The following is a 140,973-nucleotide window of genomic DNA, read 5'->3' as shown; positions in this document are numbered from 1 at the left end:
GAGTTTTATTTATGAACAAATACTGATCCAAAGAATTTGTGCCCATTCCGAATAATGATTCACTTCCTCCCTAATTGAGCATACAAATGAAAAGAAAACAAACCCTAGAAGCTAATTAATTCTAAGATGCTTCCACGCCTACCATACATGCACCATATAACTCTTCGTATTATGCACATAATGTAATACTTCCTTCCCATGAATCTCTGGGAATTACTCACTAGCAAACAGCGATTCCTTCGCCTCACCTCTTCAGTAGAAAAGGAGGGACAAATATACAAACCATCCTGGAAAGAAATGAACAGTGCATGTGAGTATGTTGCCTAAAAACAGTGGTCGAAGCAGAAATACTCACAATCAAGTTAATCGCGTGGAGGAAGACCATAAGTTTTACTAGTTTGATGCGTGGCTAAAATCTCTGCGGTTTGTGTGTGATTTGGGAGGCAACCACAGGTAGGGATAACTGCTCCGAGCTAGGCGAAGGATTTGTTGGGTGATCGCTCCCGGAATTGTTTGCGAGCTGTTTATTCGTGGCTTTAGAACCTCCAGCATCTCCTTCCGACTGATATGTTTCTGCTGACTCTTGTATCTGATGAAATTTTGCAGAGGGTCGTATCGGATTCTAGAAATAAACCAAAAACTACACAATAATAATTACCGCGATCAGTCGCCTCTTGTGGATATCCGACGGTAACTACAATTGAAAAGGAATAATATCAGACACATCAAAGGGAGCTGAAGAAAATTAAACGACCATATATCAGCAAATACATTGCCGGCAAGAAGACTTAAAAACTGAAACAGCAAATACAAGGGGGAGAGCATCGACCATAAAGAGAAGGGTGTTTATGTTGATTTTGAAGCAGGTTTATGATGATTCTCTATATCCTACTGAATTTTATTTTTGATCATAATTAGAAAAAGAAAAAAGAAACATCAACAACTGGCAACAATAGCCATTCTATCTGAATCCAATATCATGCACCAATCTATGTGGCATCCTTTAACTTTGTTTGCTAAAAAAGGTTAAGCTCTAGCAACTAACAGTAAAAAATGAGCTTTCAAGTATTATCAAACTACTCGGCATCTTATGATTTATGACTTTCAACTAACAGTCTACTCCTGTCAAAGTTCTAAAAGCATTTGGTTTGCAAAATCACCTGTGACCAACATGAGGAAACGCTGAAAGAAACATTAGGATGTGAATGAGGTAATAGACATGCTAAACAAAATAGTAGAACGACCAACCAGCCATATAACTTGCAAAACTATGCCCTAAGCTTTTGGCTACGTGACCAAGTGGCAAATCTATAAACAGATACAGATGAAGAAACTAAATCTATACTGCAATAAAATAAAATATTACAATATGAACTCAACTACAGACCTTCTTGGTAGAATAAATCAAGCTGATTAGTATCAAAATGATTTGAATTGTTTTAAAGATCCAACATGTATTTTCTTGTATTGAGCTCTGTCACCAACTGATGTGATAAGTTATTCCACCATGTTTTACGTTTAGAGGAGAATGAGATGGTTCTATTAGAGGTGCAAACGAATCGAGTATGCTCGCGAGCTTTTTGAGCTGGCTCGAAAAATAATTGATTCGTATTCAAACTTATCAAACTCGAACCGAACTCAAACATGTTTAATAATTTTTTTGAGCCGAATTCGAACCCATAATATTTTGTTCGATTGTTTACAAGCCACTCATGAGCCAAACTCGAACTAAACTCTGTTAATTCTTAGACAATTTTTCTTACACAATTTTTGTTTAAATATGTTCAAATTAAGGTTCGAATAGCTCAAACCGAACTCAAATTTAAGTCATTTTGAACTATAGTTTGATTCTGCTTGAATCAAGGTTCGAACAATTCGAACTGAACTCGAGTTCGAATTTCATTTTGAACCAAGCTCGAGTTAAAATTATTTGTATTTTCAAATTTCGAATCGAATTTGAATATCGCATATATTTTTCTAACTAGAACTCAAATATCAATATTTTCATACTATTTTCGGTTGTACCCCTAGGTTCTATGTTCTCTAATTTATATTTTGTAGTCTGATCTAGGAGCATACCAAAGTATTTCAAGGGAGGTGTGTTAACTTGGATTTACTCTCGGCCTAGATTAACCCAAGTTAAATAGGGCCTCTATCACCTTGCTGGAACAGTCAAATATGAGACTTGTGCACCTTAAAGTTCATAGGGCAAAAAATATATTCACTAAAAGTACAGACACGAAGCCCATGAAAACTTGCACAGAAATATGAGGTACCATCACTTCCAAATGATTGAGTATTGGGGTAAGTTACTTCCTCAGAGAACTGACTTGTCATATATTTATGAAAGTTCAAAATGGAGTAACCATCAGTTCAAAAAATAGCCTTATGAAATGAAGTAATAGTTAACTTCGAGGCCTGTCAGATAAAAATGGTAGTTTTCTGATTTGGGGATTTCATTTTACTTGCATTTTATTGAATAAAAACAGGAACTATTTTCAGTAATAATATTAATTATTCATTAACTAATCGATTTAGTAGAGATCAAATACCAGAAAATGGAAGAATAAAAGAAACACTTACTGGTGTTTTCAGATATTTCCTATCCTCCCTTGAATAACCTGGAACAGTCAAGTTCCAGTTTTTCTCTGCAAAAGGCATACCATCAATCATGTCAAAGAAAGAAAACCCAAGACATTATTAAAAGGCAATGCAAGTGTTGAATGAAGACGGTAGATGCTTCTTCACCCTCACTTTGATTTGAATATTAGATTTTTTAAATATCCAAGATCTAGATTCTTTTAATTGATTATTTTATAGGTTATACTTCCTCTGTTTAGGGAAAGAGAGAGTCATTCAAGGAAAGTATTTATTCGACATTCTAGGATATCAAGGTAACTAAATGGCTTATCTTTCAATTTTGCCCTCCAATAAATAAAGATAATCTCACATGTTCCCAATGCGTCTCTTAATTGCTCTATCGTGGCTTTTATTCTCAAGACATAATGATAAAGATAGGAATGAAGGCAATTAAGAGATTCAGTTCAGATTTTTTTCTAAATAAGTAAACGTTTGAGTTTCTTAAGAAGTCTAAAAAAGTCTAACAACTCTCTTTGTGAAATGGAGGGAGTATTTGCAAAGCCTAGAAAACAGAAAAAGAATATCTCAATGACATACGTATGTGTTGTGGATAACAGTCAACTAGGAACATTCAGTAAGATAATTAAAATTGCACATAGGGTTCGTAAAACCCATTATGTAATACGAAAAGAATTTTAGCTTTGGAGGTTTCGCTAAGTTGCAAACCTAGGTGAAGCAGTACATCCTTAGTGTCCAAGGTGGAAGATTTGCGATGCTTTGCTAGACTACAAGCAAATGTGGTAACCTGCATTTCAGTAGTCATTGCATCAATGTCATAAAAAGCAAGAAACATCGCTTGATGATCAAATAAATCATTTTAATACATGATTTACAGGGGAAGAACTATATAACTTCTAGATACTAGGAAAACTCTATGACCGTCAGTATCAAATTCAGTAAGCATGCAAAATAACCAATCAAGAGAAGCAATGGTTTATGCTAAAGAAAACCAACTATGAGTAATTTGCTAGTGAAACTCATTCAGCTACATATAAACTTCAATATTTACACAGAAACAGATTCTTCTGATGATTAAAAATAGAATAAAACCAGAACTTCCTTCTATGACATTGCCAAGCAAACTTCAATATGCGTACAAGAGGATATATGGATGGATACTTCAGCATATGTAACACAGTTACTCATTAAAATTGGGTTTGCTCCATCAATCCACTCAAGCAGAATTTCATCTGACATTTGGATAATACCTCCACATTCCAGTCACGAAAGCATTCTAGTTTTAGATACTTGGTACATGTATGGCACCTATAATTAAACACAAATCTATGATGATAGGCAATTGATTAGCTATTACCACTATGCATCACATGATGCACACAAAATTCTTTATACCATTCACGTACCTATTTTTCAGGATACAAATAACATATAAACCTTATAAGGGGCGGTGTTTAAGATGCCTAGCAGGTATCAAGTTTCTTTAAATGCAAAGTATCCAGTAGGATATAGGAGTCCTCTTATTATCTTCTGATTTAGCCTCCTCACAAAAACTGGGACTTGTTTCAAACTCATCAAAATTTACACAAGCAAACTATTATTCAAAGTTTATTACACTTTTCATGTATATACCAGTACACCACAATATGCACTGAGACTTTCAACTGGTATGATTTAAGTTCTTGGTTCACATAACATTGAACAAAATAGACCAATCAACCCTTTGTTTAAAATACAAAAGCACTGTTGGAATATTTTGATTTTTGTTTTATATTTGTCAAACTTTAATGCATTTCTTACAAAAAAACAACTCTTCTTTGATGAGGTAAACTTCCTGTATTCTAGAAGCTTCTTTTAGTAAAACTAGCCAGATATGACCATTGTAAATGTAAAAAACATTACCTTACAACTGACTTAACAGATATAAATATTGGCCAGTGAAGACAGCTTGTGAATGGTAAAAAGCAAATCCACCCTTAATATACATGTGAGATAAAATGCAGTGGTGTTAATTGGAGTCCCCAACCACAAAGGTCTTAGACTTCATAAAATAACAAAAGGCGCACAAGCATCCACTAACTCATCAAATAAAAGCATCCAAAACCAATCTCACCTTTTTGCATTAGACAAGTTCAATCATAAAAGACAAGGTGCCCATACTATACCAAATTCATTGTGTCATCATACTGTTGTCTAGTCAGGAAATTTTAACAAAGCAAGGACTTTGCATGTTACCTACCGAATCAATGAAGTCATCAGCTATCTGCAAGAGAAGGTCTTCAACTTCTGGATCCAGTTTACCATGGGGATCTACCTGCAAAAGCAACAAATTTAGAACAAAGAAAGTGAAGGAGAAAAGGGTGTGGAGAGAATTTTATCATAACCAAGGAAATTAAAAAAAAGGAAGCAAAAGGAAAGGTGCAACCGTAGCACTTAGAGTGCAATTTCAAGAATAAATACAAAATGATAATTGACTATCCAATTGGAATAATTATAATTTTCTAGCTTAAATATCAAATTTTAATTTGACTATCCAATTGTTATAGTCTTATTGCTGGGAGTAAAAAAGTACAGTGGAAAAAAATTGTAGGGGTAAAACTTATCTAGATTCAGTTTGGCACACTTGAAAGTGTGTCAAAAGTTGACATGGTATGGTACAACAGAAATTTAATTCAATTGACTATTTATATAAATCGTTCCTTTTTCAAAGAGCTTGAGCATTTAGAAAAGTGGTTAACCATTCAACTCTAGCAACTTTAAACCCTGCTAACCACATTTGTAGATGCTCAGACCCATAAACATGTGACTTTAGTTAGAATGATATGTCAATTAGTTGTCTTCAAAATACAGATTTTGAAAGCATAAGATAAAATCAAAGAAAAATGCCTAGAAGCTAAAGATTAGGAAATTATGTACCTGCATAACTAAATCATGTATCTTTCGTTTCCCAAGAAGTTGATTGGTTGCTTCTGTTCCTTGACTAGAACTTCCACCTGTCACACCAGAAGCAGGTGCCTCTTCTTGGGATCCAGTCAAAGATATAGGTTTTTGGACTGCAGACCCAGTAAGTCTTGGAGATTGCAATTGCTGTTGTTGCTGTAACTGTTGAATTTGTTGAAGATGCTGCATCTGTAGCAAATGCTGTTGCTGTTGCTGTTGCTGACCACCTAGTTGTGGCTGTGGCTGCTGCTGCATCAGTTGAGAGATCTGCTGTGGCGTCAGGGCCATGGATTTCTGGTGGAGCTGTGATGAAGCTAGTTGTTGTGGCAAGAAGGATTGCTGCTGCCTTTGCTGTTGCTGAAGATGATATGAAGGAGAAACTGGTGAAGGTAACGAAGGTTGTAGATGCTTCAGCCACTGCTGTTGTTGAGAAAGAGTTGTTTGTACTGTTGTTGATTGCCCATTTTGTGTCAAACCAGAAACCTGGGAGTTCAGTGCAGCAGCTGAAGGAGTCCTAGGTAAGCTTTGACCAGGAAGCTTCTGCTAGATAATTCAAATGTTACACAGTTTGTAACCTATATTAAGTAGCAAGATAACAGAAAAATTGCCCCACTTGCCAGTACCTTGTGAAAAATAAGTTAATAAAACAATAATCATGCTACTCAACAGGTATATGAAAACAGTAACAAAAGAGGTAAAATGTATTTTATGTTTCATAGACACTAATCAGAGGTGCTGCGTTTTTTTTAATTTTGATGCTGAATTCTTCCAGAAAGTAGCATCAAAAAAGAGAATAATTAGGACAAGAAAATTGTGATAGAAACATTTTAGATGGATGAAAGAAAATACTATAATCGTGCTAACAAAATTATCAAAAAATAAGCAAAAAGAAAAAATCATCCAATATCCAGCTGCTCATAGTCGAGTAGCAAATCATATTCTAAAGCAAGCAAATAAATGTTTGTTAACAATATCATCCAGGAAAAATATTGTTTTCCCTTGTTAGCCTAATAGTAAAAAAATTAACTGAAATTGAGAGGTGGGATTGAAGTCAACAGGAATTAGCTGAATTTGGACAAACTTAATTGTTCTACTAGCCTTAGTCAAAAGGAATAGAAGTGGCAGGCAGCAAAAGGTAAAGGACAACAATATGGCAGGAACCCATAATAAGAATAAACAAGAAAAATATGTGCAACAATGTAAAAGAAAAAATGTTATTATATTAACTTTTCTATACATTTAAATCATCAGATTTATACTTGCTACCTCCACTTGTGATAATTGTTATCCAGCACGGCATGAAACAAAAAAAGGTACAGAAGATAATGGGAAGGATGAAATTATTTACCATGGCATCATCTTTACACCTAGATATGCTATACTATTATTTCATAATTAATGTATCAAAGATGAATAATATCTTATAGTCAATTCCTTTTTGAAATTTGACTAAACCGCTTCTCAACAATAGACCAAACTCTTATCATGGGCATCAACACTCAAGAATAAGAAATTCAAAAAATGCTCAATGATTTAATCAAAATATTGTGTTTATTCATGTCACTGAAGCACATTGAACCCGGTCTATATCCTTCCAGATTGATACTAAGCATTCAGGTTTGGAAGAATTTTCTAATCAGCAAGGGGACTCTAAAATAAGGCAGGATAGACATGTATCTTACATGTTTACTGAAAAGTAGTTGCAGCAGGAAAAATGCAAGAACACAGAATACTTATAGATGCAAACCTGAGGTGATGTAAGGGCCATTTGCTGTTGTAATTGTTGCTGTCTTATCTGCCCTTGCACAAGACGTTGGTTATATGCTCTTAGTTGTGGATTCATGCTAAGGTTACTGATAATACCCATATTCTGCATTCCTTGCAAGGCCTGGGCAGAAGAATTTCCCGGATTGAACTGACCAGCTTGAACTAAGCCTTTCTGCCTTGGCTGCTAATAATAAAAGAAAAAGGGAATGATGAGTTAACGCCAATAACCAGGAAGTTCAAGATCTGTTCACATACTAAATTGAACTCCCAAAGATTCTTATTTTTGCACAAACAAATTTCTACAGTTCAAAGTAAGAGTTTTCATTTCTAAGGAACAAGAAAGTCAAATTCTCATCTAAAATATGATCACACAAATTAAATTCAATTTTCTTCAGACCTAGTAAACAATGCAACCAACACAATAAGCGCTTGAATATCTAAAACTAAAAGTTTGAAAATGTTCAATAGGTGAAAAGAAGCATTTTACCTTTTCAATCAGAAAATATTTATCCAAGGTTTTAAATAACAGCTTAAGTGGCTGCATATGTGACTGTCTGGGTGGATTTGAAAGGGAACTGTATAACATATTGGATATGTGGTCCACTTTAGTTGTTAGCATGAATAAGGAATCCTTATCGGTAATTTGAGCCTGTTTAGACTTGACCAAACTCACTTAAAACCCTAATAAAATGTAAGTGTTAAGTTAAACACTTATTTTGTAAGTGATAAACACTTCACATGTTAATCATATGCATATTGCTTATATATATAACCTAGTATACATTGATAATTAACATTGATTTATATCTAATGTATTTTGCATCTTACGTTTAACATATATCTTTCTATGTAAAAATATGAATTAAATTTGTTGATTAATATGCTAAATTTTGTGTATACATGTCATTTTTACCAACCAAAATTTTCAAACTATTTTTAACACTGGCAGCATATGCCTTGCATACTGCATATCTGCTATTCACTGGCTCAATCGCATACTGTTTGCATGAAACCTTGATTTAAGAGTTACTTTGCTATTGAACACGTGTCCTATATATCAACCATGGGCAACTGAAAAGCTAATGCTTCTTAGACCTTCTAGTGGGTGTAAAACACACAATACAACGGGTAGGGAAGGATCGAGGGGTGTAAAACACAAAATACAATGGGTAGGGAAGGATTGAAGGGTGTAAAACACACAATACAATGGGTAGGGAAGGATCGATGATTTCATGGGGAATGACATGAACATTACTAGCAGGGAGGCTTATGGATCAGTATTCTTGCTATAGCTAAGTGGCAAACTTACAGAGCCACGAGATGAGAAAGTATGAAACGGTGAGTAAACTTATGATAAATTCTCAGATGGAACAAAAAAAAACTAACAAATCTTCAATCACGATTTAGTATAACCTATCGTGCTTATTCATAAATACATTGTAACTATGAATGCGTTAGGAAGTACCTGTGCTGACGATTACTTCCTCATATCAAGAGAGATAAGAACCTCCAAAAGGAAATAAAATAGAGAATGCCATTTTCCAAATCAAAAGAGATATTCATACCTTGCTTCCACCAAGGGTTGACACCAGTCTTGCTCTATAGCTACTAATATTGCCAACAAACCCAACTACTAATAGAATATCCCACAAAGTTATTAAAATTATAATATTCTAACAAAGTCTAAACTTCAAGGTTGTGTTTCCTTGGGCATGGAGAGTATAAGAGTGAGAAAGAGAGCTTTCATGGAAAGTTGGAGATTGGTCGACAACCATAAAGGCAGCAAGTGGGCTCAAAGTCAAGGCAAAGGTCGAGGAGGTAGCAAAGGCAGGCAAGGGGGCTGCAATGATATTTTCTGTTCAAGTTGGGCAGATCAATTTTGAGGAAAGGAAGATAAAGTTTTATTCTCGCTTTCTCTCCCTATCTAATTACTACCCAAAAAAAAATATTCATTTCTTCTCTCTGCTCTCCATCCTTTTTTCTCCCTCTTCTCCAATCTTTCTCATAAAAGAAACACAACCCAAACCACATAGTTATTCTTACCTAATAATACCCCAACCAAAAATAAACACTAGATCACTGTTGCTACACTAACCATACTCCAGGAACAGTAGGTGTAAAAGAATGATGAATGGATTTGTAGTCTCATTTCAAATGAATGAACATCAAAAGTTGCTTTCAACTTTATAAAAGCCCATGACAAAGAATTTTTACTAGAGATTTAACAACTTGACAAGATATTGGGTCTTAAAACTGTTATTGAACACTTCCCAAAACCTCGAGTTGTTGGGAAAGGTTCGATATATATATTCATATTCTTAAGACTGCTTCATGTGGGGAAAGCTCTAGGTTCAGTGGGGATCCAACTAATTCCACCCCTAATATATGATATTATAATAACACCAACAGATTCAAATAAATGAACCCCAACTTTGATGCAATGTTAATGCTGATGATTGACCACGTTTTGGAGCAGGATAGAATCTGAGCCATAAGTTTGGGAGTAGGAAGATGCTTGGTCAACATGTAAAGAAGGAGATAAATGGGTAAGGTATTACAAGACTTTAAAGCTGTTATGGCTAATGTTTTCTTTGGAGAAATCAGAGTAAAGCTAAATGCAAGAGCAACTGTGCGTTGGCAAAAGTTAATGTGTAACATGACTTCAATGACAAGGAGTTTGGTGTGACAGAGCTATAAGCTGAAGAGAAGTGTTTCTAAACAGACAATAAATACAACAACAACAATCAAGCCTTTATCCGACTAAATGTGGTTGGCTATATGGATCCTCCTACGCCATTAGCAAATGATAAATAAGAGTTCAAATTCTAACGTAACAGCCAATCGACTATATTATGATGCCTCTAGGAATCAACAAAGATAAATGCTGGTTTCGGCTTTAGTATAAAAAAAGTTAATGATATGATACTAGATACAGCATGATGCTGGAAGGTTCCTTCTTCTTTATGAAGCAATTAAAGAACAAGTAGGAGCAATTAATCAAGGAGTTAAACACTTCAATGTGAGTTCTAATAGTCACCCAAAATAAACAGTTTCCTTTAGATTTTTCTAAAGATAATTGCATAACAGCCAAGATCTTAGAAGCAATACACTGGTTCCTCCTAACATTAGGAGGGAAGATGATAAAGAAGTTATATTTTGGTAAACTTGCTATCTCTAACGTGTGAGGAATTAGGGGTTCTTTTCCTTGAGAAACTGAAAAATCATTGTTTACCGAGAAAACAGGACTATCGGAAGAAAGAAGAGTTGTTGCATAACCTGAGCAAGCATCTGAGACTGCAGATTGAAATGCTGACTAGTCTGCGTAGGTAGCATCGGAAGCTGGGCTGCTTGTGTAATAATCCCTGATCGACCCATCCCTCCAGCAGCAGCGGCAGCAGCCAGCTGCTGTTGCTGGATCTGAGCGCCCCCAAAATTCACCTGCCCGCCGTACATCCCCGCATGCTGCCGCATCGTGCCAGCAGCCGCGGAAGCGCCAAGCTGCTGCTGGAGCTGGCTCAGTCGCGGCATCGACCCGGATCGCTGGAGGCTCTGCTGCATCTGGTAGCTCGACGGCGACATCATATTTTGCTGCTGCTGCGCCTGCTGCTTCTGCTGTTGCTGCTGGCCCTGCATCTGCTGCTGAGATTGTAGTTGCTGCGGCGGCGGCGAGGGCTGTTGCTGCTGGGATTGGACGCTCTGCTGCTTCGAGGCGTAGTCGAGCGCAGCGGCAGGGCTGAGAGCATGGGATTGTGACAATTGAGGGGAGCTGATCTGGGAAAGGTCACCGACGGCCATGGACGGAGAAGGGGGGATTTGCGGGGACGGCAGGTTAGGGTTGGAGTTGGCCGGGGCTATTGCGCCATCTCCGCCGCCAGCTGGGACCTTGTTGGGGGAGGCGGACGCGGGGTTCTCCGCCATGCCGATCGCTTTCGCTCTCTCCCTCTTTCTCTGCCTCTCTCTCCAGCGGCGTCGGATCGATCGGGGGAGCGACGAGAGGAAGGAGATCAATTATTTATTTTATTTTTTGATTGAAAAATATTAATTACGCTTGATTGGCTTCGGTACTTAGGAAATCATATTCAATTTTGAAAATATTTTTAATATATTATATAATTTATTTTTTTTTAAAAAAAATCAAGATTGTTTATGAACAATGTTAGAAAATTCAATAAAGATTTAATCTAATTTTCTTGTGATTAATTGGCCTCAACCATCTTTTCTTAATTTTTAAAATCAGAAGGTAGGGTCATAAACGAGTAAGTTAAACTTTAACTTGAGTTGTTCAAAAATTAAGTAAAATGTCTAAAATAAATTAAATGATTGAAATTGTTATTAAGTTTAATTTAATTTTTTTTATGAGCATGAGTTAACTTAGTTTGAGTTTGATTAATCTATATATTATCAAAATTTTCAACGACATAAATATAATATAATGGCCACTTCAAGCATGTTGAATAACTTAAGGTAAGTCGATTTTTTTTAACAAAACTGATGTATTAATGAAAGTTTAAAATAAATTTTATCTTTTCACAAAGAAATGTGTCACTTCAGAGGTGATTTATATACTTAAGACATAAATAATCGACATAAAACAAAATTATGAGAATTAAGGAAAGAAGTCATTGTAAAGCAAGAGATATCAAAAGAAAATTAAAGAGAAGTTAGAAGTCATTAGAAACATGAAGAAAAAGGGCATCTACTATGTATGCAAGATCATGAATCTAACAAATTCAAAGGATCTTTTCTAAATGACTTCATAAATACTACCACAGTCGATACTCGAAGAACAATAAAACAGTAGTCAAGAGAAGAGAACCACACAGTCTGGGACCTTCCTCCATGTTGTCTCATCATCACTCAGCTAGTGAGCAAGGCATGCTCAAAAAGCACTTTCTCACTTTGCAGGAGCTCCACAAATTGCGAGACTAAGGAACAACAAGCATGCCATCGTGGGAACCAGTTACAAGGCACTTTCAATCCTTCCCCATGCATTATATCAGTGTTCAGTCGTTAAGAGTGGAGATAACAGAAGCAACCACTGATTGATTTGTTCGATCATAAGATAATCAAGCATTGCTTGTCGAGAAGAAGCAGGATCGATGAAGCAAGCATTTCTTCTTCTTCTTGCCTTCTTCCTCTTCTCCTCGAGTGTCTCAGCTTTCAATTTTAGCAGTCGAGGTGGGTTTGGTTTCTGGTTCAATGGAGAAGAAGGCGGCGCCGCCGCCGTCCCAGCAACGAGCCAAGAATACAGAGCTCTGCAGGCTTGGAAGCAGGCGATCATGGAGGATCCATCGGCAATCTTGAGCTCTTGGGTCGGCCCCGACGTTTGCTCCTATGGAGGTGTGGTTTGCTCCCAGGACCCTGAGGGCATCTCCCCCTTCCCTGTGGTCGCAGGCATAGACCTCAACCATGGCGGCCTCCGGGGCGCCCTGGTCGAGGATCTCTCCCTCCTCTCCCACCTCTCTTTCCTCCATCTGAACAGCAACAGGTTTTCAGGCACCGTCCCTGATTCCTTCAGAGAGCTCCTGTACCTCGTAGAGCTGGACCTCAGTAACAATCAGTTCTCCGGCGGCTTCCCCACTCCCACCCTCCTCATCCCTGGCCTCCTCTACCTTGACCTCAGGTTCAACAGCTTCTCCGGTGAAGTCCCGGGCGAGCTGTTTGTCAAGGAACTGGATGCCATTTTCCTCAACAACAACCGGTTCGGAGGGCAGATCCCCATGAACCTCTGGGCCTCGCCTGCTTCCGTGATCACGCTGGCCAACAACAACTTCTCCGGCTCCATCCCTGCCAGCTTCGGCTACATGGGCTCCGGGCTCAGGGAGGTTCTGCTACTTAACAACAAGCTCACAGGTTGCGTTCCTGAAGGGCTTGGCTTCCTAGATGACATCGAAGTCATGGACGTGAGCTTCAACTCGCTCGCAGGCCGCCTTCCCAGCTCGCTGTCATGCCTGTCCGAGCTCGAGGTGCTTAACGTGGCGCATAATCTGCTCTCGGGGGAGCTGCCAGAGCTGGTCTGCGACCTAAAGAGCCTCCTGAACCTGACTGTCTCCTACAACTTCTTCTCTGGGTTCAGCCGGGACTGCTATGGGCTGTTCTTCAGGAACGTGGGGTTTGATTTCTCCGGCAACTGCATACCAGAGAGGAACATGCAGAGGCCTCCGATCGAGTGCATGGGGATTCCAAGGGGAGGGCTCAGCTGCCTTAGGATACCGTCGGCGAAGGCGACAGCTTGCTCTGGGGCGGCGAACGTGGGGCAGAGCGGTCGCTGGATGCCTGGCATGCCCTTCACTTCGCCCACTCCGTTTCCTCCTCGGCCATGAGCTTTGCCTGGATTGCTCTGCTTCACACAGGCTAACAATTTGCATAAATAATAATAAATATTTATATTATATTATATGAAAAATTGGTGGGAAAAAAACAAAAATTAGCAACCTTTGATTTGAGTTTAAAATTACTAAAACGCCCTTTAAATTATTTAAATTCCTTCTGTAAATACCTCACCTCTTCTTTAATCAATCTTCGTGAATCTCAAAGCAACGAACTGGATGGTTTTCGACCGTTGATCAGTCGTCCGCCCTGAATCCTGTCCGCATTTTATGACCATGGGCAACGATCTCTCCAGCAAGCCCACGAACTCATACCCGATGAGGCGGCGGCTCCTCCTCCTCACTTCCACCCGCTCCTTCTCCACTCGCTACAGCGGCCGAATCATCCGAGCCGACTCCTCCGGCGGCGCCCTCGCCGTCGAGGTAGACCCGCCGGACTTTCCCCGCGACGTCCGTGGCTACCCCCTCCCACGTAGAGACCTCGTCTGCCGAGCCGTCCGCATCCTCCGTTCGGCCTCTCCCGTCGCCGACCCCCTCCTCGACCTCACCGACTACTTCCAAACCCTAAATCTCATCCCCACCCCATCGGAGGTAAGCGAGATCCTCAAGTCCGTGCGGGGCCCCGACCGTGCGCTCGAGTTTTTCCGCTTTGTCGCCTCCCTCCCCGGTTTTCGCCACGATTGCTTCACCTACAATCGAATCATCTCGATCCTCGGCAGGGCGGGCGAAAAATATGATCAGTCTATCAGTGAGATCCTGGACGAGATGGACCGTGATGGGGTCAGGGGGAGCATCTCGACCGTTAACATCTTGATCAGCATCGTCGGTGGCGGAGAAATCAACCGGTGCTTGGAGCTCGCTAAAAAATGGAATTTGACGTTTACTGGATACACCTACAAGTGCTTGATGCAGGCCTATGTAAGGTTTCGAGATGTGGAGGGAGCGTTTCGGATTTATGAAGAGTTGAGAAGGAAGGGGCATAAATTGGATATTTTTGCTTTCAATATGCTTGTGGATTCCCTCTCTAAAGCAGAAAAGGTGCGTATTATTATTATTGTTATGTTTCTTTTGTTGCATTATATCTTGCTCTAAAGCCTCTAACTTGTAGTTTTATTATTCTTGTTGAAGTTGCATTTCTAAAATAAATTTGATTTACTGATTGTTTGACAAGTAATGTGATCTACCATTAGTTTATGAAGTAAATACTCTGGTTACACAAAAAATGACAAATTGTAATAGTTTTGTAAGATGAATTCCACCGGATCTATCTCTCAGACTATTTGCTAGCTGTTTGGTAGTGATATTTAGTTTGATTGGTAAGGAAGTAACCGGGATTTATTTGTGACTATGATGTAAATCATTAAGTAATTATTTTCGACTCATAATTAAGTCACTTTTGTTGTGCTATAAAATATAGTGACAAGAAATGTATAGGTGAGAAGTTCTCTTTAACGTATTGACAATGTAAGATTAATTGAGATATAATTCATGAGAAGTGGTGATAAAGGGAAATTCAGCAGATTAACTTTTAGTTGGTTATCATGCTAATCTCAAGCACTAGAGGCACAAGTACAAAGCCTATTTCAGTCATATTTTCTTTTCCCTCTCAGAAAAAGGATAGAGCAGGACCTGAGAAAGCTGTTGAAAAATATTGAGAATATACATATACATATTTATTTATTTATTGTTTCGTTTGATCACTAGCCATGTCGGGAATAAGTCTAGCTACCTAGTTGGATTCATTTAGCTTGCATTATTCTCGCGACCTTTTGGTATAGGCATTATGACTTACCAGTTGTGATGCTTGAAATATAAAGTAGTTTATTTATTGCATGTTTAGCTTTTGAGAAGTCTTTATGATGTCAAGGGATTCAACTTGGTTATGTTGCATTTTCTACTTCTAAAAAAATCTCTGCAATTCACTTGAATTAAAGTCACAGATTTTTTATTAGCGTGACAACAACATTCGCTTAAAGTTCATAGACTCTGTAATTCCATTTTTCAAGCTTATGTTTGTTGAACTTTATGCATGTATGCTGATCATGATTAAATTGAATTGCAATTGATTTATACTTTGAGCCTGAGTCTTGAGTTGGTAATTTTATGTGATTTAGAAAGACGACACTATTAGTTCACATGGTCAAACAAAAAAAAGCTTCCTTTGAGAGGAGCAGGGTGGCAATTTAGGCTGAAGACCTTCATTCACCAAACTCATTGGTTATCAATAATCATTTTGAAGATTGGTTTGTTGGGTCTCTTTTCCTTTATGGTCCATCACTTCTATAAGATGAAAAATAAGAAATTTAGTAAATTTTGCTTCAAACAAACTTCCTAAATTGATATGCCAATTTGCTTATTTTCTATATAAAGACAATATGTTTACGTCATTTACCTCTATTTTTTTTCTCTTTAATTTGATGTATGTCACTTTAACAGGTTAAACAAGCTTACAAAGTTTTTGCAGATATGAAATGTTGTCACTGTGAGCCAGATGCATATACTTACACAATTTTGATAAGAATGCTAGGAAGGTTAGGGAAAACAGATGAGTTCATCTCCTTATTCGAGGAGATGATAGTAAAAGGCTGCACTCTCAACATAATTGCTTTTAATACTATGCTCGAGGCACTTGCTAAGAATCATATGGTTGACAAAGCTATATTTGTATTTTCCAAAATGATTGAGAATGGTTGTCAACCCAATGAGTTCACATATAGTATATTTGTGTTTATGTTAGCAGCGGAAGGGCAACTAGATAGACTTGATCAGATTGTGGATGCTGCCAATAAGTACCTGAATAAGTCAATCTATGCTTATTTGGTAAAGACGCTGAGTAAGCTAGGACATGTTAGTGAGGCTCATCGTATGTTTTGCAGAATGTGGAGCTTCCATGACAGTGGTGACCGGGCTGCTTGTTTGTCCATGCTTGAGTCTCTTTGTAGTGCAGGTAAGGCATCAGAGGCTATGGAACTGCTGACCAAAATAAATGAAAAGGGGATAAATGCTGATACTCTCATGTATAATATGGTATTCTCAGCTCTCGGTAAGCTAAAGCAAGTATCATGCATTTATACCCTTTATGAGCAGATGAAGGCTTCAGGCCTTTTGCCTGACATATTTACTTATAACATTCTAATCTCAAGCTTTGGTAGAGTTGGTTTGATTGATAAAGCTTCTGAAGTGTTTGAAGAAATGGAAAGAAATGACTGTATACCTGATATAGTCACCTACAATTCTTTGATAAATTGTCTTGGGAAAAATGGAGAGCTAGATGAAGCTCACATGCGTTTCATGGAGATGCAGGAGAAAGGATTGAATCCTGATGTTGTGACTTATAGTACGCTCATCGAATGTTTTGGCAAATCCAACAAAGTTGAGATGGCTTGGAGGTTGTTCGATGAGATGCTTGCTGAAGGATGCACTCCGAACATCGTAACATACAACATTTTGCTTGATTGTCTCGAGAGGTATGGGAAGACAGCTGAAGCATATAAGCTGCATGCATCTTTAAAACAACACGGGCTGACTCCGGACTCGATAACTTATTCAATACTTGAACGATTAGAGAGTCGGTCTCCTAATGTTGTACGAGTTCGCAAACAAAGCCGAATTACTGGATGGGTTGTTAGCCCCCTGAGGTAGCAAAGAAGCTTAATTGCAGATGTATATATTTGTTCACACCATATCAGGCATTCCTATGCTGATTGAATAACAACGTCTTAAGTTCCATTAGTGTAGATGAAAATTTTATTTCTTCATTATGCAAAATCACCTGATTGCATTGAAGATATCCATTTTGATATGGTTGCTGTACAATCCGATGGAAAGATGTCAAATAGTCATGTAATCATCATTTTGTATTCAAAGAGTAGTAATTTTATTTTTGTTTATTAAACTTTGAGATTCTTGCAAAGTTCGATTATTAGAATTTGTTTTCTTTTGGAGATATTGTCTTTATTAGCAAGTGGTATCTTGAGTGTTTTTTTTTGGGTCTCAAGGGCCATTACTGAAGTTCCAAATTCAGAATTTTTTCTTGATCAATATGACAATTATCATTCATAGAATTGGAACAACCTCCCCCGTGGTATAATGTAAGTGAAAAGATATGAGTGACATAAATAGGAGCATCGAAGATCAATTTTCAATAAGGGTATTTGTCAATGAAATTGATTTTTAAAAAGTCTGATTGCAAGTATTTTTTATGGGGTTGAGTTTATCATCTTCATGATTAGTCTGTTTGAAGAGTTAGATATTTAAATTATTAAAAAAAAATTGGAACAACTATCAATGGGGTTTAGGCATTTTATAAGGCTAAGTTGATAGATTCTCCTTGATCTAACGATATAAAAGTTTTAAAATTCCAAGATCATGAAGATCCAATCGAAAAGCTCATGGATGGACCCAACCAAAAATAGAACATTTCCTCGAAACAATTCAATTAAGCCACAAAATAAAGCAAACCTGATTTTGTTTTGGTTCAATGCTTGCACAATCATAAGTTTATGATCCTAGAGTTGACTAATAATTGTTAAGTCGATGGGACTAGATTAAGTTGGTTGGACATGCATCGACTCGAATACAGACAACAACTAGCAAATAAGACATTAATTGTAAGCAAAAGGTGGAACCGCCACCTTAGCGGCCCCCTAGTCCCGGCCCCACAAGTGTCTAGAGGGAGTAAATCACGGACGGCCATTTTGGCCTCTTTCTCATCATGGCTAGCGCAGGGGAGGGATCGAACCCATCGCCTCATTGTAAGCAAAGCAAATAAGACATTAATGATCCATGTTTTAGTTGACTATCAAGGATTTAAATCAACTAAAATAAAATAAAATAACTATGATAAAATTTTATACTCCAATTATTTTTCTTTTTCTAAAATTTCAACAATTCACCCTCTTTTTAGCCACTTCTTCGATCCTATACTATCCTTCTTCTTCCCCCTTCTCCTCGACAATCTTTAAGCAAATTGGTTTTTATAATAGATTTTATCTCTTCCCTAAATCAATCAATTGAATTAGATTATTCATCACACATCACAAAACAATCAACTTGATGTTAGAACTTGATTCAAACATGACATCAAGGACCAAAGCTCGACCTCAACAAATTAAGAGCATACAAATTCTTGTTTTGCCATGGCCCATACAAACAATTTCTCGAACAACAAACGACACAATGGAATATATATATCGATCTTGTGCTTGAGATCAAATGCATGGATTTGGTTTCACATTGCCATTTGATTTTCCATGAACGTTGGCACAGGTTGATGTTGTAGTCATGTTCCCTGTTGCATCGCCGATGAACTTCAAGTCGATATCATTTAGTATCACACCTTGACATGGAAACGAGCTACTACAAATGAACTTGATGGCTTCTGCCGAGGAAGAAGTTCCCTTGACATTTGTGAACTTGATATCGTAGATTTGAACACGAGATGGATCCTATAGCAAGCAAAATCATAAAGGGATGATCTTATCGTCAATACCCGGTATAGTAGGATCTTATATGGACAAAGTGTTAAAGAGTTACCTTTTCAGCACATGAAACGTAGGGGCAATACTCTTGGTCTATTATGATGGGGTTATAGACATTGTTCATGATGATGTCCTCGTAGGTAAAGTGGACAGCCTTCAATGGAGTCGGAGAAGATTGCCACGTCTTGATCCGCAACCCGTTGGTTGTGCCATTCAAGGTGCAATTCCTAACGGTCAAGCCGACGACATCGGTTTCACCCGAGTTCTTACCGAGGCTCCCGACACTAATGCCATGGCCAGGGCCACAATGCACGTTAGAGATGTTTAGGTTGGAGGTTCCTGGTCCAACGGAGATGCAATCATCCCCAGTGCCAATGGTGGCATTTGTAATGGTGACATTGGTAGAAACAGCAACATGAATGCCATCAGTGTTTGGGCTGTCTCCAGGGGCACTGATGGTCACTGACTCGATATCGAAATTCTCCGATGAAAAAATATGCATGTGGAACAGTTTGCTATCGACTGAGGAAATGCTTTTGATCTTTGCATTCTTCACAAAACTGAACACCAATGACTGCCAATTGCAAAATCAAAAAGATTAGATCAGTTGTAAACGAGTTAGTTAAACCGAATCAATAAGCTTAGATCAATAAGATTTGTGTGATTCAAATTTGTTTGATAAGTTAACCGAGCCAAGCTAAACTGAGTCTAAAATGAATCAAACCGTTTAAATTATATTTGTAAATATAATATTGGCCGATAATAAGAAACAAACTAAATAACAAAAAAAGAAGCTTATATATACCATTGGGAGAATCTTGCAACTCCATTTCTTGGGGCATTCATTGTAAGGCCATGCCAAAGATCCTTGCCCGTTAAATGTTCCACCTCCCGATATCGCAAGTCCATTTATGTATTGGAACTCAATCCAATTTTTTGTGTAAGCATTGAGGTTAGTCGATGCAAGCAATTGCCCTCTCAAATCGATCGCCATAACACCCTTGCAAGGCCCTTTGAAGAGTAAAGGACCAACCAAATATGATCCCTCGGGGATTAGTATCGTTGGATTCCCTTCGATGGCACAAGATGCATCCCATGCCGCTTGAAAAACCTAATTAAGATCGTACGAAGACAATTCAGCATACTTATGAATATATAGTCTGAAAGGAAATCAAAGTCACCTTTGTGTCATCATTTTGGCCATTTCCTACTGCTCCGTGATCCTTCACATTATAAACATTGCTCGATTGGGCAACACACGTAGCACACCATATCGACAACAACAAGCTAATTGCGAGGATCGTGTTGTTTGAATCCATTTGTTATGGGCCTTTGTAGCTAATATCTACTCCTATTGTTGATGGTCACTAGCTATGATGGTGTGTTCTATACATGCAACTTTTGATGCAAGTATAGAACACAAAGAAAAGAAGCTTTGATAGCTTTAATTCCCCAACTTCTTTTCATTTTATAGGCAAATCTAGTCAAAACTTTCTTTTATGTTTGTGGTTAATAGAATCTTACTTCTATATTTAGTTTCTAGTTGCATTGTTGGCAAGGTCTATTTTTAGAAAAGAAATGTTATGCACAAAATATATAATATGAGACCATTATGAAATTCTTATCTCTTAGTTATCGTATGGTTAGATTTTTTTTATGTTAATAATCATGTATCGGTCATTATCGCAAAAATATAGCTAATTGGTCTCTCTTTTTAAGCAAAAGGTTGTGTCATTGGCCTTCAATTCGTTTTAATCTTCTCATTTTTCTCTTTTCTCCGATAGTAAATTAGAATTTTTCTTCTTTCTAAATCCCCGGGCTACAGCCCGGGTAATATAAACAAAGACCTCATAAATAGAGCATCTTTGCATATTTGCTTATTGGTTGATGGTGATTAGAGATCATCATGGGCTTCATAAATCAGGTTTCTATATATAGTTGAGCCGAGTTGGACCAAGTTGGACGAGGAGTCAAGCTCATTTGGCAAAGTTTAAGGGTTGAAATTGAAGTTTTAATATAACTTACTACGAAAATTGCATTGTGTCACCACTTAAATTTATCGCCAAATTAGAGAAATGGGGAACCTAAGTGGTGTTGTTTGTGTAAGCTTTAACAAGCTTTAGGGCAACTATGGGGATTGTTGTTGTATGTAGGGTTGAATATTCAGTTAAAATTGAATTGAACCAAACTGAATTAATCAAAATTGAATAAATCAAATTTTTTTCAAACGAATCGAATTGACTAAATTTTCAAATAAAAATCAAACAAATCGAACTGATAAAATATTGATTAATTCAATCAAAAATTAAATTAACTAAAATTTTTAAGTATTATGGAAGATTTACTGATTAATTAGGAACTTATATATTCATTACTTAGAAATTTATTAATTATTTTTTTTATTTTATTCAATTTATTCGGTTTAATCGAATAATATAATTTAAAATCGAAATCGAACCAAATTAACTGATATAATTGATTTTTTTAAAAAAATTAAAATTCTGAAATAACTAAATCAAATTTTTAAATTCGATCAATTTGATTTTTGTTCGATTTAACTGAACTTTTGCTCATCGTAATTGTATGTTTAAGGATTTTATATCGTCCATTTTTACACTAGAGATAAATCATTGTTATTAGAATCAAATTAATAGAAATTTATGAAAGTTTATCAAAAATTAAACTTTGCCTCATTAAAATAGACTTTATGTGTTAAATTAAGTTGAATTATCAAAGAAATACACTTGGAGTAAATAAATTTCCCATATATATACTCCACTTGTTTTGGATTTCTTCTCCCCTATATATCCTCTCACTCATTCAATCAAAAGAGCTATCGAAGAATTCAACCCACTAAATCGGATCGAGGTAATCGATACTCACTTCATCTCACTCTCCTATATCATCCTTTTACAAATCATATTGTATCTTTCTTTTATTTCTTCACCTCATTGTTTGATTGATTGGTCATTAATTTGCATCTACTAAATTCTTATCGTTGGGGCATCAATGATCCTCCTCAATAATGAGTTTTTCAAACTATCCTTCTAATTAAGATTTGTTTACATCGAAGGTGAAAAAAGGCAACTACTTAGGCAAGAGCCAGCACCAAAGATGACTTCGGAGACAAAGACGATGATGCGGCCAAAATCAGTCATCGGTGAGGCTGGCTATGTAATGGAAGACGTACCTCATCTCGGTGATTATTTACTTGATCTCCCGGTGAGTAATTCGATCATCATATATAGGCAGTTTCGAATTTAAAAATTAAGTTGATGAATATTTTTTTTCTTGGTAATCACAAATTTATAAAATTGATCCGGGTGAGTGGTTGGATCATCCTAAACTTTGGTAATCACAAATTTGCAAAATTTGTGAATTGTTTTAAAATTTTCATTTTAGAAATTAAAGATATGAAAAGTGAAAATGATTTTCACTCCTCAACTACTTACAATTTAAACTTTGTTTTGCATACCAAAATAAAATTTGTAATAAGTTAAGAAAATGGAAGCACACTAAAATAGATTAGAAATATTATGAGCAAATGTTAATAAAATATAGGTTGATATTCAACATTATAAGTCTTTGGGAAATTAGCAATATAAAAATACTTAATTATTTTTTAAAATACTTCACAGTTTAATATGCCTTTTCAAAAAATGATCGTCCAGAATTTATTAATGTCAAAATATCATTCTAATACATATATTAATAATAGAAGATATATAAGAAGATCATAAAAAATAGTTTAGTAATAGTAAAATAAAAAATTAAAATTTATTTAAATATATATATGATGATATAGTCGGATGGAATCTAGTAGTATAGGAGGTGAGAGGATTCTTTAGTTAATTCTATTTAGAGTTTAATTATTATTGTTATTATATTATTAGTAAAATATTAATAGTTTTTTTTTCTAATATTATTTTTTCACAGACCTATTCAAATCCACTTCAAGACAATCCGGCATACTCCGTTGTCAAGTAATCACTCAATTCTCTCTACATTTTATTTCTTTTAATTTCTTTATTTTTTCAATAATAAAGTTATTATACCATATGTAAGCTTATGATCACGAATTTAAATAGCAAAAATAATCTATTACAATGTAAGATAAATATATTCTCTTCACTAAGCATTACATTATATTGTGTTTTCCTTTGTTCATTAATTCAGACAGTATTTCGTGAATGACGACGATACGGTGGCACAAAAGGTCAGATATTTATTACTAACATATATATACATGCATGTTCATGTTGTTGTTTAGTGAAATTAAGTTAGCAACTGAGTTGAGTATTAAGTATTGTATTGTATTTTAGGTTGTGGTTCATAAGAATGATCCAAGAGGGATGCACTTCCGGCGAGCCGGGCCTCGGCAAAAGGTAGGAGGAGCTAGCTAGATTTCAGTGAATGAATGAATGCCCTGCATGTCCCGATCGAATATATATCATCGATTGATCGATCGGTTTCAAATTAGATCGTTTAATTACATTTGACAAATTAAATAATTATAATTTTACTGATGTGATCTGATCTGATCTCTCGATCGAATGCATGCATGCTTGTAATTAATTCAGGTGTTCTTCGAGTCGGACGAGGTGCATGCTTGCATTGTGACTTGTGGAGGTTTGTGTCCCGGACTCAACACGGTGATACGAGAAGTAGTGTGTGGACTATACGACATGTATGGTGTTCGTAAAGTTCTTGGAATTGAGGTGAGTAGCTAGCTACCTACTGTTAAAATGTATGGGTTTGGGTTTAATTTGTTAATTTAGTGACGACTTTAAATGACTAAGCTAGGATCATCATCATTATCATCATCATCATCGGTCATATATATGTTTTCGTAAATTGGTAGGGTGGATATAAAGGCTTCTACTCGAGCAACACCATTAACTTGACACCGAAGAATGTGAATGACATCCACAAAAGAGGAGGTACTATCCTTGGCACATCGAGAGGTGGTCATGACACATCAAAGATAGTAAACAGTATCGAGGATCGCGGTATCAATCAGGTAATTATATTAATCATATATATATAAATTCTTAGATTATATATATATATATGTTAGTTAAGATTTTCAATTTGTTGTTATTATTTAAGGTTTACATAATAGGAGGCGATGGAACTCAAAGAGGAGCAGCACTCATTTATGAGGTAAATTAATTCATTCATTATATTTGGAGTATAATAATTAGATTAGATTATCATCAAGTTTCTTATTTCTTATGCTACATTTTTTGCAGGAAATTCAAAAACGTGGCCTGAAAGTTGCCGTAGCCGGTATCCCCAAGACTATCGACAATGACATTGCGGTATATATATATATATATATATTATATATATATACTTTGGATTTCCATTTCCTTAAAATTAATGCATGCTCTTGCTCTTGCTCTTGCTGTATGTATTTCCATAATTAACAATATTTCTACTACCACATACCACATAATCTATATGTATATGAGTAGGTTATCGACAAGTCGTTTGGTTTTGACACTGCTGTTGAAGAGGCTCAGCGGGCGATAAATGCTGCTCATGTCGAAGCTGAAAGCGTCGAAAATGGTATCGGCCTTGTCAAGCTTATGGGTCGCTATAGCGGTTAGTTAGTTAATTAGTTCTCTCTCTCACACACACAGACTAGCAGTTCACAATTCGATACTGACTTGCAGGGTTCATCGCTATGTATGCTACACTTGCAAGTAGAGATGTGGTATATGTCTCAAGTCATTTTCCCTATCATTTCATTCCGATCTTGAGCTTAAAAAAAAAAAATCAAACACTCACAATTCTGTAACACATACAATCATCAGGATTGTTGCTTGATTCCGGAATCACCATTCCATATGGAAGGTAAGGGTGAGCTACTGGAGTTCATCGAGAAACGGCTCAAAGAGAACGGGCACATGGTCATCGTCGTCGCAGAGGGTGCAGGACAAGAACTGATCGCAGAGAGCATGCGCTCCATCAGCCACAAAGACGCGTCTGGAAATAAGCTACTGCTCGACATTGGACTCTGGCTGTCACACAAGATAAAGGTAGGTAACCGAAATGCAATGCTGTGGTACCTTCTAAACAAGAATATAACTTCCACATTCTTCTTCTTCTTCTTCTTTGCAGGCTCACTTTAAGAAAACCAAGGTGTCTATAAACCTCAAATACATAGGTTTGTTGCAGATGTGAAAATTTTCAGTTTGAAAAGAGGCTTTGAGTGTTGATTTGAAACATGTTCGGGTGCAGATCCAACTTACATGATTCGAGCGGTACCGAGCAATGCATCGGACAATGTTTACTGCACTTTGCTGGCTCATAGTGCTGTTCATGGAGCCATGGCAGGCTACACTGGATTCACCACTGGACCTGTCAATGGAAGACATGCTTATATACCTTTCCATGTAAGTGCCTGCCCTCTTTCTTCTTCGCTTTAGTTCTTTTGGAAGAGAGCAGTTTTATTTTTTACCCTTTTCGGCAAACAGAGGATTACAGAGATGCCGAACAAGGTGGTGATAACAGATCGTATTTGGGCGAGGTTGTTGTCTTCCACAAATCAACCCAGTTTTCTTAGCTCCACTGATGTTGAGGAGGCGAAGAGGGACGAGGATGAACCACCAAAGGAGCTGCTGAATAACGGCAAGGGTTGCTGCTCAACACCACCACCTCCTAATGCCACACCCTGAATTCATTGTCACACCCACATCTTGTTCATCTTTGGTCGGAAGCTAAACATAAACATGGACCTCTGTGTTGAATAATGCCACGCAATACATTTTTGTCGGAGACTTGTTTTTCGTTTATCATGTTCGAAACTTCTAAACAGAGGGATAGTATTCAAAAATTATGCATTTCGATTTGAGTAAACATAGATGGTTACCTATGGGCTTTGTATCGAATGATGGTGCATGTGAGGAGGGCATAGGTAGCTGGAATTAGGACTCTGATCGAAACACAAAGTTGATGACTTCTTTCAAATTTCTGCAGCAGACTACTTCAATTTCCAGATTCAGCGCCTTGAGCAATTTATTGGCTGTCTCTGGTATGATGCACCTCTTGTAACCCAGTTGAGAAACAGCCATTAATCGCTTGTCCATTCTTGGGACCTTCAGGGAAAGCAAATTGCGAACAGAAATCATCGCACACACTCGAAGAGGGTGATAAACTCGTAGAGATCAAGAAAAAATTTAAAGTAAATACAACTTACAGAGCGAAGCTCGCCGCCTAGCCCAACCTCTCCGATGAAAACAACATTGTTCGGGATTGGAAACTCCAAGAAGCTGAACAACAAAAATCCTTCAGTTGCCTTTCAACATAAAGTCAATCAAAGAAATGGAAGCTCCATTTAAGTTGTGGAACAAATATTTCTCAACAAGTCGTGTGAGTTTCAACTCTACGAATGGTTATACAAATACTAATAAAATGTTTAGTAATTAACTAGTAATCTTTAGTCATACTCTAGCTTACTCCTAACTCTAAATTCAACTCGTCAACTATAAATTTATTGCTCCCTTTGAACATGTCAATTATTGGAGCTCTGCACCCAATCCCTGCCGATAATAGTATCTTATTTCACTTTTCTAGTAACTCCACACATTCATATTAACACTCTCTTCTCTACTAAACTAACTTTTTGAACGTTTCCAACCTGCCCAACAGTCTCATTGGTTATGAAGCTAGACTGTTGCATCTTAGTATTATAAAATTTTACTTCCAACCAAAGGGAAAGGCAAAACTCGAGACCTATAAATAGCCATTAAATAACTCATGAAAAAGTTCATGGGTTAGGTGTCGTTTTTCTTTCACTCAAAACCACTAAATGACATTCACCATTCCAGAAGTTGTGCTTCACTGTTTCCGATTTGTTAACTTGGGACCGACCAAACGCTGATGACCCATTTGCAAAGCAAGTGAAAGAAGCTTAACCGGAAAGTATGCAATGGGCTAAGTGATATGTGGTAGCTGGAGGTTAAGATCGGTCCGTCTCTGCTGACATCTTATTATAGATGTCACTGTCAGATATATAAATGATGACATGGTTTGTTTGTGGAACTCCTGACATCTTATTATAGATGTCAATGTATCAAAATCACCTACGTATCCAAAATAATTTGATATGTTCGTCCATCTAAATCATTTAAGGTACCAACCAAAGAAATCTAAGCTCATTATAGTTAATTTTAAATTCTTAACAAGCATAAAGCGAAATGCACATTGAATGGATGTTTCCATACCTGCTGGAAATTGCGATTGCTATCGCCAGATCTCCTGCAGTCTCTGACAACTTAAATCCACCAACAACATTGAGGAAAATGAACTGTAAAATATTATAAAATCTAGTTACAGGCTTTTTCAATTACCATGCCATCAAAAATAGCTTTTAGGCGATGGGTTTCTTCTCTAAGAATAATATCAAAGAATAGATAAACTCTTCAAGTATAATTTGATATCCTTCTGGTTTTAGTGAGATTAGTAAAAGTTCAAATTACATAATAGATCACCCACTTGGGATGCTAAACATCCAAAAAGTGTGTTGGATCAAGACACAATCTAGTGTTCTTTAAGCATAAGTGACCACGGCAGGAAAAAAAAGTTGATTGACAAATAGAAAACATAAAATGGTTAACATGGGCAGGAGAATTGACTAGTAGCATTTGTTCAGTCTTAATTGATCTCTGCAATTGGAAGCAATATTAATCAAATTAAGATTCATTGAGTTCCTTAAAACATTAGACTGCACAAAGAATATTAAACCAAAATTAAAAAAAAAACATAAGCAGATGTAAACTGAAAGCGAACGGGTGGGTTAGGAGATTAGTTGAAAGTGAGAAAATTGCACATTGTTCATGAGTAAATGTCGCTTATTGCAGCATATTGCAGAAGTAAAGGATACCACACTCCATTTTCATGGACCTAGACAATTTTAAGAAATAAAAAGAAACAACATAAATGTTCTTACATTGTTATCAAGCTTCAGACCAGCCTGTTTCATAAGGACCTTCAGAGAAAACGTTTTTATTAGTAGGGGATAGAACAATTAGACTGCTAGTTTAGATATCAAGTGATGTTACATCTTTACTAAAAAATAGTTGAATAGAAGAATTTAATGTCTCACAAAAGTTCAACTCTTGTTGAAAGCTGTAAATTGATTATAATTCCAAACAAAATTTGTGGCATTTGTCCACTAGAGAAGATATTGAAGGATCCTCAATCAATCAGCTACTCCATGCTCTACTATTAAAACATTTCCAGTTATATGGGATCATGAGTCATTCAGACTTCTCTAGTGCTAGAAGATGAAATAATTCAAATGCTCAAGCACGAACATTTTGTTTGGAATGGATCTAGTAAAATACTGGGCCCGATTCTATTCCTTGGTGCCTTGGGCACAGCATGTTGGTAGGCCCAGCAAGACACCATCTCATTCTAGCCGGGGACAAAACCCCAGCTCAGGATGAGGTTTCAAATCTTCCACAACAGTACTAGAAACTTTTATATCCTAGGCAATTGTCATGAAACATTCGTATAATATAATTAAATCCATTTTTCACATGTAAGAACAGGCAAGAAAGCATCTTAACTGGTAGGAATTTAGTGCTACTTACAGAAATTATCATAGAAGCTTTACCATCTTCTATCCCGTTGAAATGTCTTTTAACTGGACAATTGGATACGCATAATGCCTAGAGAAGAAAGGACACATTCTTTATGTCGAAAAAGGAGCAGCAGAGGAGAAATTTAGAGGTGAAGACAATTCTGGAGGTGGTAAAAACTACGCTTACAAGTGTGATGAAAAATCAAAGTTCCTAACAGAAAATGGACAATCCTGATTCCTGAGATGCAACTCACAAAAACATAATATAGAATTGATATACACATATCTGCAGCTAATATTTTCCTTGAATACTCAGTGAAAACTACTCCTAGCCACAAGGTAACTTGATGTAGATATCATAAATTTGGAATATTCATATAAGTCAAAAGTTTGGAACAAATAGTTTTGTCATACAACAATCATGAGTCATGCTACTGGAGATTCTGAAAACTGATATCTAGAAAAGGGTGCGTAGGTTAAGAGGTGCAACATAACATTTATAGTCACTGGTGATGGAGATGCAACATCATTATGCTAATAATTCCTTTAAAATTTAAAGCTATCATTCTGAGCATCATGCACACCGATATGGATGTTCAGGATTAACTCAAGTTATGCACCAACTTGAAAGGTAACAAAAGCTGTAAATGGTATAATAGCACAAGATTATATTGGCAAGCTACTAACCATATAGTAATAGGAAAAGTTGTAGATACAGGATAAACATGTAATAAGATACAAATAAGCTAGAACATTAAATCACAAAAGAATATTACATGCATGTATATGGAAACCATACTGTAAAAAAAACACAAAATAGCATTTTGACTCAGTGAACTAATGTGACAAAAGCTTAGCTAAATATTAAGCAACCTCAGCAAATAGAATATGAACCCAACAAGATCATGAACAATGGATATACATCATACACCATACGTGGCCCAGCTTTATGCACTAGAAACTATGATTCTATGGTTATCACAGATGAGATATAGTCATGCTGGTAAAAAGATCAAAAGCAAAATGAACATTTGATTTCTTTTCTTTTAAAAAAATAAATAGAATGTTGAATATATATGAAGAACTACCTGGATCTCATTCAGGAAAATTCGAGAACCGTCAAGGGATACTGATATTGCACGACCAACTAATACATCAGAGTCAGAAAATTTTTCACTTAGGAATATCTCACTTGGATTTGTGACAGCTTGCAAGCCAGACTCTGACATTTCAAACACTCCAAGCTGATACAAACAAAGTTATTTTATATAGATTTCAACAGTTGATTGCATTTATTGATGCTACAGTAAGCAATAACAAGTGTACGGATTTGATTAGAGTGCACAAGGACTAAAGTTATAGCCAATTACTGATTTGAATAAAATGGTCAGCCACTATTTACCAATATATCAAGACCGCCTAGTACCAAGAAAGTATATCATAAATTATTAATGCACCAAAAGTATAGCATGAGTATATGAATAGTTTTTCATTGGTGTTATCGGCTATAGCTACCTTGTGTATGTGCCTCTGCTAATAACCTTCCAAAGTTGCATAATATATCGCATCTGAACCTAAGTAGTACAACAATGAATTGGTACAGAAAAATGCAACCAGATCTATAATTCTTCAATAATCGGTCAAAACAAGGGAAAAAAATATAAAGCTTCACAGTAGAGGAATACAAGATTAGATATTGATTTTGTTCTCCAATCTAGTTCTCTTATCCATAATTGTATCCTTCTAAGGAGCATACAATAAATAAACAAATGAAATGCATAAAAATCTCATTTGATTATAGTATTATCTTGGAAATCATTCAAGGTACTTAGATACAGTATGCTCTACAAAAGAGTTAAAAATTGCCAGTCAGATTGATCTAAATAGCAGATCTTTTTCAGAAAAACATGACAAAGCAGATGAAAAGAAGAAAAATTATACAATTCCAGTCTAAGCAACTAATTCCACAGAATTATGATAAATAAAGTGAATTTTCAAACACATAATGTAACATGCCTATGGTACCTCATCAGTTGAACCAAAGCGGTTCTTCACTGAGCGCACTAGCCGATATGATGTGTGCCTATCACCCTGTATCAACAGAATCTTGATGGACACTTGAAAAGAGAAGTTTACATATAATTCTCATAACACAGAAGTCCTATTCCATTATACAGGAAGTTACGTGAAAAATATGACAAATATTTCTCCAAAAAAATACTTTTGTTTAAATTCTGCATACAAACTTGTGAAACAGAATAATATCAAACTTGTGAAACAGAATAATATAAAGAAAAAAGATAACAATTTAGAAAATAAGGATAATTAAACAAGTTTAAAAAGGATAATATAAAGAAGTAAAAAATAAATAGAAAATAGAGCTCTTGGAAAATTTTGTTTTTCTATAACTGCATAGAATGTCGACCCCACCTAGTGGGATAAGACTTAGCTGTTGGTTGGTTGTTGGTATAACTACAACAGAATGTGGTGAAACCATGTTGTATCAAGTATTCTTAACCAATTGATTCCTGATTTGTTTACCCATATTATAAGAATACAAGCAATAAAAAAGTAAGTACTGAAATCATTGATTGAAAATTAATTTATTAATACATTAATTTTGAAGTTTGTAAGTATGACAAAAGTATAGAAATTAAATCATTTTAAATTAGTTCATTGGCTCCATTAGTATGGGCTTGATCCCTAAAGGAACTCGATACACTGATTCAAATCAACAACAGTTGATTGAATTTGGATATACTTAAATTAAGGATGATGAGTCAATCACTGGTGTTTAATTGGTAGAAGTCTCAGCCTTCTTCTGAGTCTATTTGTGTAAGGATGGCAGCAGGGTGGGTTTATTCGAGTTCAGGTTCTTATTAAAATAGTATAAGAAAGATCTTGATGAAATAGTCGATACTGTCACAGGTATGAAATGAATTTGAGTTTGAATGCTAAGGTGTGGGTACCCATATGTGTTCAGAGTATACATATTTGCAAGGTGTATCCTGTATGTCTATGTATTAGTTATCAAATTTAAAATTTTCACATTTTAAGTTATTTGTTTTAAAATTGTTTTTAGGCAATGTATTTAAGCTGAAACCGAATCAAGCATTTAAGTTTTAGGTGTCAAATTGAAGTTGGTTTAGGATTGGATTGAGGCCATCAAGTAGACATGCTGAGATAAGAGTCATGTGGATTCTAACCAAGAACAATTTGGACTCAATGAACTAAATTTATATTTGAGACACTCTAGTTTATTTGCATTGGGTTGGGTTAATCCAATTTTTGAGAGTTGAGAATTATATAAACTTTCTTCCTCTTTATCTCTCCTGTATTCCCCCTCTTTCCTCTCCTCGTCCCATGGCACCATTGCCTCATGCACCCCTTCATGTGCAATCATATCCCACCCACATTATCGATCTCCCCCCATCTTCCAGCAACATCTCTCTTTCTCTCTCAGTCTCTCCTTCTTGTTCTATTGTCACGACATCACCACCTGAAGCTAAGACAAACAAATGTTGTTGTCGTTGTCGTTGTCGCTGCCACTGCACCGCTCTCCCTTTTTCTCTCTATTTTCTTCCCTTTTTCTACTTTCCCTCTCCTTTTTGTGCCTCGCCAGCAAGCCCATCTCCTGTTCACCACCATCATTGGTGCAAGACCAAAACTAAGCCACCAGCCCTCTTTCTCTCCTTTTCTCCCTTTCTTATTCCCTGTTCCCTACACTGCACATGCCTGACACTTTCACCCCAGCTTCTTGTGCCTCACCATGTGCACACCCCAACATAATCGTATGCACCCCAACGTTATTGCACAACACCAAGGCGCACTCGGTGTTGTAGTCAAATTACAGAATTTCAAGATCTTTAAATAAATAATAATAATAATCAACAACCTCTCATAGATTGTGTGATAGTTCTATATTATGTTTCATTAGTCAATCAAGTTGCAACACTTTATTTTTTGTTCTTTCGCGTTACTAAAGTTACCTCCAACATAAATCCAAAATCATGAAGTCACTAGTAGATCCCAACTAATCATATCATTGAATGCTTCAATGTTTGATTCCTACAACAACAACAACAACAACCAAACCTTATCCCACTAAGTGGGGTCGGCTATATGGATCCTTTTACGCCATTGAGCTCTATCTCCTATTATATCATCATTTATATTTAAATAAATTTTATCTTGTTTTATTGTTGCTAACCAAGTCTTTTTTGGTCTACCTCGCCCTCGTTTGATATGCGTATTTGTCATAGTTTCACACCGCCTAACTGGAGCATTTATCGGTCGTCTAAGTACATGTCCGTACCACCTTAAACGTGTCTCACGGAGTTTTTCCTCAATAGATGCAACTCCAACTTTCTCTCTAATGCTCTCATTTCTTATTCTGTCCATCTTCGTATGTCCACACATCCATCTTAACATCCTCATCTCCGCAACTCTCATCTTTTGCTCATGTGCTCGAGTCATAGCCCAACATTCAGCGTCATATAACATGGCAGGTCTAACTGCCGTTTTATAGAACTTTCCTTTAAGTTTTAGAGGCACTTTACGATCACATAAAACACCTGATGCTCTCCTCCACTTCAACCATCCTGTTTGTATTCTATGTAAGACATCTCTCTCAATCCCTCCATCGGCTTGCAAAAATGATCCTAAATATTTAAAACTCTCAGTTCCAGACAACTCATCATCTCCTATTTTAATACTTGTCTCATTACGTTCAATATTGCTAAACTTAAATTCCATATATTCTGTCTTTACTCTACTAAGCCTAAAACCTTTCTCTTCTAGTGTTTCTCGCCAAGATTCTAATTTAGCATTTACTCCCTCACGTGTCTCATCTACCAATACAATATCATCTGCAAACAACATGCACCATGGTACGGTATCTTGAATGTGTCCAGTAAGTTCATCCATGATTAGTGTAAAAAGATAAGGACTTAGAGCTGACCCTTGATGTAACCCTATCTTTATTGGAAATGCTTCAGTTAATCCGCCTGAAGTCTTCACTCTAGTCGTTACTTCCTCATACATATCCTTAATTAGGTCAATATATACTACGCTAACACCCCTCTTTTCTAGAATCCTCCATATAATTTCCCTTGGGACTCTATCATAAGCTTTTTCTAAATCAACAAATATCATATGTAGATCTTGCTTTTGCCCCCGATACTTTTCAATTAGTTGCCTGAGAAGATGTATAGCTTCTATTGTCGACCTACCAGGCATAAACCCAAATTGATTTTCGGTGACCATAGTCTCTTTCCTTAATCGTTTTTCTATTACTCTTTCCCAAAGTTTCATGGTATGACTCATTAATTTAATGCCCCTATAATTTGCACAATTTTGTACGTCCCCCTTATTCTTATATAAGGGAATTAGAGTACTTACTCTCCATTGATCTGGCATTTTCTTTGTTTTCAATATCATGTTAAATAATTTTGTAAGTCATTCAATACCTTGTTTCCCTAGGCACTTCCATACCTCTATCGGGATATCATCTGGTCCAACGGCTTTTCCATTTTTCATTCCGTTTAAAGCTTGTTCTACTTCTGAAATTTGAATTCTACGGTAAAAATTTAAATTTCTATACTCATTTGACCTGCTTAAATTACCTAAGTTAAGTTGATCACCTACACCTTCATTAAAAAGTTGATGAAAATACCTCTTCCACCGCTCTTCAATGTTTGATTCCTAGTTCTCATAAAATCATCTTTATATTATACTACATTTTTCTACAATAAAACAAAGTTATAATTTAATGCCCCCTCAATTTAGAAAGAAATTAATTTCTCTCTCCCATTCTCTCAATTTGGGAAGAAATTGATCATTATTTCCTTGTCTCTCTAACTGAAGAGAAATTAACTATTCTTCCTCCCCCAATTTGAAAGTCTTATCATCATCATCTCTTAGATTTGGAAATGTTGTCCAATTTAGAAATCTCCTCTCCATTTGAAAATCAATTTTCTCCTCCCCAATTTGGAAGGTCGTCAATTTTAGAAAGGGTTAGCAACCATTGTCTTGTTTTGAAATGGGATTTCCAACAAATAATGAAGGTGATCGATATCTCTCCTCTATATCTTCCTTCCTTCCTTTGTTTGAGCAGCCCCTTCGCTCGTGTATGGCAGCAACCATCAAGGCTCTGTGTGGCTTGGTGTTTGACACTAAGAGAACATTTCAAATTGCATCACGGCATCAACTTGGTAAGTTGGTACGGATATGAAAGTTCGTATTTTCTCCACCTTTTTCATTATAGTTTACTTTAAAACCTATATGTTTTGTTTTAGGGTGACATCTTAGAAGGTGAAAGACAAAGGTTTTGAATCAAGTATATGTCTTCATTAAGTCTCCTTTTTGAGGAAGGATTAACGAAATCAAGGCCAACATCCTAGCTTGGAATGGTGAGGGATCAATAAGATCTAATAGTAGGATCGTATGATCAAAAGATCTAATTAATTTCTAGAATTATTTATGCAAAATATAACAATTATAATTTTTCAAGAATTGATTTTGATTGACATTTTTGTTTAGCAATTTTTATATTTTTCTTCTTTTTAAAGCTATCTCTGTAGGATCCTCCCCTTTGATTAAAAGATGTTTCTGATAAGTTAGTCACCCCAACCAAAAGCCTTGGTTGATAAGGATCAATTTAGAGGACAATCTTGTATTTGGTTGGATCACGCTACCAACTTCTATACTCAAGATGGTTTGGAAGGACCATTGCCTTAGGTAGGAGGCATATATAAAATTGTGATGTGGTGCCCCCCGTGAGCAAGAGTATGGTGTAATAGAGATATGTACTATATATGCATTGAGTCACCTAGGGGAAAGCATTCCTAATATAACTGTATAAATTGGTGGCCCATGTTTGGGCACTTTGTACACGTTGTGGGGGCTAGAAAATTAAAGAGGGAGATTTAGCATAAAAAATTTGAGGAGAGAGATTGTGGATAAATACCATCTCTTGTAGGCACAGGGATGGTGCGCGTCTTAACACCATAATTTAGAGCTTACCCGAGTTTAATTTGAAGAGAATGATGAATTGAGTTGCATTATTGTGCATATAGTAATGTATATAGTATGTTCAAATGAAGAATGTAGCTATGAAAATTTATGTTTTTAGCATGGGCATTTGATAACATTCATACATGTGGTTTGATGCCCTATTCCAGTGTTGTTTGGGCATAAGTGTTAGCAGATTTCATACCAAGATCAGTTTAACCAGAGGTGCTTTCCTTGCAGCCTTGAACTTAATTAGACACTAAAACACAGATCTAACTTCATAAGCTCCTATGAGGAAAAACAGGCATACGGAAGCAGAGTAGGATGATAGATTTAGCATGGCAGATCCCCTTTTTCTCTTCTTCCAGCAAAACAGTTGCAAATTATGTATAAGTTAATTAGTATCTTATTTCTTTATTATACAGAAAAAACAGTATTTTAAATTCCAAAAAAAACAGTATTGCAAAAAAGCAACATCAAGCATTGTTGGGTGTCTTAAGTATAGGGTAAAAACCTCCATATAGAAAACAGCATCCACTATATGCTCCAAGATGCGAGGCCCAGCAATATCTCCTGATTTTGTCACATGCCCGCTCTGTTACAAATAAAATTATACGTCAACAAATATTAATAAGATTTCTCGATTATTTAAAGTTATATGGAGGCAAACAATGCACTCATGAAACTATAAATAATTCCATTGAATCCTTTATTCACACATAAATGGTCATGCATTGGTGCCCAGTGATAAAACTAATTTCACGACTATTCAACAATAAGTTTCAGATGGAGGCTAATAATTGATTAAAAAAACTAAATTTGTTAGAAAAGGCTTCAATGTGGCAATGTAGCTATCAGAAGAAACCCCTATTTGAAGATTAATTAATCTTGTCAATCAAATGCAAAGAGAAAATAGCAAAGCCAATGATGGGGTTAGTGGCAGGTTCAACAACTCATAATTACTCAATACCATGATGCTAGGGGAAAGAACACATAAATACTTGAATAGACCTACTCAAAGTGTATTGTTCCTCCATGCAGAATGAGGATCAAATTCAAATAGTACTGGTGTAAAGGGTTAGCTTACCAAGAAAACAGGGATATTTGTCTGCTTAGCAAATCGGAGTAAGGCCGATGTGCACTCCTTAATCTGTTTCACAACAAAGAATAATAGGGAAGAAAAATCAGCCATGTAGCAAGAAAAATAAGATGTTGACATTTTCCTCATCCAAGGAATAGGATACAAAGAGTGTATCTTAGGTTACAGATACAAAATTCAGGAACTCTTAAAGTTATTTTTAATTAAATAAAAGCACAGGCAAATAAAAGGAAATATTAACAATGCAACTCAAATTCTTCAAAATATACTTCCACTAGTAGAGCTCCCACTAAAATAAATTTTTAAGCTATGCCTGCAATAATAGCCCAGTATTTTTTTAAGATACACATGTGAGATGGTAAAATTTTTGAAGTTCCATGTGACAGACCTGCATGACGCTTCCAGCACTACCAGTAACTCCTTTCAAATAAACAGTCTGAATAGAATCGACAATAAGAGCTCGTGGAGACAGTTTTGTTATTTTGTCCAATATATCCTGCGATTGAATTAAAGGAAAGAGTGAAGTTTGTGTGATAGAACATCTAACAATTAATGTTACATTACCAACACAAGTTGATCTGATTAAACACAATAGAACGAATCTTATTACCAGATGAATAGTGTCTGTTAAAATCTAAGTTATAGCAACAGATCATGCTCCCAGCATACATTTAGAAAATCCAATCTCAGCTATAATCTGAAATCTCACACTGTGTCATTCCAATAAATTACTGAAATTTGATATTACTAGGCACTCATTCCTAGACACAGATAATTTGCACTATGTCATTGTGCCAATTATGTGACATGCTACAAAATTGTAAAAATGTTTGTCATTTTTTGTAGCTTTTTTTCATACTATATAATGTTAAAACTGTATCATTTCATATGGAGCATAAAGTCCAAAATGAGATATATGATTGTGTTCTCTTCTTCTATTTCATCTTCTAAGTCCTTCCTTCATCCCTTCCAATTCTCCACAAGCACCATACATCGAAACACTAGCACATACAGTACCGTTCCATTCAAAGTTCAAAACTTCAACACGGCTCAAGATTTTGAACCTTGATAAAAATACGCTAATGGTAGCTTAAATTAGTGAACCCAAATAAACTATGTAGGACTTTGAAAAAGAACAACGATGACGGCAATAAGTCATGATTCCCAAAATTTGAAATAAGCTAGACCAACCTCATTCTACCACTCAACTCTATTGTTAATATTTTAAATCATTTTTAATTATATTATTGTGCAACGCTAAAGTTATTGTCATGTGACCTTGTGGTTACGGGTTCAAGTCCCGAAATAATCTCTTGAAACATAAGGTAAGTTTTATTACAATAGATCCAATGTGATCCAATCCTTCTCCAAGACCCCCCATTGACGAGAGTTTCCTGCACCAAGCTATCCTTTATATAGTGTTTTAAAACATTTCTTTGATCCCACTCTATCTCTCATTCTTCAACTCTAATTTATTCTAACTGTATAACTATATAATTTATTAGTGTTCCCTAAACATATTGATATCATCTTAACCATTTTCTTTCATTTATTAGAGCTACACCTTATTGCTCAAATATAAGTACCTTTTATTCCCTTTTTCTTTCTAACCATCTCATTCATCCATCTTGGATGTGTTGTTTCATAACCTATAAAGTGTACCATGATCAATAAAAATTTTCTTTTACCTAAAGAACATAACCACTGTTCTTAAGCAACAAAATAATAATAATAATTTGATAGTAGCAAGCATCATATTAAGATATTTGTGGTATACATACAACTTATTCTTTTTTCAGTTCAACTTTGAATTGCAGGTTTCATCCCTAACACATTTAGCATTGATTAGAATGACATCCAAATACAAACAACTCAATCATCGGACAACTTGACAGAAATAAACTTCTTGACACTTAGAAAAGGAAGATTTAAGAGCAAGACCTCAATGTCTGTATTTGAATACAAGAAAAGTTCCTTGGTTGTGATCCTCATACGCTGTGCCCTGCTTCCTATTTGTTCAATGCTCTGCCAAGCAAGTACGTTAATTATAAAACAGCTAATCAAGTTCATAGAGAAAAGCATTCAATGATCAACTTAAAAACATCAAAGCATATGTAAAAATTGTACTTATGAGCCAGTAGTTGAGAGGATAAAAAAGGCAAAAGTGACAGGAAAAAATTCAAGCAAATCTAAAATGAAGATGTGATAGTTTTCTCAACACATGAATCCACTTTATGAAGATCAATCCTACTTCTTAATCAAGAAAATTCTCATTAATGGATATTCTTAAAAAAGAAAATGTCATTCACCAAAAGAACAGTTAAGATAAGCATTCGATCATGATATCCATGTGTTATTGCCACATGGCACTTTAGGGCACACTGTTGAGATTAAGTAGGAAATGTGTTTTTTTCCCAAAAATAGAGGGCATGATTCTCACTGAGAATTTCCTCATTGAATACTTAGAGACAGCCACAATCAAGACTAAATTAAATTTTGATGCATTGCAACCATCTCTATCGAGACTCAGTATGAGCACCTCATCAAGAGAATAAACCATTAAGCTAAAGCCAAACTATCAAGAGCAATTATCCTAGAACAACACCCTACTAATCAATAATTCCCACAGAGGACCTCAAGATCTAGTTTATGTTTAATTTAATGCACAATTGAAGAATCACAAAAATGAGAAGGAAAGAGATTCCTTGGAATGAAAAGATGTCACTAGTGCTAGAGAATGGATGAATGAAGATGTAGGAGAGGAAGTAGTTCCTATATCAAGCTTCACAGACAATATAGTTGAAGAAGCCCGAGATATAATGAGCTTTCTCAAGCGACAAGAAACTTTAGGCTAGTTGATCCCTCTACATGTGAAAAATTTTAATAAGAGATTAATTCTAGGAAGAAAGTGAGGAGGGTGATGAGGAGGAATTGAATGAGCACTTTTTTATAGGTTTTCTACTCCTAGAGAGGGCTAGACTAATTTTTTTACTAATCTTTATTCACTTATAAACTTACTTTATCGTAAAATTGAGTGTATGACACTACTTCCTAGTTCTCTTTTTCATATTTAATATTCTGGTAGGAATTTGTTATATGTTTTCTTACAATGTGGATTTATTATTAAAAATTTTATGTTTTATTATAATTTTTAGTTATTAGTTGCAATGCGAGATAAAATATATTTTTGTTGTTATTATGTGTTTAGTGATTTTTAATGTGTTCTTGTAATGTGATATATAATTAAGAATTGGTGATATTAAACTTGAGCGACTAAACAACAACTAAGCCTTTACTCCACTAAATGTGGTCGGCTACATGGATCCTCTTACATTATTGGCCTCGATCCCGTACTATATGTCTATATCCTCATCTATATTTAAATGAATATTATCCTATTTTATCATTACTAACCAAGTCTTCTTTGACTGATTAAATATATTTTAATAATATTTCAATGTTGAGTGCCTAGGCCCTCGCCTGAGCATCTACCACCTAGGCACTAAGCAGTTGACCAACTGTTTGCTACCTGGAAATGTCTTTTAATACCTTGTTGAGATGCACATTTTCTTCTATTGCTATAGTTAGCTACAAAGAATTGTTGTGGCCATACATGCATAAGTGATGGACTCCCCCAAGACAACAACAATGGCGGCAATGGTGTCTGCCTCAGTATCTCAAGCTTGGGGGTGAGGCTATTTCTGTTTATTCAACGAGGGAGGGCATGTTTGGGAAAAATTAACTTGGGGGCCTTCTTTAGGTAGAGGCCCTCCTAGGGTAATTGCTCAAGTACCAATATATTGAAGCCAATGAGATGTTTAAAATAATCATCATGAACATTACTGAGACAATGTTGGTCTTTTGCAAACACATGATTACACAACAAGATTAAGGTGGCATCTTATATTAAAAAAAAAAGGTGAGCACAAAGCAGTTTGCATACTTTGTTTTTGGTGTTGGATGGGGTGTGTGCATGCAGGACCATGTGTGTGGATGTATATTGGAGCGTGTGCATGTCCATAGGTGTTGGGCCATAGGTGTGTTGGACTGTGTGGGAGAGGTCTCAGTGTATTGGACTGTGTGTATGTGTAGGGTCATGCATGTATGTATCTATTGTTTGGTTATCTTGTTGCTAATACCACGGTAGTTCATTTGACAATACAAAACTCAAAAGAAGGTCATAAAAGATTACGACAAAGGTTGAAATAGAAAATTGGATCATGAATACCCACCCATATGTCTAAAGAATAAGTATGAACCTAGATCACAAAACAATGGAACTACTACATACCTCCTCACCAGATGCATATACAACTGGAGCAGGCCCTTTGTGATTGAATCCTCGAGCTACAATAGCAGCAATCTTCAGTCACAAACAAATTTTTTGTATCAGACCTAACAGGATAGTAGATAAAGCTACTTCAAAAATATATGCATAGTAGCAGTTCTCTTCTACATATTTGGTAAAAGATAGATAACTGAAGAAAAGCAGTTCAAACCTGCAATAGTAGTGTACTCTTGCCAACTCCAGGGTCGCCACCAATTAAAACTAAGGAGCCTGCACAAGTAAAAGCATGACCTAACTACTAATCTTGAAGATGATGGATAATAATATTTGCAGTTCAAATAAATTTGGTAATGCTATATGTTCAGTAATGCATCCATGTTAGCTTTTCACTTTTCCATTATTATTAGTCTCCTTGTGATATTTAGAAAATAATGATGTCACTAAAGATTGCATAATGAGAAAACTAATCATCCATACATTAACTCTTTACTTGCAATATACTAGGTAAGTGACTGCTTTCATCAAGCCCAATGTAGTTCTAACACATATTCAAGCAAAAATCAAATCACATGCAAGTGTAGGCCCAAAATGTTACTACAAAATGATGCTAGGAAATAATACTTAAAAAATTGTGATGTCCAAAAAAATAAACAAACAAATAATATGAACGAAGGTAACTTCTAGAAATGAAACTGCTAACGAAGCATAAAGAAAGGATATACATGTTCAAGATATAACCTATAATTCATATCAACTCTCTGTCACTAGACAACCTAAAAACAGAGAATTATCATCTAATATTGAAAAGAGAGAAGAGCAGTTAAAATTCAGATACCTGGCACGATACCACCACCAAGCACCCTACAGAACTCCAGTCCAAACTGTCCCTCTCTAGAAAGCATATGAAGATTCATTAGTGTAACAATTTTTATTTTATCTAGTTTCTTCAAGGTGATTAAAGGCTTTACAAGCATAAATGAATCTCTTGTGATAGGTTATGCAACCTTGGTATGTTGCACAACTGCATATGCAGTCTACCTGATATTTAATTAAATAGATGATCTGCATATGGATCCTATATAAGCAAGAACATGATTGCATATTCAGTTCATGTTTTTTTTTTCAAAATTGCTGGTACTTCTATTTACCTCCTACTAGTAGAAAAACATGTTCCATGAAAACTTTTTTAAGATCAGGGCCTATTACAACCTTAACTGCTTGTGATATATCATAGAAAAAGTTTACTTATGAAGCAAAGTAGTTATCAAAATGAAACTACCAGACTTATTAATCAATATCCAGCATAATATTGATTATCTAGAAACATAATAATGGCTTAGAAATATACAGTTAACAGACAAACAGTCAAGATTAGTTCCTTGAGATCTTACCATTCACAGTCCAGCATAATATTGCAGTCAGTTTACAGAATGGGTCATGCCTAGGCAGGGGGCATGGCCCGAGCCAAAGCCAACTCAGTTAGGGTCAAGCAAGTCAATCTATAGTTCCAAACAGCCCATGACAGGCACAGCTTGAGTCATTACCACCTTCAGCTTAGCATAGTCGACTATGTGGTGCTATACCCAGCATGAGTCATGCCAAGTTGACCTGTCAAGGCTGAATTTAATAATAACAAAAAATAAAAAATAATTACCTTTCAAAATATTTGAAGAAGAATAAAGTAATAATAAGAGGAAAGTAAAATCATAAAATAATTGCCTTTTAAAAATTAAGATATATCAAGTGAAAAAAAATATTTTACGGATAGACAAGGATAATATAGAATTTTTAATAAAAATATTAAAATGCCTTATGAGCCCATGTCCAACCCACTTGGGCCATGCCCAACATGACCTTGCAGGTTTGGTGACTTGCGCCGTTATGATCTCCCACCCCTTGCTAAGTAGGGAATGATAGTCATGGCCCAAGCAGCTTGGCCACACTGGATTAGATTAGTTGACGCCTAGCAGATAAAAATATCCCATCTAATTCAGCAAACAAATTCATTTCATCTAACATGATTACTATTATCCTAATCAAATGCTTAATATAATAACCCCAATGGATAATTGATCTTACTTAAACACCTCTTCATACACGGTCTTTATGCAGAATAAAAAAAAAAAGGGAACTTCAATTTGAGGTGAAAAGAAAAACGTATAAATACTGCAAAAAAGAGTCCAACAAAACCTTATTGCCGTTGAAGGCTTCCCAGTGAGAGTATATGCAAGAAAAGGGACTCACAGCGGAATTCTCCATTTTGACTGGTCTGTGCCTGTTCTCACTTTGGCCAAGCTGATAGGGGCGCTTTTTTTTAACTCCTGGGGGAGCCACGAACTAACTAGGGCTTCAGAAATCTCAGCCCCCCTTGACTTGCTCACCTCAGACTCCACGAAGCACTTAAATTTACCTACCACTTCGCAGTTTGGGCAGGTTCCCCACCACTTTGCTTGTATATCTCCACAGTTTTCACAGAACCAAGTAGTCTTCGTCTTCCCCGACTTCCTCTTTACACCAGCAAAGGATAGACGATTATGCTCATTTTCGTGAGTCTCCTGACTACTGCGCTCCTGGCTACTACTACTTACCTTTGCGGCAGACATTGTATTGATGCTCTCCTCCGCCTCTCCTCCGCTATCATCTCTCTCGTCTACAACTGGCATTGCCTTGATCTTTGCCTCCAGGGGATCAAAGTATGTCGAAGACTTATGCACCTCCTCGCCCTCTCTGGATGCAGGCGAATCCCTAGATTCTTCCTCCCATCGCCGATCGCGGGAATGAAAACTATTACTTCGGAAATGAACCGGCGGGTTCAGGAGTGACGAACTGCAAGTACCAATGGAGGAAATGAGGGATCGAGCACCCGCAAAGGTTTCGCTTCCAGAGAGAACGAGGAGCTTGTGGCGAAGGAAATGGCTGCGTAAAGATTGCATCTTTGCAACCTGTGCGAGAGAACGATGTCGCCGGCGTTTGACGCTTCAGAGTCGGGAGGGGTTTTAGAGAGGTTCTAGGGTTCTTAGCCGCCAAAAGTTTTGAGTGATTTTCGTTTTAGCCCTGACATTTTATTTCTTTTCCGAAATACCCTTTCTAGTTTGAGTATTTTCACATGCCCTTTATCTAAATTGTTTTGAAACCTTCATTATTTTGTTTTAGATGAAAAATAGAATAAATACAATTAAATTAGATCAATTAATTAGTTTAAAAATCAAGTGTATTAGCATAATCTAATTTGTTTAAATGTTGAATTACTAGTGTTCTTTTAATTTATACTATCGAATATATACTTGATTTAATTAAAGATAAAAAAATGGCAAAGCTCATTAAAGTAGTTTAATTGAATTTTTGTAATTAATTATTCTGATATTTTCAACATCTTAAATTCAAAATCTTGGTTAAGCATTAATTTGTGAATATTAATAAAGTATAAAAATAAATAAAATATTTGATGCTTAACAAGGGATATTAATGCATCAAGTGAGATTAAATTACTATATAATAGTCTAAATTATTAAATATATATTTTTGCTCTAATATTATTACAAAGAATTAATATTAATATTCAATAGTATATAAGTAATGCTTTGGTGCTTACCCTACAATACAAGGGCACTTACCACATGGGAGAGGTTATCTCCTCGAAAGAATGTTCGAATCCGTCTTTGAAGTGTTGCCATATTTTATGAAAGAATCACAACTAGAAGAGAATTCAAACTCTAGGTTTAATCATAAAAAAATTCATACTTAGATAGGAAGGCATGATAAACTCCTTACCTTGATCACTCACTTCTCTTTGCTTGAGACACCCCATTGCCCGAAGAAATAGGAGAAAACAAGGAAGAATTGCTTGGAAGGAGAGGTGAAATCTCAAAGGCATAGTTAAACAAGAAGGGGAAATCATGATTTTTCCTCTCTCTTTTGGTTGCCCAAAACACCATGAAAATGAACATTTTGAATTTCAATTAGCAACATTACTTGCTTTCTGAGTTGGAATCGAAGTTTACTTGTAGTATCTTTAAGTTGAGGGATGATTAAGGAAGAAGATTTTATCAAGTTTCCTTTGAAGATGAGACCATTTTGGCTTCTTGAAGATCCCTCTTGACAACCATAGTCCAATAGCTGGAGTGTTTTGAGTTTTAGGTTAATGGAGTTCTTAGCTGTGTTGCAAGTTTGGATGGTTTAGTTGAGGTATATGAATGCAAAAGAAGATGGTAAGGACATGATAAGTGATGACCTGTGTGGTTCATAGTTTCATCTAAATCAATGTGCCTTGATGATCTAATGGAAAGCCGGGTTTGTATGAGTCATAATTGTAGATTTAATTCTGTAACTACAAAAATCTACGATGTAAAAAGTTTTTATTGCTAACATGGCTAGTATCAGTAATATCACATCTTTCCCATCAGTTATTTAGAACTGAGCATCGCCTAGCTGAAGCAGTTATTAATAGAATCTGCTAATAAGCTGCTCGACTTAAAGAATGGAATATAGTCTCCTATTAAGATATTATATGAGAAACAATGATGTACTTGTTTGACTGAAAGTGATCCCTTCTATGTTCATCTTTCATCTGACTGTGAGCTCGAGCTGCTGATAGGATCCGCAAAATACTCAAACTGAAACAAAAGTAGAAAGAAAGAAAGAAAGAAACAAGCATATTAGTGAGTTGTTGAGCTGAACAAGCCCTTACTGTACTTTTATAAAAGTAAAATCGCAGTGTAGGAAGCAAGAGCAAGCCAAGAAAGGCTGACATTTCATGTTTTCATTACCAATATCGTCTCGGTCTGTGTCATTGAGAAAGATATCCATGTCTGATGGCAAGAATGGAGAGCCACTGTAGTCACCAATATCCCCAAGCTCTTCCATAAATCAAACAATCAGTTTATTTGGTACACAGAATGAATATATACCAGATGAAAAGAACAGGGAGGAAATCATGTGTAGTATCATTTGGTTATGTGCTACAAAGTATAAATATTACTTGGTAATCCATCATATAACCAAAGTTCAAAATATCATTTTACGAGGGTAGTTAGCATCACTGATGTCTACATGTATACCTGATACTTAGCCATTTTCCTAATTTCAGTTCTTATTGATATTTTACTTTATCGAGTATTGAAGTTAAATGTTATGATACTCCAGGAATGTAATTAGGATTACCTCCCAAGTTTGCTAAGTCTGTTGTTAGATCCGAAAGACTGAAATTCCAATTGTTTCCGAGTGAACTGAGTGTGTCTATTGAAAATTCCAGATCAACATCAGATGTGAAGGTTGTTATATCAGGAGCTGATGCGTCAGTTATTTCAGGTGGAACAAATCGAAGATGATCATTTGATGCTACTGGTTCCGGACTCTCTGACATAGATGGCATTGCCTTGCATTGAGATGCCGAAGCAACAGCTGCTTCCGATGTTTCACTGAAAATTACATTATTCCACAAAAAGCAAAATCAGTTTGCTTACACCAGAGAAATGTGTGTTAATATTAAGTAACAGATAAATAGAGCAGTGCTATCTTAGTAAAATTCTTTTAGGTCAAGTTCTTGGACTTGCACCTATCTAGATCATTGATAGATCAATGACTTCTCACCATTGTGGAACTAGAAGAAAGAAATCAGTGCCCTTAGGATTTATACAAACTAATATCAGAAGATTAAGTTGATTTATCAAACACAAGTCAGTTTGAATCTCCACCTTTACAAAAAGCTAGATCAACTGTTATTTCTATTTTCTTCGATGCAGAATTGTCTTCAGATTAAACATGCTCGTAAAGCAATCCTAAACAGATGCATTACACATGTAAGGAAATGCTACTAATGATTAGATTCAACTTTTATGTTTTCTGCCACCTAATTGCTAACCAATAGATAAAATTTTTATCGTTTTGAATTTTCCAGCTTAGTTTTTTCCACTTTTGTCCTATGAGCTACAAAAGTTCTCTTACTCATTGTTCATCAGACCAGGATGAGAAGTGCCTGGAGCTAGAGTTCCATTATTTGCTTGACAGCTCGGTAATCCAAAGATTGTAGGACCAATATGAAGCCGCAATGTATTCGGAATTGGGGGCTGAAACACTGGGTATCCTATCTGTAAGTCATCAACTGCATCGAGAAGTGGATATAATATTACCAGACAAGAATATGATAAAGAAAGCAGGGACTTATGCTTCTTCATAATTTTTCCACATACATGATCAGTACATAAAAACTTTTAGTTCTTGAAGTTGGATGATTTTGAAAAGGAAAGAATAACAGACTTGGTTTGTTAGATTCCATTAAAGTTTCAGTTCTAAGCGTAAGAAATTACCAGGCCTAGGATGAATTCCATTTCTTATCGGTGCCAGAGGAACCTTAGGAGATATAGGAAACTTCATGAGATGATATTGGTGCTGCAAGAACTGATTAAACAAGATTATTTGTTTCTTCAGCTTCAGCCTTATATAGTAAGCTCTGAAGAAATCAGAATTCTCTTCTTCAAGTTTCTGCCACACTGTAAAGTGAAAGCATTATGTAAAACCAAGGCATTGAATTCTATTTTTTCAATTGTCAACAAGCATATTTGTGAGCTTATACACTGTTAAAGAATGTCCATATGAACAATCTATCGCCGCTACTTGTAAAACTTCTTGAATGCCTTAGAATAAAGACGGAGAGAAAAAACTCCATTAATGTTTTCAATAAGCAAACTAGAAGAATGTTCAGTTTATAATCTTTACTAGACAAAGAAATGTTGGAAAGGACAAAGTGTATGAAGTTTTGAATATTACAATATGTGTAAGATACTCACCAAGTGCAATAAAATTAGGTTCTATTCTGGCTCGATTTGACAGGGTTCTAACAGCATCCCTTTTAGTCATATACAATTGCAGACAGCATTCTATTAGATGCTGGACCTGAAAGAGAATCAATAATAAGGAATAAGTATAGAAGATAATAGAAAACAGTAATGCATCATTGAATCATCTCACAATTCCCTTAAATTGAGAATTTGAGATATTCCAATGAAACAAATAGCTGGAAGTCTTACAAGTTTAATGTCTTCAAGAGAAATCTTTTTGTTATTACTTTGCACAATGAATGATGGACCAGCTGGATCTTGCCCTGGAGCCTCAAAAACTGCATGATTTTGATTCTTACTTTGTACTTCATGTGAAGCTTGAGACAATGGTTTTGCTTCAATTCTTTGAGAACCCTGCAGAAATACATTTGTAAGTAAAAAGAAAAGATATAGCTAGAACAAGAAAATATGACTTGTTTGGTGCATTTCTCACCATTACATATTGACTAGAATAAAAGCTGTGTCATTGGAAACAATTTAAGGCAGGCTTCATTCTGCATGTATCACGAGTGATAAGAATATAACCTGTGAGGTCGACATTTCAATTCATCTTCCATCAAACCATCTCATCAAGCATCATGGATGAATATTCCATAAAAGTAATATTTTTCTCTTGAAAATGCAATAAGTCAGTTGCCACATTAACTTACAGTGAAAAGGTTGGCAGTTTCAAACAGCTATTTTGCAAAAAATATTTATATACACAGTAATTAAACATGCAGAATTCATCTGGGTATCAGCAGCATGCTTCAGCTACAAGTAGAAAGTTAGAAATCTTGGTCTAATGATCTAATGAAGGTCGTGATGATCATAGACAGAGAAAATGAAAGATGCATAGACTCACGAGAACAACGCAAGACAAAATTACGCAAAAAAAGTACACTGAAATGTGCTGAGAAGTGAGAATATTCTGCATATGTGAATAATCTCAGGGTCTATTTACAGGTAACCAAAGGATGATAAAATGGAGGAACGAATAAGAATGAGTAAATGGATAAATACATGAATGAATATTGTTTGATCTATCCTTTTGCTCGTTTATTCCAAGGAATGAAAAAAATGAAGGGATGAGTATCTCTTCGTCTAGCCCTCTTAATTTGTAAGCACTTACAATTCTAAAGACACAATGAGCATTGAACACTGGAAAAGAGAAACACAAATCAAAGAATGAGAAGATTCCAGGAACTACCAAACGCCCAACAAAGAAACTTGTAACCATCATCAAAACCAGATTGAATAATCCTCCCATTCAAAAGGTGAATCTCTAGCAGAATCTACCACAAGTTTAATAAAATGGAAGCAAAACGGGAGTGGAGGAGTAACAAATACAAATCCATCCCAAACTCTAGCGAAACCACCCTTATCCTTAAATCTCGTATCTTGAAACCAAATAAAGCCTCGTACAAACGAAATCTTGCAAACAAGAACCAGCAGACTGAGCGACAGATCCACGGCGTTATAAACAAGAAATCAATGTCGAATCTACAAAAAAAGCAGATCAAAATGGCATCTTGGAGCCATGGGAAAAATAAAAGAAGGCGATAGGCGATAGGCGATAGCAAACCACTCCACTGCAAGGTTCTACACCCTCTCGCAATGCAAATGAACTGCTCACTGAACTTAGCTACCTGTGCAGTCGGAAAAGTGAACTTGCTTGAAACAGAGAATCTAGAGATTTTGAGTGCGCCGACAGAATCCAGAACAAGACATGCCTCCCGGTGCACCAAATCTGGCCAGGATTTGATAGGAAATGAAGAAGAACGTGAGCTGATGGCGTCCCAAATGGCAAATGCCAAATGGCATGGCTTCCTTTCACAACTACTGCTTTTTAATCACCTATTAAACCTTCCATGGTTAGCCATGTGCATGACTTTCATGGTTCTCGATCAGAATATATCAAATTTCATCCTCCAGCTTCAAATGCCATGCTATGCTGCCTAATTATTTTAGGAAACAAATAAATAAATAAATAAGAGATCCTGATTATTGGAATGGTTGAAAAAACACAAACTACCATAAGCAAAATCACATGGCTCTCTTAAATTTGTACTTTATAGATTTCATCTTTGAATAAATATAGTTCCTTACACCTCACTCTTGGTACAATGACCATGCTCTTTCCTTTAATTTTTTTATGAATTCAGATATTTATCTTTTCAAATTGATTAATTTTGAAGATCATCAGTTCATATAAATTTTCTACCACCTTTCAAGATAAACATCATTCCACAACAGCATCTCAAGATTATTTTTCTATTAAAAAATAATTTATAATATACCGTAACTAATAATCGATCGATAAATAAATAATTAATTAATTACAAAAAACTTATCTAGTAACTGTAGCCCGACGACATCATGTCATGCTCTTCCCTTGAGAGGAAATGGGTGGTGGAGTACTACTTCTCTTTCTCAACTTGACGAGATTATTTGTCATGGTATGAAAGTTACATTTTCCCCTTTATTTATCCTTGATTTATAAAATATTTAAAAAATCTGTAACAGTTAGATCGTCCTTATTAAGAGTTGGATAGATCCATCTTTTTTTTTTGAATTAATGATTCCTTGATTTTTTTTTTGTTTGGATAGACACAATATTTGTCTTTTCTTCAATTTTTTTTCTTGATTTTTAAATTTTATTAAAATAGAATTTTGACACTTTTATTTTAACTTTTTTTTTCATCTAAATTATAATAAAAAAGAAGTAATTTAATTAGGATATTCACGATTCAATCTTATATGCTTAGAAGTTTTCGTCAATGTGGAATCTAACAGAAGAGTTAATTTATTGTATATAGTTTTGTCTTATCTTGATTTACAAGAGATTAAATTTGAAATTCGAACTCATGGCCTCCAAATTACGTGATAATAATTCTATCCTTATGCCAAAACTCTCCTTCTGAAAATATATATCATGTTCCTTTTTATTTGTTGTGATTTAGAATGTCGAGACTAAGGAATTTAAAAGGGTGGCATCTTCGATTCATTTAGTCGAACATGGCTTTAGCAATTTTAGTTAAAACTATTTTAAATCAAATTGAATTAATTTTAATAAATTAAAACAATTTTTATTAGTATTTAAAGCAGTTTGGATTAATATTAGAGTAGTACACTTTTATTTAATATTAAATAATTTTAATCAGTATTATAATCCTTTTATATTAAAGTAATTTCAATTAAAAATAATTTAAACTAACATTAGAGTAATATTAATTAAATTATCAAACAGCTTTGAGTTAGTTTGGCATATAAGGATATATTTGGGATGAAAATTTATGGACAAAAGTTTAAAATGCATGGGGCATCCTTGGTTTAAAGGATACTTTACCATACTAACAATGTATGTACAATTATTATATTATTTTATTTATTATTTTTCATCTAAATCTTGAATATATATACAGCAGTTACAATTTTATAATTACTAAAATATATATTTAATTTATTTAAAAATATTAATAATATAATAATTATAGTTTTATAGCTGCTACAATACAAATTTAATTATGATCATCTACCATTTAAGTTATAACAATTATAAAATTATAATTACTATAACTATTGTAGTAATTATGATTTTGTAATTATTATAATATGAATTTGACATGCTTATCTAATATTTACATTGATTTAGATGGGAGATATAGAAGAGAGATAATAACAAAAATAATATATTAAAAAGTAATTGGATAATTATATATAAGCGGAGATGATTTTTATATAAAAAAAATTATAAGGGAGCGTCCCATTTAGAAAAAACAAGACGTCTTTTCAATTTTGCTCAAATTGATGATGATTAAAAATAAAAAAAATCCACATAAAATGTGGCCCCTGATCAACAATGCCCTAATCGGGCTGTCTATTCGATCACTGTCTTAGCAGAAGAAAAAAAAACAAAAACACGAAAAGTATTGTTTTATTATGAATCACATGTCACTTCAACAACAACACCAACATTTTCATTTAACTTCATGCCTTTTATTTTTTCTAAGCACGCTCAACAATTAAATTTAATTCCTATCAAAGCGATAGCTAGTTTGTCATTTTATTGAAAATAATAATAATAATAATAATAAAAAAGGGGGAAAATAAGATAAGAGAAATTAAAAGTAAAAGAGAGAGAATGAAATTGTTTCTTTAAGACAGAAAAAGGTGTTAATTTCCAATTTCCTTTGTTATTGAGCAATTTAGAGCTAGTTAATTTGGGTGAGAATTAATTAAGTAATCACATATATATATATATATATATAATAAAATAATAATAATTTAAAAGGTCTTTTCCCCCAAGAATTATTGTAAGTATTATTCGAAAATGAGAAAATTAATTTAATAATAATAACATAAAAAACAGTTTAAAATATATAATAATAATAATTATTATTATTATTATTTGTCATCATGGCAGACAACTGGAATCAAATCCATCTGCAAACTTTCAAGTTTGACAAGACCCATCCGATCACTTCACTCTTTTGTCCACCATCTTATTTTGGTCTTATTTATCTACGGCATGAACCGCGCGCAGGCAGATTTTCAGATTTCTTATTTTGGACATTTATTTTTTATAATATTAAAATAAATACACGCTATATTCTCATCATACTTTTTCTCCTTCTTCCATAAAATAATTATATAAATTACGTACGCATCTTTAAATTTTCTTTTATCCATTCAAAAATATATATATATATATATCACTCTCATTTTATATTTTGTCCCGTTATACCTTCTTCCTTTCGTGAAATAATCTCGTGATTTCGCATGTGCATCATTAAAATTTTATTATATTTATTTAAAAATTTATTATTCTCAATTTACATTCTTAAATTTAGATGTGAACAGGTAGAAACTTCTAAGAATATATTAATTATAATTTAAAATGATTGGGAGTTCTCGGAGTCCATCAGTTAATTTCATCTAATTTTGAATGAAACTTATTAATGGACCTATTATGCCATTTAAAAATTTAAAATTTTAATATTTTTTAAATTAGGAGAGTCTTATGTCCTATATTTTATAATGAATCTGTGATAAATTTTATTAAAGTCTTTATAAGTTTAAAAATTTACTATTCTTAATTTATCTTATTGAAATTAAGTATGAGGACATGAATTATTCATCAAGAAGGCTTTCAAAATTGTATTATTTTTAGTTTGAAATGATTTAGAAATCTTGAGGTATATAAGTCAATTTCAGACAAAACTAACCGATGAGCTTACATTTGAAAATTCAAAAAGTTTGATATTTTTTAAATCAAAGGAGTTAGTCTTAGAAATTTATTGACGGTATTGATTAATGAGTATCATTATCCTCTATTAGGTCTTTGCAAGTTTGAAATGCGTTGCTCTCAATTTAAGTTGTCAACTTCGGGATTGATAGACTTACAGAATTTTGAATAATTTCAAACAAAAACTAATATGCTTCTAGAATCCTCCTTAATATATTATATACTCTTAATTATATTTGAAGTCAAAAATATAAATTGAGAATAATAAATTTTTGAATAGGTAGAATAAAAATTTAAAGATGAGCATGTAAACTCATAATTATATTGTAAAAAAAGAGAGGTATAATTAATAAAAACATACTGTATGATTTTAATAATATAAAAATTAGGTATATCAAATAAGAAATTCTGAAATCTACTAGCGCGGTTAAAATGCTGTAATCAAACTTCGGCCGTTGGTGAATGATTCACCTCTCATTTTTTATTCTTTTTTAAGTTAAAAAAAAAATTAAAACAGATCCCAAAGGACCAATTTACAATAGATATATGAATATAGTAATCTGAAAAGGTTTTAAGATCAGATTAAAAATAATAAGGAGATCAGATTAACAGCCAATTATAATTATATATATATATATATTATATGCAGTTTTAATGTTCGATGTGATGCCATCTGAGTTCTTTGTTATTTAAAGACCCCCTCCTCCTCTAGGGTTGGCAAACCACAAATTAAAGCTGCTAGCGCTTCTGTGCCCTCTAGGGTTTTGAGTGTAATTGTTTAGGGTTTGTGCATGAGTGACCCATCGAAGAGAGCTCTCTTCAGTTCATTCATGGATGGAGATGCGATTTGAATAGCTGCTGACTCATTCATCCACGTATCAAGCAATGACTTGGTAGATGAGTGAATGATGCAGGAGGTAACTCAGATCTCATGCCGTCTTTGCTTGGACTGAAGGGAGCTCCCTCTTGTTTTCAATTCATCTTCGCTTGCTTTACGAATTATTCGTAATTATCGATATTTGTGTCTAGTATTTGATCCTTATTGAAGATCGAGAATTGAAAGTTCAATTCTGTTCGAAGATTCGAACAACTCAAGCCAAACTTGAGCTCGAGCCATAATCATTTTTATTTTCGAACTTTGAATATTATGTATATTTTTTAAATTTTATTCAAATATCAAAAATTTTCATACTATATATTTAGTTCAATTCGATTTGTTTGCATGATGGGAATCATAAGTTCATTGGTTAATATTCTTCTTTGTACTTCCCTTTTTGTTTCTTACAATCATTAATTCATTGGTTAATATTTTCTGATGCACTAGAACAGTTCTGTGATCATTGATGACGACCAAGTATGTTTTAATTACTCTTTTTCTGATGAATAATTAATTAGGATGATTCAGTTAATTAATTGTATATATATGATTGACTCTTTCTCAAAATTCAGTTAATTAATTGTTCCATGCATCATATTAATTACCTTTATTATTCAGTTAATTAAAGGATTAATTAATTGTTCCATGATAAATTATTTGTGTTAAGAGTTCTACACGCTTTTGTAGTGCTGCTTCTTTTGCAAAAGGATCATTATTTTAAAATACCTGTTTAGGATTTGGGTCAGCTACAGTAAAAAAGTAAAATCCATATAAAAATAAAATTTATCATTCCAGCGATTTTACATGATCAATTTTACGATCATCTATGAACAAATAAATTAAAAAATTATAATTAACCACTATATAAAAATACATTATCTCTTTTTCAAAATTCGATCTTTATTTACGACAACAAATCTGCTCCGTAATCACCAATTCTACTATATCCCCTTCCTAAACGATAGAGTTTATGACCGCAAGAAAATAATAATAATTGGGCGTGAACTGAAAAGAATGATTTTAATTGATTTCTAAATTAAAATATAATCAATAAATAAATATGACGTCATAACTGACATCTACCTGAGCGTTTACGGTGAAGGAAGTGGTTTATTAGGGCTCCGAAGTCGACACCAGGTTCCTCTTCCGAATCGATCCATGGCTGATGGCGGAGAGCGAGGTAGGATGGAAGCATGGCGACGAAGAAGGATAGAGAGCGAGATCGCCTTCGACACGTCCTTCGATTGTCAACCCGTTGCATTTAGGTTTGGTTCTTCCGGCTGAAACCGACCGCAGAGGTGCGCTGGAAGCAGAAGGATGCCGATGAACAAGGCGGTGCTCTGCTATCCAAGGGGACGAAGGCGGCGAAGAACGCGCAGGTGATTCGGATGCGGAGACCCGGCGACCCTTCATCACGCCGAAGGAGATATTCCTCGGCCAGCCTGTTCTGCTAGAGCTGGAGGCCCCGATCAAGATCTGCGGTATGCTGGCAAAAAATTGGCTTTTGTTGCGATTTTGAAATTCCGTCGCGATCCTAGATCTAATCCAAAGCTCTGTTCTTCATATTTAATCTTTGTTGCCTTCCGATCTGATCTAAAACCACCATTAGAATTGATCAAGAACTTCCAAAAGTCCTGAAGGCTGAAGTAACCTAAATTTGTGTCAAAATCTTGTTTCCGAAGCCACTAGGAAGATCTAAAGGCTGCTGTCCAGTACCAATGTACCATTCATGAATGTATCATCACCAGTACCATTGAATGATGTTTAGCTCCAACTATTTGGTATTGTCTACACAGATCTTATTCCTCTGTTAGATAAATCATATAAATTATGAGAAAGGGGTGAAGCTCCCCGTGATGTTGATATAATTACATTTTGATGGCATGACCACGCTTAGAAGTATTTCTTAATTCTCGGATTGAATGAAGATTTGTACGTTATCATGATTATGTTTGTAAATGGGAAATGAGCCATGAAAAATGATAATGCATGATTCTATGCTTTGATTGCTTATTTGTATTGATCACCATGCTCGATTGAAATATCTTATGACAAACATGTCTTTTATCTTGGTAATTTTTGATGTGTGAAAAAGGCAAAGAAATGTAGAAGTTTAAGTTGGAGTAAATGGTCACCTCAATGATAGCTCAATTCGCGAGCGGTTAACCCAGATGGAGGGGAGCTTAGCCTGAGGGGAACAAAGTACTTTTTATATTTATTAGCACTCTAATTTAAACAGATTATCATATATTAAAAGGAAATATCGTTAAGGAAACAACTTGTACCTTGTGATTCAACCTTAAACATGTTATTTTGACATGCCAATGATATGCTTAAGTTACATGTATTTTGTGTTTTGATATGTGCATCAAGTGTAGCTTAAATCAGATTGTTACGCTGGAGCTCAATGGTCTCGATAGATGTAGGTTTCGATGGAGTGTGTTACTTGGATTGGGTTTTTACAATGGAATTCGGGCAGGAGCTTAATGAAGTTGAGGGGTTAAGTTACAAGTTAACCATAAGATATAAGTTGAGGGCTATATTTAAAGCTCTCGAAATAACTTTTGAGCACTAAAAGCTCATGGTTTGCTTAATCTAATAAAGTGCCGTTCAAGAATTTAGAAGCTTCATCTTCATTAAGTTATTGATAATTTGCTCTCTCATTAGCTTACATACGATCGGGATGTATTATTGTTTATAGAAGTTGACTGCCTTATCATCTCCTTTGAAAGGACAAATAAGAGCTAGGCCTCCAAATCACAATTTTTAAAATACAATGTTATAAGGAGAGTTATTTTGTTTTTGTGGAGATGAAAAGTCGAAAATGAATGGAAAATGTCAAAGCAAAAAAGGGGAGGGGAGGGGTCGGTTCTCACCGTGTTATATCCCTTCAGCTGTCCAAACGCTGCTGCTCCTGTGGCAAGTTTCCATCCTTACAACAAGACTGCTGTGGTATCATCTTCTCTCCCTATGAGATCACAAGAGCTTGCAGTGATGAAAGAAAGATGTGCATTACCTGCTAAAACGCTCTCTCTTCCTGTTAAAACCTGAAGAATTTGAAGGTTTTTCTACCCACGCTCTTAACAATGAATGCTGGATTCTGAATGCCTCAACAGGATTCTCAATTGCTGCACAGCGAACTTCATTTCTTCTTCAATGTCTCGGCGAGGAAAGGAAGGGGTCCAGTTAAACAAGCCCCAAACAGCTCAGCTAAACAGCTTCCAAATTGGGCTTATGCAGAAAACATTAAAACCATGCTGATGTAAAGAATCAGATGAAATGCTGTTCTCAAAAGTCTGCATGACAATCATCAAGGTCTACAAAGCAAGTACATCCATCAAGAGTCTCATTAACGGCTCCACAAAAACTGACTGAGCAAGCTCGACGACTTCCCAGTATTCATGGATTCATTCCCATCAGAAAAGCAATGCTCAGTCGTACATGATTTTGCAATTAGCCGAAAGGAATATGTCCTTGAGGCTCAGTAGTTATGATCACTCCTGCCTCTGGTGATGCCTCGTCGGTCGATATGAGCCCCACGACCTGTGAAGGAATCAGAAGTTTGGCGATAACCCCTCCCACGAGCCACGTTCAGATCTTCAGCCCAACCACGACCCAAGTATGAATCATCTCGCCCTCGACTCACATAGGAATTCCTCATCGGACGGTCACCTACTGGCGAGCGGCTCCTCTCCCTTGAAAACCACCTTCTGGGAGGTGACATAGGGCGCCGATCATAACTTCTCCTGTCTGGATCAAGTTCATCTCTATTGTTGTCTCTCATCTCTGACCCATGTGTAGGCCAATCAAACTTGCGTCTTTGCCGGTACTCAATCCCGTCATAATAATCTGGTCTTTCCCTGCGCATAATATCTGCAAATTTACCTCCCCGTGCTGGGGCTAGCAGCCTAGGTTTGAAGTCCCTAGGTCTAAAGTTCCTAGAATCTTCAACATCCCAACTGCGAGGAGGTGATCTATATCTGTCCAAGTCATCACGGGTAGCACGGTCAGTAGGACCTAAAATTCTTGGTGGAGACTTACGGATGGGAGGAGACTTTAAGTAGCCCCTCCGTGGGCTACGGTTAGGTCCATGAAATTCAGGTCCATAGCGATACTTGTTGCAGTTGTTACAATGAGTTCTCCGCGCAAAGTTCAGATTCCCACATCTGCAACATAAAAGTGGGGGAAAGAAAACTAAAAGCTGATAAAACAATATTTAGTACATGATGAACACACAAGTGGATTATAAATAACATCCTCAAGTTGATTAAACTATCTATAGAGAGTGGCAGAAGAACTTACGAGGGGTTCTGACAGATCCAGTCGCCTTCTCGGGGGGACAAGTTTGGATCATTTCTGTGAACATATTCGCCTTCAGAAACTGGCCACCTAGAAGCATTGTTGCCTCCTCCTACTGACCTTTGGCCCCTTCCATGCCCGTATACAGGTGAAACCTCTCGAAACCTGCCACCAGCTCTGCCACCCCGGAAACCACGCCCAAAGTGCTGCCTCATTGGACTGTCAAAATCTGGACTATGCTGAGCTTCAAATCGTCCATGGGGAGGAGAAAGAGAACCTGCATTGAGAAAACTGTCTTGAAACAAACAATAAACTACCAATCATAAATGAAATCTACCGTAAAATGTAGTTAGTACAAAAAATGTCCTTCTTCAGAATCAATCACATCTATCAGGAGAGCAAAGCACTTTAGGTACCCCATGCAGAGAATGTGAAGATGCAACATTGGCAGTTTGTCCGCAATTACCTATCCAGTATTATGTGTGACCAAAAAACAGAATCCAATCAATTTGGCTTAGAGCAAAATCAAATCTTACATATCAACAGATATCAATGTCAAACTTCACAGTTATCAACAATTAGATAAGTTCCTCGTGTCAGGCCACATTAAAAAAATTTAGTCGGCTCCCAACAGGCTTTGGTGAAATTAAGTGCCAAAACTCTATTTCAAGCAGACTGCCGATTAGTATTGCTGATAAGCTCCCCATGCACTGAGGTTCTGAGATTGTTGCCCATTAGAATATGGGCACTGACCATGAAAATCAAACTCAACAGTCACTCTTTCTTTGCGCAAGAAAGTAACATGTTGAAGTCACAATGACATGTTATCCATCTTGAAGAAACTTTTGCAACTTAATCCACCCAGAACCATCACTGCATAAAGTATGGTCCCATTGCTAACCAGAATATTTTATACTGTGATTATTCAGTATGTATATGCTGAGAGTAATTTTAAGAGAAAAGATAAGCCCACCTACTTTACCATATGATGAAACTGTTCTAAGCCCAACGTCTTTCTCAACTTCACATACAAATGAATAATAGTATCACCCCATCTACATATTCTAGAAAAAATTCTTGTGCAACTACGGCAGATGATTTTGAAATTTGAAATACTTTACTGCAGTGCCTTTCATGGAAGCTTCTGTGCAGGTAAAGATTGAACGTATAGTGCAACTAGTGTTGGAAGGAATAGTTATTCCTGCTTCTATTTTGCAACAACCATTTCCAAGTATAGGAACTCTTCTTATCTCTTGACATTTTTTGTGGTATCTGCTTTGGAGGTGGAACAAATCACTGGCCGTGTTAGAAGTCATAACTGATCACCTAATCGACAACGGAATTGTCCATTCAGAAAACTTTAGCAAAGCCGTGATTTGCTTAACCTAGCAATTTAAGTATTTCACTTCCATCAGCTCAAAAATTCTTAAGCAGAACTTTCTTCAGAAAATCAACAACTTAACAACATTTATCATAGCACGTAATGGCCATTTCCAGAAAATGTGGGTTACCTTCATCAAAATATACCAAAAAAGATCTGTAAAACTTAACGTGACCAATTTGTTTTCCTTATCACACTAAAATCACCAACAAGTAGATTAAGTAAAGGAATCTGTGGGCAAGCCATGAAAGCTCAACTTAGAAGTAATAATTCTGAGTGGCCTGAGAAGGTTAAAAATCCAATGGACCAATTTTCATAGCAAATAGCTCGTGAAGGCCCAGCAATTAAACCATCTGCTATCTTTTCACTCAGATATCACAATCAATTACTGTAAAGAAACAAATTTCTCACTGTCTTCAACCAGCAATCCAAGTTTCTAGAAAAACAGCAATTCAATATAGCACTCTGTTCAAGAGCCTATGTAGTTTGCAAGATGCACTATTTGCAGCATGCAGTCTGTCAGAACCTTAAACATCCAATGTAAAGGGGGAAAAATGATTTTGGCTGCTTTCATAAAAAAGCCCATGGTCCAAATCCCATTTCCATAATGATTTCAAACATCTTTTTTCCAAGACATGTATAATATGAACTTGCCAACATGCCAATTATCTGCACGCCAGCAGCCAACTTCACAACTGTTACAGGACAATAGCAAGTTTCACTCTCAATTTTCCAAATCATGGAGCTAGAAGTATTTGGCCAGTAGTAAACATACAACTTAGCAAATATGTAAACAAAATTTTGGTATTTATAGTAACCTCATTTTGCACATATTTCAAATAATATTGAATAAACATAATAGTCAAATGTAGGTATGCAGTTGCAACAAACCTTCAGCTATTCACTATGTGATTTGAAGGGAAGAGTATTATTTCAAAGCACATAAATAGAACAAAATGTGAAGAAGTCATAGATAAAACACAAACATGGAATAAGAAAAATCAATCCTACTAAATTGCTCTCAAAACCATAGGAATCCTCAAGAATTTTCTTTTTCAGGGATACAACTATAAGATAAATAAATCGTTCAAGTTGGCGATCTAAAACTTTTAAATTATCTAGACTTTTATGAATAGTTCACAGGTATCAAGATCCATTAGTAAAAATCGCAGCATTTCCTGTCTGCTTATGCATACTGTAAAAGAATCACCTATCTAGCATGGGCTACTAAACAGGAACTCAGCTTGTCTGTTATTCTTACTAACACTTAATGGTTTACCATAATCCCAACAGTTTAATCTCCCGACATCAGCAACTAAAGCAAGAACCACAAGAGAATGATATGGAGACAAGCTAGGATTGAAACTAATTATCCGAAATCAACTGTTATATTACTATTTAAGTGGTCATTGGACGCTCACTCACCCCAACAGACAATCCAGCAGAAGATTCTTTATTTAACATCTCATTCAAAGTCAAGTTCTAATTGAAAGACTAAAAAAAACAATTGCCATATCAACCAACTAACCAAATACGCATTACCAAGGATTGAGTGTCAGGCTGTGTCGCACAACATTGGAAGTATGTAGATGTTAGAACCAATGTCAAGATACAATCAAACTTGATATATTAAATGCATTAAAAAAATGGCCTGAGGCACTTCCTTGTATTCATGCAAGTTCATGGTGTCTGATCCATGGTGAAGAAGGTAACATAGTCCACCTCTCAGGAGGAATGGCTATGGCACAACATCAAAGGTCTTATTCTCCTCACTCAGATTAACAAAGAGTTGATTCAATGCAAGAAAATGGAAAGAAGAATGAGCTGCAAGAATACACCGACACTGTCAATAAGAGGTAAGATATATCTAGCAGGGTTTTGGGGAAAACCAAACTCAATTTGATTTGAGCTAAATATGAATCTGAGAGTTAGGCTGATTTTGTTTCTTTTGAGGGGGCAGTGATATTTTGGGGGGGCTTTTTTCAGTTTTTTGTATGTAAAACATGAAATCCATCACAAACCCAAATATCATAATATATAAAACCAAATACACAAACCAAAACTCAAGAAAACATGATTTTTAAGGTCAGATCAGTTTAGTTTTCCAGATCAACGTAAGTTTAGTTTTTCTGTCTATTCTTAATGGTCTCAATCAGACTAGGCACTGAAATGAACTAAGATTAAGGCCCTTGTGCATATACTATATATTACCAGGAGGTAGCCAGTATTTGAATCACACCATCTTCTGATTCAACTAGGTTATTAGAGGGTGAAAAACATAAGATTCTAGAAGAGGAACATATTCACTGAATTGTCGAAAAGAAAAAATTTTGCCAACTTGATAAAATACTCAATAGGAAATAAAACACATTTTAAAGGATTCAATCATGTATATGATGGTCAGGTGAGTACATTGTAATAGGTAACCATATCCACCTAGCACAAGCATTTTAAGACCAAAATACTTGCTTTTGTTTAATGTAGGTAGATTTCTACTATCAAATATTAATACATCATCACATAAGATAACATAAATATCTTTTTCCTTGTCTGATCAAAAAAAGATTTTATTCCTCCCATTATAATTGAACCATAATTTAACTAGATCACTAGTAAACTGAATTGTTAAAGAATACAGGAAAGATATTGAAGAAAAAGCCTGCTGGATTTTTTTTTTTAAAAAAATCTGGCACGATGACACTAAAGGACATCTGGGCAGCCAAGAGGTGTACTAGAAAATATATCTGTGAGAAATAAAGTAACTACTTCGGTGAAGGAAAGAAAGCTAAAATTGGGATAGGAAAAATCTCGATAGGTGTAAATCTATATTACCTGTGCTACAATTTCAATCAACTAATCAAAATCCTAATTTACTGGTGTAACCAGAATAAAGTGCCAAGCATTAGAAATAGACAGGAAGAAAGGAAAAGAAACTATATCACTCCCAACTGCTACTTATATCGAAAGAAAATATCTTGAGCTAATCCATAGATTTATGCGTCTTTTCCCCCCAAATATTAGGGTTTTCGAAGGCAAGAAAATAGATGACAACCTGGACCGTCGCGGAACCACTGGTAGCGGGAGTTCAACCCCGGAGAGCCCCCACCACGGCGGCGTACGTCAAGATGGGAGGCCCGGCGACGGAATGACGGCGGAGAGTCGCGGCCGCGCAGACTCGGCGAGAAGCCGCGCCGGCTTTCGTCCAGCGGCGAGCCCTGGCGTTGCTCATCAGGAGAGTCGTGTCGGAGGCCAGCGGAGGCGGAGGCATGCCGTGGCTCCTCGGCGTCCTCCCCGCCGCCGTTTCTCTCCGGCGGGCGGACCACCATACTGCTGAGACCACCGCCGGGGCGGCGCAGGGGAGGCGCCGGCGAGGGTTCCCGTGACGTCGGCGCCCCTTCGTCTTCCTCTCGCTCGCGGGGCCTCATGGCCTCCTGTTGACTGGACTGGAGTCGTCGCCTACCACGGCACCACTGGCGGTGGGTCTCCTGATTCGGAAGGCGGATGTGAAGGTATCTGCGCTTTTTCCGCTCCTGTTTAAGGGTTTTGGAATCCGCCCCCTTTCTGTAATCACCCTCTCACTTATATATAATTACCTAGGAGCCATTGTTGAACAGGTCTTATTGGTGACGATAATTGTAGGATTAATTGAAGTGTTAAAAAATATAATAAAAATAAATAATAAATAAAATCATAAATTGTTACACAATATGGTTCAAAAACTTTGCTCTTATTCTATGGCTAAAGATGTGTTCCATGTAGACTCGCCCACGGGTCGGGTTCAAATTGAATCCAACCCGAACCTATAATCGAGTCAATGAATCAGTTACTTGTTGATCTGATTAAATGGATTGGAATTGGAATCAGCCCATCCGAGGCTGAGCTAGTTACGATTCCACTCTAAAAATAACCATAAACTAATGGTTTAAATTGCTGTTTTAGTCTTTTTTATCAAAAAAATATGAAGACAGGAAGGTTCAATCCTCACTAAAGGCGGAGGTAGATGTTAGCCTACTTGGGCTTTAACCGATGATCCATTTTAGGGTTTAAAGAAGAAGCTTTAGGAATTTCTTCATATATTTAATCATTTTAGTCAATTATTTATCATTAATCCTAAAATCAAATTTCGTAATCAATCAAATATATATACACACACAACTTCTATCCTCGACTGATTAGTTTAGGTAGATTATAATTTATGGCCCTGTCATTGATTCTCACATAGTTCTACGCAAGTGGTCGGGACTGCACCACCGACCCATCATGGTGGCCTCCCAAGGCCTTGCACGTCCCTCCCATCATTTATATCACTTTTCTTGTTTGTTTGATGTTTGCATTGGATGGTTGTTTGAACATGTTCTTGAGTTGAATATGTCCTTGGCTTGAATTTAAAGGTAACCAAGCATGTTTGGTTGTTTGATGTGTTTGTAATTGAACAATATGAGTTAACAATGTTCTTGTTTAGAATGTTAGTAAATGAATGTGTTTGTTGTTAGAGGTTGTTGAATTGAACATCTTGTATTGTGTACTTGAGCAATTGTTGATATATAAATCGGTTCGTGTTAATGGTTTGAAAATCAATTGATGTTGTGTTTGTTACAGTTGTTAGATAATTAGACATGTCTATTGTTTGTTTTGAAATTGATAGGAAGTGAATTGAATTGTAGCAATTGCATGCGGATTTAGTTTAGTTGAATAAACTATAATTTATGAAATTTGTTATACCATAATGAAATTGTATGAATTAGGGATGAGATTGTAAATTTGGGTGTTGTGTGAATAAATTTGTGATTAGAATGTAAGATAGGTATTAATTTATAAGATATGTATAATTAATATTTATTTGTTAAGTGTAGGATTTAATTGTTAATAAAGAGATTTTGTAAATACTTAGGAGTGAATAAGGTCAACAATAAAAATCTCATGTCATATTATCTATTGCAACTTCTTGTCATTGATTCTATGAAAGAAATGGACTACTATATTATTTGAGTGATAATTAAGAGTTGTGGTTAATTATAAATTTTAATTTTGAATAGTGTAAATGATAATAAAATAAAATAATATCAAGACCACCTTAAGAGCCCATGTAAACTATAGTTTGGTTTTATGGGCATATATTATATGAATATGATAAGTATACAAGATGTCTAGACTTCACTCGATTAATCAGTAAAATATTAATAAATGAGTTATAAATCTGAAATGCGATTACCTCAACAGTCTAAGTTTTTATACGATTTCAAATGTTAACAATTTTTTGTTTCATAATTACCCTTCAAATTTAAAACTGAGTTAATTGAAATGTACTGTGAAATTGAATTAATTAATTCAATAAATTTTAATTTAAATACTTATAAATTTAAAAGAGATAATTTATTTAAAAATAAAATTAATGAATTATATTTATTAATTTAATAAATTATTTTATTAAAATATATATAAATTTATTTTAAATTAAAAAAATAAAATTAATGAATTATATTTATTAAATTAATAAATTATTTTATTAAAAATATATAAAGTTATTTTAAATTTAAAAAAATTATATTTATTTTTTATATATTATCAATTTAGTATAATCGTTAATATTATTAATTTAATTTAATATATTTTTAAAAATTAATAAAAAATAATATAGTAAATGTCAACTGGTTATATTTGATTTTCTTTAAATAAATAAGTTAAATCAAATAATATTAGATTATATTTTATACTTTATAATTTTAGTTATGTGATTACGATAATTTGAATCAAATGTATAAAGTTTTAGATTGTTGATATTACTTATGGGATATAATTTAAATAAGTATAAGGGGGATATCTTTTAATATATCAAAATAGTAAATTTAGATATCTATTCTATAGCTGATTTCAATTTATCCATCATTTTTATCTTTAGTTGGTCTAGTATTTTGGCAATTACAATGATTGTTTATTTCATAATGCTCAAAAAAAAAAGTATCCATGATAATAAATCTTATCAAGTGATTTTAACATTGTACGAATACAATGATTGTTTATTTCATAATGCTAAAAAAAAAAGTATCCATGATAATAAATCTTATCAAGTGATTTTAACATACGAATACAATGATTGTTTATTTCATAATGCTCAAAAAATAAAGCATCGATGATAATAAATCTTATCAAGTGATTTTAACATTGTACGAATATTTATTTTGTGTAATAAGGTGTGATATATTTTTTTTTACTAAACACACAAGTGAAAAAAAATTATATGGATGTATAATATTTGTATAAATGCGTGTATAAAAGTTTTAGTAGTTTAGTGTCTGTCTAGTGCACTAAAATTAACATGCTAGACTTATTCTATCTAGTTCATATGTATTTAGATGACTAAATTTTGTTTTTAACCTAAATTTTTCGATTGGTTAGTTAAAGTTTGACTAATGATTTAGAGTCATCAATTAAATAATTTATTGGATTTAAGTTAATAATTTAAATTAAAAATTTTATTAATCTATTTAAAGACATGTTGAGATGGATCGATTTAAATAGATTACGAGTCTAAATGAGTCAATCTAATCTATGACACTTAAATTGGTTTACAAATTGAGATTTTTTTTAAAAAAAATTAAACAAAAGAAAAAAATTTAATGAGTTCGTGAATTTGAACCATCTAATACATAATTTAAATTTAAAAATTTCTAATGCTATATCGTCTTATTAGGAGTTGATCCCGTGACAATTCTATAATCACTAGATCATTTTTGTATTTTCTCAGCACACTTAAATAAATTTATTTAATTCTAAATTTAAATACATCTTTAAGCGACCGAGCATCGTTTATGGTTATTAGTGCTAGTCTAGTAGACTAGTGCCTCGCCGGCGATTACAGAACCGCCGCCCCTGTGGATGGCCGTATCGGATCTGGAGACTGACAACCGCCCTTGTCTTCTGCAACCTGCTCACTTCAACTCGCAGCGCCACCGCACCTCATTTCAGCTACCATCCGTCGACATCGTCGCCAGGTGAGCTTCCATTAGGTGCTATTTGTCTTGCGCAGCATTAACTCGGGATCCGCTTCTTCGAGAAGGATACGATGGCATCGCTTTCTCGTGCAGAGTTTGTTCGATCAAAGTTTCGGGAGAGTGGTCTCGTTATGTATAGTTGACCTGCTTCTTGCTACTGGTTTGTGAGATTCAGTCCCAATAACGGGCGATCTTGGCTCTTCGAACGACTCAGAGCTGGTTCTCTAATGCTGACTCATGAGAAGTTGAAGAAGGCTCAGATTATTGAAGCTCGAGGAAGAACATCAGCCACGATGTCAGGTGTGGTGAATGTGGCGACCGACATTGAGGATTCACAAGCAGATATTGCTATTTTTCTCAGAAAGGTAAAGCGCTCTGCTTGATACACACCTGCACATTTCTTTGTTTCTAGGTTAGCTAACAATTTGTTTCGGGAATGTTGATCCGACATTCACTACCTTGGTAATCGATGATGACTTGATGTTTAAAGGGCAAAGAGCCCATGAAGTTTGACATTTTTCTTTTGTTCTTCTGGGATTCTTTGTACGAATTGGTCAGAAGAGTTTAATAGTTATTTGCATAAGAGGCTTTTACTTTTTTACAAAAAGTTTCTTTAATGTCTGCGTGATAATTGGGCGGGGATTGGACGGGAATGCATATGTCTCGACATTCATTACCTTGGTAATCGATGATGACTTGATGTTTAAAGGGCAAAGAGCCCATGAAGTTTGACATTTTTCTTTTGTTCTTCTGGGATTCTTTGTACGAATTGGTCAGAAGAGTTTAATAGTTATTTGCATAAGAGGCTTTTACTTTTTTACACAAAGTTTCTTTAATGTCTGCGTGATAATTGGGCGGGGATTGGACGGGAATGCATATGTCTCGACATTCATTACCTTGGTAATCGATGATGACTTGATGTTTAAAGGGCAAAGAGCCCATGAAGTTTGACATTTTTCTTTTGTTCTTCTGGGATTCTTTGTACGAATTGGTCAGAAGAGTTTAATAGTTATTTGCATAAGAGGCTTTTACTTTTTTACACAAAGTTTCTTTAATGTCTGCGTGATAATTGGGCGGGGATTGGACAGGAATGCATATGTCTCGATATCGTGGTTTTACTTAAATGTCCTTTCAGGTTTTACCTTGCAATTTTTCTTTATATTAAACATGATAAACTATTGTAGAATTCATGCATGAAATAAACTTGGTGGTATCTATAGATTTGTCCTTTATCTAGCCATACAACTTGTCTCTCATACTTCTGCTTCGCTTGTATCTTGTGAAACACAAAGAACCTGCTCAGTGATAAGAATTATATCCTTATGCCGGTTCCTCTTAAAAGGTATGTGTGGTAGTATTTTTTTATCCATCTAAACATTATATAAAAGGAACAATTCCCTTTACATGTTCATCTGTTCCATAATACTTGGACTCTTCATCTACCCCTGAATGCCTGTACCATTGGTTGGATATTGGCATTCAGGCACACTGAGTGGATCTTGCTATCCCTATAGATCAAGTGTAGAAATCTTAAAAATACTTGTGTTAGACACAAGTTCCTGCCTATGTCGAAGACTCTTGCCAAGTCCTAGTAATATAGCAACTGCTTAACTAAGAAAATCTAAATGTCACATCTGAAATGCAATTTTATAGCACTGTGCAATTGCAACCTTGACAGAATAATTTCTTTTCTGTTTCATTTAAATTTCTCCATTATATAAGTATGTTCTCATTTTCTGAAAGGTACTCTACTCAACATTAGAGACTTGATTCAGGCTTCTTGGTCATTTGTGTCCTTGTTCTCCGCATGGTACTTGGCATTAGAGACTTGACTTTATTTTTGCCTGTTTTCTTATTTTATATAATAAAGGTTTTGCTTGTACCATTTTGTAGCTGATCCAGGATGTAAAATGACAGGGAAATTTATAAAAGTCTTGTCAATATATTTGGTGAGAGTGTACTCTATGCCCTTGGTTCTGGTCGACAAACTAGTGTTACATGGTTGTTGCTGGTCAGTTCATTATGATATTATCTTTCTTCGGAGCATCCTTCCATCCTATGTGTTGTTGTCATTCTCATTCCTTAATGGTCCATCAATTGCAAAGTTGATCTATAATTGGATTCTTGCATTCAGAAAACCTTGACGATGATGGTTTTTTTTTTTCACTAGACAATATTGCATTTTCATTGTTCCACCATTGTCATGTACATTTCATTCTCAAGCTCGGATGCTTTGCCTCGTATGTGCCATTGAACTCCATTTGTGACCAATCAACAGGTTTGCTAAACTCCCAAAAGACTTACAAGTTGACAAGTCAACAAAACCATACAATATTAGCTTTTCATTAGTAAGAAATATTTTGATAATGGTTATCCCGTTGAGTCATTGGGCAGGTTGTTGTTGTTGGGGCTGCATTTGGTGGATGGATTATTAGAGATACAGGCAAAAGACTAACATGCATATAATTGCACTGTATCTTGCTAGCAATCCCTTAACCCATATGGAGAAGAGGACTAAGCTTGAATTCCTAGTGCCACCTCCACCTCTAATAAGAAAGTGGTGAAGTCAATGACATTGCTATACTTTGTATGAGTACCTGATTTTTGGCCAATTTGATGCTTTAATGATATATTTAAAGCATTGTTGAGCTCAACAAAATGATTCTCCACACATGATCATTGTTGAGCTCCCATTGGAATTTTATTCAAAGCTTGGAGCTCCTCTTTCTCATACTCCCTGTCCTACCACTCCTACCATGGTGATTGAGGACTAAGTGGCGCTGACATGTAGGTTTGTAGATCTAATTTTAGTCTTCTTTTCCATTGGCATTCGCTTCCTTGTTCTTTTACTATTGCGAATTCAAGTGTCTTCTTTGGTCTTTTTTGTTTCTATTGAGCTATTATATCACTGCAAGAAAAGCTTGCTTCCTGAGTTGTTTGTCATATGATGCTATCACACCAATGCTTAATTTTACAAATTAACTATTGATGCTCATTGACTTGTGTATGGTGGATTTGGGATGCTAGTGAACCTTAGTTAGGAACTCTTATTGATGTAGCACCCTTGTGACCTTATTTACTCTTAACTTGTATGCTAGATATTTCCTTTGTTCATATGCATTATGCTAGATATAAATCATTTCTCACTTATTACTTAAATTTTGTTCGCTAATATTATCATGCTATAATCATGTGTTGCATGCTTGGCTCCCTGTTGTATTCATTACTTTTACTGCTACTGTTGCTACTCATTCACATAGACATCATATATGCTAACTAGAATTAAAAATATTGAATGTTACTTGGTTATTGGCCCCTCACTAACCCTGTCTTGGGTAATCATTTTTGGTATCTTGCACATTATCTGATATTGATGAATGCCCAATATGGTAGTTGTATCCATGGTGAGCGTACATGGAATACTTCTCCTTTGAAGAGTAGGGAAAATTCAAAAGCCACATGCTTAATCTTTCTATAAAGATATTGAACACGCATACAATTGCTTTATTATGCTACTATCCTTAAAACATCATATCAATTCTTGCTATGCTAGCTATATTATGTATGTTTACTATTATTCACTCTCTTGCTAGTATTGTCTTGCCTCTAGATCTACCTGAGGCAACCATTAGGGGTGTCAAACCAAAACATCAGGTTGCTCTGAGACAAGTTCTGCTGCTGAACTTTTTGGATCATGATATTCAGCTCATGTATTCCAAGTTGATCCTCGATTGAAACATGTTTTAATAGAAGAAGCCACATCTGATTGTTTTGAAGAACAAGAGGAGATAACACTAGGTTAAGATAGAGCTTGTTGATATGTGAATTTAGTGGACATTGTTAGTTGGTTGGTTTAGAACTTTTCTAGGAGTGACATTCAGCTGCACTTGTTCCTCAATCAGGCGCATCCTGTTTAGTCTTCAAGTGGGTAAAGAAGTGAAGAAGCAAAAAAGAATATTTGAATTTTTTTTTTCAATTGGGCAAGAAAAAAAAAGGGGGAGAAGACGTTTGATCAGAGACTAATGCTACATCAAATTGAATCCTCAAATCATACAGAAGATTGAAACAAAATTAATGAAGCAAAGAGATAAAATAACTTCACAAAGAGAATGAAAAGAGAAATATTTCATTTATCAAAGTTGAATAATATATATGGATTTGCCACTTTTATAAACTCTATTGCAAACAGATTAGGAAGAAAACAATGTCATTAAACTATTATCAAATCAAGGGACATCCAATAAACCTATACCAAATTTTTAAAAAATTGTTACCAAATTAAAAGTTACCAAATCTTCAACACCTTATTTCATCATTCCCTCCGCGAAAGAGAACTCGACAAGCATAGGAAACAATTATTACACTAATCATGTTTATCAATGTTTCTTTTTTGAACATTTTTCTAGCGTAGTGTGTGGTTGTCTTGCCAAAAACAGCCCTAACATCCTAGGTTTGTCATCCCATTGGAGGAAATCCATGCAGTGCGCCACAGTTAGGAATCGAACCATGAGTTCCTGGGTAGCTGTCGAAGTATCTGACTGCTGCACCAAAGCCCCTGGGGCCATTTCATTCTTTCTTATAAACTTTCACATATTTGCTTCCTTTTTATCACCCATTCCAATACTCAGAAAGAAATCTTAATTTATTATATGACGAGGAAGATTTTGGTTTTTTGGGTTTTTTAACTTAGTGTTTAATTGAATTTCAATAATCAATTCCTACTATAGTTGAGGATAATTTAGATAGGCTTTATTAAAATCCATAAAATTATCATATTATTTTTTTAAAATATTTAATTTTTTATCTTTAAATATTTAGATTAAATTTTTTATTTTAATTAATATATTTTATATTTTAAAAATATCGAAACTATACTGGCATGGTATAATACGGTACTGAAACTGTATTGTTCCGGTCCGGGACCGAAACCTCAGTACAGCTCGATATTTTAAACCTTGTGTCTAAGTACATATCCGTACCATCTTAAATGCGTTTTTCGAAATTTTCTCTCAATAGGTGCAACTCTGACTTTCTCTCTAATATTCTCATTTTTTATCCTATTCATCCTTATATATCTGTACATTCACCTTAACATTCTCATTTTTGCGACTCCAATCTTCTGTTCATGTGCTACTCATGTGCTTGAGTCATAGCTCAACTAAGGTAGGACATATATAAAAATCAACATGTATGGATGAAGGCACAAAATTCTCTCAATAAATTAGCATATCCTTCAATTTAAAAATTGAACTAGTGCTTAGGTAAGCTAACAAGTCAAATAAACAAGTATTAGAATTACATTTTTTTCAACCTAATAATTTAAATATGAAGGATATGAATGCAACATGAGAATTCATGGTAGCACTAGGTATTTTATATCATATGGTTGACCAGATCATTGAAAAGATAATAATGTTATTAAACTATTACCAAATCATTGAAATTGATTCATTTTTTCAATCTAGGAATTCCTGAATGTAGGGTCTTGCCTAGGATATCTTTTATATTTAGGGGCCTGATTTGTATAATTGCTCATTTTTTAAAACACTTTCCAAGTTGAAATCCACCGAGCTTCTTTTCTTGTGCAGCATGGATCAACTTTTTAGCAGCATTGATCCGTTAACCTAGAATTTCCATTGAAGTCTTCGGCTGTGCACTTTAGGTCTTTGTGGAATGCCAGGATAGTTGAATGAAATGGAGTTAACTCCATCCTCCACTTCCTGCAGTCCACTGAGCGACTTGAATTGTTCTTGTCCCGAGGTCACTATTCATCCTTTTTCTCTCTTCCCTTCTTTAGTTGGTAATGTAATTAGATTGAATCCCTGAAAATTTGATGTTGGAGTTCTTCGGAAACAAATTCTTTTAATGGCCTAGGTTTTCTTTTAGTTAGAGTGTAAAATATACATACACATTTTCCACAAGCCAATGAAGCAGCTTACAAGTTATCAAATCACTATACTGGATGCACTAAGACTTTTAACATGTTTTTATTTACTCAATTTTTATGCAAGAACAATTTAAGTGAGAGCATAAATACTGTCACAACTTATTTGTTGTGTTTTCCTGTTGCTTGTTTCTACATTAACTAAACATCCCTTAAGCTTTTTAATCTTTCATTTGATGAATCATAATGTTCTAGACGTCTTACCGAGTCTTTACTATTCCTTGCTTAATTGCCTAAATAGTCTCTGCAATGTTGTTTCTACTTTCTCAGTTTTTCTTTTCTTTTTTCATTTGTGTCAAAAGTGCTAGAGTGTCAATTGTCTTTACCCTACATGTTTCTGGAATCAATCTGCAGGTAGTGGCAAGGTGAGAAAAGGATCCAGTGTTGTTTTTTTATAAGAGAATGGTGCTGACACCCTTGTCAGAGGATCTAAGCAAGCATGCTAGTAACGGTAAATGGTGTGAGGTTATTTTTGTTTTCTATCATGAAATTAAAGCAACCTGAATCAAATTGCAATCACAAAGCTGGAGATTGGTGGTGTCATATCATCTTTTGCTTTCTTGGCACTGTTGAGTCTTTCTGTTACTGGGGTCTAAACTGTAATCAGTGCAGGCAAGTAGAAGCAACACCATCCAAGCTCACCATCACTTCCTCACTCCATTACAAGAAGGCCATGTGAGATGATGCTACTCCACCTCTTGATTCAATCACCTCTTCCTGTAGCCACCACTCAAATGACAAGATGCCTTCACTTGATGCCAAACACTTCAGATCCATGTTGGAACAGATCGTGTCAGTTATTCCCGAGCCCAACTCAACAGATGATATAAATTTCGATCGATTACTTCCCAATTGAATATGGAAGCTTGAGAAAGAAAGACAGCGGTTCAGTAGAGCACAAATGTCTTGCACAGAAAAAAACTGGGAACATGACATGCTTCCTCTACCTTCTCCATTATAGGAGGTATCCGTTCCTAGTTTATCAGCAAGTAGAAGTTGATGCCACCGCAGATGACACTACTTAAAGAGGAGATTATTGGTCCACCCTCTTCTCATCAGCCAAGCAAATATCTGTTCATGGGCCCCCAGAGGGAACCCATTCGTACAGTGGTATTTGTTCAAGACCTGTGAGAAACAGGAAGGTGAGGGTGACATCTAATCACTCTGTTCCATAAACCACCTACATTGGTCCCCTTCCACCTACAATTCTGTATCAAGTAGCTCAAATCTTTCACTGGATTCCACCGCACTCCATTAGCAATACCATCTCAATAATTGAATCATAAACTGAGAATGGAAAGGAATCCTTTATACTTGCTCTTTCATTCTGGTGCTTAAAACTAGGTTGCACCAACTAATGATTCTTTTATGAGGAAATAGTGCTGATGCATGCATCTGGAAAATGGAAAGTAACACTGCAACAAATGATGCCTATTGAGAGTTAAATGACTCGTTTAGTTTGCAGAATGAATTGCACAAAATATTCTGTACGTAGCATGTTTTCTTATAGTTATTATCGCAGCATCACTCATATTATTTTATCCTATTATGAAGGTTCATGTTATTTCAGTTTTATTTTATTCTCTTTTTTTTTTCATGATTTTGATATTGTCAAACTGTCTCTGACTTTATAAACTTGCATTGTCTTCATGATGGTAAATACTGTCTAAATATACCTTTTTGTAGATAAAATGACAAAAGAAGATTGGGCCCAATGAATGGACACGGGTAGGCCCACAAGGAGCGGCTGAGTAGCATCAAAGGGGAAGAAAAGGAAAGGTGCATGTGTTTTGTTTCTTCAGCGACAATAGTTTAAAAAATAATATTAAAAAAAGATGTTTAATCTACTAGAAAAAGCTTCTTCTTATTCTGGGAAAAAACAAAAAAAAAAGCGCACTTTGTTTGGAGTTTATCCATAAACACTAGTGCGTGAATCATGTTTTTGATATTGTTATGTAATTAAATTCATTTTTGAAGAAGATGCTTTATTTTATTTAAAAAGGAAAAAAAATCATCATTAAAATAAAATAAATAGAGCACAATGGGCTATTGATTTTTAATTCATCAATATGCAACTACTTTTTGCAGGGAATCTCCAGGATTTGCCGTTTGGCTGGCCTGTCAATATTGTTCAACTAGGTACAAGATATTTTCAATAGAATGCATTTTAGGATGATAATTAAAGTGCTGCATACATGGTCGCACAGTAGAAAAATTGCATAATGATATTTTAGATTTTTGGATAAAGTTAAGGCCTAGGAGATTTAGAAGATTCAGATGGGGATGCTCCTTGTCAACTGTAGATAACAAGTTGTTTAAATGCAAACATCTCTTGTCTGCTCGTAAATAATAAGTTTTGGATGGAAGCAACTAAAGAGTCTTGCATTATAGGAAAGGCAAGGCATCAAGGTCTTTCTCCCAAAATTGCGAAAGATTTCTTCTATTCACTCCTCCTTTCAATCAATGTGCTACACACACACCTTCTATGCACACAAACACGTCTAAGCATTTAGCATAACCTTTTGGATAAGACATCATTACTTAATTATAAATCACTCAATAACTTGGGATTTTGAAGATCTAACAATAGGCTTATTCTTTTTCGATTAGAAATTTCCTACATTCATGTGCATGGAATGGATAACTCATCAACCACCCAATATTTCTATGACATCAAGTTATTTGCTTGAATACCGTAGAGAATGCATCCACCCTTGCTATAGCCTTGGGATATGCTTTATAGTAAAGTCTCGAAATGGCTTCTTCAAACTCTCTACTACTACTATCTCTCCTAAATGGACCGCAATAGAAGCATAATTATTAGCCTAGTGTAGTTGTAAAATATATATTAAAAAAAAATAAGATTTGAATTTCAAATGGATGAATTTTTTATAAGTTAGTTTTTTTTATTAATCTAGATATTTAATTTTTCAAATCAACTAATCTTGGAGTTGATTGATTTGGTCCTATGAAAATTTTTTATCTACTACTAAGATAAATTTAGAAAAATCTAACGTCACAAATAGTTTGAGTATCATGAATATATGAGGTATCCTGTGGGGGAATCGAATCCTAATTGTATAGGAATCTATCTTATCTCTTACCATTGTACTAGGTCTCGGGGACTAGAAGTTAGTTTTATTATATTTATTTTTTATGATCCAAGTATATAGGTTTTACAATTTGACTAATTGGTGATCAATTCATTTTCACTTATTAATAGAATAAATTTGAAAAGCAATAATGTTCACTAGTAGTTCGAGCATTGCACACATCTGAAAATGCATTATATGATAATCAAATCTTCGCTGCTTGAGTTACCTACCTTTTGAATGTGCATTTGTCTTAATTTTATCTAATAAATAAATCAGAGAAAAGGACCGGGATAGGACAAATTTGAGACAGTAAGATTACTATTTTAGTGCATTATCCCATTTAAGCTTTAGGGTATTTAGGGTATTGTATGCGTTTCAACAAAATATAAATAGTGGTAATTAGTGTATTTAACACTAAAGCAAATAATTAAATATATAAAGCTTCTCTCTCTCATCCTTTTTATTTGCGTCTCCCCTTGGAATATTCCTCGTTCTTCACTCTCACAGACACAGACACTATCACACTGCCTCCTCTTCTCTCCTCTTCTCGTCTGCTCTCTTCTCTTCTCTTCTCTCAAGCTCGCCGCTTTTAATGGTAACTGGCTCTTTCTGCAGAGGTTGATGTCACCGCCTCTCGAGCATGACTACATAGGCCTATCCGAGCTCCACTCCCCGGCCGCCGTCGCCGTGGGCGCAGCCAAGGATGGGGCCCTCAACCTGAAGGAGACGGAGCTAAGGCTCGGCCTCCCGGGGTCCGAGTCGCCTGACCGGAATGACTTGGTGGGCGGCCTCAGCTTGGGCCTCCTCCCCAAGCCCTTGGTATCCGGCGCAAAGCGAGGGTTCTCCGACGCCATCGACGGGGCCGGGAAGTGGGGACTTGCTGCCGTTGGAGGTAGATCTGATGTGGATGCCGGTAAAGGTAGCGCCTTGTTCTCCCCCAAAGGGGAGAACTGCGACGGGCAGCTGCCTGCCCTCGGGAATGCGGGAAAATGCAAGGACGCGGTGGTGAAGGCGACCGAGCATGAGAGGAAGGCCGCCGGACAGGTAGGGATTGCGAATGGGAATGAGCGTGGCGTCGCGCCTGCTGCAAAGTAAGTGTCTCGGATTTTCTTTAGCGCTCTTTGATCGAGGAAATGTGTTTTTGCGATCTTTGTCTCATCTTTTCTGTCCTTTTTGATGGGTCGTTTTCTTGCCTAGAGTGTTCATTTCTTCTATGAAGATGCTCTGTTTTTGGGGTTTCATCCAGAAAAAAAATACACATGTTCTCTGTTAAACATATACTGCATTTAATTGATTGGCCAAAGAATATCTGAAAGTACTGATAAACTTAGTTATTCATAGTTCTTCAGCATAGATTTTCTTTCTGATATTTGCTTGCTATTTTTCCTTCTCATGCAGATAAGATCCATCTACTCGACCACAAATAGTTGAGATTAAGATGGTTTATTGTTGTTGTTACTGTCAAACTCGGAAAGATCGCCGTATTTGTTGCTTTTTTTTTTTCCGTGTTCAATTTCAAAATGATTTTCACTTAGTTTTCTATCAATTTTGCTGACATGCAAAAAATGATGAGCATAACCGTTACAGGGCGCAAGTAGTAGGTTGGCCACCAATTCGTAGTTATCGTAAGAACAGTATGGCTACAAATCCACCAAAGAACGAAGAAGATGCTGATGGAAAGCAAGGATCAGGGTGTCTTTATGTTAAAGTCAGCATGGATGGAGCACCATACCTTAGGAAAGTTGATCTGAAGATGTACAAAAATTATAAGGAGTTCTCATTGGCACTGGAGAAAATGTTTAGTGGCTTCACCATTGGTGAGCTCTGTTTTTTCTCCAATATTTCCATATTAACTCACAAAATATTATTGCTTGCATTACCTGTTCATTATAATTTCTTACCTTTTTATAGGCTCCATTTCTTGATGAACATAAGGTTTCTTTTGTGCTGTTTGATTTCTTTTTTCTTTTCAGTTTTGTAGATATAATATCTTGTTTTGGTTACTCTTCCATGTTGTCATAACTTGAAAGGAACAATATCTATCTTTATTAAAAGATTAGATTTTTTTTTAACATCTTTCTTTTTCTTCATTTTACTTTATAAACCATAGATGAATTTAAATTGTCAATGACAAGTTTGTAATTTTCTTCATATATATATATATATATAATATTATTATCAAATGAGGAAGGAAGAAGCCAACATTAACAACCCCCATGGGGTATCTAGTTTCTCCCTTCCTGGATCAGTCTAGCACTCTTGCCTGTAAGTATGCATTTGATTCCAACAACCCTTGCAATATTTGATAGATTGCAACTGTCTCTTCTGGAGCTTCCCTAAGAAATCTTAGGTCTCACCGATCTGAATCCCTTGGGGGCATTTCTGTCAGCTCCAGCTTATTCCATTGTGTTGGTTTTCTTATTTGAAAGAGTTCAAACACAATTCCAGACCAAACTATCTTGTACTTGTGGAAAACCATATAATGTATGGGATTCTTGTTGTTTAAGAAGAATCTTTTGTCCTTTTTGTTTTTCTTGAATAGAAAATCTTTACATACTGAGATTTCTTGGTTTCCGAAGGAGTTTACTTGTTCTGTGTAATTTGTGTTACTGTAGGCCAGTGTGATTCTCATGGAATACCAGGCTTTTGCGATGGATTAGCTGACAGCAAGTTGACTGATCTTCTGAGTGGATCGGAATATGTGCTCACTTATGAGGACAAAGATGGTGATTGGATGCTTGTCGGGGATGTGCCATGGAAGTAAGTACATAATTTCTTAATGCAATTTTATTAACTATTATTTATTCGTCGAATAGCAAAGATTATAACAATGCCACTGACTTGTTACGCGTAATCATTTTTCATTTGTCTGTATATTTTGGTGTTGACCACCAGAAATCTTGTGACTTCGATCCTTTGAACTATTGGGCAGCTGATTTAATGTCTTATTATTTTCCTAAGCTTGTTTTAGGTTGTTCTTTTTTCCTTCTTGCTTTTTCTGTTCCAGATTTTATGTCTCGCCGTAGCTTAAAATTTGACATTTAATTTCAAATTTCAGGATGTTCACAGACTCTTGCAGGAGGCTGAGGATAATGAAGGGTTCAGATGCAATAGGACTTGGTGAGTACAAATAAACATGAAGCTAACCTTAAGAGCCATTAAGCTTTCATGCACCATTAAAATTTATTCCTGTATATGAAGATTGCGGCATGACCAAACAATATACAACATAGTAGGCCTCCTTTATGCAAACAATAAACATGATTTATATATCATTGCATGTATGTATTTGTACTACTCTTTAAGTTTCACCACATACTTGGAAGCTTTTTCTCTTTCCTCTTTCAAAGGAACATACATTTTCTGCTTGATCCAGGATCCACTATTATTATCTGATCCATATATCTTGAACCGTTTAGACTCATGCCATACTCTATTATATATTCATTAGCCTTACTCTTCTTCACCTCCTAATACACTGCTAAACACATTCTCTGCTCTACCGACTGTGGTATAAAAATAATTATTGGCGCTGATGTTCCAGCAACTCAAAAGTCCTTGAACTTCAGCTTAATAATACATAGCATCATACTCTTTGCATTTCCCTACTGGCTTTGCTGTTATGACAAAAATGAAAGTGTGTGTTTTGTACTAACCAACCATGAAATATTTCTTGCAGCTCCAAGGACCATGGAGAAATGCAAGAACCATAACTAGGTTCCGATGTTGGATCCTTAACGAAAGCAAATGCGACCAGATCATGTTCAGCAAAGCTCTCCTTGATACTGAAAGGTTTAACAAGGTTCTTGGCAAATCATTACATACCTATTAAACTAGTTGGTTTGCTGCTTCTTTACATGTACTAAGACTGTTAGATGAGATTCTCTAGGGACCTAAGCTTTCTATGATGTGAATTCAGTGTTTGTAAGAGTCACAACTATTGTGTCTTTGTGTGTAAACACTTGGCTTGCTGTTTGGAACTGCTATAATCATATTTCTTGTTTGAAAATGTTGCTTACGAAGTCTTTGTTGCTGATCTGAATCATGGCTAACCATCTCCATTCTGGCTAAAAAAGATAAATACTTCATGTTACATTTCATAGAGATTCACAAGCAGCTCTCCTCTGGTCCTGTAAAAGTTATTACACTTCATAACCATTCTCATAGCTTTGACTTGCTCCCTAAATGAGTATGTGTGTATTAAATGATGCAGATATATCTGTCTCTCAGAAATGTTTTTCAGGTGGGTTTCTCAAAGTTCATAATTTCATACGAAAAGTTCCTTGCATTCATGTCATTTTTTCACTCTTCTCAGTATCAGACATGCATGGTGAACTCTGCAGCTTTTTGGAGAAGTTGTGTTGGGTTGGAACCTGCATCCATTACCTTTCTTTTAAAGAACCATGATAGATACTGTGACTGTAGTTTACAGGCTATTGGTGGCTGGTTCATTCTCGTTCGTAACTCGGAATCAAGCTTCCTTCTAACAAATGATGGTGCTACTCTCCACTTCCTTTACTCATGATGTCTCTTGTTGGTGGCCTTTAAAGTACTGTAATTTACGCAACTCCACTAGAAAATTTGCAACTTGGTATTCCTCTCACAAACATTTAATATTCTACAAGGTTCTTAAACTTTGATGCTTCCTACCACATTTATGCTTATATGAGGCTTACTGTTTGTATACTATTTCCTTTTTCCAAAGCAAATCAAGAAAATTCCATATGTTGGCAGGCTGGATGCTCTCAAAGAACATTACTTCTGGTATATTATCAATCATGCTGGCACATCATGGCAACTACTTTTTTCCTTTACATGCTTCAGATATATTTATGCTGATTCTTCCTCGAACATCACTTGTCGGATGATTTAAAATCTCACAAATGTTTTTAACTGCGTCTTCTAAAACAAGCTGCAGATACAGGTGCACACCATGGAGACCCACAATAATGCTCTTACTTTATTCCTTGTGATCAATATTCATGATCATATTGATTGATTCATCCTGAACAAGCCTGCAAGCTTCAACTTCCATACACAGCCACAAACAAATTGATCTGGAGTTGTCTTCCATTTTATTTATGTTATTTTTTGCATCTTGAGATTATGCTGATTCTTGATGCAACCTACTGTTGCTGCTGTTGCCATCTTCCATGTAATTTTGTCCTAGGACTATTTTCCGATATTGAAAAGCTAAAATCTGCAGGCTCAGTGTTTTCTTCAGATCAACTAAACAGATGAGCACGGTTCATCCATTCACTACTTCTTGCTGTTACTTTTTTCCATGTAACTTTGTTATGTTGTACCTTCAAAACTATGCTGTTTTCCTTCAACTCCACTTTTGTCACTTCAGGTAAGCATCTGCTAGCCTCAGTCATTTCTTTTCCTTTATCTGAAGCTTCTAAAGGAAAGCTGCAGATCAGCCAAAGGCCATTGGTGCTCTCAAATGCATCAGACAAGAAAAAAGAGTAAAGAAGAAGAAGAAGAAGATCCATCATCAACCATGACTGATGGTGATAAGTAAAATTGGGTGCCAATTGATGGAAGAAACCTTATGAACTGTGGATGTTGATAAGTAGGAAAGTGATGTGGAGCAGTGACATGGTGCAATGAATGATTGGCAGTGGGTGAGGGAACACCCTTCCTTTAGTTAAAAATAGTGCAGTGGAAAAGCACTCAGAGATAGACGAACTAAGACGGAAGGCCGTTTACGTTCAGATTAGTCAGTCAAGGCATAGTCCAGACAGACATAAGGTGACTGATTGAATGCCACTGCCAACATCTTTGTCTCTGAAAATAAAATTTAGCTGACCACTTGAGTAGAATTTCATTTGCTCAAACATGATGAACTTGACTTGATTGCTAGCTAGTTATATGGACTTTTGAGGTTCCTGAAACATTCAAGCATTGTATTCAATTGATTGGCATGTTATCAGCTAGCCATGATTCCAAATCTTATACAGTATGACAGATCACGACCACCAAAAGAAGGAAAATGACAAAAGAAACACAATGGCCTACCTGGAAAATTAGAAGAGTATTATTATTTTTTTGCAACTAGTTAATAAATAATGATTTAGCTTACACAAGAAACAAAGGAGCAGTAATGTTTCCTGTTTAATTAATAAAATAGATTCTTTCCTTCCATCTTTTTTCTCAATGCCAAAACTTGGAAGGATTATCTTTCTTCTTCCAACCAAACCAAACCAAGCCTTGAGAACTTGTTACAACTCTGCGACGACCTATTTCTTTCCTCGGACAAAACTAATACGAATGAGTCTTCGTCATGTTTATCTGAAGGTCCCTTTGCTCATTGAATCTTCCATTGCCGGAAGGGAGATGATTCGTTTTGAAGTCCCCCCACTCCATCGTCTCCTGCTCGTCCTCTTCGTTTGATCGTCGTCGTCGCTAAGAAACAAGGTGAAAGAAGGCTGGTCACGCAGGAGATTTCCACGTGAGGGACTTCGATGTGAAATCCCTCACATCGAAAAATTCAAATTAAATAGTTTGTAGAATTAATTTTAATAGAAAGTTAGAATAACCGCATTTCACACATCAATTAAAAAAAAGAATATTAATAGAAAAATAAAATAATCAAAAGAATTCAAAATAAATAATTTAAAATATTATAAATTAATTAATATCGAATCACATCATTAATATTATTAAATAAAAATTAAAATTAAAAAATCTAAATACTTTTTTTAATGAACCAACGCTCGAATGAAACGGACCCGAAGTCCGGTCTACAATAAACAACCCAATAAAGAAAGGATAAAATGATCTTTAAAAAAGAAGAAAAAAAAACTACTAAAAATTTGAATGCTCAAACAACAAATTATATACAAGTTACAACTATTCAAACTCCTGATGATTTATAAGAATTATATATGTATATTTTTTTTACTCAATTATTTTTTGATCGAAATCGAAACATGATCGAGTGTCAAAAATGTAAATGACAAGGAAATAATGACAATAAGTCTGGATTTGTATTGCTTTTAAAGACAATCTAGAATCTCAAATCTACACCGCAGAGTGAACTAGATGTTTTGCTTGTTTCCATGGTAGGTAGACAAAACCACTATGTACATGATGAAATCGATCGACGAAGAAGGCGTTTTACATGATTTGCGAGGTGAAAGGTTACCTCACTCAAGGATAATCATGCACCTTGTGACGTACACAATGCTCGGTGATTACTCCAGTTCTTTGGCAAAGTCTATATTGTCAACGAAGACCTGTAAATAATCTCAGTCAGAAAAACAAAATAGCAAAGTTGTAGTAGATACTCATGTTGATTAAGAAGAAACAGTAAGGAGTTGAAACATTCTCTGTATTTGGGCTGTAGCTCTCAATCATGATAACAAAACCAAGAATGTTGAAATGAAATAAATCAAGATGTTGAGCGCAGATACATACATTTTTCCATCCATCTGGATCCAAACAGACAGTAATCTTGGTATTGATACCAGGCAAAGGACCTGGCTCGCGGGTGATCCTTCCTCCATGTAGTTTTATAGCATCAGCTGTTTTATAGACATCATCTGTGCCAATTGCAATCTTTAAAATAAAACAAAAATGTCAGATCCATTGTAAATGCAACTCAGTTAGAGAATAACAAATATACAAGAGAAAAATAAAGCAACATACATCACCCAAAAAAATACCGTTGCTAAGGTACCTGTGCATAGGCATTCCCTTTCTCATATTCCTTAACCCCATAGTTGTAGGTTAGTTCGAGCACAGCATTCTTGTCTTCAGGGCCATATCCCATCATTGCTATGGTGTACTGAAAAAAAGAACATGTAGATGGGTAACAATATGCCCAAGTTTGTAATCTTGAATTTGTTTTACAGAAAATAACACCGGCATAGTTATTAGAAGTGGTTAAGCTTTCTGGATAGAGCAATTTTGATAAAAAGTTGCAAGGTATTACGCATGATCTCTAACAAGGCTGCTCTCAACACATGGACATGTAAATTGCAGACTAGACCATACAACACAACATCATACTGCAGATTCATAAAGGCAAGCCAATGGCCAAAGCTTACACTCACGGTCCCGTAAACATGAAATAAGAAAGGAAACAAGAAGTTCCAAGGCCTTGGTTGGCATCCACCAAGTTTAGGATGGACATTTACTTAACTTTGAGTTAAACTAAATACATCAAAGAAAACCAGAGAAAATAAAACCAGGAGAATATTATCAGACAATTTTCAATAGATATAAAGGGGCAATATGATTACTTTGTACTCAGGATTATCTCGTTTGCGGAGAAGCTCCATTCCAAATGCCTGAAGAAAACAAACAAAGAAATGAATGAACAGCATCCACAAAGGCACACAAAAAGGTAAAATGATGTAGAAATGGCCTCAAAATTTACAGAGAAAAACAAAACCTTCTCATAGAACTCTATTGAACGATCAAGATCTCCAACACGAAGCATTACTTGACACAGGGGCTCAGGTGTTGGGCCCCTTTCAATTAGCTCAAATTTATAACCGTCAGGATCTTCAATAAAGGCAATGACACTTTTGCCACCTTTTACAGGACCAGGTTCCCTGGTGACTTTTCCTCCTTTGGCTTTTATAAGATCCACTGTCTTAGCTACCTATCACCAGAAGAGAAGTAATATTCCTTGAAGAAACATATCTGACAAAAAATGATAAAATTCAGAAAGAAAACAATGCATCCCACCTAGATCACAGGACATTAAAAAATTAGAGAGTTGAAGAGGCAACATACTGATTCAGAGAGGGGTCAGCACTATGTTATGTTGTTAAGTGTGTACTACCTACAGCACTAGTGGTTCTAGAATAGAGTAAGACATCAAACATTTGAAATCTAAGTCAGTAAAATCAGGCAACTTAAAGAAATGAATTCACCAAGAAAATGAATGGAAGAGAAAACTCAGCTACTTATTATGTCAAATTCAGGGTGGATGTGGAAATTTATGGATGCTATTGAGCAAAACTGTAGTACCTAATGTTATGTGGGCTGTGAAATGATCTTAGGTAACTGTTGCAACAAATTAAACAGTTCATCGACAAGAAAACAACAAATCATGAGGTGTGTATTCTGAGTTCTGAGGCTATAATTTAATCATCTACAGGAATGAAGAGAATGACCCCAACTCTCAAAGCATTACTAACAGGCCATGAAGAATGCTTAGAATTCAGATGCTAAGAACATTGTTATGGTTCTAGAAGTTTCATTATTTCTTCAGGGAAAAAAAGCTCAAACACAAAGCATGCCTGACCATACAGACGTATATGCAGTACGCCCTCTCACTAAACAAAACAAGCATACACCAAACAAGTTGAGCCATCATGCTTTATGATGTGAAAAATGAACTTACATCTTCAACAGCAATACCAAAGTGCCCAAAAGCAGTACCAATATCATACTTGTCAACTCCATAATCTGCCAAATTATGTTGAAGGAAATTAAGACTAAAATACTCAGATGGACATTTTGGCATTATATAACAGGCAAAAGAAATGTTCAAAATATCATTCAATGCTAGAATTTTGATAACAACAGTATAATTTTGTCACAGTATTGTACAATCACATGGCAGGCTTAGGCATGCATCAAAGTCTTCGAGATGAATTCATATGATTTTTTACTCCTTTAACCCCTTCCACTTAGATTATTTATTTGACTATACTAAAAGAAAATCAATTGAATAAAAATTTTATGGTACTATACAATGCCAACACTGAATAGCTTTGACAAGCATACCAAGATGAATTGAGATAAACTTTATTCCTTTAATCCCCTTCCACTTACCTTTTTTTCTCTTTTAAAATTAAGTAACAATTCGAACATTCAGTTAAATTAAAATTTTCTTGTGGCATACCGTGTCAACACTAGGCATGCTTATCACGCATTGGAGTTTGGTGACATGAACTCAAATGAGTTTTAATCTTTTAATCCCATCAACTTAAACTTGTTTGTTTACTTCTAAAAATAAGATTATATCAATGAGATATTTAATTAAATTAAAATTTCAGAGAAACATGCTATAAAAATATAACAAGCATCTCGATTAATCATAAGTTCAATTCATTTGGATTCATCTTGACATGCTGACACATTGAGCATCAGCATGGTATAGTACTCCTCAATATGGCAGCAAGAAAGATTAACCAAGCTGACATTAATGAGTTTCAACAAGTTATTAGAAAAAGTCGGAAAAGAGTATAAAAAATTAAAAATTAGTGGATAAGCCCGTGCCATGTAATTGTGCAAAATCATTTAAATGAAGTTAGTGATATAAAGAAGAAATAACCCTTGAAACTTACTGTAAGTGAGCTCAACAACAAAGTGTGAATCTTCAGGACCATATCCTAAAAAGGCATTGGTGTACTTTTCCTCAGGAATGTCACGCTTCCGCAGCAACTTCATTCCCAAGCATTCTGTGTAGAATCTGCATGAAATATGTCAATAACTCAAAACCAAAGAAAAAAATACATGTCTAAAACAGACCATAAAAATATAGGTTAAACAACAAAAATTATAATGGTATAATACTTTATTGTCCTTTCCAAATCGCCAACACGGTAAACAACATGAAGCATTCTCCTGTTATCCTTTTTCACCCACTCTAAAGCCTCTTCTTTACCAATAGTGGTGATTGGTTGTGCCATGTTACCAGGAGAAGAGGCCTTTATACAAGTTTCTCTCTTTATCAATCTAGAAGTTCGGATTCCAGATAAACAATGCTGATGTATAGCTGAATAAAACAGAAAAAACAGATGAAAAGGAGACCAAGATTAGCAACTGGGGAAAATATTAATAAAAATAACACTATAGGCATAGACATGAGTAGCAAATAAGAGAGAAGAAAACCATTTCTAGAGTAATTGATACACAACATCTAGAGATAATGTTTATTCTTTACACACATTACACATACACACTACAAACAGCAAAGGCTCAATTTTGACACAAAAATGAAGTAATTTACCAAGAAATAATTGCAGTACATCAACTACAATATTAAACAAATTCCAATAAACTACAAAACCAGTAACTTCAGAAAGATCATTGATATGATTATGGTGAAGAATTGGTCTTGGCAAGCAAACAGAAACCCATCCATAAAGGAATCGATCTCAAAAATTATTAGACAAAGAGATAGAAGAACAAGTCTAAATTCATGACCGAGTTTCAATTGTGCAAGTGAATAGTTTGGATCTAGTTTGGACCAAGTTTGTGATTGAATAAATAAATAGTCAGGACCAAGTTTGCAATTACTCTATAAAAAAATTTGATGGAATTTGCACGAGGAATAATATAAGTTATTTTTCCTCTCTTTTCTTCCTCAGTTCCTATCTCTCTCTTCCTCGTCTCTCTATCCATCCTTATTTCACTATCTCCTATTATTGTGCTGCTAGTTCCTGATCATGGGTTTGTAACAATTTATCTGTGTCAGCCATGGGTGACAATTTTCAACAATACATGTTGCAGATTTTCTAAACAGATGGTGGAAGGTCTGGTCTTGGCAAATGATGGATTGAATGTGCTCAAGCACAAGTGAAATGCAAAAAAATTGTCTGCCCAGAATGCAGCACTGACTAAAAAACTGAAAGTCATCCAAGCACTACAAGAAAAATGGTATGTAGCAACATTAATTTTATGTAATTGTAGCATTTGTAGAATATTTTCCTTGTAGCTTTATCCTACATCATCACCTTCTTCCTTTTATTAAAAAATAATAATTACAATAATGTTGCTCTCTGTACCAATCATTTTCTCTTTTTTGGAAAAAAAACTGCTTCTTCCCCCCATCTTCATTATGTTATTTCTGGAAAAAAAAACAGTGTTGCTCAATCCTTTCCACCATTATTCTCTTTCAAAAAAAATGTTACTCTTATTACTTCATTTTTTTAAAAAATCTTTGAATCTCTGCTGCCTTAAAACACACACACACACACTTCCTCCACTTCTTCAATCATCCAAAAAAATTCTCATCGCTCCATCTTATCGGAAAAAACATCACCATCTACTTTCTCCAGACAAAGGAACTCATTCTACCACAAATCAAAAAATGTGAAAAACACATTTCAACCCATTCTTTACACCCTCTTTACAAAAAAAAAAAAGAAAAGCAAAAGAAAACAAATACTTAATCCTTTCCCCTAAATCATTCTTCCTACTCTCATTTGTATAAAATGAAAAGAAAAAAAAATCCCTAAGCTAACCTCTTTACTTAAACTACTCTTGGGAAAAAAAGGAAAAGAATAGAAAAAATCATCACCAAGAAATGACACTCCAACAACAGGACTGCAACCAAACAAAGGCTCATGAAAGACAAAGTCAGTGCGAGACAAGCAGTCCAACAGTGTGCTTGAAGATAATCACAGTTCTGGTGGGGTGGAAAAACATATGATCCTGGAGAATAATTGGTCTCAAGAAAACAAACAAAGATTTGGGCACTAGGAGCCTATCTCAAATAGATCTAGGAAAGGCAATAGAAGAACAAGTACAGGACTATGTTTTTCCTAGGAAAGATAATCTCCACGTTGCCTCATCTCTCCATCTCTATCTACCCCTACTAATTACTTCATGCTCTTGATTCATCTGTTTTTTTCCCCTCCTCTGTTTTTACTTTCTCTGCCATCACCCATGGTTCCTGATCCCGGGTTCGTAACAATCTCCACTTGGAATAATCTTAACCAATTAAAATAGTCCATTTACCATAAATAAAAGCCAATACCAGTCAAGTGGTCACTACCAAGCAATATCCATAGCAACATACTTCACCAAAGCGAACTTTCGAACCGAAGAATGTGGTTGACTAAAAAAAACTGAGCATAATAAAAATGTTGAAACCTGAAGAAAAAAAAAACTGGATTCATTGTGGGAGCGGATCTTTTACCAAACAATCTAAAATAACAAAAAAGAACTTCTATTCCTAAAAGAACAACACCATCACGAATCCAGCAATAAGGTATCGAAGAACCGTGACATCTAAGACATAGGGTTCGCAGAAAACACAGATTGAAGAGCTCACCGAAGCCGAGGCCGAGTAAAGGACACGGCGGTCGAGGCGAGGCGGAGCAGAGACCCAGATGAAGTTTACGGGAAAAAGCAACTGAGGAGGACGAGGCGACCACGGGGACGATCCGCGCCATCGACCTTCGGAGCAAATCCTCTCTGAGGCTTCGCCTTCGCAATCAAATCCCCTTCGGTCTCTCCTATCCGTGTTCTCCTCTGTCACGTGACCGCCTCGTGCCTAGAGCTCCGTCTTATACCCGGCTTCTGTCCGCACATCGACCGTCCATTCTCCATCTCGCAGCTGGATGACCGTCAATACTTTTTCTTTGTTTTCCTCTTTCTTTCTTGATTAATATACATATGTATTTATAAAAGATCTTATATCGTCTAAATGAAATATCTTCTCTTTAAACTGTATAAATACCTTACGGCAATCATAAATTATTAGAAAATTATTATCATTAACTTTAAAATATTTCATAAATGTATTAATCATGAATTTAAAATAATTAAATATATAACATTTTTATGTGAATCCATTCATTTGTGCATGAAGATAAAATTTTACTTTTGCCCCTCAAACATAATTAAATTGATTACAACGAAATAAAATTACTAAAGTAAGGATCAAATCTTGACGAAACCAAGATAAAACTCTCTTTTATCGTGACCAATAACTTCTCGATTTACCTCCCCATAGATAATCATGAAACTGATGGTGTGAGATAGTTAGAATGACAAATTCCATCTTTCACTAAATTAAGAAGAATAAAAACCGTAGATGAGTGAAGAAGATTCCTTGATGGGCTCAGACAAACTTAAATCTTGACGAAACCGAGATAAAACTCTCTTTTATCGTGACCAACTGTAACTTCTCGATTTACCTCCCCACAGATAATCATGAAACTGATTGTTGACAAATTCCATCTTTCACTGAAATGAAGAAGAATAAAAACAGCAGATGAGTGAAGAAGATTCCTTGGCTGGCTCAGACAAACTTAACTGAGCATAGAGTTCGTCTAAGAAGTGGAGACAGATCCAACCAATGTAACAGAACAAACAATTTGTACAATAGCTATCTATGGCCACAAGTTTCAGGTGCAGAGATGATAGGGTGGTGTCGTCGTCGACATTCCACCACCGGGGTTCTGCTGATCCTTCCATATGCGGCCGGTAACCCGGAGCTTCAACTCCTTCCGATCTCCCCCTGAGAAGAAAAGTGCCATGTTCCGCTGGATGATCAAACCATCGTGGCTATCGCGAACTTTTTGGTGGCTGTCGCGGATGCTACGAGGAATGCCTTCCCATATGAGCTTCCTGCCGTTCGAACCGACCTCAAGGCTGTATCTGAATTGCTTCGCTTCGTGTTCATTGCCCATGAAGCGGACAAACGCCATGTAAACTGGAGCAACGCCGAGCTGAAACGCCTCGAAGTGCAGGCAGAAGTACTGACCAAAACAGTGGAACACCTGCAGGGGAAATAGAAATTCTTTGGATGATGAAACATTAGCCTTCCAAAGAAACACATTCGCCTTGAAAGGAAAGAAAATCCCTTTTCTGTTTTGTTTCATTTCAGAATTGTATTATATTCAACAATGAAGTAAGAGCAACAAAAACAATGATATAGAAATCTAAGTAAATTTCTCTAGTCCACAAAAGGAAAGAATCAAGTGATGTTGAAATCAAAGATACTTACAGTCAACATCCAGGTAGCATTTTCGACCTCTCGAGCATTGGCCTTGACATATCTATGGTTGAATGTGCATCCGGTATGCATATCCACCTTGTGGTAATCCCTTAAGTGTGCAACAAGGAAAGGAATCTCCCCAACCACAGAACATTCAGAACCAGCATAAGGGCAGTTGTATGGTCTGAAGTTGCATACCGTTTCGTGTTTGAGTTTGCTGTAGTATCGGAAGACTTCTGGACATCCTGCAGAAAAATACTTGCAAGGAAGCACAAGTGATTCAGCCACCTTCTCTAAAGCTAAACACCTTATGTCCCCAAGTTCTTGTCTGCAAGTGGGGCATCGGTTATGGACCCTTGTCTTGCAGGTTGAACAAATAGTGTGTCCATTTTGACACTGCAAGGAGTCTAACAAATTAGAAGTACGCCAACTTTTGTAGGTGAAAATAACATTTAAAGTTTAGAAATTCTGTTTCACAAAATTAAAAAAGAAAGAACCTGAACCAACAAGCCATAAAGCGCAACAAATATGATCACATCTTATGTTGCATTATTCATAGGCATCACCAATGTACAACAGGCAAACTCTGTTTGACTTGTTATATCATTCACCTTTGAATGATGAGAAACAATTTATAGCTGGCGCATACCTACGATATATATTAGAAACAATGTCCACTGTCCATAAAATTTAGGGGCAACTATGCATTTTCTTTCATTGTAAATAACAACAAGATATGCCATATATTCATGAATGCTATGCTATATGTCATGCCCCATGTTTGCCCAACCGAAAAGTGTATATATACCAGTAAAAGCTAATCAATAAGGAGAGACGACAGCTATGAGTCATCTGAGTGTCAATTTTCAACTAGTTAAACTTTTCTGTTATTCAATCTTCACTCTGACCCTCTAACTTTACTATGTGCTGCCAATAACCAAGACAAAGTATTCTTCTCCTCTTTCTATCATATTATTTCTCCTCAATTTTCTTCTCACTAGATTCTATGTTAATTTCATCCATATTGCTTCCCTCTATGTCACAATACTCACATGGAGCAATCAACTGATTCTTGAGCGGTGCCTGCTTTAATATTTGATAACTTCCTTCTTGTTTTTTATGATTTTATGTTTCTATCATTATTAGTGTTGAATTGAGAAAATAATGAACTCAAGAACTAGATTAGTGAAAAGGACATTTTTAAAGAAAGATCAAAATAATTGCAGTGATTTTTAAAATTTTAAATCATTTACTTTATAATGATCTCATCTTCATATTAATTTTTACTATTTTGCAGATTGATGTGTTTTATTTACTTTTTAATGTGAACTAATAAAACTGAGTGATAGACAATGAAGAAGGATATCTTTGTAAAAAAAATGATCTTGATATTTTTAAAGTAGTTTTTCGCTTGAATTACAAGTTGTCAGCAATCACTACTTGTTTAGAGTTACAGCAGACAATCATCTCAACATTCAAGCTCAAGTAAGATCAAAAAGTACAAAACATCAGGATCCGTTTAGCACCAAAAGATTTTATTTTATGTACATAGAAAGAATGGCCATGAGAATAAACAGATATTTTCTGATCACTGTGATATACTAGCAAACCAAATTTAAGAAGCATGAATATGCATCTTTGAGTTCCATTAGTTCACACCTCTTAGTTCTTGACTAATTGAGCTGCAAAGGTAGACATTGGGGAATTATAATGACATAAAATTTACTTTTACTTATGATAACTGTTTTAGTTCCCACCCACGTTCTCTAGATATGTATCCTCTTCATCATTGACCACATACCAACTTAAATGTTTTTTCCTAGCAAAAATTTCTTCTGAGAGAAAATTTAGGTTCCTCCTCAAGAGCTTTAGGTCCTCTTCATCATTGACCATATACCAACTTAAATATTGTTTTCCTAGCAAAAGTTTTTTCATATAGAAATTGTTAGGTAGCACTTTCTAAGTTTATATATTGTTGACACCTTTAATATTTAGAAGATATTACAAATAGCCCCTACCTTTACATATTTAGAGATAATTATTCCCTATAACTCCCCCTTAAGGTGGTTCAAATACTTTAGAAAGCAACTTGTTACAATTTTATTTAATTTCATATGTTTGTGGAATAACACATGTAATGAGAGGTTATCCAAGTTGAGATGTCCGTACAATGACATACATGGAGAGAGGACTAATCCAGATTGAGGCTCGCAAAATTACACACAGAAGGAGATTAATCCAACTTGAGGTCCAAGAATGACACATGGCGAGAGAATTAATCCTGCTTGATACCTTTATGAATTGATGCATGTGAGGATACAAGGGCATCCTATGCAAACTTGAGATCCACTAAGTGACACACATGGAGGGGGAAGGGCACACCAAATTGAGATTCATGGAACAATGCTTGCATAGAGAGAAGAGTACGCTTGATTATGCCTGCTTAAGATCCATTGGATGGCATACATTAAGTGAGAAGAGAATGTTTACTTGAAATCTGTAAAATGACGCAAGCAGAGGAAGAAGGGCATGCCAACTTGAAATCCTCAAACTGATACACACGGAGAAAGCTCGCATGGAAGGGACTCATGTGGAGGACAAGCACTAGCACAAAGAACTCACACATAGGAAACTATTGGCTGAAGAGTTGTTGGATATATTTGGTGAGGCTTGAGATCAAAGAGAGGCCTAACGAATGGAAAGATAAAAAAGGTAAGCAAGTCAACCTGAGAAGAAAAGTAAGAAACCAGAGTTGGCAATGCAATAATTTACAAATGGAGGCAGAAACAGTCAGAGATGACAACCAAGGGTGCAAACACTGAAGGAGTCTTGTTGACATGGCAGTGGAAGAAATGACATTGATGTGGAGCTACGAGCAACACAAAGCAATGCTAGAAGGAATGACACAGTTAAGAATGAAGTTATGGGCACACAACCGGATACGCACTGTTGAGCATGAAGTTGTGACACAGAGTTAAGAATAAACAAATCATGTCAACTGCGAGATGTGTTTTAGCTCAAGATAATCATGGAACAGGAGAAGTCCACGAAAGCAAGTAGATTATTTCCCATTTGATGAAAATGATTACAAAGAGAGGGACCTGTGTAGCATGCATCTTACTATTTACAATTAGGGAAGGGCTTATCCGGCATGTATGCATATGTGAATCAGCCATTCAAAATAAGGGAAAGAAGAGAACATGGTCAACATGTTTTGAATCTCATTCCAGGCGTCATCTTTACATGCAGCCATAATGTTGCATGTTTCTGCTTTCTTAACTACTTCTCATCTAACATATCATATCAAACAGCAATTTGTTCCACCAAATAAGATACTCCATTTGAACCTACACGTTGGTGATTCAAATAAATCTCAATGGTTTGCAGTGGAGAAATACAGGTTATCTTCATCATAGATCAGATCAACAACTAGAGAACATATGAAGAAATTAAAAAAAAAATCACATTTTCTTCAAGTATGTCTCTCTCCATCTGTATAACTAGTCATCTATACTTGAAGACCAAATCCAAAAGCAAAGGCACGAAAAAGCAACATGAATCGGAAGTTCTGTTACAAATTTCTTACAAAGAAGGTATATTTTCATCCAGGTGAAGAATAGTTTTAGAAGCGACCAAAAATTCCTTACTTTTGGCTTCTAAAAATCGGAAATACAATGTCAATATTTCATCTTTAGCTCACCAAAACTTGCAATTCCAATGAAACTCTGAGCACCAGAAATCTAAGTCCTAAAAATCCAGAAAGGCGACGAAGAGGGAAAGAACAAACCTGATGGATCGGAGGGTACATCGAGTTAGTGCAGACGGGGCACTCGAGCAACTCGTGCACGCTGCTCGCCGGACTCATCGTCGTCGGCGGAACGACTCCGCCGCCGTCAACAGTCCCGATCCTGCCGCCTTGCGGCTTCGACAAGGGGACGGTGACCTCGTCGTCCACCGCTGTCCCATCCGACAGCGACATGCACGCGATGCTGTCGGCTTCCATGTCCTGGAGGGATCTAACAAGACGCCTTTCCCCTGCCTCGGCCGCCGAAACCGCCGGGAGAGCGTTTCCCCTCTTGCCCTTCTCCGGTTCCTTTGAGGCGGCGGCGTGCGATTTAGGCCGTCGAATTGGGAGGAGATGCGTCGGATGCCGTTGATATGGAAGGAAAGGAAAAACAAAAAAATAGGGAACCAAAAGGAGAGGGAGAAGCCACCAATTTCTACTTTAAGGCTCTGTTTACTTGGGAGGAAGGAAAGGAAAGATTTCCGTGGGGAAATATTTTTCCTTATTTATTTTTTGCTTCCATAATTTTCCTCCCTCCTGCAAAGTCAAATTTCTTCGCGACTCACTTCACCTGACTCAGACGATGGCCCCACTCACTGTCGATGGCCCTGAGCAAGGTCACCGTACGATCGCAACCTCGTGGCGGCCCCACGAAATCGCTGGCGTAGCGGCCCCACAAGATCACCGGCGTGCTAGTGTGGCCACAACCTCGCTCGCACTGCCGTAACCTCACGACGATCAACCCGAAAGATCCACAACTCTCTCTCTCTCTTTTTTTTTTTTTTTTTTTTCACTCTCTCTTTCCCTTCTCTTCTTTTTCTTTAAGGAATTTTTTTCTCAAATTTTTTTCCGTCTCCTTTCCATTATTATTCAGAGTAAACAGAGCCTAAGAGTGAAAATTGAAGAATTGGATTTTGTGAAATTTATTGGAAGGTCGCAATCATTGACATATTTTGGCATTTTATCAAAATACTACACCTAAATTTTCATTATATTGCGCACTATATTTTCATCTTTAGCAAAGGGCATTTTTTTTATCCAAGTAAGAAACTCACTTCAGCAAAAAATAATAATAATAATAAAATCTATCACCCCACAGTCTCACACGATCGATTCTACGATTATCTATGAGAAATAAAACAAGAAACTACAATTGACCACGATGAAAAATGATATTGTCTTGACTTTATCGAAATTCAATCTTTTATCCACTTCAACAACTCTGTTTCGTTATAACCAATTTAATTATGTCTCGAGAGCAAAATAAGAAACTCACGGACTATGTGAAAGAGGAAGCATCATTAAAAATTAGTTTGACTTCTCTTTAGCAATTAAGATCCTTTGGTCAAAATGATTTAACAATCAATATATTTGTCTAGTTTTAATCAAATTGATTCGCGGTCAAAATGATCTCAAATTCATATCAGGCAAAAATCATTGAATCTCTATTAGTATCATATTTATATCGTTAAGTTATTTTAGTAAAAATGACTAGATTATCAAAGATCTCAAATTCACATAACAAATTTAGTCACACTTCAACTTAGTTAAATTTTAGGCAAATGGTTCTCTTCTAACCTCATTTCAGCACTAGAGCTAAATTGTAAGACTCTATAATTTTTTTTATATCAAATATCCAACTTACATCGATTAATTTTGGAATAGACGATACAACCTCACATTCTGCCTATCAAGTAAATCCAAGAATGAGATGACTCCTGACATGGCCCCCTAACATCACTAATTATTTAAATATTAGATACATACACTAAGTGAATTTTAAATTCTAATTTTTTGAAAAAATTACTCTACCTCTTATCACCACACCATGCCCATAATCTATTATAATTTCTACAATATGAGGATCCTTTGCGAGTTATAAATAAATCAAATAATTTTCAAAAGTTTCACCTATCCACTTGTCCATTTCAATGACTCACCCCTATTAGTATCATATTTATATCATTAAATTGTTTTAGTAAAGATGACTAGATCACCAAAGATCTCAAATTCACATCACAAATTTAGTCACTATTAGACTTCAATTTAGTCAAATTTTAGGCAAATGGTTCTCTTCTAATCTCATTTCTACACTAAAGCTAAATTCTTGTGATTTGTATAGCTCAATAAATTTTTTTTTATAAATATCCAATTTACACTGATTAATCATAGGATAGACAGTACAACCTCACATTCCGTCCATCAAATAAATTCAAAAAGAGAAATGACTCCTAACATAACATTTCAACATCACTAATTATTCAAATACTACATGAATACAATGCATGTGTTTTGAATCATGATTGCTTGAGAAAAACATCCTATCTCTTACCACCACACCATGCCTTTGGAGATACTCTATAATCTATTACAAGTGATACTTTGCAAGTTATAAATAAATCAAATAATTTTCAAAAGTTTCACCTATCTACTTGTCCATTTCAATTGGCTCACCCCCATTTGATCCTCTCACCCAACCCCATCAATGGATACCATCTAATCCTACAAGTCTTACCTTCGCTTGACCCATTGACCTACCTTCTCTAATTAATTCAATTGGCTAGTCAGGCATGTTCAAATCATCCAACCTACTCAACCAAGTCTGACTAACCCATAAGCTCAACAGGCTCGCCAATCGAATTAAGTCTAATCGTTTAAATTCGCCTAATCCACCCAACTCTAGCCCTATTAGCTCAATCAGTCAATTCAATATGCCCAACCTATTTCAATCTAGTCTACCCAACCAAGGTAGTTCACTCAATTGGTCAAACCCAACTAACCTAATTAACCGGAAAGGCCTACTCTGATTGAATACACTAGGTTTGTCCCACCCGACTGATCGATTCAACTCGTCTAATTAATTCATAATGCCTCATCAATCCTTCTAGTTAGTCCATCCATCTTGGTTGTTCGGCCTAACCTATTTGGGCCATTTGGCTACATCAACCGATTCAATTTGTTAGACCCATTGGACCTACTCTACCTTGGTATCCTATGAGAATGAGATATTCTTTAGATAACAGAACAAAGATAAAATAAGTATTCCTCAAAACAGAATAAACAATAGTTAAAAATGATGATTAAGAGATAGCAATGTCATAAGAACTAATATTCAAGCTCATTTACTGACCACATACAAAATACTTATTCAAGCACTCTTAAGAACCAATGCATCATGATAATAAAATAAGTACTCTTAAAATCATATCTAACCATCAACTTTCATAACAAAACTTGTAAAAAAGAAAAAGAAATCACAAATTGTCCAACAAAATCATTAAAGCATTCACTGGTTTTTGCATGTAGCAAGTATCAGGTGAAATTGTTAAGCATTCATTGGTTTTTTGCATGTAATAAATATTTATTTTTTAAAAATGATAGTCCGATGCATGAAGATCCCGCCAATATAGGTTTCCGGAGAAGGATCTATTGTACGCAATCTTACCTTGCTTTGCAAGAGACTGTTTCTGAGACTCAAACATGTGACCTCCAAGTCACACGGTTGCGCCAAGGCTTCCCTTCTTGCATGTAGCAAATATAAGATGCAATAACAAGTTTGGAAAACAAAAGCAAGAGAGTTGGTTCTATGAAAAGGGACAAGTGTTCTTTGATGAATCTCCAAGATTCATCTTTCATCTCATGATTCTATGGCCCTCACCTGAATGATCTTAGTCTGAATCAATGATGATTATTTCAGGGCCATCCACAGAATTTCCAACACTTTCAGCAGAATTTCCCACAATTTGAGTTGCATCATCAGTGTCAGTATCTTCACTGGATTCATCTGTGCAAGCATTTGCCATTCCAGTGGTCTCATTCTCTGAGTCAGTTTCTCTTGACAAAGATAGGGAATCATCTGTGTCAACTTGAATGCATACAGCTCGGTTTTCTTTCGGATCCCACTTAGCAACAAGTGTTTTGTAACTTGTGTCAACCTCTCTGAAATAGCTCGTCTGTTGCGATGTATTATGAGGTGTCTTTCGGGATCTTACAAAATATTTACCATAACTGTGTCTTGGCTTGTTTATTTCTTCTCTTGGGTTTTTCAGTGTTTGGTGACTGATCTTGTTGTTTGCTTCCTCCAAGAATGCTGCAGTGTAGGTATTTACATTATTGAATTTTTGAGGCCGATTGACAATGAGCAATCCTGAAGGAGTATGCACCTAAAGAGGAAAATGGAGATTTTAGCAAGGTCAAAAATCTGTATATTCAGAATGTCACTACAATCCTACAAGGTTCATAATGCCATGAGATCAGCATGAATCATTAATGGGTCATCATAGCACCAGTACAGGACCTAAAGACCTGAAATACTGGCATATGTTAAGGAAGATTTTCATCATTGTACATATTTTGAATTTAATAGCAATTTATATGTTCAATCCAGTGTCACCTAAGTTTGGTCAATATTCAAGGTTCCCAGAAAAGGAATGTAGGTTAAGATATGGCAGCTTTCGAGCTGTCAGATCAAAGTGTGAATCAATTTGTACTGCTGATTAATAAAGTTCCAGATTGATTTTTGCTTAATCCTCTTTATCTGAAGGCTTGGAGGAGCGCCTTCAGAGTTTTTCAGTGCAGGCCCCCTTCATATAAGTCACTTCTTACCGTTGCTTCAACAAAGGTTAACCATATAAGAAGAGTGTCTACTAAAACAAGGGGTGTCGCCTTAGTCCTTTAACAAAACCTTCCATTTCTGGTGAAAAAAAAAAGCTTTTACAAGAAACCTTTGGCATGTTTATAGATGAAATATTAACTACAGCATTGAGGACTAGATTCAACTGACCATTGTGTGGTAAATATGTTTATCATAGAACTATCGAGTTAAGCTTACAATTTAAAAATTTTGGAAGTATAGATAAAAGAGACAATTATACACAAATCTTTTTAGTAACTTCAGTAACCAAATCACCGTAGCTGCAAATATAGCAAATTTTTTTATAAAAGGATTGCAAGAATTGCAACTAAATTTATTAGTATTGAATACCAAAGATTGTTCAGAAAGTCTGGAATACCTGTGTGTTATTTGCTTCATCAGGCAAGCCAGAATCAAGAATTGCTTTGTCAGATGGAGAAAATGAATTGCCAAGTTTAGGAGAAAGACAATGGGAATCATCAGTTACAGCAAGCTTTGAGGCCTCGCTGCTTTCTGCTAACGGAGCCATGACCTTGAATCCACTTTGTCGAGACGATGTATGTACATTTAAGGATGATGCAGGATATAGATGTTCATTTGGCGACAATGCAGCATACGGATGTGAATTTGAAGAGGATGCAGCATATGGATGTACATTTGAGAACGTGGCAGAATATGGATGTATATTTGAAAGATGACCATGATTCAACATCTTGCTGGAAGAGCAAGGAAAAGTAGTTGCCATAATATTTTTGAATTTCTGCAGCAGGCTTAGTTCAGTTGGGGAAAACTTGTATTCATCCACAGCACTTGGAGCTGTATCTTTTAATACCTTGTGTATAGAGCCAGAAAAATTAGTTGGGCCGGCATTTTTGTACTTTTGCAGCAGGCTTGGTTCGACTGGGGAATATTGGTATTTCTCCACAAAATTTTGAGTCATAGCTTCGAACATTTTTTGAGCATCTTGAACTGTAAAGTTCATTTTATTTCCTAAATCTGCCATGTTATGTTTCAAACAATACAAGAAAATTTCCGCCTGCACACAACCAGATAAGTAAGATGTAAGAATCTGCTAATGAACAAAAAAAAGTCCCTTATAAAGGGAAGGTGATAAATGTTCGCCGATGGACTTAATCCTGATTATACAAACAGAACAAGATGTGGAGCTTTATTAATAAGCTTCAAATATGTCAAGATTAAGTCATAACCAAGCAGATGAATTGAAGAAAGAAAACCTTGGCCAACTCCAACAGTTCTCTCTCAATTTGTTGTCCATTAGAGGATTGTGAAGCAAATTCTTGTTCTGCATCTAATACAAAAATAAACAACAGTTAGTGGCAAACCTACATTGAAAATTATCAAGAAAAAATTTATTCAATTAAACATCAATGCAAAGCAAGATAAAAAATCTTCAAACTGGCATCTTAGTATGCAAAAAGGCTAAATTTGGAAGAACATTAAAGAAAGGGAAAATCAAGAACAATAAATATAATCGTAAGCTTTAACCAATCAACTTAACAATAAAAAATTCCTTCCCCAAAAACTTACAAAGAAATCAAACAATGCATCAATATTCATATCGTTTGACAGCTTGATAGTAATATGTGTTAGGGAACAGCTAGTCATATCATAACATGTAAGGTTGGAAACTAGTGAGTTATATAAGAAACTAATATTAAGAACTATAATAATACCTTACTAACCTTGTAACCCTAACAGCTAATTGGAAGGACAAGGAAATTTAGATTTGGCAGGTTAAGATTCACTAATTAACAACTGGGACAAACTCTGTTCGAATTTTTAGTACTCTGATAGCAATGGAAAAAATGTTGGGATTTTCCACAAGACAAATATGTAATGTACTTGGCATCTTGCTGTATGTAAACCTCATCCTCTATGTGATCTCTTCCTCAGTTGGTTATCATCTATTTGGTGCAGAAGAATAGTTTTGTGTACACCCACCCACAAGGAAGCTTTTAAAAAAATTTTGTGCTCTTCCAGATTCAGGGACTTGACTCAGACATCTAAAACGCTTTCCCTTTGATGAAACAAGTTCACCTCCATTCAATGTTTTAACTTTCAATCTAGCTAGTAATTCTTCCCTTGACCCCGTAAAAGATCCAACAAGTGTCAACCTTACTTTCGTCTCAAAAAGAAAAAAAAAAATACAAGACAGGTTGTTGGTGAAGACAAGATTGACAGCATTGACCGGCATTTATAGGTCACGTTCCATTGTGTTATGGTGAATCTATAATTTATAGGTCAAACAAGACAGATTGATAGTGAAGAAAATATTGACCAGCATTTGTAGGTCAAATTTCTTCAAGCAATGGTAAATAATTTATAAAATAGTGGAGACTAAGACACTATAGCATTTATATTATGATACCCATGGTACATTCAACCATACAAAGTTGCTTTACCAATACAGATCCAACATTGGGCCTGTCCAAACTGTAAAATGGTACAAGACAGGCATGTATCGACCAAAACTTACTGAAATTACAGCTGGAAATTAAAATCATACAAGACATGATTTGTATGGACCAATAACAATTATCACAGGTATATGTCCTACTTCTATTTTAAAATTACATGTCATTTAGTAGTCCAATTCTATGGCATTAAATGACAAAAAAATCATTATTTAACTGCTGAGACATAAAGATACTTTATATTGTAGCACTTTGATACACTCGATCATACAAAACTACTAGTACCAATACTTTTGATTCATTCAACCATACAAAAATACTATACCAATAATGTTCCAACAATGCACCAGTTTAGTGAATAAATTCTAAATAAGCATCAATTATTATAAGAGATAGAAGATACAGGAATGAATTAAAAGAGAATGGATCCAACAGCTCCAGTCCTTTTATTAGAAAAAAATTATGTTAAGGTAACTCTTGGGTCATGAACCAAAGAACTCATATGTTTTACAATATCTTAACCAAATGAGCTACTGTAACAACCCATAAGAATTATGAGGCATAGCAAATAGTTGGTCTAATAAATTAATGAGTGGATTCTCCCAACTGGATAGAGTTGTTATAGGGAGATTTCAGACCAAACTTAGACCTAGGCTTGGTGAAAGGCTCTAATTGGAAATGGTTGTCTATGACGGGGCAGCCATTATTGGCCAGATCTCACATTTCACCAACTAAGAACTTGAGATCTTGACAAGAATGCCAAAATCTGAATGGAAGGCTATAACACCTCAGTTTAGTTCCAAGGCATAGTTGATTGAGCAACCATAATCCCACATAGGAAAGTGGGAGCTAATAGAATGGTCAATAAGGCTATAAAAAACATGTTGCACAGCTACCATTTTAGATTTAAGTATTTTGGACAATTGTTGGAAGATTAAGTTAATGGGCCATGCAAATTTGAGAACGTTGTAGCAGCTGTAGGCTACTCACTAAATTTTTTTTACCACACAAAAAGAATGAAGATAAAAGACAAATCTAAAAGAAGTAAAGAACGACCTTAAGTACAAAGAATGGGGATATTCAAATATATCGACCTTATTTCATCACTATCCGTACTATTGTTGTCAACTGAATGATAAATAATACGAAGGAAAGAAAGCAAAAGACATGATGTAATTGAAGACAAATTAAAGTGGAAGAGATAACATTCAAGTGTACAATATGAACTCCAATACATAAAAGGAAAGTTTTGGTTGTTTAATGATTAAGTTGGAACTTTTGCAGGTGGTCCACTGCACAGTGCATATATGTTATACAACTTCCTAGGCAAATGCTTATGAATTCATATCAAAGTTTGTTTAAAATTAACTGTCTTCTTCACATTATAAGTTCTCTATAAAAGATACTTTAAATTTAGCACCTAACACTTTGATAGGTACAAAATGCAAAGAAGCTCATAATCACTTACCAAAGCAAGTAATATTCCATGCAGAACTCCAAGAAATAAAAAATATATTAGCACTTCTTGAGAAGAAATTTATCCTGTAAATGGTATCATTACCATAACCATCATTGAATTCTTTGTGGTTATTTAGGTGAACGAGGACCAAATCCAATAGGTTCTCAAAATTTGATCTGATGCAAATTTTTTGAATCAATCCGAAACCGTGCTTAAAACCAAGTACATGGTTACATGAAAGTGATTATTAATGTTTACAAATACTTACTTCAATAAATTAAATTATAATATTATAAAATAAAATTCCATAAGTAAAGATACAAACGGACATTTAATGTTGTATAAGTATAAATCTAAATACATAATATATAAACATGTCATGAAATACAATATAGTCTCCAAGAGTAAATCCATAGGATTCTCAATTTCTAAATTGTAAATTTCTGTCACTATTAATATTACTACAACCTACCATAATTTCATCTAATCAATTATGCTTATTAATTAGAGATAGGGATGGAAAATGAGTGATTTACTATGTAGTAACTAAATTTTGAGTAAATTATACAAAGCAGTCCGGTGCACGAAGCTCCGGCCAATGCGAAGTCTCAGGGAAGGATCAGACCACATCAAGTCTATTGTAAACAAATTGCAAGAGATTGTTTCCGCAATTCAAACTCATGATCACAGGGTCACACGACAACAACTTTACCATTATGCCAAGGCTCCCCTTCTTGAGTCGAGCTATTTGGTATTTTGAATTAGATATTAATATTTAAACTTGTGAACAAACCTGAAATCAAAATAACATAATTCTTTGTTGGATCAGATCAGATGACATCCTGTGGAGTAGGGTTATATCCATTAGATAGATTCTTTTACCAACCCATATAGTCATCACTGCCAATAGTGACTAACCATGCATAAATCATTACTGACTCCCATTTGTTCTCAACTCCAACTTCCAATAAATCAACATGGTTAATGAGAGAAAGAGGAACATGAAGAATATGCTAATGTGAAGAGAGGACGGTGAGATGACTTTAACATGCTAAGACTTGTTAACCACCTTCAATTCCACCCTCGTTGTGATTTTCCTATTGCAATGAGACACCTAGTTCTCTAAATCATTGCAATATTATTGTTGAGTCTAAGATAATGAAATGAACATTCAACACTAAGGGTGAGTAAAATTCACTTTACCAAGCCAAAATATTTTTAGTCTTGAAGCTCCAAACTAAAACGAAAACGAAAACATTTCAGTTCAGTTATTTTGGTCTATTCCGGTTTGGTTTAGTCTAAAACCATTAATAAAAAAAATAAATATAATAAATCAAAAACAAATTAAAAACTTGTTTCCTAACAATAATCCTATTGAGGTTAATAATAAAACTTATTATAATTTAAAGATTGATATTGATTATGAAACATAAATAGTAAATAACAATAAAAATAATTAAGTAACATACATTGTGTGTGTGTGTGTGTGTGTGTGTGTGCATGTGTGCGCGCGCGCGCGTGCGCGCGCGCGCGTGTGCGTGTGTGTGTGTGCGTGGCGCTAAAACCAAATTGAAACAAACAATTTTTCCTAGTATCCAAATTGAAACCGAACCGACAAATTGAGATATCAATAAATTAATTTTTTTCGGAGAGGAAAAGACATGTGAGGACCAATCAAAGTGAAGAGAGGAAGAGAAGATGAATTTCACATGGGAAGACTTCGTAACCAACCATCAACTCCACCCTCATAGTCATTGTCATGTTTCAATAAGACAAGACATTCGCAATTATTGTGTGCTGATTGCACCTTGGGTGCCATCAATTTGTGTCTCCTTTCCATAAAGTTTCTTCATCATATGTCCCTACTGACTTTGAGATTCCACTCCTTAACAAGTTGACAGTTTACCTTTCTTCTTTATCGTAATATAGAGGATTTATACTTTCTTCCAATCAGGTTCAAAATCTATAACTTATCGGAATTTCGATCTTTGAATAGAAAGATATTATTCTGATATTGTGTCGATGTTCCAATGCATGGTGTCAGTGACGGATTAGAGGTTAATCGAGTGGTATCGAATTTTAGTAATTTATTGGAATAATATGTTTCAATTGTTTCACCCCGCATGGTACGAGATTTCAAACCATGCTTCTTGTGTAATAATGTTAATTTAATTTCCAATCTAGCTAATCTAGTTTCATTACGCAATAGCAATTATTTACTTTTAATGGATCAAACCTAATTTCAAATGAATTTCTCATTTTCCCTCTTTTAAAAATTGTAATATAAGACTCATATCAAATTTATAAAATCAAATCAAATGCAGTCATCATAGTTCTCTTCAACTCTAGTTCATACGTATGATAATATCATTTTATATATAAATCATATCATAAGTTAATAACTTTCTAAAATTATATATCATATTAATCTATTACTATAGTAATGCTATTAAATTAATGGGAAATGATACTTAGCATGAAAAATCCAACATGAATGGAGCATGACACTCACAACTGCATGCAGTGGGTCCCACTAGAGTAGACAGTGGGACCCACTGCCAATGTGAGTGTCATGCTCCATTCATGTAGGGATTTTTCATGCTAAATATTATTTCCCTAAATTAATACATTCTCAAATTTTACATATATGCCATTGCATAATATGTTTACTATCAAAAAACATATTGTAACTAATACATACTACCATATGATTCATAACTTTAGATTATTAATTAAAGATAATATTATAATATATTTAATAAATTATTGTGTAATATTACTAATACATAGTATTGTTTAGGTTTGACATATTTCATGGTAAATTAAATGTATCCTTTTGTATTTTAATTGTGCCTATTAACGATCAAATTTTTTCTAAAATTTCCACTTTAGTCCCAATATGTCTAATATAATCCAATTTTGTATATGTTGATATATTACATCATCTAAGTGAATTTATTATTTGTTCTATGGTGTTAATATTCATATCTAGTTATATATATATATATATATATATATATATATATATATATATATATATATATATATATATATATATATATATATAACACGGTATGTATACTAACATATATTGGCTTTGATCAAGGTTTACATTCAGCCACTAGAATAGTATGATTTTAATGTCATGTCATGTAGATACTCGGTATCCATTGGTATGCTCCCAATGCACCAAGAAAAATTCAAGTGAGTTTAAATTCTATAATCGTCGACCACTTACATTGTTCTAAATATAAATCTAATCAAAAATTAAAAAGACACTTGAATTAAAATAGCAACAAGTGATAAAATGTTACAAAAATCTTGACTATTGATTACACCTTGCTAATACTAAAACGACTATCATACATTGAATGAGAGCAATGTATAAACTATTGCTTCTAGTTGCATTTCCAATATTCGATTGCAGTAGTATGATTACAATGCCACACTAAGTTGACATTCAAGACGCTTCAACACATTTAACATATGCTAGATAGTAAACCCCCCCCCCCCCCCCCCTCCAATACATGAAGCTCACGCCAATGCGAGGTCCCAGGAAAGGATCTATTGTACGCAGTCTTACTCTGCTTTGCACGAGGTCACACTGCAGTAACTTTACTATTGTGTCAAGGCTCCCCTTCTATATGCTAGATAGTCAAATGAATTTAAATTTTATTGTAATATGTTGGGTAGATATTTGAAACATTTCAACATGTATTAGTATAATGAGGTGATTTAAAGTGGGTTATACTTATTTTATCATATTTCATTTAAATTTTTTATTTAATACAACTATTTAATTAGATAGCTGAATTAGAATGATTATTTTACATTTATTACTTCAATATATGTCGAGATGATCATATAAATTTTATTCATGTAATTTTCTTCAAATTTAACTTTACTTTTTAAAATAAAAGTGTAATTTTGGAAAATTTCACAAACCATAACAAGATTATTTAAATTTATTTTGGCACGTGTTGAAACGTATCAAGTGTTGGAATGGTACATTCCTCATAGATAAGATTGACGTGGGCAACACCAGAGAGCTTACTCGTGCAATAATAGGTTTCATTAATTTACTAGAATGATATATTTCAAATGTATTGCCCAATATGCCATTGGGATGCTCCCTCAGTAACTCACTAGGGTAGACTATGAGATCATGGGTCATTAATGTTACAATTATTCCCGATTCATTTCCTTGTTCAAATTGAGATTACGTGAAAAGGTGAAAGGGTTGCTTAGAAGATTAGGTCGGTTCAGTTGATGGCTTAGGTTTGGACTTGGTCTCACTAGGCTTGGTTGAGTGCAACCTAATGTTCCATTGTGTTTGAAAAAGTAACTTTTTCTCGTCAATAGTGAGCAACCAAGGGTTCATAAAATCAAGGCCAACAAAAAACAATGTCACATTCATAGGAAAAATATTACACCATATTTGGTGAATGGATACATTCATCTCAATGGGAACCACCTGACTCTCTATAATCGGAAGGGAAGTATGATTTACCCATGCCACCTTGTAGGATCTTAGGTGTGATTTGGGCATGCCTAAATCTTAAAAAGGGTGTATATCAAAGTTATGTTCATAATAAAATTCCCACTGTTGATAATATTTTATAAGAGTTACTTCCACACTACATATGTATAGAAAATACTACGTTTGAGTCCATGTATTGACTAACATGGGAGTGAAAATGATACAAAGCACTACGTTTGAGTCTTAAGTCTCTCCCTTATGTCCCCTCACTCTATTGGTGCCCATTAAAGAGTCTTCATCACTATCAGAAGTTACATTACTTCGTCTTTAAAGTTGTATTTCAACTCAAATGCTAAGACTCTCTAAGGACACTTTAATGTTACAAGGCCTTTGCCATGACATTTATAGCACTGAATGTTGACATTGAGATTCTTTTCTTTTCATGGGCTTTGTACGTTAGTCACCCCTTGTTGGATGATAGTCCTAAGCTGAGCCAAATTAGTGAATTTTCTCAATTATGGTAATGCCCTATAAGTAGGAGCATTACTAATTGAGGAGCCTAACTGTAAGAAGATAGAAGGTTTCGTTTCACAAATTAATCAATCTCAAGGGTCCACAAATGGCAAGCCTCTTCCATCGGGATCAGGGGAAAAACACAACTTGTCATTAGATTTCATGCCTAAATCCATTAATAAAGTGTATCAGAATTTCCTTAAGGTCTAATATGGCATTACACCACATGCATAAATATTTGCTTAAGTATCTAATCACACTCATGTTTGATTGTTTTAAGTTAATCTACATAGTGTATTATTTCCGTAAGGTCTAATCTGGCATTACACTGCATGCATAAATTATCAATTTTGTTTAAGCATCTAATCATGCTCATGTTTGATTGCGTTAAGTTAGTCCATAAAATGTATTACTGATTTTTGAAGTGTGTTGGGATGTCTTTATTATTCAATATTTGTTTCATATCTACCCTATGATTGGGCTTTTCTTTCCATTCATGACATTTCTTCGTCAAGTCCTCGAGTTTGAATTTTGCAAATCACATTTATTCAGTCACATTGTACAATACCAATTAAAGTAATCCTCCATTTCGGCAACCCAATTGAGAAATGCATTTAGTCTTAAACGACCATCAAAATTAAGGGCTTCAAATTTAACTAAGATGGTGGTATTTGTCTCATGTTTAGGCCTAGGTTAAGTATGAGGGTTTGAAAAGTGGTCCTCTTAGTCAAGAACAAAACGATGATCTCGCAATAAATAATGTTTAGGCGACATCAGTGGAGCTACATGAGATGAATGATCAACAAGCTCAAGACTCTTGTCCTTTACATTAGCGATAAAATTCCTAAATCGTTCTAAATCTTCTACCATGGATCATCGACCTAAGATTGTATTCCACTAGCTCACATCTATTATCTATCTCACACCTATTATCTACCTCTCTAATAGTAAAGTTTTTCACCATAGCCAATGTGAAGGTTTGACAAGCAATAAATATTATAAAACTATGTAGCACAATAAATTAAGAAAACAAGTAAAAAATTAAGCAAATAAAAATAGGAAGAATAGTTAATGTGTGAGGGAAATTAGTATAGAAATTAATTAAATCAACTAAATGATTACTACAGTATCTCTCTCTCTCTCTCTCTATCTGTTGCAGGATTTGTGCCATGAAGTCCATGAGCAAGTTGCTTCAAATTAAATTTTCCCAATTACGTCAAAAATCTAGTTATAACCCAAATCCAAAGGCAAGTTACTCTTTTGCTTGCTACAATAATTGGGTGTTTTTCTTTCTCTTTTTAAAAAATCTGATCATAGTTGATCTTAATTTGGGATTCAGTCATGGAACAAAACCATGAGATGAGAATCACTAAGCTCCAGTCATGCATGAGGTTGATGTCGGAGCACTTTGGTCCATTGTTAAGCATCCGGAGGAAAGTAAGAAGTGGGCTATTGACCGATGTCAAGCAACAACAACAACAACAACAACAGGCCTAGAGGTAATTGATAGATGTAAAGTGGCAAACAATGGAGCAGTGAGATGGAGATAAGGTTTCTTCACTTGGCTTCTGATTGAACAGACGAAGAGGTTTTTCGTGCTTGATCTTGGGACAATGGAAGGACTTGAGAGACGACTAACAGTCGGAGTGGCAAGGACTTACAAACTGAGACCAGGCAGTAGTACCCAAGATTAAAAAGTGGTGGCAGAATTCTCAGATAGAGGATCAGTAACTCAAAAGAAAGGGGTATTAGTGTCATTTCACATCTTGGTTCTTCAACAGGACAGTTTATGCAACCCAAGAATGGTATTTTAATCCATGTGGTGAATGATATTAAGACAAAAGCATAGAAGGGGTCATTTCTTGACTAAGATTTTGAATCAACCAAACAAACATGAATGTAATCTAGAAGTCAAATAGAATAGAAACTTTTATTCTGGATACTTTTGGTAATAATTGACTGATTTGGTTGACAAAAAAACTAACAAAAACTTCCCAGGTCAGCAGTAATTTAACTGTGACTAGATGCTAAACACAATGGAAATTTATTATCAAGCCATCATATGATAACTGAATGATTAGTTTGATAAAGTCAAAAAAAATCTAGTGTGTAGACAGCAATGTCTATGTTTTCTTAAGAAACAAATGCAAATCATCTACCCATAAATTATTGCAATTACCTACTTGGCTACAAAGACATCCTAGATTCTAGAGATTCCATGTGGCAAACATAGAAATACTTGTCAAGTGGCCATTGAACTAGTTCAAGTAATAATATGAATTTTCTTGTATGAATATGTTTTCCTATATATAAGCATAGCAACACAAAATTTTAGATGCCAACCAAGAAAAAGTAGTTATAACCCTATTAAAATGTAGTTTCCTAGACTATTCATTGCTAAACCAGCATATTGTGATGCTAACATTTCAATTTCTATAATCCTAGCTATACAAATAAGAGACCAGTGTCCCATATAACGATGCAGCATAAAGCATTGTCTAAGATAATTAGAAACAGAAATACAAACTATCAACAGGGTTGCAATCTAGTATATTATGAAGCAATAATTGCTTAGCTGCATAATGATTTATCTTAGTTTTACTGTAAGAAAAAAAAGGGAAACAATATCTTTAGTACAAAAGAATTCAGAGAAGGGTACCTAAAGAGGTCCCAGTAGCCGGAGGAGGCAAAGGACTACACTCAGTTGGTCTATTGCCTCTTAGAGGACGCCCATGATTAGTCTCAACATGCATTAAAATAGATTGTAGCTCATCAGGAACTGGCAATGGTTCTGATTGTTTCACCCCTGGAGGCGATATATCTGATTGTTTCATCCAAGTTGAAGTTGGCAAGGCCGGCACCACACTGGACTGCATGGAATATGGTTCCTTACTTGCAAAGTATTGTGGCAGCATGTTATCTGGTCGTTTCATTGAGAGAGGCAATGCAAGAACTGGCTCCTCCTCAGGTTTAATGGAATATGGTCCTGCATATGCAGAGTTTTCTGGCAATTCGTCACCTCTAACAAAAGGCATGGTCTCTGAGTGTTTCATCGAAAGTGGCACTGGCACTGGCACTGACACTGGATCTGATCGTTTCATCCCTGAAGGTGGTGGATTTGATTTTTTCATCAAATTAGGTGCTGGCAAGGCCAGCACCGCACCAGGCTGCATGGAACACAGCCTAGTACTTGCAAAGGTTTTTGGAAGCTCATTCTGTATGACAGAAGGCATGTTATCTGGTCGTTTAATCGACAAAGGCAATGGCAGGGCTGGCTCCTCTCCAGGTTGCATGGCATATGGTCCTGCATAAGCAAAATCTTTTGAAAATTCATTACCTCTAACAGGAGGCTTGCTCCCCAATTGTTTCAAGGAAAGGGGCACTGGTAATGAATCTGATTGTTTCACCCAAGTAGGCAATACCGAGGCCGGCACCACATCAGACTGCATGGAATCTGGTTCTGAATTCTCAAAGGTTTTTGGAAGTTCATTCCCTCTGACAGAAGGCACGGTATCTAATTGTTTCATTGACAGATGCAATGCCAAGGCTGGCTCCTCTCCTGTTTGTGTCTCACATGGTCCTGCATATGCAAAGTTGTTTGCCGAGTCATTACCTCTAATAGAAGGCATAGTCACCGATTCTACTGTAGGAATTGGCAATGGCAGAGTCAATGCAACTCCAGGCTCTGCTGGATCTACCAAACCAGTCGAAGATGGCCCAGGTATAGCTATTGTAGCAAGTGGCATGTTCGAGCCAGGATTGTACTCCTTCGCTTGAGAAGATTGCCCAACAACCAGGGGATCATCTTGATCTTTCTTCGTTCTCTTCCTAGGGCCATGCTTGGCAACGGCTCTTCTGTTCCCAAACCAATACTGAACTTGCATGTATTCCAGCCCCGTAATATTTGCTAGCTCCCTCTTCATATGCGACGTTGGTTGCGGCATCACTGCAAGAACAAATCGAAACACCACGACGCAGCAAAACCAACGATCGACACGGTATCAATAACACAAACACGTCATATTTATCATACAGAAATCGAAGTCTACAAGAAACTAGAAAAAAAAAATCTAAACTTTAAAAGACATGACGAACCTTGATAAGCCTCCTCGAGGATTAGCTTCTGAAGCGGATTCTTTCTCCTTTTTTCCCGAACACCGACCGCCGCAGGCACGTATTCACGGCCTCCCTCTTGCTGCTCCATCCCAAACTTCGAAATCCGATCACCAGAGCACGCATAGGGTGGTCGATAGCCCACAAGGAGCAGCGGCGGCCCTCCCGAGGCCAAGTGCCCGCAAGCGCAGAGCACGAGTCGGGGAAAGGACGAAAAGGGCAGGGATTTCCGTTGGCGAAGCGAGAAAAAGAGGAAAAGCAGGGGACGAACAAGAAGATACGCTTCATAATTTGTAGTGGGGATGCGACAACAACCACAATGCGAAGCTCGGCGACGGGCGGCGATGGAAGGTGATTCACTAGGGATAAACGCAATTAATGCAGTGGGGAGGAGGAGGAGGAGGAGGCCGGAGCGGTTTGGAATGAGGGAAAAAAGGAAGGTTTTCAAAAGGGAAGGGGGTTTTGGAGGCAACCGAAGCGAAGAACAGCCGGATGCCGACAATTGAACGGCCCGCCCTTTCTAGGGTTGCCTTTAGCCAATTACGCCCTCCATTGTTTCCCTTATTATGCTCGGACCCCTCGTGGAGCAAAAATTTTATAATAATTTCTTTAAAACGCCTAGTGGGTAATTTTAATTTAAAATAAAATTCATTTTTAAATACGATCACAATTCTCAAACTTATGACATTGAACAGTTTCAATCAAATTAATTTCACTTGTAGGTAGTCAATAGTTTGAGGAATAAATAAATAATTATTAAAAATAGTTAATTTGTTCTTGAGAAATAGCATGAGTGAATAATTTTGCACTTGTTTAAATTTTTAATAAAATAAAACAAATGTAATGGTCATATTAGAGACAATGGACTGTCTCACTTTTGATAATAATCAAAATAGAGATACCATTTGATAATTTTAAAAAATAAAGGGCAAAAATAAAAAATACACCTCTTATTATGATTTTGGTCGAAAAGACTCCACTTTTCTAATATTTCTTATCTCTAAAATATTATTATTTTAGTACTATAATAAATTGATTAAAAATAAATATAATAATATTCACATTAAAATAAAATGTATTTTCAAAATGAAAATTATGTTGAGTATTATTTTGACTCTTTGACGGAAACAATAATGAGACGCGTCCTTTTAATTTTTTCCTAAAATAAAAATATTATTTTTTTATTTTATTTTACTCTTATATTTAATGCCCTCCCATATTATAAATCATGTCACCATATAAAAACTCTTTAAGAGGGAAGGAAGAGGACGAGACAAAAATAAGCCTCATGCACCATATTAAAAATAATCATGAATTAATTGTGATGACAAATATATATATATATATATTTATTTATTTATTTATTTATTTATTTATTGGCATTAATAATATAGAAATTTATAATTGCAGAAGTAAATATATGATTAAAAAAATCAAGTATAATGTCAAAAAAGACAAATACCATTAATACAATAAAGTATTTTATATTTGACCACAAGTGTCTCGTGAGCACTATTCCTCAATTGGATAGGAATAAATTTAAATGTTGTTATTATATAAAATTAAATGTCATATATTAGTGAAAAGTTTTCTTTCAATTATCATAGACTAGTAAGTTTTATTTATAAAATATTAAATAAAAATTTATTTATCTTTTATATATATATATATATATATATATATATATTTTGATATAAAATTTAAGACGTCACTATACGCAACATCAGAATCAGAAGTACCCAAAAAAAAATTTCGAACGCTTAGAATAGTAAATATATATTTTTATTTATTTTTTATTTATTTTTTTGACTTACGATTAAATTGTAGCACAATATTTTAATTTCTTCTATCAAATTAAACTATATTCTTTATAAAAGATCTATTACTAATTTCTCATTAATACTATATTTTAAATTTCTTATATATATATATAATTCATAGCTACTATGCAACAACTTAGAGTAATAATGCTCAAAACTACTAAGAATATATACCAATCCACTATACGAAATAATACAATAGTATTAAAGCAATTTTAATAAATTTAAATAATTTAGACTAAGTTAATAAAGAGTATTAGAGTAATAATAATTTAACTAAATCACATTGCTCATTCATTCCTCATATTACAAAGTACATCGGATAACATCTTGAATGCTGCTGCGTTTTCTGCATCTTTCACTCTTGGCTTTGGATCCCCCCAAGCAATCAAGGTGTTGTCAATGGCTTCAACTCGAACAGAGCATGTGAATCTTTTACTGTGTGCAGGCCCTTCTTCTTTCTCAACCCTGCAAGTTTTGGTTTATGTTTGGTCGTAAATTTTTTACTTTTAACCATCAAGAACAAAATTCAATATTCTTGAAGCAATGAGAAAACATCAAAGAATTAGTCAAGCATGTATGGGGAGCCACAATGTGAGAAATGAACCGTAATGGTAAGCCTTTTTCTGCAAGGAAAATGGTTACATGAACTACCTTGCGATTTTAACAACTGAATTGAAGAGGTAGTCTTAGGTATCAATAATGCAATGGTGCAATGGAGAACAAACACATCTATGCTAGCTTCAATTGGATGGAAAAATAGAAGAGAATGAGGCAACAAAACTGTAAATGAATCATGAATATTTGTGTTCCGGAGCCACTATCTATGCATATTTGTGTTACTTCCCTTCCCCCTTCCCTTGTCTTCCTTGTCCTTGTTATCTATCCAAGTAAACTCAGCTTCAATCCAACACAACAGAGGATGCAAGAGAATAAGAATAGGAGAACAGTCACGGAATGCATGATTAACATACAGTAAAGAAACATCATTGGGTCCCATGAATGTGTAAATCATGCATAAAGTTTGGTTCGGTTGCATAATGCATTTCACGGTTAGAGACGGCGTTCTTTGATGATCATGAGTTGATTGAAAATTAGATTCATTTATACAATTACATTTGATAATGTAACTGAAACTCTCCATAGATCATGCAACCATAAATAATGTTATTTGCTACATAAAATCTTTTTTTTATTATGAACAAAATTTTCACTGTAGTCGAACAAATCTAATATGCAATGACTATTAAGGGTCAGCAAGAGCAAGATAAAATACCACAGCGTGTTGGTAGGAAAAGAGAGGACTTTGATTCTCTGCCTACTGAAAACAAGTTTCTGTTATTGACCTCTTCTAGGTACCTACTAGAGGCATCCCTTCAATACCAAAAAAAATAAAATCAATAATGATTGAATTGACAACCTATTCTTCAATTAAAGGCACAAGGGATTCAAGAGTTCAAGAACATAGAGAAGAGGAAATTCATATGTATCTCCTTGAAGAAAAGAACAAATTCTAAGGTAAAGAAAGAAGGAAGTTAATTTCATTCATTCAGAAATAAATGAGGGAGTTTTCTGTGTTGGGAAAGATTCCCAGTTCAGGTGTTCATTATGGTAGGAAATGTATTAAGGCTCATTATTGAGACAATCCCAAATGAAGAGTAAACAAAATTGATGTACACAAGATATGACAAGGTTGAAGAAGCATTCTTTTCCTAATTAATCAAACTACCATACCTGATTTTAATGGAACTAAGGAAAGTCATTAGTTATTATCTAATATGTGTATCACAAAAAGGTTACATAATGTAATAACAATTTACAGAAACATAACAGAAAGGCATATTTTAGGACCCAAAATAATGCATCCAAAAAGTTAAACATTATCCTGAAGAAAGTAAAGAAAAAACTCACTTGTAAATTGGCTTTAACCAGTGTTTCTTGTTGCAAAATTCATTCAATCTTTTCTTGGAACCATCTATCTCTTGAACTCCATTTCGGGAGGTGGAGCACAAATCCACATCCATATCAACAGTGTGATAAGAAAAAGATAATTTTTGCAGTGCATCTCTTGCTGCATTCAGCCTAGCAATCACCTTTTGCTCAGAGGAGCCAATGCCCAAAAGGATCCCATCAACAAAAACATTGGTTATGTTCAAAGAATCCTTCTTCCAATTCTTGATGTCGAGGATCTTGCCATGCTTTTGACAAAGCATGTGAAGGGTGGTGATGGGTTGCTCATCCATGATCTCCCAGGTGATGATGGGTTCCAAGATCCCCCGAAAAACCTATCCAGCCTAAATATTACACTTTAAAAAAAGTATAAGAGAATGCTTAGTCAAGTTTACCTTCCAGAGCAATTCCAGATTGAGGTTGCAGTCCACATAGACTGCAGCTGCAATGGACTCAACGATATCAGCTAACACTTTCGGTGCTTTGACAGTGCTCCCACCATAGAGTATCAATCCTAAATCTTCATCAGGTTCCATCATCACCGCATTGGTGAACTCATTTACCTGATAGGGAAACAAAAAAGTGATATGGTTCCAAAATCCAATATTAAAAGAAAAAAAATTGAAGGAATCAATCATCGCAACTGTAACATTTTTTTTTATTTTTCCTCACTTCGAAAGACCCATACTATTCATAATCTATCTATAAGAATGAAACAATTGAAAGAAATCTACTATCCTACCAAATCCAAATTGCAAAGAGACATCACTCAAATCACGAGGATAGATTCAGATTACCATTGTAACTTCTCTTCTAGATTGTGCAACTTTCTCCAACTCCAAACCTGTAGCTTGGACATCAAACTCAAAACTCTCCAGGACATTCCAATCTCAGCAACACCTTCTATTCCATTGAAAACCATTCAACACAACTTCAAGAATCCAGCTTTTTACCAACATATTTTATCCTCTACTGCTACAATCGATAAGCACGCTCTCAAGAGATCACTTTCAGCAACTGTCCTTAGAGAAGACTCATATTCTTCAAGCTCAATAAGAGACCCAGATTTTTAACACATACTTTAAAGAATTCAAGCCAGTTCTTCATTTGCATTGCATTATGATTTACAAGCACAAGAAGCCAACATATAAAAAATACGGATTATATGGTTAGTTACAGTATAATCATCCATTAGAACAACATATAGTGGTCTTAGCTGGTGCTTTTTCTGTTTTCAATTCAGCATTGCCAACAATATTAATATGATCTTCACTTCAGGTTATGTGAAGACAAGAATTATCACTCAATTCATTAGCATAAAAACTTCAAACAACAACAAAAGAGGATCATCCAGGTCCTAGAATTTGTGCAATCCTCAGGTATTCCACTAGACTTCATCTCTGATATCACTCTCCTTCAGATTGCAGCTCAAGTCGGAAATCTAATCAAACTATATCTTATTAGAGCATCCGCAATGCTCATCTGTTATAACACCCTATAAAAAAATTTAAAAAAAATGCATGTGGGGTGGGCCAGCCCACTGCCACATGGCCCACCCCACTGCCACATGAACGCGTTCAAAACATTGAAACACCCCATTAACGAGCGTTGCTGATGCTCTTACTTTGTCTGGAGAAAAAGGCAAGTCTACCCATGTATGTATAGTCCTTGATCTTGCAAAGTCTTTGGTTCTATGAGTTAGGTTACCAATTGGTGATGATTGTGTATATTCGAAAACAGTTCATAGAAAAATCTAACCAAAGTTTGCTTCTCATCTGGAAAAATTGGCAATTTTCATGTTTTTTCTTGTTATCTAAAGCTCAAATACTTTTTAAAATGATTTCTCCTGATTCCTCTCATGTTGATAAACCATCTATTACAAAAACAGAATACTCAAGAATTTTCCCGCACCAACTTGTGGATTGGAATGCATTGGATAGGAGGAAGATCGCTACACAATTTTCCCGCACCAAGAACATTGATTTCTGCTAGCATTTGAGAACTAACTTATGCAACGCAAGAAGATTGGTCCGTATGGGACATATTGAACAATTGTCTTCTTGGAATGGGAGACTCAGTTCGACCTTTCACAGTTGGAGCGGAGGGGAAGGTCAATATATCCCCAAATTATTAAATGTGCCAACAATGTGGCGTAGGGTTTCAAGTTTCGAAAATTTTGGGTGCTTTTTCTTGTGATGTAGCTGTTAGAGTTCAAGACAAATTCCCTACTAAATCCAAATCAAAGTTGTCTCCGCTCACGAAAGAACGATAAGTGCCTCATAGGTGAGATTTCCCAAGTTAAGAAGAGAGAGCGCACCGTTTGATCCATGATAGGCGAGTTGTGGCGCAGTAATCGATAGAGGCGGTTCCGGACGGCGACGCGTGCTAGCTTCTCGGTGGAGACGTTGACGGATCGGAGGGAGGTTAGTTGTCCGGGGTCAAGGTGGGGGTTGGTGAGGTAGAGGAAGTTGGTGAAGGCGAGGCCAAGCGCAGCGTCCCCGACGAACTCGAGGCGCTGGTACGAGGGGTGGTCGGGGAGGGACGGGTGGGTGAGGGCTTCCACCAGGAGCGACGGCTGCCGGAAGGTGTAGCCAAGAAGGCGTTGGACCTCCGCCAAAGCCGCCGGCATATCGCCGTTGATCTCCGCCGCCGGTAGGGCGTTCGACGAACTCATTGTGATCCGTCGAAGAGTTAAAAGGCAACAGTCAGCTGATGTGAAGTGAAGTCCTGCCTCGTTTCGTTATATCGTGTAACACGTCATCGGATCCTCTTCAATTGGGTAAACTCTGCTACGAATTCGAATGGAATCTCATCCGTGGAGCATCCGTAGGGGTAGAAGCATGGAGGGTTGATATAGGAGACACGTCAGAATTGTAAGATAAACCATCTGTGCTTCAGAAGTCCTTATGATCAGTCCGAATGCATCAAAATTGAACCATTGCATTTATAATGCATAACTCCTAGAACCACTACGAATCATAATTATAATAATTTATAAATAGTTCCCAGGACAATGATGCAACGGTAGAATACAAATGAGGAACGCAATCAAAGGATACTAGACATCTGGATTGACCGCCGTTTGCGCTTCCCGATTTACCCTGGTGGTTTGTAGAAAAACTTCCGTGGGACCGAATCGACCACTCCCAGATACGTGACTTTTCTTTTCCACGAGCTTTAGCATCACAATTTCAATTCTGATATCAAAATTTAAACCATTAACTTGATCAACTTAGCTTGCTACAGGCTTCAGAGATGGTGTTTGGACTAACAATATCAATTGCTCTGTGCTCCAATGGTTTGTGGTTCAGGTCATAGGCATAAGGAAATTTACTTTTCGCACATGGAGGATTTAAATAGCTTAGTGTTGAGAGCAATATGGTGATGAAGGCGACTGACAAATGCATGATAAGCTCAGGTAGACATACAACAAGATACACAAATTACTATATCGGTAACAGATGCTGCAGCTCTAGCATTCCTTCTCCATGAAACTATATTACGTGAAGACATTGTTTAATAATGGAGGAACATAGTTTCAAATTCATAGCATTGACCGTGCAGCTCCACCAAGCATGCTTCCAGCACTGGTGCCAAAAGGCTGTCGACCAATCTAATCGCGACTGTAAGGATACAACGCCGATGAGTTACTTGGTAAAAGCATGAAAGGCCAAGATAACCAGTTTACACACCTACCTCAACATCTCATCCAGGATCTCCTGACAGACTTGGTTTCCCTAGTCGCCTCATTAAGTGATGAAGTTAAATGGATTTGGCTTAAGAAAAAGAACTCAGTCAAATTTCCTGAAAGTTGAGAACTGAGACATCCGATGTCAAAAGTGTCCCACGGAAGCCTTGCTCAGATTGTCCGGGTTCGATTTTATGTTCTGAAAGTTCATCTGCAAAATAATAAAGGACTAATGAATGTGGAACTTCGATCTCCAATATGAGTAAATTGAATGGGGTAGCTCATACCAGCAATATCCCGATTTGCATAAATCTCTGAATCGGTGACCCATAGAACATCACCTGGAAAAATGCTTTTGTCACTTAAGGTAGCTGATTCATCATCTATCTCGGTTGAACCTTTGTGAAGCTTTTGATTCTCCTTAACAACCTAATTTTAAATGACATCAGTGCGATTAAAAGTTGAATGGCAATATAGCAAGTTCTAAGTATGACCTGAATTAACACATTGGCAGTCAAATGGAATGGGCTGCCTTTTCAATATCAGAGATGAAGTATTAAAAATATCCAGGTGATGGAGTTTTACAAAAGTGGAAATGCATACCCCAAAGGCTTCCCAAATCATCATTTTCAACTGGTAGATGGAGGTGGAACCAGAAACTCTTAAATTGACTGAGTTGCCAGAAGATGTTCTTCTGGAACGCTTGGAAGCACGCCGGTCCGGCTCAGAGACAGATGTCGAAGCTTCTATTAGGTATTTTGGAGGTTCCTTACCACGGACAAGATGCACACAAATAACCTCATCAGAATAACAAAGCTTGTGCATTAATTCACTGCTTTCTCTTTCTCCAATACAAGCTTCGCATGTCTGCATTATAGTTAGACACTTTAACAAACAAAAATGAAAAATTGGGATGAAGTATTTTTTGGAAATATAACAATTGGAGGTATCCAGAATGAATGGGTGAAAGGAGATGTGGGAGAAACATAAGTGTCAAACGAGTCTTGTTTCAATGGAGAGTACAGGGAACAAAGAACAAAGCCCAAAACCCGAAGTTCAACTGATTCTTTGTTCATTTATCATTTACCTGTGGATAAGTTTTAATAAGCAACTTTCCGACATCTGTGCCATCATTTGCTTCATTCATGTGTTCATCTATAGCCTCCACAAAAATAGGAATGTTTTCACAAGATCCATCCAACTTACTGAGACTGCTGGCAACTACAATTTCAGCAGATATGCCTTTGTCTTCTGGAACATTCCATTCTTCACAAAACAGCGACCAATCAATCTCTGGAATGAGTACCAACCCTTTTGTCTGGAAGGAACAATAATGTATAAGAATAGAAGTTATAATGTAGGGTGTGTATCTGACATGGTAAGTTGAATATGGATTTTTTCCTTTTACTTTTTTCTTTAAAAAAATTACATAATGGTATGATTTGGCCACTGTATTGCTCTCGTATGATTCTGGAGGACTCCTGTGATACCATATGAGAAGAAACATGAAGCAAGTTGGTAAGATGACAGAAGATGACAATCATGAAGCAAATGATCAGGATTTCTTGTTGAATATATATAGAGTCATTCCTTGAGTACCTTAAGCTATCTATTGTTATTCCTTGGAAACGTTAAGCTATCTTGAGTCATTCCTTGTAAATGTTAGCTAACTTATTGCAGCAAAAATTAAAAAGGCATAAAAAAATAATAATAGCAGTAATAAGAGAACTTAGTCACCCAAATAGATGGAAATTTTCATAATATTACTTGTTCTCTCAAACAAAAACATAAAACTAGTTCATAGAGGATTTTCAGTTAGGCTGATATGCTTTAGTAATAAAAGTTATGACAGAAGAGGCAAAGACATGAGCATACTTACAGTAGATACTTTCTGAGTGATGACGCCACGTTTGTAAACTAGTTCAAGAGGCCTTTCCAGCAAATGTGAATGCTGAAAGACATAGATGTTAGTTCAAGAAAGTAAACTTATGTGGCAAGTAATAATTAGCAACACAAAGATTTTAAAGGAAGCATATATTTAGTTGAAGTACAATGTAGTTAATAAGCATACAGTGAAAACAGATCTTGTGAATGTAGGTGTTAAAGAAACACCAATTTTAGAAGGCCAGGATACAAGTTATAAAGTATGATGTCACATAATCTAAATGATTACCTTTTGACATATAAGTGAATCAATTATCACTTCCAAATTCTCAGGTTTTGCACATGAAGAAATGTTCTTCCCAGTTGCTATCAGATAAGCCTTCCATTCTGCAAGCCATGATGAGGGGACCAAGTAATACTTTAGACCAGGAAAAAGTGGCAAACCTTTGCCCATAATTAATTTTTCATGATTTTGACGTTGCTTAAGCTTGGACGCTCTGCAACATGCAATGAACTGTCAACTATAAACAACTTCAACTTCAACAAGATAAAGTAAAACAAAAACTTTGAGTTACCTAAGATCATCCTCCAAGCATGCAACATTCTTTAATTCCTTGCTGCAAGTTTCGCATGGTTCGGATTCAGAAGAGAAGGTTGAAAAACCTAATGAACCATCAGATTTGGACGAAGCAGAAAATTCAAGGAAAAATAGCCAGAGCCTCTCAGGAACCAGCACACGCTTTGCTGCAGGCGCTTGTTCTGGGAGAAGGTTTCCATGGGAACATCGAAGAGAAGCAGTTGGTCCAGCATCAGTGTCAGAAGGAAAATCAACATTTTTCCTTCGCAACCACTGTAGCAACCTTTAAAAACATAGAATTTGTTACAATAGTGTATCTTCAAGAGAAGAGGCCCTGTTTAACTAGATTTAGAAGGATGGAGATAGTGTGCATATTATTAGTTGACATCCTAAATAATTAGCCAAAGTAGAGTTGACAATATTGAAAAATTAATATAGCAATCTGAAGTGAATTGTCTACTTTACCTTAGCCAACAAATGCATCGTGTGAAGAAAAAGCAATATATGTATACAAAGAACACAAAAAAAATACAACGCAAAGCCAGTACATGAAGATCCTTTAATGCAGGAATGGGGGTGTTTGTTTTTAGAAAATTTTCCACTTTTACTGTTTTCTAGGAAATAAAAGTTGAAAAGAAATATGTGTATATATAGTCATCGCCAACCTTTCTGAAAAATAAGAAAAAAAAACTGTTGAGAACAATATTGGTAATAAAAAAAATTGGGAAATAAAAAAATAAAAAACAGAAAACATGGTTTTTCCCCTACACAATATAGACCAGGCCTCAAAGGACAAAAAAGCTAAAAACCAAAACTAAATCTAGACAAATGATTAAGGAATCAGATGAGCTACTATGCATCCATGCTCCACTTGTATAGGCCGTGAGCATGAATAGTGAAAGGCTAGCTTTGCTGTTCCCAACATGTGTCTGCTTTTACATGGACCTAAATTGAGCATCCGAGATCACTGCAATGCTGAACTGTTGGGAGTTATTTATTTTGTTTAGCCAACACAAGTTTCATCTCAAGGTACAAGAACACTAATCATCACAAAGCACAAGGATTATAGCATGACTAACACAAGAGGGAAGCAATGATTGATAAATCAATCAGACAACGAGAATTTCAAAAATATAAATAAAGCCTCAAGCTTTCATAGAATTTTTCATAAATCAGAACCATACAACTGATCCTGCTTCGTGCTCCCCAAAGTCCAAGATATATACTCAAATAAAGAAGATTCCATGAGTTATCCAATATTTAAGTCCTACTATGGAGAATGGCAAGGAATAAGAAGGGGCAAAAAAAGTAATTACATGAAAATGCACAATCATCTTACCATGGCCTAGATACAAAATACAAATGACCATCCAGGTACTTTCCAGCAAGGGCGGCTTCTGCAAGTTGCCTTAAGGAAGCCTTCTTATCACGGTAATCATCTGCACAAACTGCAGTTTTTGCCTCATCTCTAAGGCAATCAATGCAGATATCATCATTGCTCAAAGTAGGCCCCCCTCCGTGCTGTTATTAAGTAGAAATGATGAGAGCAACCAACAGGAAAATGCAAAATGTTGGAATGTACAGTACCAGTCAAAAACCAAAAAGGAACACAGGAAGTGTCAGTGATTCAAACAGTTGATAGACATAACACGATGGCATGAATAGACCACCTGCCAATTGCAATTTATTCTTCAACCAATATGTTATTAATGCACAAAATCAGTTGTAAAGTGACAAGGAGGAATACTAGAACAAGCAAAATAATATCAACAAAGTTCTAAAATGCATAATAGAAACTTCAACAAAAGCTTCTTTGAAATATTAATAAACTCGGCCAACAGTATTGCTATTTGATCTCCAAACATTATCGAACACATCAAGGAAACGTATAGGTTCAAGAAAAAAAGTACAACATAAAAAGCTAGAGAGCAGTTCAATCATCTTGTAACTTCTCAGCATAGCAAGTATACAAACAGATGGCACAGATACTTTGAAATTGGATCTCAGTACATCAATAAAAGATATCTGACTGCAGTAACACTAAACCTATTAAGAATAAATCAAATTTGTTAATTAAAATGAAGAAGGGTTAGTCACAGAAGTTTATACATGAAATATACATGTCATCGACGAAAGCTATTAAGATGAGAGGTGAAGTAACAAAAAAGAAGTACATACAAAAGGAGCATTAGCTTACTTTAGACAACAGCATCTGCCAAGCTGCATCTGACAACCGTTTCATGGAGGTTACTTTTGATATAGGAACTTTACCATGTGCACACTGAATTGGGCTGTTGTCAATGCAACTGCAAGGAACAGCAGATAATGATTTGACAGCAGCACCAGAAACTGTGAAGGTTGGGCTAGATATCAAAAGAAATGTAAATTTGGAGTAAAGATGCATTATCAGTAGTTAAGAATATGGAAGAATTGCAGTCCTTTAAAAGGCCATAAGCAATTCAATTTTTTTTCCATTTGAAAATGGAAGTTCTATAAAAGCGTAAAAAGCCTCAAAGGAGTAAGGTCACATGTCATTTTACTCAAACTTAGAATTCACGCAAAAGATATTGGAAACTACCACAATTACAGAATAAATTGCTTATGAAAGAACTCTAGAACCTTAGAAGAATGTCGTCAACCATGTCAAAGTACAAACAATAAACAAATTTGCAACTTACGGAGGAGTGATAGTATCAGTCCACTGACGAAGCCACTCCATAGAGATCCAAAAATATGAAGCGTCACCAGGGTCAACAGGAGATTTTGAAAGAACCAACTTCACTTCTTGTCTCCGTTCAGTTATACGAGAGAGCTCACTTTCTTTTCTCTTCTGATATTCAGCACAAGAATTTTCATAAGAAGTATTTAAAGTTTCCATCTCTTCATAAAGGTGAGCAGGAAGATAACTGCTTTTTGAGTCATGATCTCCCATAACTATTTTTCTCAAATCATCTTTATCCTCCTTATCAGTTCTAAGATTATACATTAACATGTATGCATCGGTTGATGAAAAGACTTCTTCTTGCATAGAGGCATTGAAGCCTGAGGTTGCACAGGGAGCAGGTGTAGAATTAACCAACTGACTCTTCATATGAGATTTAACATTTGCCTTTGAGGTTTCTCCAAAAGGGTGATAGCCCAAATTGGACACATGCTCATCGTCGAATTCCCACCATTGCCCACTGTTTTCATCCTTAATATGGGCTACATAATGTCCGCTATTAGCAGCAGAACCCTTGTGAATCAGAATAGCTGATAACTCATAAATCAAGCCTGACGGTGGAGGATTTGATAACCTTTTCCCCATGTCCAACCATCTCGTAAAACCAAAAGCTGAAGTTATCTTTTTCTTGGTAGTTGTCTGCACAAGAACCAGTGAAGAACAAGAAATTAACAAATATTCCATATATTGAAGTGAGTTATCAACTAGCAGCAGTAAAAGAAAAAAGACAACAGAAACAGGAAGATAAATCGTCACTTAGTAGGATTACCTTGGGGAGAAAAACATAACGCTTTAACTGGAAATTAAGAACCTGAGGAAGTGAACAAAGTTTTATGCACCGTGTAGCATCAACTCTCTTGCTACATGAACAGCAGAAATATTGATTTTCCCCATCTAATACTTCTAAGCTTAGATAGTCATCCAAACTTTCATCTAGATTGTTCAAACCTTTGATATTCAACTCGAGCTCATAAAAATCCTCCACCTTTGAAGATGCTTGAGAGTCTTTTCCACACGTTGAACACCTTCAAAGAGAATATATTTATAACAATGCAACAATCATACTAGTCAAAATTAGCAGTTCCTGTCTCACGGCATGGATGTGTCTAGTGGATATTTGACTAGGAAGGACCATGTCAAACAACCATCTTTTATATAAAAAAGCAAAAAATAGGTTGGACTAAAAAGCCTGAGGATAAAAAGGAAATGAAAAATGGGGAAGATGTTACAGATAAAGGTCATATACTAACACATTGAGTATATGAGATTGCCAATCATCAAGCAAGATGCCCAATGAGAAAGCAAAATAGGAACTTCAAAACTTAAAAGTTAGGGACAGAATCTCTTACCGTGTTACATGTGAAACACTCCCACGAAATAGATCCTGCACGGCAGTTCTAGCATTTGCAACCTTTGAATGACTTAAATATTTTTCCAATAAAGATAGAAATAAGGTAAGAAATTCATGGCTATCCTGTTGAACACCATCATCCAGCTCCAATGTCTTAATAAATGGTGCTGAGTCAATAAATGACATTTTGCTGGAATGTAACTGTACAAACAACCTTCCAAGCTGATCCAAGACAGGATGTTGCTTCAAAAAATCAGGTTCAATAGAGAATATGCAAGAACGAAATGATGTGTTCATATAAAGGCACTGAAGTATGCTGTTCGCGTAGCAGGTGGCACCCAAATTAGTAAGACCAGCTGGAATATCTGTCGAGTCACGAAGATCCTTGCAAGGATCTGGACCAAGAGAACTAATTATTTCAGGCATCCTCTGCCACAATCCAGTCTTTTTTGTGCCATTAGATGGTGGAATCAGCCCGCAAAAGCAATTAGGGGATTCTTTAGAATTTCCACGACAACCTTGACAAATAGGTTTTGTAATGGAATAAAGCTGCATTATATCATCTCTTGTAATCTCACCAGTTAAGTGTATTTTCCTGAGAACAATGAAAATTACAAACAGGGAAATGGAATTAAGTTCTCACTAAATATCCAGAGGAAGAAGAAAAACAACCTGAGTGTCTCAATGGATGAGTAACTGCTGTCTTCAATTTTTTTCCTCTTATTTTTGTGGCGAGTGTCTGGTCTACTTCCTGTACTGAAATTTTCAGTTTGACAACTGAATTGAGAGGATGGCTCACTACCATCATCAGTTATTTTACTCTCAGTATCATTGCAAGTATTTGGTCCACCCATGGTGCTAAAAGTTCACTTCAACTACCTAAATTCACATGAGCATTATCCACTTGTCGACCAAAAAGACAGATTTATTCATCAGATGTCATGTCAATAACTGCTCTTTCACGAACACCTTGAGAAGTGAGAATACTGTAAAATATTACGAGAAAATTTAGTTTGAAAACTAATGGTAGAAAATCATGGCTTTGAAATGCCAATGTAGGTGGTATGTGCTCGATCAACTACATAGCACATATGTGGTATACAAGGGTGTACACAGTCAATGTTAAGAATAATAGAACGCGTACATAATGTAAAAAATTGAATGGCATGTATGCAAAGAAAAAAATGTCAATCATAATGCACACATGAAATATACCAATATATGAGTTGGTGTGCTAGTGTTAGTTGGTAAATAACTTATCTACACATTAAAAAACAAACTCAACCATGATTGTTCATTCTTTAAAACTATAACAATTAAACCCTTTAATTCAGCCACCATACCCACATGCTGTTGAACACCAAAGTAAATATAAATTTTCAATATGGGACTCAACCTCACACAAGTTACACAAGATCTACAAAGTTAAATCTACCTTAACAAGTCAATTATGGTATCATCAACCAAACATATGAAACACTACAGTTTACAATTCACCATTTCCACAATAAAAAGAAGCACATAAGCATTCTCATAAAAGATTCAAATCATCTATCACATATGCTCGATTCAAATCATCTATTACATATGCTCGCTTCAAGTATGAATCCCATTAATTATATCATATTTTGATCTTATATATCCCTTTCACAAATGAGGAAACATCATAAACATAGAAATAGCAAATGCATCTTTGACTTCAAGTTAATAAAACCAGGACTTGAAAGAAAATAAATTGGAAAAGCAAAGGAACCTGAAAAGTCTAAACTCTGGTCTCAAACATAAATTTTCACCAATCACAACATCTATCGATTTGAAACTCCCTGTTATAAAACTAGGTCAGCAACGCTCAACTAAATTTCCAACCCCAATGATAAAAAATGGATTTCTAATACCATAACTCAGAACAACATGGGAAGAGAACTGCCTCAAATCTGATAAAATCTGTAATCTACATTATATAATTCAAAATGAATTGTATCCTAATCAAATACTACAACATAAATCAAATTCATGTTGCAGTAGAACCTATATAATACAGCATCAAAATCCAATCCAACATCATCTTCACTCAATCTTTTAACAATTTTAGATTTAAGCAAAAACACTAACGAGGCTCTTAACCACTCCACCTAGACAACACCGCCTCCAATTTGTGCAACGCGCTGCGCGATGTACAACGACTAGGAAGCGTATGGTCAACGCACAATCGAAGTAAGCTGCGAGATACACATGAAATGTAAAGGAAAAAGGTTCTTACACGACTAAGGGCCACAGCGCCAGTGCCGCTCGACCAAGACAACGAAGGCTTGGGCAGCCGATCTACCGCGAAGAATGGGAAAAGAAGAAGCCGATCGCTGCAGGGCTTCTAGGCGCGACGATGGCGCGCTGTCCAAAAGAGGAGGCGGGAAGCGATTGCAGATCTCCTCGCGGCTGTATTCGCCGGGGAGGAAAGGCAACGCGACGAGGCTGAGCGCAGGTTACTGTGGTGCACGCGAGAGAGAGGAAGGAAAGAGAGGGCTGCAGCAGGGAATCTCACGCCGGCGATCGAGGGACGAGAGGAAATGGAGGCTCCGCCGCAGCGTCGGGAGGTGGAGATCAGGGAAAAGGGCGACGCTGGGAGGGTCGGAGACGGGGCAGACGGCTGCAGACGCCGGTGGATGCGGCGTATGGACGGGAGAAGAAACCCTCGCACTTCCTTCTCTCCAAGTAAACTGAACCCAAGGGTTAGTTTCGTATAAAGAAAGTCAGGTGGAGCAAATAGTGAAAATGGAAAATTTGGTTGAGTCGTTGTCAATCTTTCATTTTCATCTAAAAATGTTTTCAAATTTCCGCCACTAACCATCAAAAAGTCATCAATTTATGTAATAAATAAGGCTATTAATTTTAAGAACGCCCTTAATTATTCATATATCATAAAAAACACTCCTCAATATTTTACTTATTAACTCAAAATATTCTTTTTGTAACTTTAATCAAATTTTTATTTATAAGATATTTTAATCAGTCAATTAATTTTTATATATGACTCGGTGTCATATTTCTCATATCAAATAAAAATTTTTAAAAATGAGATAATTATATTACTCCTAGAGTATAACTGAGTTAGTTACGACTATAAAATCAATAAAATAATGGATTCCATTTTTTATTAAAAAAAGTATTATAAGATTTTTTTATTGTTTCTTTTTTTATTCAAAGGTGAAATTTTTATTTATTTAAAAAAGGAAGGAAAGTTTCTGATTACAAAAGACCATCATACTCTTCTTTTCTTATTTTTGATAATTAACTTAAATGAAGGGTGTATTGTCAAGTAAATAAATTTAAACTTTTACCCTTCTAACTTTTCCAACTACAGTAGAAAATAGTGAATATTATACACTATTTGGAAACAAAAAAGTTTGTTATTTTTAATTTTTATTTATTTGAAACAAAAATTATGATAAATATGTATCTATTAAGAAAAAATTCTAGATAATACGTTTAATGATTAATAAATATTTTAATTAGACAATATAAAATCATAATAAATATTTACATGAAATGAGCAAGAAAAAAATTTAAAAAGAATTATTAACATTAATAAAATATAATATAATTTATTTAAATATAAATAATAATATAATAGTGATATATTTTAATAATGTAGGATGATTCATATAACTAATCAGATAATACTTGATTGTTATTATTTTTAAATAAGTAAAAAATATATAAATTATAAATTCAATAATACAAATAATAAAGGATTAGAAACTATTTATCTGATAAAATACCATATCCTAATATACTTTTAATGTTTTATATACATAAATATATGCATACTTTTATAATTTTTCTCACAATTTAATTGATCCTTATATAAAAAACTATTATTACGTGTTCTTCATACAAAGTGAATCAAAAAAGATAAAACAAGATATATAATTTTCGCTCATAGACTCAAAACGTTCGTCAATCTATGATCATTCTCCATAATACACTCATAGTACTTGATCGTTATTATTGAAATAAAAGATTATTAATGAGAATAAATTATATTGTAAACAAACCGTTAAAATTGAATTTTAATTTAGAACAAAAATTTAAATTTTGTACTTTAAAACAGCTGTCATTTTTTTCTTCTTATTATTCTTTTCTCTCCCAATTCATGTATCTTTCATCCTGCCCCTTCTCTCCTTATCCGTATTCTTTTCCTTTCCTTTCTCTCCCCCATTTAACATTATTCTTTCCGCTATAGCATCTCAAATTCCTAACACTTTCTCTCCTTTTCACTTTTCATCGTTCTCTCTTGAACTTAATTAATCCCGAAAACTTACGAGTGACTTTCCCCTAATTTACCCATCAAATAAATTTGAAAATAAGAATGACTTCTTGTTCGATAATAAAAAATTTCATCTCACTGAAAAAAATGCCCAAAGGTACATTCAAACAGTAACTACTGGATTTATTACTAAATATCTTGCCTTTATATATAGCACGCCGGAGGAGGAAGATGTCGTCGTCGTCATCACATGGATTATTCTCCACTGTCTTCTTGTCTATATATACGTATCTAAGATATCACTATTTATAGCATCAAATCTAGTCCATGGCGGCCGCTGGATCAGGCTTTTCGGCATCCTCCACCTCGAGATGCCGGTGTTAGATTTAATTTCTTAAAATAAATTTAATTATAACTTATATATATGTGGATACAAATCCAATCTATTGATATTAGATGTGGATTAAATATATAAAATTTATTATTTCATTCCCATATTATTAGATATGGATTAAAATTATTAAATCTATTAATCTGTTTCAATATTATCCAATAAAAATTAAATATATAAAATAAATTAATCTATTATATTATTATCTATAGGCATTATCTATACGCTGATAATAAATTAGATAATTATATATAGGATTTGATCCTATATATACAGGCGAGCGACAGGCTCCTCAGCCTCACTCTGATTTCCTGTATCTTTAGCATGAATCATATAAGAAACTTGAACTTCCTGTGCCTAATTAATCACACAAATAAAGCATTTCCCATTGGATAAAATTAACTAATATGAATTTTTCCTTGTGATTCAAGCTACTTAATATCTTTTTTGATATGATCAAAGATGTTGTAGCTACTGAGGTTGCTTCACACATCAAGTGTCATGAATGAAAGACCTGAGAAAAAAAGGCAATATTTATTGCACAGCAAGAACACGGACTGACTGAAATATTCACATCGTCAAAAAATTTCCTAGTTACAAAAAACACTATACAATAGGAGAAGGATCTCGAGCGTACAAAATCGAAGAATTAATGGTGACTAAAGACATGAACGAGTGTAGAAATACCTGCACATTAATACTAACCAAAAGAATGAATGAAATGGATCCGTGTAGGTGCAGACAGATAGGAACACTTCAAGATATACACTTCACACGAAGAGGAGAAGATTTTAATCCTAAATAAATTGCCTTCACGAGAGCGACGAATTTTAAGAGAGTGTCTTCGCAGTGCCACTTCAACTTCCATGTGTGAAAATTTGGCGTTTCAGCTAGCTGCCTCTCTTTCTTGATCTTGTTGGAAAAGAAGTCAGTAATAGGCAAGACATCGGCAAATGTTAAGGTCACACATCGAACGGGAGAGAGCTCAATGACCTGAGGAGGTATACACGGACGAGTTGTAAACAGTTTTTGCCACAACTTCAAGAATCAGACGCTAGTAACAGACAGATGAATGCATGTTAAACACAGCTCTTTTAATGGATATCGGTCGGCCTTATAGACATTAGCCTTATGACTCTTAAGAAATATAGCCACAATCTAATTACTACCCATAACATTCCATTAAAATGCTGTGTCGTCTGCATATGGCACAACTAGGCACATTGCATGTATGATAGAAAACGGGTTGCAATATGCTATCAAGCAATAAATATTTACGTTTGAGACGAAGAATATCATGGATAATTGAAATGTAATCAGAAAAGTGAAAACATGAAAAGAAACATGAGTAGATGCATATTAGACTTATCCATAACTCATCTACAACATTTATTAACATGACAAAGGTATTAAATACCAGCGTGATAAAAAAAACTAAAAAACATGCAACTTGATAATAAACATAAGCAACTTTTACCATTTCAAGTATATCCCGAATTGTGCAGCCAGAATGCAGAGCATAATATGGAGAGCTTGATCCAGAATCAGCAATGAAAGTTCCAAACTGTGGAAAATTCTCAATGCATACAAGCATATACTCTTCAACTACCATAATTGATCTTTCCACCCATGATTCACCTGTGCATTTGGCCAAAGAAACTGAGAGTCCAACTCCTCAACTCATCCCAGAAGATCATTAAAAATAACAGCTATTAAATGCCATAACAGTAAGAGTAATATGAAAAGGATTCCAATAATCTTGAAATTCAACCAAACATAAAAATTCAACACAAGAATTGGTTCAACCATAGCAAATACATCAAGTCTTAAAGTACTGAATATGATGAAGCACTAGTCCTGGGCTAACCTGCCACTCTGCCTGGTTTTGAGTGGATTTTTGTGCAAGCACGCACTGTTTTGCCATGTCTTGAACATGTCACTTGGTGAAGATTGTTTCAAGATCAAACCAAAAGGATTTCCCGATTTCCATTTCAAACCCATCCCATATTCAAATAGAATGGATGCCACAGAACTAGAATACATACCTAAAGCAACTCGATAAACCCACTTCTGCATACAAAGGAAAATCCTAAACAAAAGGTGATGCAACAAATTCCTCTGCACGTGCAAAGTGTCTTTAGAGAGTTTCCTGATGTACATGTAATTTAAAATGACCTACAACACATGGGCATTCCTGGAGTTATCGACTCAATGCTGTAGTCTACATTGAAACAGTGTGCTTTGTTTAGCAAATTGAGAGCTAAGGCTTTATCTACAATCTACATTGTTATCTGTCTACAAACCAAAACAAGATAGACTCACTAGTGACGGAAGACTAATTAAACAAAACAACAAAAGAACTAAACAGGTTCATCACAAGGTTGGCCATTGAGACAATGGGGGATAAGCTTCATCATTGAGAGGGAAACAGCCTGGATCACCAACTAAGGCCCCTAAAAGACTGCTCAGTGATAAAGTTCAAGATTTGCAATTGTTTTGTACCTTTGTTATCTTTTAGACATTAGAATGAGACAATCACAAATAAAGCAACAAATTTCGACTGTAATATTATAACATGTTTGTATTTAAACTTCTTCCTCATGCAAATCAGTCAGAGCTCCCTACTCACAAATTAGGCACCTGAATCAGTACTCGGAGCAGAAGATTTCTAATGGAATATTATAAAATGTTTGATAATTTTTAAACCTAGTGTGCTTGAATCACTGTGCATTACACTGTCAGGAAACAAGTATTCATTGTTATTAGTTCTTTACAACAAAAGAAGAGTTAATAGTTAACAGCACAATGGCACAATCCTTGAATAGAATGAGACCACCAAAAAAAGAGAGAGAAAAATACATCTCATAAATCCTCTCCCTTTCAATAGTTCAGTTCCTGTCTATCTGTATAAGCAGGCATTTAACTATCTGGAGGAAAGCTTCAACTAAACCAATTTTAGAAATTATAGAAATCCAATTGTATTCAATCAGATTAGTAATTGTAAGGATTAGAAAAGATGTGGCACTGTTCTTGATTCTAATAAGTTATAAGTGCACACTGCACAAATATAATTTGAAGCATTCTTTGACACTACCATTCTACTAAATGCATACTGCACAGTGCACAATACTATTTGAAGCATTCTCTGACACTATCATAGCAGCAAGTGCATAATTGACAATTTAAGTTGATCAACAACCAGTGCATGTTAATTTTTAAATTTATTTTGGTATTTGGCATTCATCCAATTTATTTCTGTCTTATCAATTGCAAGGTATAACTTATTAAGTTTTTTTATTTTTGTTAGTCATCCAATTGAACACATTGTTGATCATGTAAGTCCAACCAGTGGACTTGGCCAGAACAATGCCCAAGTCGACATATAGTTCAACCAATTGACCCACCAGTTAGGGAAAAGAAGCTCCAAATTGCTCCTTTCTTTTCCTTTGTTTTTGTTCTGCCATTGAAGTAGACAAGAGAAATGACTTCACTCCTCCCTTCCCTCTATTTGAGCTCCCTTTCTCCCAGTAGACACAACATAAGTAGACACAGATAAAAGGTCGATCTAATAACTTCAAAGAAGCATACCTCCAGAGTTGTCATTCCAAAACAGGAGCATGGAATATAGGAACAATCCCATCCTTGGAATTCCACATACATATTTCTCAAGCATTTTTACCTGGACATTCTCCCAACTGCCATTTAAATTTTTCAAAGAAAGAGATCAGAGGAAGAGAAAATAAACAGTAATACTGGAAGCACATCGAGTTTGCATGGGCATCACGGTTAACACTATCATGACATATAATTGGAAGCTTACCTCTTCAGAGACCATATACCATATGATGCAGCAGATTCAGATATTTGTAGCAGGGATAGTAGATTCTCCAATTTTATAGAACTCCTTGTCAAGAATAGGTACGTTATCTTCCCCTCCAAAAATATCCTAAAGAACAATAAGATGACAATTCAATGCTGGAGTCTTATAAAAGAAACCCACAAATAAAAATTATCTGAAACCTTAGTGCTTGTAGTCCAAGTCCAACCAAAATCTCTCTCATATCTTGCAGTTTGTGGCATCCCACAACTTTGGTAATAACTTCTAAAGAGGAATTACAAAATTATTCCTTGAAGTTGTATAGAAAATAATAAACAAGAGAAACATTTTATGCAGCAATAAATTCATACAAGAATAAATGATTCAATTTACAAAAGACTCAAACCTTGGTCATTAGGCGTTGTGTCAATAAAGATGACATATATCTTTCTCTCACAAGTCCGCAAAATAGCAACTTCACTGCAGAAAGTGCAGAAACAATTTACAAGTATCCCAAAAGAACATGATTCTTTAATAAGACACAAAATTGGTGACATAAACCTTACCGCTCTTCGACGACCGTTCCAAGCTGAAATATACAATCACAACAAACTATATCCTCAACTGTTTCAGTTTCAGAAGTGCTGAAGTCCACTATCTTCAGCTGCAAAAATTTCTTTAGATTCTCATTTTCTGCAGGATTAAGTGCTCTGACACCAGTAGCTGCACTATGATTAAGATTTACATGACTACATGTCATGTTCCTTTCACCATGTGCATCCCTCAAATAAATTTGACTAACACCATTGCCACCATTGCCATTCAGTTTATCAAGAATTGGCTCTGTATTAAGATTTTCTGCAAGTGAAATAAGTCTTCTCTTAGGCTTTGACTTGCCTTTCTGTTTCTCAGATCCACCAACTTCATGATTTGCAATGTGATTGAAACTGTCCCCACCATTACTGGAAATATCATGTGCATAAGATGGATAGTCGATGTCTTCTTGGTTTACTTCCACACAATTTCCTCTCATTGATGCTCTGACATGCCTTCCACCAGCAAGACATTGGATGTCCAGTGATGTTAATGAGTTGTCGCTTGATGCTTGCTTCATAGGTGCTTGGCTCAGTAAGCTATCCAAACTGGAGGAGCTTGGATGGCGTGAAAGACCGCCACTGCTACTCGTATCAGTATCTGATGTCTCCACAGAAGTTGCATCATTTGAGTGCTGCAAAAATTCGTCCTCAAGGCCAAATCTACGATGGAGGATATCCTCTCTGTAATGAGGAGGTGAGTTACGGTGCAGATAGGATGGGTGTGATCCAATAATCTTTTCAATGGCTGTCAATGGTGCATTTTCAGATTCATAACCTTCAAATGTTGAATCGCTGTCACCAGAGTGAAGCTTTACTTTTAAATGAGAAACATCTATTGGTTCTACAGAATAGAAGTTTGATTTACCTTGCTCAGAGTTGAATCCTGAATTTCTTCCATTCAATGAGATATTGCTATCATTCTTGGAAGTCTCAAGCTGCATTATCTCCTTACTGGAATAATTACCAATATCACTATCCTTACCTTCCATATTAAAATCCAAGATTCTTTGACTTGTTTCTCCTTCTATAGTTTCTGCAATCTCTATAATGTATTTCGAGCTTGAGCTACTTCCAGATTGCTTATGACCTTGTTCTTGTCTTATCATAGAACAAGCCAAACCAAATTCCATTGAGTGATTTTTATAAGCTAACTTATCAGTTGTCTGATCCAAGTACTTTTTAAATTCTCGCAACCAAATGGGAGATTGTTCATTCTTCATGTATTTTGCTACATTCATTAACTCAGATATTCTTGAGACACTGTCAGAAATGATCTCATCTTTTCTCGAACTTTCACTATCACAGGATACAGATTCTGGATCAGAGCTAACTAATCTCCTCTCTTTCTCATCCTCAATACTAGCTAGACGAGAATACTTTTTCTACAAAAAAAATATGCTAGTCTCAAATTTTATAAAATCATGAATTCCTGGCAAATGTACAGAAACTCTTGATTTCAAAGGTAAAAAGGTAATATGACAACTTATAGAATATATTAGATTATTAGTTTCCTTTTTTACCTTCCTAATGGCTATGATACTCTCGTCTTCAACAGTGCTTTTTGCAGGAAAATAAAATCCACATCCAGCAGGTTTCTTTTGGTTTCTTGCAAATTTAGTATGTCTTTCCCAATACTCCCTTGTGCTAATACCTTTTCCATCTAGCTCTAACTAAAGCAGACACATGACAAGAATATCACCAACAATTTGTTAAGAGATGTGGAAAAGGTCAACAAAATCAAATATTCAGAAATACAAGAATGAATAGTAAAGGAAAAGGCCACAGCTTACTCTTTCTGGATTAGAGAAGAAACTGAAAACATGTGCTCTGAACCACCGAGAGCAACATATTGGATTTCCTTCCAGCCATAAGTTATGCAGGGATGGAAGGCTGCCAAGGATTTCAAGTGTTGTGAAACTAGAAATAATATTGTAGGAGAGATCAAGCTCTTCAAGTGACTTGAGATTCTCAATCCCATGAACTGAAGTTAAGGCATTATATCGTAGAACAAGCTTAACTATTTTAGAAGAAACCTGGAGAATGCGAGAGCAAAAAAATATCATTTCCACATCTTGGATGCATTCCTTTTCATAAATGTCATTTTAACTCAAGTACCAAAATTTCTAACAGGCAATGAGCAGTGTTATATAGGCAGTAAGCTTATAAAAAACAACCATACCTCATTCAACCGAGCCACCGATCGCAGATGATTGAACCCGAGATCGAGATACCGCAGCTTTGTAATCTTTTGCAGGTTGTCAATTTTGGCAAATCTGTTCCGACTCAGATCCAAAGTCTCGACGGAGGGTAATAATTGCAAGGATTCATCCATAACAACTAGTTGATTGCAAGCACATGATATAAACTTCAGTCTGTTCCAGGTTGGAGATTCTTTTATGTCCACAATTCTACTTGCAAACACATGTCTGAGACATTCCTAAATTTCGCCAACAGAGAATGTGAAAAATAAGCACACTCCAGAATTACCAAGATCATCAAATGCCTTTAGTCTGACATAAAATTTAGATGAATATATGAAAGATGATAGTTGCATTTCAAGTTGCAAATTATGAATCTTCATTTCTTCTTTTTCTTCTTTTTTGTAAGATCGGCAGACTCATGGAGAACTTTTAAGCCAAAAAAAAAAAAACATAGAACTAAAAAGTTGAAGACAAAAAATATTGAAATCTCAAAAGCATTGAGAACCAAAAATATTTCATCTCTAAGAAGAAAATACATAAAGTTGGCCAAATATCCTTGTGATGAATATGCACATAATCTTCTAATATTCCTATCTTTGATTAAACATACATTAGAGCAATGTGGTAGAAACTAATAAAGTAAAAGGAACCATGAATGGAACCTAAAATGGATAGGGACAAAGTCAAACAAATTCAGGAGGCAAAGTTAAGCAACAACAAAGTTAATTAAGAGCACTCGAACGAAATACGCAAGCATGGTAAGTAGCCACACATGTTATTCAACAAACACAGAGTTCAAAACCTTCAGGCAGTATTTCTGGATCTGAATTGCAAATGAAGGGCAGTAAGAAAGAATCTTACAGTGGAATTGTAGCAAATGAGCTTCTCGAGCGTGTGGCGTAGCTCGAGCAGGCCCCTGACGGAAGAAGTGGAGAGGTCGCATCCCCGGAGCTCGAGGACCTTCAGCCTCCCGAACGGTAGTAGAGAGATGGGCGTCGGGTCCCTGGCGGGCGGTGGAAGCACCGACACCACCTTGAGCGAGGTGAGCAGCGCGAGGATCCGCCGCAGCTGCTCGAGCGCCCTGTGATCGCCGAGATCAGAGACGTAGGCGCGGAGGTAGTCGACAGGCGCGCCGGCGAGAAGGCCCTCAAGCTCCTGCAGCGCCTCCAGCCGCGTGTGGACGTAGCGGAGCCCCACGGGGTTCAGCTTGAGGGTGAGCGATCCCTCGAGGAGCGTACCGGCGTTGCGCTCCACGAACCGCAGCAGTTGCTCGAGGTAGCGATCGCCCGTGACGATCGCCATCCCCCGGCCGACCGAGAGAAGGGCGTCGCGCGATTAGGGTTCTCGGGGCGCCGCCATTGGCTAGAGCAATAAGAGGAGGAAGGGAATTGCGGTTTCAATCGACGGAATTAGGGCTTCGAGGAGTGAAATCGGGGAGGAGGACTGGAACAGGAGGACGAGGGGCACGGCGCGAGAGGAACCGCCATGGCCAGCAAGGGAGGATCATTTCCGTTTCCGATAAGGAAGCGCGTTTCTCGTCACGAAATCCGCGTTCGTAATTAACTCGATAAAAGAATTTCTTTAAATATTTTTTTATGGAAACAACGATATAATCTAATTATTTTATATTAGTTTATAAAAATATATAAAATTTTAAATAACTACACCAATAAAAAATAGATGCACAAAGTAATTATCTAATTTAATATCTTACTAAAATTAAAATTTAACTTTCGTGCTCTAATCATGCAGTCCTACAAAATAAATAACAAAGATATAAAAACTTAATTAAGACAACTAAAATTATTATTATTTAACAAAAATTTTAATTACTATTTATATGACTGACATTTTTTTTGCCAACTCTAGATATGAAAATGTCATTTCTAAATTAGGATAAAAATATAGCAATTAATTAAAAAAATAGTTCAAGTTTATCAAGTTAAAATCGTTTATTTCAAAATTAATTATGCAAAAAGTACACATTTAGATTATAAAAAATATGATTTGATATTTCCAAAGCAATTTATAACTTAAAAGCCAAAATGGTGTCCAACATTATCGTGTCAATGATAATAAATATACAACGGTAACATGTTCAATGATTTATTAAGTACTCATAATTCGAAATTCAACTACAGTCAAAATAGATTAAATTTAAAAATTCAGACTTATATGATAGGTTAAAATATACTTGAATTGTAAAACTCGTTCACGGAGTCGAGTCAAGTCAACTAGTCGATAAGGCAAGTTGAGATGTACAAGAGATAAAATCGAATATAAGAGTCTTGGGGCACTAAGTTGAGGTAGAGAACTTAGACATTGAATCCAAAGTTCTCAAGAGATTGAGTCATAGGACGACTCTAGTATCTGAGTTGGGAGATCGATGAGAGACTTATAACTCAAGAAGCCCAATCGAGAGATTAGGAGGCCAAGCTGTCAAGCAACTCAAGGAGGTTGAGTTGAGAATCTAAAAGCTGAGCTCTATTGAGTGACTTGGAGAGGCCAAGCCAAGAGAGCAGGAGGTTGAGTTGTCGAATGATTCAAGAAGGCCAAGTCAGGAGATCAAGAGACGACAAGTTTCCAAGGGAGTTTGGAGATCAAGAGACTGAGTGGGAGGTCGAGTCGAATAGCTGAACAACTCAAAGGTAGAAGTGTGACTCGGGAGGCAACTGGGAGGTAGAAGTTTGCATTTGACACTGTCTCCTTAAAAATGAATTCATCATATTTAGAGATATAAGACTTTAAAAGTTCATCATATTTTTACCTAAACCTACTAATATAATTAAGCTATATGATCTCTATCACAATCAGAAAACTTGTGTCTGAATCTATTCTTCACTCGAGCCTTGCAGTGATCCTCTTTCTTCCTGTCCTTCAATTTCCACTAGAATATCTCCATGGTTGGTGAGCGAGCAAGGAAGACGTACGCATCCGTTTAATTCCCAAGTCAAGATTAGGTGAGCAGTTCGTGTTTCACAGTCGTTTCTCAACAAACAAACAATCAATCAATCAATCTATTTCTTTGCCCTCGGGCAATGATGTAGCATTAAGCTGCTCAATGAGTTACTTAAACATTTACAGTTTGAATCTCAATTATAATGTATTGTAAATTTGTTTGATGGACCACCTGTAAGATTAATCTGGATTGCAAGAATTGAACACTTCTTTCTCTACTTATTTATGAGTCCATGTGAGTCTTTAAGGTTACCCACTGGCAGCCAACAACTGAGCGATTGCATTGGATTCACGTATTATAGTTTCCCTTTGTCTTGTGCAAATTGATTCACATACTTTCGGAATTAATAGTGTGAAATTCGAATAAAAGTTAAAAGGGGGAATTGGGGGAAAACCCCGGGCCATTACAGCGACATGTTACTTGCCGTCGTGTGTAGATTTTGTCTTTGCGTGGCGGAAATCTGAAGGGTAGACAAGCTGTTCCGGGTCTTGCAAGGAATACGAAGTGGACGAGACTAAAGTTAAATAAACAGATCAGATTCCCTGTCTCCTGTCACCTTCTTTTTATAAAGAATACCATGGTTGCCAGCTTTGATGGAATGATCAAGCATGCATTGTATGATCAGTACCAATATTTCTTATCCAACCAAAAGAGAAAATAAAAATAAAAATAAAATCATTTTAAAATAATTAAAATGATTATATCGGCTAAATTAATAATTTTAAGTTAAATATAATTTTTTAAGCTTTTAAATACGTTAATGATTTCAAAAGTCAGGTTGGACTCTGAACTACTCATTGAGTTTTGATTCCGGGACAGCTGTCCACATGGCCTGGTGGTCCCCTCGTCGGCACGGTTGGTTGGACGTCGCGCCCGATCAGTTCCT

At 35.6% G+C, this 140,973-nt stretch overlaps 15 protein-coding genes and 1 pseudogene across 17 annotated transcripts in view; 5 read left to right on the top strand and 11 right to left on the bottom strand.

The window, feature by feature from the left end:
* Positions 1-11,276, bottom strand: part of LOC141826819 (transcription initiation factor TFIID subunit 12b-like) — an 11,297-nt gene extending 21 nt beyond the window's left edge. Inside the window, exons 1-9 of the mRNA XM_074714123.1 lie at positions 10,582-11,276; positions 7,286-7,486; positions 5,515-6,078; positions 4,838-4,912; positions 3,307-3,385; positions 2,584-2,648; positions 659-694; positions 356-589; positions 1-287 (exon numbers count right to left, since the gene is read on the bottom strand). The exon at positions 1-287 is cut by the window's left edge and continues 21 nt beyond it. Coding sequence (XP_074570224.1) covers positions 410-589; positions 659-694; positions 2,584-2,648; positions 3,307-3,385; positions 4,838-4,912; positions 5,515-6,078; positions 7,286-7,486; positions 10,582-11,223 — 1,842 coding nt within the window. The 5' untranslated portion in view covers positions 11,224-11,276 and the 3' untranslated portion in view covers positions 1-287; positions 356-409. The remainder of the gene's footprint in view (positions 288-355; positions 590-658; positions 695-2,583; positions 2,649-3,306; positions 3,386-4,837; positions 4,913-5,514; positions 6,079-7,285; positions 7,487-10,581) is intronic.
* A 1,067-nt stretch (positions 11,277-12,343) lies between these two features.
* LOC141826070 (leucine-rich repeat extensin-like protein 7) lies at positions 12,344-13,669 on the top strand. The gene has a single exon (XM_074713324.1). The coding sequence runs from the start codon at positions 12,405-12,407 to the stop codon at positions 13,626-13,628; it is 1,224 nt and encodes a 407-aa protein (XP_074569425.1). The 5' UTR covers positions 12,344-12,404; the 3' UTR covers positions 13,629-13,669.
* A 259-nt stretch (positions 13,670-13,928) lies between these two features.
* LOC141826069 (pentatricopeptide repeat-containing protein At1g51965, mitochondrial) lies at positions 13,929-17,575 on the top strand. Its single transcript, XM_074713323.1, has 2 exons — positions 13,929-14,672; positions 16,071-17,575. The coding sequence occupies exons 1-2, from the start codon at positions 13,953-13,955 to the stop codon at positions 17,274-17,276; spliced, it is 1,926 nt and encodes a 641-aa protein (XP_074569424.1). The 5' UTR covers positions 13,929-13,952; the 3' UTR covers positions 17,277-17,575.
* Positions 17,576-18,844: 1,269 nt separating this feature from the next.
* On the bottom strand, positions 18,845-20,433 carry LOC141827078 (exopolygalacturonase-like). The gene is made up of 4 exons (XM_074714354.1): positions 20,296-20,433; positions 19,920-20,225; positions 19,170-19,688; positions 18,845-19,081 (listed from the first exon to the last, which is right to left on the bottom strand). Exons 1-4 carry the CDS (start codon positions 20,431-20,433, stop codon positions 18,845-18,847), a joined length of 1,200 nt encoding a protein of 399 aa, XP_074570455.1.
* A 1,819-nt stretch (positions 20,434-22,252) lies between these two features.
* Positions 22,253-25,797, top strand: LOC141827077 (ATP-dependent 6-phosphofructokinase 6-like). The gene is made up of 14 exons (XM_074714352.1): positions 22,253-22,336; positions 23,051-23,097; positions 23,291-23,330; positions 23,437-23,499; positions 23,695-23,832; positions 23,976-24,134; positions 24,224-24,277; positions 24,367-24,435; positions 24,592-24,721; positions 24,793-24,833; positions 24,934-25,158; positions 25,241-25,286; positions 25,361-25,515; positions 25,597-25,797. Exons 1-14 carry the CDS (start codon positions 22,253-22,255, stop codon positions 25,795-25,797), a joined length of 1,452 nt encoding a protein of 483 aa, XP_074570453.1.
* A 43-nt stretch (positions 25,798-25,840) lies between these two features.
* On the bottom strand, positions 25,841-44,037 carry LOC141826071 (uncharacterized). The gene is made up of 15 exons (XM_074713325.1): positions 43,349-44,037; positions 41,940-41,995; positions 41,316-41,374; positions 41,108-41,179; positions 38,758-38,841; positions 37,205-37,312; positions 36,805-36,867; positions 36,232-36,312; positions 30,732-30,797; positions 29,795-29,950; positions 28,717-28,794; positions 28,071-28,109; positions 27,346-27,428; positions 26,319-26,391; positions 25,841-26,217 (listed from the first exon to the last, which is right to left on the bottom strand). Exons 1-15 carry the CDS (start codon positions 44,035-44,037, stop codon positions 26,047-26,049), a joined length of 1,878 nt encoding a protein of 625 aa, XP_074569426.1. The 3' UTR covers positions 25,841-26,046.
* Positions 44,038-45,442: 1,405 nt separating this feature from the next.
* LOC141828201 (uncharacterized) lies at positions 45,443-49,801 on the bottom strand. Of its 2 annotated transcripts, none has more exons than XM_074715577.1 (9): positions 49,569-49,801; positions 48,374-48,465; positions 48,130-48,294; positions 47,890-47,995; positions 47,410-47,592; positions 47,048-47,204; positions 46,265-46,521; positions 45,871-45,960; positions 45,443-45,717 (listed from the first exon to the last, which is right to left on the bottom strand). In XM_074715577.1, exons 2-9 carry the CDS (start codon positions 48,374-48,376, stop codon positions 45,713-45,715), a joined length of 966 nt encoding a protein of 321 aa, XP_074571678.1. In that variant the 5' UTR covers positions 48,377-48,465; positions 49,569-49,801; the 3' UTR covers positions 45,443-45,712. The 2 variants fall into 2 exon arrangements, with proteins under 2 accessions (XP_074571678.1, XP_074571679.1); XM_074715578.1 differs by having other exon boundaries at positions 48,374-48,434.
* A 7,506-nt stretch (positions 49,802-57,307) lies between these two features.
* LOC141827944 (uncharacterized) lies at positions 57,308-63,213 on the bottom strand. Its single transcript, XM_074715291.1, has 3 exons — positions 62,777-63,213; positions 58,347-58,620; positions 57,308-58,210 (listed from the first exon to the last, which is right to left on the bottom strand). Exons 1-3 carry the CDS (start codon positions 63,147-63,149, stop codon positions 57,526-57,528), a joined length of 1,332 nt encoding a protein of 443 aa, XP_074571392.1. The 5' UTR covers positions 63,150-63,213; the 3' UTR covers positions 57,308-57,525.
* A 13,027-nt stretch (positions 63,214-76,240) lies between these two features.
* Positions 76,241-79,764, top strand: LOC141826110 (auxin-responsive protein IAA17-like). Its single transcript, XM_074713361.1, has 5 exons — positions 76,241-76,846; positions 77,343-77,572; positions 78,371-78,515; positions 78,814-78,875; positions 79,435-79,764. Exons 1-5 carry the CDS (start codon positions 76,377-76,379, stop codon positions 79,470-79,472), a joined length of 945 nt encoding a protein of 314 aa, XP_074569462.1. The 5' UTR covers positions 76,241-76,376; the 3' UTR covers positions 79,473-79,764.
* Positions 79,765-80,944: 1,180 nt separating this feature from the next.
* LOC141827076 (uncharacterized) lies at positions 80,945-81,644 on the top strand (annotated as a pseudogene).
* A 1,084-nt stretch (positions 81,645-82,728) lies between these two features.
* LOC141827956 (putative lactoylglutathione lyase, chloroplastic) lies at positions 82,729-88,982 on the bottom strand. The gene is made up of 9 exons (XM_074715304.1): positions 88,780-88,982; positions 86,295-86,496; positions 86,066-86,190; positions 85,117-85,181; positions 84,157-84,369; positions 84,005-84,052; positions 83,440-83,547; positions 83,178-83,318; positions 82,729-82,996 (listed from the first exon to the last, which is right to left on the bottom strand). Exons 1-9 carry the CDS (start codon positions 88,898-88,900, stop codon positions 82,955-82,957), a joined length of 1,065 nt encoding a protein of 354 aa, XP_074571405.1. The 5' UTR covers positions 88,901-88,982; the 3' UTR covers positions 82,729-82,954.
* Positions 88,983-89,725: 743 nt separating this feature from the next.
* Positions 89,726-94,605, bottom strand: LOC141827464 (E3 ubiquitin-protein ligase SINAT5-like). The gene is made up of 3 exons (XM_074714715.1): positions 94,238-94,605; positions 90,460-90,846; positions 89,726-90,232 (listed from the first exon to the last, which is right to left on the bottom strand). Exons 1-3 carry the CDS (start codon positions 94,451-94,453, stop codon positions 89,858-89,860), a joined length of 978 nt encoding a protein of 325 aa, XP_074570816.1. The 5' UTR covers positions 94,454-94,605; the 3' UTR covers positions 89,726-89,857.
* A 3,297-nt stretch (positions 94,606-97,902) lies between these two features.
* LOC141826215 (uncharacterized) lies at positions 97,903-111,958 on the bottom strand. The gene is made up of 5 exons (XM_074713460.1): positions 111,850-111,958; positions 110,414-111,700; positions 100,103-100,170; positions 99,247-99,903; positions 97,903-98,397 (listed from the first exon to the last, which is right to left on the bottom strand). Exons 1-5 carry the CDS (start codon positions 111,956-111,958, stop codon positions 97,903-97,905), a joined length of 2,616 nt encoding a protein of 871 aa, XP_074569561.1.
* A 1,874-nt stretch (positions 111,959-113,832) lies between these two features.
* Positions 113,833-118,325, bottom strand: LOC141827737 (ribonuclease 3-like protein 2). The gene is made up of 4 exons (XM_074715054.1): positions 117,955-118,325; positions 116,033-116,200; positions 115,599-115,972; positions 113,833-114,155 (listed from the first exon to the last, which is right to left on the bottom strand). The coding sequence occupies exons 1-4, from the start codon at positions 118,309-118,311 to the stop codon at positions 113,978-113,980; spliced, it is 1,077 nt and encodes a 358-aa protein (XP_074571155.1). The 5' UTR covers positions 118,312-118,325; the 3' UTR covers positions 113,833-113,977.
* A 679-nt stretch (positions 118,326-119,004) lies between these two features.
* Positions 119,005-128,542, bottom strand: LOC141827704 (ubiquitin carboxyl-terminal hydrolase 26). Its single transcript, XM_074715021.1, has 15 exons — positions 128,120-128,542; positions 126,532-126,845; positions 125,858-126,454; positions 125,278-125,533; positions 124,465-125,147; positions 123,984-124,092; positions 123,126-123,307; positions 121,785-122,069; positions 121,499-121,706; positions 121,205-121,276; positions 120,413-120,643; positions 119,929-120,192; positions 119,613-119,754; positions 119,334-119,536; positions 119,005-119,260 (listed from the first exon to the last, which is right to left on the bottom strand). Exons 2-14 carry the CDS (start codon positions 126,711-126,713, stop codon positions 119,433-119,435), a joined length of 3,315 nt encoding a protein of 1,104 aa, XP_074571122.1. The 5' UTR covers positions 126,714-126,845; positions 128,120-128,542; the 3' UTR covers positions 119,005-119,260; positions 119,334-119,432.
* Positions 128,543-131,031: 2,489 nt separating this feature from the next.
* LOC141828354 (uncharacterized) lies at positions 131,032-138,633 on the bottom strand. 2 transcript variants are annotated; one of them, XM_074715778.1, is made up of 12 exons: positions 137,990-138,633; positions 137,107-137,364; positions 136,718-136,960; positions 136,448-136,597; positions 135,793-136,309; positions 134,898-135,702; positions 134,738-134,811; positions 134,535-134,616; positions 134,335-134,460; positions 134,103-134,209; positions 131,992-132,152; positions 131,032-131,507 (listed from the first exon to the last, which is right to left on the bottom strand). In XM_074715778.1, exons 1-12 carry the CDS (start codon positions 138,428-138,430, stop codon positions 131,271-131,273), a joined length of 3,201 nt encoding a protein of 1,066 aa, XP_074571879.1. In that variant the 5' UTR covers positions 138,431-138,633; the 3' UTR covers positions 131,032-131,270. The 2 variants fall into 2 exon arrangements, with proteins under 2 accessions (XP_074571879.1, XP_074571878.1); XM_074715777.1 differs by having other exon boundaries at positions 134,898-136,309.
* Between the last annotated feature and the right edge of the window lie 2,340 nt (positions 138,634-140,973).

The sequence above is a fragment of the Curcuma longa genome, chromosome 4 (assembly GCF_044706935.1).
Source record: "Curcuma longa cultivar G26 ecotype Majalengka, Jawa Barat chromosome 4, ITB_CL_G26_1.1, whole genome shotgun sequence".
In the NCBI taxonomy this organism is placed as follows: domain Eukaryota; kingdom Viridiplantae; phylum Streptophyta; class Magnoliopsida; order Zingiberales; family Zingiberaceae; genus Curcuma; species Curcuma longa.
Note: the sequence above shows the minus strand (reverse complement) of the source record. Positions and strands in the feature narration are given on the sequence as shown.

What these genes read in the sequence shown, in the direction of transcription:
- LOC141827944 (XM_074715291.1), bottom strand. Translation starts at nt 63,149, where the DNA reads ATGAGGCCCCGCGAGCGAGAGGAAGACGAAGGGGCGCCGACGTCACGG. An exon ending in GTGGTTCCGCGACGGTCCAG is followed by an intron (nt 58,621 to 62,776) that starts GTTGTCATCTAT and finishes TTCTCAATGCAG; the next exon opens with GTTCTCTTTCTCCTCCCCAT. An exon ending in TGGATCTGTCAGAACCCCTC is followed by an intron (nt 58,211 to 58,346) that starts GTAAGTTCTTCT and finishes TTTATGTTGCAG; the next exon opens with ATGTGGGAATCTGAACTTTG.
- LOC141827078 (XM_074714354.1), bottom strand. Translation starts at nt 20,433, where the DNA reads ATGGATTCAAACAACACGATCCTCGCAATTAGCTTGTTGTTGTCGATA. An exon ending in GCCAAAATGATGACACAAAG is followed by an intron (nt 20,226 to 20,295) that starts GTGACTTTGATT and finishes GATCTTAATTAG; the next exon opens with GTTTTTCAAGCGGCATGGGA. An exon ending in GTTGCAAGATTCTCCCAATG is followed by an intron (nt 19,689 to 19,919) that starts GTATATATAAGC and finishes TGCAATTGGCAG; the next exon opens with TCATTGGTGTTCAGTTTTGT.
- LOC141826069 (XM_074713323.1), top strand. Translation starts at nt 13,953, where the DNA reads ATGAGGCGGCGGCTCCTCCTCCTCACTTCCACCCGCTCCTTCTCCACT. An exon ending in CCCTCTCTAAAGCAGAAAAG is followed by an intron (nt 14,673 to 16,070) that starts GTGCGTATTATT and finishes TCACTTTAACAG; the next exon opens with GTTAAACAAGCTTACAAAGT.
- LOC141827704 (XM_074715021.1), bottom strand. Translation starts at nt 126,713, where the DNA reads ATGGGTGGACCAAATACTTGCAATGATACTGAGAGTAAAATAACTGAT. An exon ending in TATTTTGTATCTAGGCCATG is followed by an intron (nt 122,070 to 123,125) that starts GTAAGATGATTG and finishes ATGTTTTTAAAG; the next exon opens with GTTGCTACAGTGGTTGCGAA. An exon ending in ATTCACTTATATGTCAAAAG is followed by an intron (nt 121,277 to 121,498) that starts GTAATCATTTAG and finishes TATGTCTTTCAG; the next exon opens with CATTCACATTTGCTGGAAAG.
- LOC141826071 (XM_074713325.1), bottom strand. Translation starts at nt 44,037, where the DNA reads ATGCAATCTTTACGCAGCCATTTCCTTCGCCACAAGCTCCTCGTTCTC. An exon ending in GTCTGAAGCTTGATAACAAT is followed by an intron (nt 27,429 to 28,070) that starts GTAAGAACATTT and finishes AATATTTTACAG; the next exon opens with TTCATTTTCCTCAATGTTGT. An exon ending in GCAATCGCAATTTCCAGCAG is followed by an intron (nt 26,392 to 27,345) that starts GTATGGAAACAT and finishes TTTGTTGTTCAG; the next exon opens with CTTCTTGGAGTTTCCAATCC.
- LOC141827077 (XM_074714352.1), top strand. Translation starts at nt 22,253, where the DNA reads ATGCGGCCAAAATCAGTCATCGGTGAGGCTGGCTATGTAATGGAAGAC. An exon ending in GTAAAGTTCTTGGAATTGAG is followed by an intron (nt 23,833 to 23,975) that starts GTGAGTAGCTAG and finishes GTAAATTGGTAG; the next exon opens with GGTGGATATAAAGGCTTCTA. An exon ending in CTATCGACAATGACATTGCG is followed by an intron (nt 24,436 to 24,591) that starts GTATATATATAT and finishes GTATATGAGTAG; the next exon opens with GTTATCGACAAGTCGTTTGG.
- LOC141827464 (XM_074714715.1), bottom strand. Translation starts at nt 94,453, where the DNA reads ATGGAAGCCGACAGCATCGCGTGCATGTCGCTGTCGGATGGGACAGCG. An exon ending in TGTACCCTCCGATCCATCAG is followed by an intron (nt 90,847 to 94,237) that starts GTTTGTTCTTTC and finishes GACTCCTTGCAG; the next exon opens with TGTCAAAATGGACACACTAT. An exon ending in ATGCTACCTGGATGTTGACT is followed by an intron (nt 90,233 to 90,459) that starts GTAAGTATCTTT and finishes TTTCCCCTGCAG; the next exon opens with GTGTTCCACTGTTTTGGTCA.
- LOC141826110 (XM_074713361.1), top strand. Translation starts at nt 76,377, where the DNA reads ATGTCACCGCCTCTCGAGCATGACTACATAGGCCTATCCGAGCTCCAC. An exon ending in GGCGTCGCGCCTGCTGCAAA is followed by an intron (nt 76,847 to 77,342) that starts GTAAGTGTCTCG and finishes TAACCGTTACAG; the next exon opens with GGCGCAAGTAGTAGGTTGGC. An exon ending in GTTTAGTGGCTTCACCATTG is followed by an intron (nt 77,573 to 78,370) that starts GTGAGCTCTGTT and finishes GTGTTACTGTAG; the next exon opens with GCCAGTGTGATTCTCATGGA.
- LOC141827956 (XM_074715304.1), bottom strand. Translation starts at nt 88,900, where the DNA reads ATGGCGCGGATCGTCCCCGTGGTCGCCTCGTCCTCCTCAGTTGCTTTT. An exon ending in GATTTGGAAAGGACAATAAA is followed by an intron (nt 86,191 to 86,294) that starts GTATTATACCAT and finishes TATTTCATGCAG; the next exon opens with ATTCTACACAGAATGCTTGG. An exon ending in TTGGTATTGCTGTTGAAGAT is followed by an intron (nt 84,370 to 85,116) that starts GTAAGTTCATTT and finishes TTCTGGTGATAG; the next exon opens with GTAGCTAAGACAGTGGATCT.
- LOC141826215 (XM_074713460.1), bottom strand. Translation starts at nt 111,958, where the DNA reads ATGGAGCAGCAAGAGGGAGGCCGTGAATACGTGCCTGCGGCGGTCGGT. An exon ending in CCTCGAGGAGGCTTATCAAG is followed by an intron (nt 111,701 to 111,849) that starts GTTCGTCATGTC and finishes TTGTTCTTGCAG; the next exon opens with TGATGCCGCAACCAACGTCG. An exon ending in ATGAAGCAAATAACACACAG is followed by an intron (nt 98,398 to 99,246) that starts GTATTCCAGACT and finishes TTTCCTCTTTAG; the next exon opens with GTGCATACTCCTTCAGGATT.
- LOC141827737 (XM_074715054.1), bottom strand. Translation starts at nt 118,311, where the DNA reads ATGAGTTCGTCGAACGCCCTACCGGCGGCGGAGATCAACGGCGATATG. An exon ending in ATCTGGAATTGCTCTGGAAG is followed by an intron (nt 115,973 to 116,032) that starts GTAAACTTGACT and finishes TAGGCTGGATAG; the next exon opens with GTTTTTCGGGGGATCTTGGA. An exon ending in TGGTTAAAGCCAATTTACAA is followed by an intron (nt 114,156 to 115,598) that starts GTGAGTTTTTTC and finishes CAAAACTTGCAG; the next exon opens with GGTTGAGAAAGAAGAAGGGC.
- LOC141828354 (XM_074715777.1), bottom strand. Translation starts at nt 138,430, where the DNA reads ATGGCGATCGTCACGGGCGATCGCTACCTCGAGCAACTGCTGCGGTTC. An exon ending in CGGTGGCTCGGTTGAATGAG is followed by an intron (nt 136,961 to 137,106) that starts GTATGGTTGTTT and finishes CGCATTCTCCAG; the next exon opens with GTTTCTTCTAAAATAGTTAA. An exon ending in GTATCATAGCCATTAGGAAG is followed by an intron (nt 136,310 to 136,447) that starts GTAAAAAAGGAA and finishes TTTTTTTTGTAG; the next exon opens with AAAAAGTATTCTCGTCTAGC.
- LOC141826070 (XM_074713324.1), top strand. Translation starts at nt 12,405, where the DNA reads ATGAAGCAAGCATTTCTTCTTCTTCTTGCCTTCTTCCTCTTCTCCTCG.
- LOC141828201 (XM_074715577.1), bottom strand. An exon ending in CTCTTGAAGACATTAAACTT is followed by an intron (nt 47,996 to 48,129) that starts GTAAGACTTCCA and finishes ATTCTCTTTCAG; the next exon opens with GTCCAGCATCTAATAGAATG. An exon ending in ACCTAATTTTATTGCACTTG is followed by an intron (nt 47,593 to 47,889) that starts GTGAGTATCTTA and finishes TTCACTTTACAG; the next exon opens with TGTGGCAGAAACTTGAAGAA.